The 141,415-nt window shown below is 39.0% G+C and overlaps 7 protein-coding genes across 13 annotated transcripts; 1 reads left to right on the top strand and 6 right to left on the bottom strand.

Moving 5' to 3' along the window:
- Positions 1 to 37,294: 37,294 nt before the first annotated feature.
- On the bottom strand, positions 37,295 to 37,923 carry LOC121973462 (TPD1 protein homolog 1A-like). Its single transcript, XM_042524885.1, has one exon. The coding sequence runs from the start codon at positions 37,825 to 37,827 to the stop codon at positions 37,390 to 37,392; it is 438 nt and encodes a 145-aa protein (XP_042380819.1). The 5' UTR covers positions 37,828 to 37,923; the 3' UTR covers positions 37,295 to 37,389.
- Positions 37,924 to 54,058: 16,135 nt separating this feature from the next.
- LOC121973460 lies at positions 54,059 to 54,783 on the bottom strand. The gene has a single exon (XM_042524884.1). It carries the CDS (start codon positions 54,580 to 54,582, stop codon positions 54,193 to 54,195), a length of 390 nt encoding a protein of 129 aa, XP_042380818.1. The 5' UTR covers positions 54,583 to 54,783; the 3' UTR covers positions 54,059 to 54,192.
- A 1,801-nt stretch (positions 54,784 to 56,584) lies between these two features.
- LOC121970258 (nuclear transcription factor Y subunit C-1-like) lies at positions 56,585 to 57,715 on the bottom strand. The gene is made up of 2 exons (XM_042520853.1): positions 57,570 to 57,715; positions 56,585 to 57,440 (listed from the first exon to the last, which is right to left on the bottom strand). The coding sequence occupies exon 2, from the start codon at positions 57,352 to 57,354 to the stop codon at positions 56,710 to 56,712; it is 645 nt and encodes a 214-aa protein (XP_042376787.1). The 5' UTR covers positions 57,355 to 57,440; positions 57,570 to 57,715; the 3' UTR covers positions 56,585 to 56,709.
- Positions 57,716 to 57,832: 117 nt separating this feature from the next.
- On the bottom strand, positions 57,833 to 63,131 carry LOC121970256. 3 transcript variants are annotated; one of them, XM_042520850.1, is made up of 2 exons: positions 62,931 to 63,131; positions 57,833 to 59,775 (listed from the first exon to the last, which is right to left on the bottom strand). In XM_042520850.1, exons 1-2 carry the CDS (start codon positions 63,090 to 63,092, stop codon positions 58,162 to 58,164), a joined length of 1,776 nt encoding a protein of 591 aa, XP_042376784.1. In that variant the 5' UTR covers positions 63,093 to 63,131; the 3' UTR covers positions 57,833 to 58,161. The 3 variants fall into 3 exon arrangements, with proteins under 3 accessions (XP_042376784.1, XP_042376786.1, XP_042376785.1); XM_042520852.1 differs by having other exon boundaries at positions 57,833 to 59,818; positions 62,931 to 63,067; XM_042520851.1 differs by having other exon boundaries at positions 57,833 to 62,853; positions 62,931 to 63,066.
- A 591-nt stretch (positions 63,132 to 63,722) lies between these two features.
- On the bottom strand, positions 63,723 to 67,055 carry LOC121970255 (uncharacterized protein At5g01610-like). The gene is made up of 3 exons (XM_042520849.1): positions 66,803 to 67,055; positions 66,372 to 66,426; positions 63,723 to 64,252 (listed from the first exon to the last, which is right to left on the bottom strand). The coding sequence occupies exons 1-3, from the start codon at positions 66,887 to 66,889 to the stop codon at positions 63,873 to 63,875; spliced, it is 522 nt and encodes a 173-aa protein (XP_042376783.1). The 5' UTR covers positions 66,890 to 67,055; the 3' UTR covers positions 63,723 to 63,872.
- Positions 67,056 to 80,440: 13,385 nt separating this feature from the next.
- Positions 80,441 to 126,224, bottom strand: LOC121970253 (methionine--tRNA ligase, chloroplastic/mitochondrial-like). 2 transcript variants are annotated; one of them, XM_042520845.1, is made up of 13 exons: positions 125,861 to 126,224; positions 124,970 to 125,113; positions 124,694 to 124,843; positions 124,234 to 124,401; positions 123,410 to 123,534; positions 123,063 to 123,156; positions 122,517 to 122,615; positions 121,372 to 121,552; positions 121,191 to 121,306; positions 120,920 to 121,075; positions 120,700 to 120,828; positions 120,447 to 120,606; positions 80,441 to 80,604 (listed from the first exon to the last, which is right to left on the bottom strand). In XM_042520845.1, exons 1-12 carry the CDS (start codon positions 126,176 to 126,178, stop codon positions 120,448 to 120,450), a joined length of 1,839 nt encoding a protein of 612 aa, XP_042376779.1. In that variant the 5' UTR covers positions 126,179 to 126,224; the 3' UTR covers positions 80,441 to 80,604; position 120,447. The 2 variants fall into 2 exon arrangements, with proteins under 2 accessions (XP_042376779.1, XP_042376778.1); XM_042520844.1 differs by lacking the exon at positions 80,441 to 80,604 and having other exon boundaries at positions 120,278 to 120,606.
- Positions 116,358 to 119,861, top strand: LOC121970254 (serine/threonine-protein kinase-like protein At3g51990). Of its 4 annotated transcripts, XR_006108879.1 has the most exons (3): positions 116,358 to 118,224; positions 118,677 to 118,799; positions 119,174 to 119,855. XR_006108879.1 is itself a non-coding variant. In XM_042520848.1 (2 exons), the coding sequence occupies exon 1, from the start codon at positions 116,605 to 116,607 to the stop codon at positions 118,213 to 118,215; it is 1,611 nt and encodes a 536-aa protein (XP_042376782.1). In that variant the 5' UTR covers positions 116,358 to 116,604; the 3' UTR covers positions 118,216 to 118,224; positions 118,680 to 119,861. The 4 variants fall into 4 exon arrangements, 3 of the variants coding, with proteins under 3 accessions (XP_042376782.1, XP_042376781.1, XP_042376780.1); XM_042520848.1 differs by having other exon boundaries at positions 118,680 to 119,861; XM_042520847.1 differs by having other exon boundaries at positions 118,665 to 119,861.
- Positions 126,225 to 141,415: the final 15,191 nt, after the last annotated feature.

The raw sequence follows: 141,415 nt of genomic DNA, 5'->3' as shown, positions 1-141,415 counted from the left end.
TACATGTTTCGGCCATAGTATGATGCTTTGATATACATGTTTCGGCCATGCTTTGATATACCATGATACTTGTTGTTATGCCATGTCTAGCTATGTTTTATGCAATGCACTATGTATATGTTTCGGCCATGGTGATGCTTGATATGCTATGACTAGTTGTGATTATATTATGATGCATGATATGCTTGAATAGAATGCTATGTTATGCCATGATTAGTTGAGATTATGACTTGTTGATGCATTCTTGATTATGTGCTGATTGTTGGTTTTAGTGAGTAGGAAAGGAACTTACTGAGCCATGAGTGCTCACAGCTTACTTTCCTTGTACCACAGATAAAGGAAAAAGCTGGATGAGTTAGAGGAGCAGCAGGAGGGGCAATGAAGATGTGTGTGGCAGTGGCTAGGCAACCAGATAAATAAGAACCTGCTTAAAGTTTCTTTAAAGAACTATGCATTGGTATTTTATGACTTGTGATACCTAAACATGTGTGGCTTGACATTATGGTTCCACCGGATTTGATGTTATGATTTTTGATGTCATGTGATAGTATAGTTCAAAAGAAATTTAAAAGAATAGTTTTATTAAAACTATAAAAATTATTTTAAGTCTTCCGCTGTTTTAAAAAGAAAATTTATACGTAGAGTATCGTAGCCCCGTCCCTTAGGGTTAGCAGGGAGGGCGGGCGTTACAAGGGTGCCAATTAGCAATGAAATGGCAGGAGCTTCATTTCCAGTAGAACACACCAAGGGAACTCTTCACAACAGCAATAAGGACAATACAGATATTACTCTTTCATAAATCAGTGCCCTTCAGCAGCCTTAAAATTTGCATGGCTGGATTCTGGAATCTTGGACTTAAGTTTAAGAATTCAATAGTTAAGGTAGCTCCAGCTTAAGTTGTAAAAGTTTAAAATTTAACAGAGATCCTCATTTGGCACACATTAACTAGATTTCTTAAGCTTCTTCTTCCTTAGCTAGATTTCTTTAGTTGTACTTCCAATGGATTTCCCCTTTCTGAAGACTTCCTTACTTTCTTTCTTACATAGCAAAGAACAATCATCCTTAGAGTGACTTAAAAGACTGCCTTTATGTCTACACAGATGAAAAACCAAATTCAAGGAGCAGATTTAAGCTTAGCACAAAACTAAAACATTTCTGCATTTCCAAGTTCAGTTTTCATCCTTGAATCTTCAACTAGCTTGTGAAGACTCCTTCAACTTGACATAAGAAAACCAAAAATAATTATTTCTGGAACCAGAATTTATTCCCAGCAAAAATAGAATTCAATTCTCTGTTTCAAGATAATTCCATCAACTTGATACAGAATTTTTCAACACTTCATTAAATTACAGGTTATGAAGAAAAACTGCAAGATCACCAAGTTTGGACTCAAATTCTGCATTTTGCAGAGTGTTCCTTATATCTTTCTATATTTCAATTCAGATTTTGATTTCCTTTCCAACAGAAACCTTTTTCTATGTCAATTCCCTAGCTTGAACTCAAAAGCCAACACCTAATTCATCCTCAAAATGAAAAGGTAGAGCATCAAATAACAATCAACTTGAATTCAGAAATTTTTATTTTAATTCATAAATTCAAACATCAAATTGAGGTTGCCAGAAATGTTCAGAAATTCAGTTTCAAGTTTAAGAGATTCCATTTTCTTGAAATGATGTGCGCTCATCTTGCGGGTGTCTTTGTTCAAAATTTGCCATAGACTTTGGCACGCTATAGTCTAAGATGATACTTCACTTAACAGCTTGATTGGATTAGCTCTTGATACAATCTAATTCTTCTCTTCAGGCTCTTTGATTTCCTCTTTTATTAAAAATCTGTAGACTTCTGATTTCAGTTAGTTTCTGAATTTGGAAATCCAAAGAACTTTTCCTTGATTCATGAAGAATTAAACTTGATAAAAGACTTCATTTAGCACTGTAATGACTGGAGCTTAAATTTACAACAATCTAATTAGAAACAAAATCAACACTTGGTAAAGAAGTTGAGTCCTGCTCCATCAAATCAGTGATTACTTCCAGTTTCCTCAAAGTTTGCATCTTCAGAAATCTGAAAATTCTATTCCTTAATCACTTCATCAGTTACAGAATAATTACTGTAGTTCACAGCTTGCTATCAGATCTTTAGCAACAGATTCTTGTACCTTTCAATACTTCAGTAGGTCAAGAAAAGTGTTATCACAATTATTTCTAAAAGTTCAAGATCTTCAATTGCTTCGTTAGTGAATTTAAAAACTAGCTATATAAAGTTGATACACAATTGATACTAGATTCATTTTCTGATTCTGCACACTGCTGTGAGCAGTAGTTGATACTTTAATTTCAGAACTGATCTTTGTCACAATTGAATTGTAGTCTCTGCAAGAAAGCATTGCTGATCAAAATCTACATACAAAATTTGCAATAAACAGATTTTAATAACAAGTATTCTACTGAAACTCAGGTTCCAAAACTTCAAGCACTCTGATTTTCTCTTAAATCAGAAATCTGCAGCTTAGTATGCAGTTTCGGACATGGAATTTTGATGTAACTTCAGCCCAATTCAGTAAAACTTCAGTTGGAAAAGAGAATCATTTAACACTCAATTGATAGGCACTTAGTTTCATAACGATGCTGATCAAAAATAGCATAAAGAATTGGCACAAAATTTGTATCATGTCATTATTCCAAATTTTAATTTTGCAGCTTGCATAGAATTTCAGCAATTCGAATCCAAGCTATTAATGGTCAGAGATCACAATTCAACTTAGCACACAGTATGTTGTAGTTGATACATTCATTTACAGCTTCTAATGGCTTAATTCAAATCCTTGAATCCCATTGATTTCTATATTTTTTTCTTCTGGAAAATTAGAGAAATCAGCTTCAATTTTAAGGCCACAACTACTGCAGATTCTGTAAATTGAATTTGGACATTGTTTGTGCCAATTTTAATTTTTAGAATGCCTACTTCTTTGTGCAGCTTTCTAAACAAAATTTGGCGCTATCATCACCTATACTAGGCTCTTCAACTAACATTCCCAAGCTTTATCAGTAATAACATTCCGAGTCCAGTAGACCTGCTGTGCCATTACTGATTTACTGAAGTGAAACTTCTGAAATCTATAGTTCAGTTTCAGAACCACAGATCTGTAGTTTCTTGCTTCTATTTCAGCTATCCACAGCTTCTGAATTTTCTTTTCACTTGTTCCTTATTTCGGCCATTCAAATTCTTTGTTATTAAATTATAAAGTTTGTAGACATCATGGAAGACTTCAGATACCATTTGTTTCTGCACCGAAAAGAGCTTCAATTGACCCTTTCTCTGATTAAACTGCTACTTTTGAATCTTGATACAAACTTGATATATCTCTAAGGCTGAATCTTGTTTTCCAGCTGCTGTCTTAATTTCAAAAGTCTCAATTCAAACTTCAAGTTTCTGCAATTGACAGATTTTGAATCAAACTCCATAATTGACATCAGCATTTCATTAACTATCAATATCACCTTTGACTGTTGAAAAACATGATTTACAGACACATACAGCAGAAACCATTATCTCAAAACCTTAGAACTCAAAACTCAACTTCTACAAATTTCTGCAAATACAGGTTTAAAACCAATTGAAGCCAGTTCTGAATTCTGTAACTCTAGTTTCAATTTCAGATTTCTGAATTCCTGCACAACAAACATTTCATTTCTGCACATCAACTTCCATATTATAGTAGCACTGTCCAGAATTAAGCAACAGCAGAATAGTTGCAAAACTTCAAATGTTCAGATCTAGTCTTGTTCAACATCCAAATTCCAGAAATTAAACTCCATTCTTACTCTTCTACTTTGAATTTCAGAACCCCATCAACTTCAACTGTAAAAACTCTAGGATAAAAACAATCTCATTTTCTAATTATTCTTGACCACAGTTTCTTGATTTTTTTCCTGAGCATACTGATCAAAATGAACAGTATACTAACAATTCAACAGAGTATCAACAGAGTTTTCTAATTCATCCCTTCTGAACTAGCTTACAAATTGGATCCTTGTTATAGAATTTCAACAGAGTTTCACATCAATCCCCCACTTTTCTCTTTTGTATCATTATTCTTCATCATGAATTGAAACAAACCAAGCTTCCTTTAGAATTTCAGAGCTACAAGAACCTATTACTGGAGATTATATTCCAATTGTCTTTGGTCAGTAGCAGCATACAGTTTCAGATCTGATATTCACAGAACAAAAAGTCAAATTACAGCAGCTACATTATTCAGATTCAAGTTGAGAACTTGATAAATCATAGACTTCAAATTCAAAACTCTGATTTCCCAAAGAATCCCTTCCTTCTTCAATATAGAATTTCAAGCTTAGTGTAACACCCCACCCTCCTCGCTACTAGTCTATGAGGGCGGAGTGCTACTGGACTACTAACTTTACTTAATTAGAGTTGTTCACATGTAAAGATCAATACATAAACTCTCTAAAAATGTAATTAACTAGCAGCGGAAAACTAAATGACTCATCTAATACATTCTTAATAAATGGCAATCTTAATAAATCCTTATGCTAGGTCCCAAGGCTTCTATAGTCCAGGCATCACACATCCATCCGCACCTCCTTGTCACCTTCCTTTGCTATAACTTTTCCTTTCCTTTATCTGCAGTAAGAGGAAAATACAACTATAAGCAAAATTACTTAGTAAGCGCTATCTAACTCACAAAACTCGAATATGCATGTAACTGGAAGAAGTCTAAAACTGAATGCTCAGAAAGAAATACTATTCATACTCATCTACTAATAAAAGAACAAGACATGCTGAAATGCTAAACATGTAAAGCTACTCATGCTCAGAAAATAGCAAAGAACAGTAAGCTAATCTAAATAACATGCTAGCATAAAAGAAAACTCAGCTTGCTGATTTTAAAACAAAGTGAAACTTAATTCATCTGTTCTAAACTTATTCTTTAATTCACTTGTTTAAAACTTATTCTTTAATACTTTATACTTATGTAAAAATTGCTTTACTTGTTCAAAAACTTATACTTATAATACTTCAAAATAATAATCAACTTCTCTTGGGCCCGACAACTGTGCTTTTACTTTTGTAACGACCTGACCCATTTGGCGGCCCATTTGGCGACCGTCGACCGTCGGCCGTGCCGTTACTACTAGGTTATCTAAACCTAGGGATGACTATGGGAGCCCAACCCAAGGACAACTGAGAGTCCAGCACAGTGCAACTGATAAAAGTAAAATACTTGTTATCTTTTAATACTTCTAATATATAATGCCTCGGCATTTTCTTTAGTACCTTGTGTGCCAAATTCCCTAAAGTCTTGACTTTGGGATCTACTTAAGGCCTTGGCCTTTTTATTTCTTTTCTTTATCTTTCTTATACTTTTCTTAAACTCAATATACTGATAGGGAACTCAAAATTTGTAATTGAAATGCTTAATGAAAAATCTACAGTGCAATGCTTAATTAAAATCTGCATTATAAGCTTACATAAAAATCTGCACTTATAAGCTTAATTAAAATCTGCACTATAGGCTTAATTAAAATCTGCACTATAAGCTTAAATAAAAATCTGCACTATTAGCTTAATTAAAATCTGCACTATAGGCTTAATTAAAATCTGCACTATAAGCCTAAATAAAAATCTGCACTATGGGCTTAATTAAAATCTGCACTATAGGCTTAATTAAAATATGCACTATAAGCTTAATTAAAATCTGCTCTATAAGCTTAATTAAAATCTGCACTATAAACTTACATAAAAATCTACATATGAGCTTAATTAAAAATCTGCACTATAAGCGCTCATCATGCTTCGAATTCAAGAAGAACAAAGGTCCGAAACTACTCCTACTGCAGGTGAGAAGCACTTACCTTGATTCTTGGACTCACAACCGAACAAAAAGGGCATCTAGGACCTTGGCCGGCCGCCGGAGATGATACCCTAACTTCCTTTCATTTTCTGCCTGAGCTCCGCCATCGTACGCAGAAGAGAAGGAGAGAATGGTTTAAGTCACGGGAAAACAGAGCATCAACTTATCCCCTTTTATAATCCAATATTCTGTTAATTATCTTAAATAAATTTGCTACTTTTTCTAAACAAACAAATCCAACATCAACTTATCCCTTTTATAATCCAATATTCTGTTAATTATCTTAAATAAATTTGCTACTTTTTCTAAACAAACAAATTCAACATGAACTTATCCCTTTTATAATCCAATATTCTGTTAATTATCTTAAATAAATTTGCTACTTTTTCTAAACAGAAAAATCTGTTTGCACACCTGGTTAGCCGGGTTTTGACCGAGTCAAAGGTCATGGGTTCAATTCTCGGCTTGGATATTTTTTTATCGAAACTTCCTTCGTTTAGTAAAAATACCAAACGACCTCCAAAAATTACATAAAAATACTCTAAAAATTTCTAAAAATCCCTAGAATATTTCTATAGCATTTTTAAATATTTTTAAATTACTTTTAGGACTCTAATTGAGGAAATTTGGGTCATTACACTTAGGATGCATACCAACTTCTGAATTCTGGAACTGCTACACAGAAAATGCAATAGCCACATAAATTGGCACCAGCAAGCTACACATATTCACTGTAATGTGCCTATCAATTTAGTAAACAATTAACCTTACTTAGTTCCAAATTCCAATAGACCAGTGCCTTGCCAATTGACAAAATTTTAGTGGAAACACAATACATCCTAAATTGATTTCACCATTTCAGAATTTCCAGCCAATTAGTAGTAAGAAACTTCCATAAACCTCAAGCTTAAGCAATCCTCCCCCACACTTAAATCTTAATCCATCTTGTTGATCAAGCTCATCAAAAATTCAACCAATAGTCCCAATAGAATGAAGGCAAAGCAAAGTTATCAAGGGTTAAAATGTTAGATAAGAATCTTTTAAGAAAATTGTGGAGAAAGGAATTGGAAATTGTGAGAGAACAAGAATGACAAATATCCTTTATGTCCATGCATACATATGCTATTGTGACCTTGAAAAGAAGCTAAGCAAGTTCTAGAGTTTCAATTATTGTAAGTGCATGCCTCACTAAGAAAATAATAGAATTTAGGCTTGTGGTGGTCCTTACTAGGTATTTTCATATGCAATCAAGCTCAATTGATCAAATTGAAATCCAACACCATGTGAACCAATTTCATATAAGTAAAATATCCAATCATGTCCAATGACCTAAAATTGATGATCAAATTTAAGAACTTTTACCATCTTAAAAATATTACTTAGAAAAATTTCCATGAAGAATCTTTTATTCAAATGAAATGCTATATACTAAACAAAATGCAAAATATGAAAGCAACGTGTGGAAGTAAAATGCAAATATAGGAAAATTAAACTAAAGGAATGTATAAAAAGAATTTATTAACAAAGCATGAATTAAAATTCAAAAGAAAATTAAGTTGGAACAACTCCCCTTCAATTCCGATGGTCGAAGAAGATTTAGCAACAAAATCCACACCGGTAGAGGTGTCATTGTGATTGCACTAAAATTCTTTTTATTCTTCATTTTTCCTTTCAAAAGTCTTTCTGGAGGACGGAGGCGGTTCAGTTCAAGCATCCACTCTGGAAGCTTGTGTTCTCCTACAACATCAATAAGGGAAAACAACTCCCACACACATGTGGGATAAAAAGAAAATAGGAGAACATTAGTCTTGGTAGGAAATGTATCAAACAATGGATCACATCTAACAAAATCAATGAATGGTACATCAATTAAATTTTCTGATGTATCACAAAAATTGCTCACCTTGTCTTGTTGAAAAATACTTGGAATAGTGATTGTTACCTCCTTTTCATCATGATATGGCTCAAACTGTGGTTCTGGTGATTGTACATCCTCATGTAGTGATTCTTGGGTGCTTGGCTCCATAGCACAAGTCCCTACACTTACATCTTCAATTCTTGGTGATTCTTGAGGTAATGCTTCCAGAAAGCATTCCTTTACACCTAAATCATCTACTACAATTAAATTTTCAATTCCTGCATCATTTCCAACATCTAGAGCAACATCATTAGTAGAATCAAAAATATGTTCAATTACATCATCACAACAATAAAAAGTACTTAAAAAATCTAATGAAGAAGTAGATGCAGTGTCAGGCCTGACAAGAGCTCCACAATCCACCTCCTCACTGGCGTTTTGTGTTTGTAACTGATGAATAGATGATGCAATCTGATCTAACTGATTTTGTATATTCTATATCCTTGAGAATTATTGCTCTTGATGTTCACTCATTTGTTGCGTAATCTCCCTGAGTTTCCATGTTGACTCATCCATTTGAGGGTCATTTTGTTGAAAAGGTTGTGGCATAAAATTTGTTGAAACTTCTTGAAACTCATATGAACTCTGGTAAGCTGGATATGGCTCAATAAATGGTCCTTGTGCACTTTCATACCTGAAACATGAATTGTCCACCCAATTAGCATTAAAACCATTTGAAAATAACTCATACCTATTTTGTTGATCCATGTATGGGTAAAATTGATACTCAGACTGAAAGTACTGATTCTCCATTCCACCTCAAAAATTCTGAAAATATAGATCCATGCTAAAGAAATCTCCTGTTCTCACACTACACACTAACAATCAAAATTAGAAGATTCAAGAGCATTAAGTTTCAATCACATGAAAATATGAATAGTAAAATCACTAAACAATTCAAGAACAAACCAACATGAAAATACAAAAAGAATAAGCAATCAAACCAATCAATATGCTAACAAATAAAATCAATCAATGATCAATCTAAAATAAACACACATTGCTAGTTGGTCCCCAGCAACGACGCCAAAATTTGGTGTCGGCCTTTTCACATGTCATGAGGCACTCCAAATTAATAAAGATTGAAACTCATTAAAATTAAGACAAGTGTTGTAGTAACGAGTCTCAAGTCATATTTTTCCAAGGATAACTAGTAAATGTATGCATATCCTAGAATTGATTCAAATTGAGTTCTTCGCATGAGATCAAGAACAGATTCAAGTAAGGTTGATCTCCTCTAAATATTATCACCTCCATTTCATCAAATTACCATCAATCTATTATCATTAACTCAAGAATTTCAACTCACAAATTATCCATTCTCACACATGATCATTAACATACAACCAAAGTAAACAATCCAAATTTCAAGTCAATCATTCAACATTGAAACTCCATCTCGGATACCACAAATCTAATGTAAAGAACAAGAATTAACTAACTAAATTACCAAAACTAAACAAGCTTGTGTTAATAGAAATTCTAATTCAAAATAGAATCTAAAATGCAATTTCTCATCAAGATTCGGATTGCAACACATAAACAAAATCAGAATTACAGGAAAGACATCAGATATGGGTTTTCAAAGAAAATTCAAACAAGAACTGAAATAAGAAAGGAAATTCAAAGATTAAAGTGTAAGCTACCTATCAGATCTTCAGATCTAAGCAATTCATGAATGATTTAAAAGAAAACATAAACCCTAAACATTCCACTACCCAAATCCAAGTTCAAACCTCTACAATCTGCCGAGCAACAGAAATGCTTAAAGAAACCTCCCCTCAAGCTTTCAACAACTAATCTCTAACCTCCAATTATTACCAGTAGGTGCTCATAGTCTTTGGAAACCTCCCCTCTAACTCCCATCCTTCTGATAATCTCACCAGCCAAAGAAAACAGAGCTTGACTCTGTGAATTTTGCAAACTGGATCAAATGGCCAATTCATCCAAGTTATGCTATGGAATGGAAGTCGGAATGAGATCTGAGACTCAAAGAAACCTCCCTCTGAGCTCAGTTGGATGTGAAAATCTCTGAACAAGAAACCTCCCTTGCACAGGATCGCGGCGATGAACAAAACCAAGACGCGCCGAGAAACCTCCCTCCAGCACTCTCTGATCATCAGAAGATGAACGCCGGCAGCTGGAGATCGTCGTCGTTGAAGAAGTTAGCTCTCAGATCTGGTTTTGAGGAACGGGAGCATCGGCGTCGCGGTGAAGAAGAACTACTGTAGCAAAATCACGACATGCCGAGCCCGAGTGTACACTGTAGCTTCTCAACATTTTAAACAACTTCAATTCTGATCGGATGACTGAGGATTCTCAGCGCTTGATCTACGATGGAAAACATCTCCGATCTGGATCAAAAGGTACTGATCTTCATCTATGGTCCAGATCTACTCCTCATTAGGTTGGATGAGTCGGATCTTCAACGGATGGCTCAGATCTACTTGATCTTCAATGGACGGTCCAAAACACTTCAAGGCTTGATCGCTGCAATTCCGGCAGGTCAGGATGACTGATTCTCGATGGGTGAAGACCGGATATGTGATTTCGGTAAGTCAGGTTATTCTATTTTCGAAGTCTAGATGTGTGATTCCGAAAGATAACTCTACACTTGGTAAGTAGAGGTAAGTCACTGGAGAAGAGAGACTAAGTGAAAATGTGTCTTCATTCGAAAGGACAGTAGGCGTCAGTTCAATTTAAGTCCATTTCAGAAATCGAAATTGAAATCTTGACTATATCCTATTCTCAGGGAGAAATGATATAATTACTACTCCTTATTATTACTGTGCTAACACTATCTTACAGGCTATTATTTGGTTTATTGGATTAACATATTTTGTATGGTAAAAACAGCACAAAAGGTCTTGGGTGAATAGTGCCCGAGACACCTTCCATGCTATGGAAGGTACCTTTAGTGACATGAAAGGCACCTTTCATAGGATAAAATTTAGACTTCATCGCAGATAAGGAGCAACGAGTTTGGGATCAAACTTTACAGGTTGGAGGTGCCTTTAAGGCTATGGAAAGTGTCTTCCACACCCTTTATAAGAGTGTCTCGACCAAGCTTCAAGTATCATCAGTTCTACAATCCTCTACGTATCTATTTGAAGTTTTGACTGCTCTGGCTTTCTGCTACTGCTTCATAGAAGTCTATCTACTACCAAACTCCCTTTCCAAGTCATTCGATCATCTTCAGCAGACTGATAGCAACACACAAGCACTCTCAAAATTGTTGGTAACATTTTATAAAGTGATGCAATTTTTATTACTGCTCTAAAAGTGAAGTGTAGGTTGTTACACTGTCCCTATCTCTTGTATTCGATCACCTCTTCTGGCAGTTCCAGAAGAGACATTTAGTGGATTACCCATTGATAGGTCCACAGGACTTAAGTCTTAGAGTAGGAGTTGCCAAAGGCTCCGAACCAAGTAAAACTAAATGTGTGTTCTTTTGCTTGTTTTTCTACTTCACTTTCCTGCATAGTTTTTTGCCGCGCACTTTGATTTCAAACCCAAAAAAACAAGTTCATTTTAAAACCACGTGATTCACTCCCTCCTCTCACGTGTGTCTCAATCCAACAAGTGGTATCAGAGCAGGTTCTATTCTAAATTGGTGCAACCACCAATCAAGCCAGGGAATGATTTTAATTTTTTTTTAAATTTCTATTTTTCATAATTTATTTGAATTGGTAAAATTTACCTATTCAAATAATTCTTTCTCAAATTGGTGCAACACCACTCGAGTCGTCGACATATTTCTTTTTCTCAAATACTACTAATCTAAGACCAAGTCTTGGTACCTTCTTCTAGGTTTCTTTTTCAACAAATCAAATGGCCCAACTTAAGGGATTCAACACCGCTCGTCCTCCTCTCTTCAACAGAAATGAATTTTCGTACTAGAAGAAAAGGATGGAAGTTTATTTGAAGACAGACATCGAGCAATGGTTCACCATCCGATAAGGGTACCGGGCGCATGTAGATAAAGCAACAAAAGTACCATTCAATCCAGTACGATGGAGTCCAGAAGATAAAAAAGAAAACCCAGATCCACTCTAAAATGTTAAACATGATCCAATGCGGACTCACAAAAGAAGAACTCAACTGAGTCGGCTCGTATGAGAACGCAAAGGAGCTATAGGACAAGCTCATCGAGCTACATGAAGGAACTCTCAATTCAAAAATAACGAAATATGACCTACTTCTTAATTCATTATTTAATATTAAAATGCAAGATGGTGAGACCGTGAATCAACTCCATGCTTGAATCAAGGATATCCTCAACGGTCTTCACCTAATCGGACACTAAATTAAAAATCGGGACGTAATAAGATACACTCTTAACTCGTTCCCTCGAAACGCACTATGGGTATCAATCATAGATGCTTATAAAGTTTCAAGGAAGCTCTCTAAATTAAAACTAGACAAATTATTTTGTAAATTAGAGCTGCATGAACAAACTAACAGCCCAAAGGTTGAGAAAGGAATTGCTTTGCTTGTTGGTACGTCAAAGGGAACTAAACTCGAAGTTGAAATTGAAACTAAATCAGAATCAGACAAAAAAGAGAAACTAGTAAACCTGGTAAGGAAGATGTTCACTAGACGTAAGAAAAGCTTCACAAAATACGACATGAAGAAGATGTCCAAGTCTGCATCCAACAACTCAATGGCAAATGTCATATGCTACGACTGCAATAAGAATGGGCACTTCAAACATGAATGCCTAAACGAAGACCAAGTCAAGAAGACAAAGTAAAAGAAAGCACTAAAAGTGACTTGGGATGAGTCCTCGGACGGATCGGGAGCAGACGAACTGAAACAAGCAAGTTACCTCGCACTATGTTGGTGTAGGTTGCACTAACAGTCTGGTTTTGATATATGTCAAATAGGTTAAAGTTAGATGGGTTGTTCATCTAACGCTTATACCATGTGTGTAGGAGTTGACTGGTCTAAAAGACCTAACACTAATCTAAAATCTAGTTAGGTCCGCGAGGCCCGATAGCTGGTGCGAAGTTCAGATAGATCTGCGGGGCCTGATATCTGGTGGGAAGTCTGGTTGGGTTCACGGGTCCTGACAACTAGCCGAAATCTAGTTGGGTCTGCAGACCTGATAACTGGCAGGAAGACCTGGTGGATCAGAGGCAAGTTGAGTGACTGCAAGTGGTAAGTAAAGGTAAGCAACTGGAGGAGATATCCAGCGGGGATGTGTTCCCTATTAAGGGAATTGTAGGCGTCGGTCCAACTTAAGTACATTTGGGAAACCTAAGTTGAGACCTTGACTATATCCTGGTCGCGAGGAGACAGGATCTAATTACTACTCATAATCTATTATGTTGTGCTAAGTCTATTTTACAGGGTAAAATATATTTTTTGATTGTCTAGACAAAGCTTTTCTTGCAGTGGAAAGGTTGAAAAAAAGGGGTGCGGGCGCCCTGGATCTGGGCGCTCGGAGTTGGTTCGGGGGCTCGGACCATTCTCGCCTGGGTAGGGTCGTGGGCGCCCAAGCGGTCCGGGCGCCCAGACTCAGTCCAGGCGCTCGGACCCAAAAATTGATCCACAAGCTTACGTGGAGTGTGTCGATTGGCCGGGTCATGTGGTCGAGGCGCCCGGAGGGGTTCCAGGCACCTGGAATAGACCTATTTAAAGGCCTTCGACCCAAAGCTTCAGAACAATAACTACAATGACTTTCTCTTATGTTCAGTGCTCTGAAAAAGCTCCTATGACGCTGTGAAGTTCCTCCGACAACCAACAATCAAGTTGCTTTTCTTTTTTTCATTGTCGGTAACACTATTTTATAGTTCTTATACTTGCAATTTGTAACCATTTCAAACTATTAGTGGATTGCCTAACAAAAGTACTTGACAAGTGCAGGCCTTGGAGTAGGAGTTGTTGATGGCTCTGAACCAAGTAAAAACTTGGTCGTGTTAGCATTGCTTCTTAATCTTCCGTTGCGTGTTTGTTTTAAATCGAATTTTCGGCGATCGCTATTCACCCCCACCTCCCTTTAGCATTCTTTTCGATCCTACATGATGGCAATCGGAGGCTAATCGGACGAAGAAGATGAGTTTGAATACAAGTCGAGCCATGAATCCTCATCCGAGTCAAACCGACCCAAGGTAAATTCCTTTATCAGTGTAAATTCATTAAAGTAATTGCTTGCCTAAATAAAAGATTAATTAAAACCGAGGAACACGCTAAACAACTCCTAAAGGAAAATAACATCCTTAAGGAATAACTAAATATAAACTCGGTGACTAGCCAAGTTCAAGACAAAGGTTTAACTCAAGTTGCAAAACTTGAGGAAGAAAACTCTATCTAGAAAAGTCAAGTCAAAGAGCTAAAAGGGCAGTTGGAAAAGTTTACCTTGGGAACCAAGTACCTAAACATGGTGCTTGGATCCCAAAGAGTTGTGTACAATAAAACTAAATTGGGATACAAGTCCAACTCTACATTTAAATCCATTTTAACCTTAACTCAAAATTCAAAATTAACTAAAGCTTGGATACCGAAAATGTGTCTAATCACGCAAGTAGGACTCAATCAATACTATGTATCAAAAGATAAAATTCAATATATAAATCCAAATAAATCACTCTCAAGCTCAAAAATTAAACCTCCAAAAATAAATTCAAACCTAAAATCAATTAAACCTAAACTAAACAAGAATAAAATCAATGTAAACTCAAACTATAACCAAGTCTACTATAACTATAAAGCAAATCGATACAAATCTAAAACCTAGACCCAAAGTCCAATAATTCAGGAGAGGCTCCAAACTAGTTGGCACCTCCAAAATCTATTTAATAACTTACCCGACTGGGTATTTAAGATTAGATTAAATAGTGAGAAAAGCTTAACTTGGTAAATGGTACTAATGAAGTTTTGGATGATAACAGGTTAGGGAAGCTCTATCTATGCATGTCTAGAAGATATGACTTCGACCTGATGCATTTGGCTTAGTGGAACTAACCAAAGCTATCCCTTACTAATCCTAACTAGTTAGATCAAAGTTTTATATTAAGTTCAGTGGATAGGACTATTTGAAAAATTTTGAATGCGTGGTTACTCTAATGATTTCCAAGTGGCTCACCACAGCTTAGAAGTTTATACAAAGAATGTCTATTTGTTGAACACAAAGCTAAACTTGAATCTAACACAAGTTAAACCAAATCTTGAAATTCAACCTAACTTATCTCACAAAATTATAGGATTCTCTAATTGAAAATACAAATCAGGTGAGATGAAAATTTTAAATTAATTAAATAAAATTAAACTAAAGTTAAATCAAAATTAGATTCAAGTTAACCTTAAATGAAATTCAAATTTAAATTTAAACTTAAAATTTTTAAAACTTAACAATCAAAATTAAACTTAACTTAAAATTAAAATTAACATTAGAACTTAAATTAAGAGATTAATTTAAAATTTAAACTTAGTTTTTTTAAAAAAAAAAAAAGGAGGGGCCGAAGGCACCTCCTACACGTTTGGAGGCACCCTTGGAAAGGCAGGAAAATTCTCGCCCCAACCTATTGAAGGCGCCTTCAGTCGGTTTAAGGCGCCCTCCAGAACCCATGAAAGCACCTTCCATCTGGCTGAATGCGCCTTCGACCAACTTTTCACAGCAAACAGAGGCTAGCTTTGTTCAGGTGTTTTTCTCATTCAAGGCACCTTCCAGTGACAATTCAAACCTTATTCTCTGATTTTCTCCTTCCAAACCTCAATAATGTCTCCTCAGTACACTCTAACTCAACTATCTAGTTAGTTTTGGCTATCTGTATATTGCTATGTGAATATTTGCATGTATAAATTATTTTAGGAAATAACGTAATGTTATTCCATCACAGCCTAATTCCAGTAGCATCCCCTCTGCCGATGCTAGATCTCCCACTGAGCAACTTAGAATAGGTTTCGTAAAGTATTCATATATTCTACTTAAATCTAGGTTTTTGAGTAGGGCATTCTTCACTAGATATTGTGCCCTTATCATAGAGGTCATTGACTATTACCAATTAGATAAGATAGTTTATTGTAGTTATTCAGTAAACCTAAACTTGTGTGCATAGTTTTATAATAATCTAGTTAAAGTTGATGACTTAACATACTCCACTAGAGTTGGTGGGAAGGACTTTAGCTTTTCCCCAACTCTATTGTATGATAGTCTAGGACTTAGGAGGTCTGCTTGTCTATTTTTATGTTACCCCTAGTAGGGATTTGCCATTTGACGAATCTTACTCCCACATTACATCGAATATTATCCACATGTATTTTTTGGGGAGGAGAGACTGTTAGAGTGTATACTAAAAGTCTAGCTTTTGGTATAAACATTTATCTAGAAATAAGAATCACATTGGTCAAATATCTACATTTATGATAAATGTAGTTGTTCAATTAATTTATATTGTAGATAACATGGTGTGTGGTGTCACACACAGAAAATCATGTTATCAGTTCTTTATAAATTGTAAACAGTTGCTCACGACTAAGATGGAAAGGAACAAACCATTGGAATAGTCGTAGTGTAATTAGGTATTAGTTTATCTTGACTAATAAATTACACTAGTGCACTCTAAGTGTATTGAGTAGGACCATTTTAGGTAAGTTCTTTTTATACTGACTTGATAAAAGAACTAGACCTTAGTTATTATGGAAGTGTATGCTCTTAATCCTAATATAATAACAAGCACATATATTTGATATTTATTTCTTTAATTTATCAATGAGTGTGATTTAGTTCGATAAATCAATAAGCCCGATAAGTTGGAAAATGATATCAATTATAGTGTGTGTTGTTGATTATAGAAGGAATCTGTGTCCTAGTAATCTAGGATGAGAATGACCCCAAGAGAAGCTCATAAGGATTGTCATGTTAAACCCTGCAGGTGGACTTAGTCTGACATGACGATAAGGTTGAGTGGTACTACTCTTGGACTAAGATATTAATTAAGTGAGTTGTCAGTAACTCATTTAATTAGTGGACATTCATTATCTTAAACACAGGGAGACTAACATACTCATAATAAGAAAGAGCCCAAAATGTAATTTGGGATTGGTGCGGTAGTTCAATAATAGTTCTTTAGTGGAATGAATTATTATTGATGAAATTAAGTTAAGTGTTCAGGGCGAACACGGGATGCTTAATTTCATCGGGAGACCAAAACCAATTCCTCCTCTCGGTCCCTTTCGTAGCCTCTTGTATATAGAGATTTATACCCACCACATACCCACCTTCTTACCCAACCAATAGGGGCCGACCAAGCCAAGCTTGAAGCTCAAGCTTAGGGTCGGCCAAGCCTAAAGGTTGAACCTTAAGGTGGTCGGCCAATAGCTTGGAGCCCAAGCTTAGGTGGTCGGCCACATCATATTAAAAAGGGATTTTTGTTAAAATTATTTCTTATGTGGATATCATGGTTTTAAAAGAGAGTTTAAAATTTAAATCTTTCCTTTTATAGCTTTCTACAAAAGATTAAGAAAAGATTTGAAATCTTTCCTTATTTGTAGATTGAAAGATAGATTTTAATTTTGAGAAAACGTTTCCTTTTTAACCATGTTCATGATTTAAAAGAGAATTTAAAAATTAAATATTCTCTTTTATAAGTTTCTACAAAAGATTAAGAAAAGATTTAATATCTTTCCTTATTTGTAGATTAAAAGAGATTTTAATTTTTAGAGATAACTTTTTTTTATCCACATGTTTAAAAGAAAGATTTTAATTTATAAAATTTCCTTTTTACAAACCACCATGAAGGGAAAAATTATTGAAGAAATTTTTTATAAATTTCTAGAGATAAATTAGGAAGTTTTAATTAATTAAAACTCTCCTTGTTTTGTTTTTAAAGTGGCCGACCATTGTAAATTGAGAAGAGAAAATTGTTTTTAATTAAATAAACTTTCCTTTTCATGGCAAAAGAATTAAGGAAGTTTTTATTTAAATTTCCTTATTTGCCAAGACCAAAGATTATAAAAGAAGGGGTAGAGGTGCCTTCATGGGTGAACGACTCTATTATTCTTCTCCTCTCTTTTCCTCCTTGGTGGTCGACCCTAGCTTCTCCCTCTTCTCTTCTTCTTGTGGCTGGCGGCAACCCCTCTTGGAGCTCTTGATGGTGTCCGGTTCTAGCTAGGAGAAGAAGGAGAGAAAGGAGGTTTTGTTTCTTGCATCCCTTGGAGCTTGGTGGTGGTGCTCGGACCTCTACTTCTCTTGGAGAATTGTGGTGGCTGAAACCTAGAAGGAAGAAGAAGGTGCTTGGTGGTTCTCGTCTCGGAAGATCGTTGCCCACACAACGTCCGAGGTTAGAATTGGAATACGGTAAAAGATCAAGAGGTTATCTTTGCTTACAAAGAAAGGTATAACTAGTAATTGTTTTCCGCATCATACTAGTTTTCTTTGTATAGTTATTTATGGAAATACCAAACACAAGAGGCATATGATTCTAGAGTTTTCGAAATAGTTTTTTTTTTCAAGTTTGTGTTTTCTTCTTTTTCGAATTTGTGATTCGATTGTTCTTTTTGGTTAACCTAGAGTTATTTAAGGAAATAAATATTAGCTTTTCTTAAAAGGCTTTGCCTAGGCGGTGGTGGTTGCTCCCATATCCAAGAAGGCCATGTGCCTCACCATGCAGTCCTGGAAGCTAATTTTGGAAATTAATATTTATGGAATTAATTGTAACGACCACCCTTCTTATCTATACTATTACACTCTAAGGATGACCGTTACTTGACTACTAACTCTACTTAACCGGTATGATCGAAACCATGAAGAGTCTCTACCAAAAAATTTCGGCAGAGTCTCCCCTGTATCGGTGACCATAAACCGAGATACAAACATAGTATACATCAGCCACAGGCGGCTGGAACATTTATCAAACACTCACGCAGTTAAATAAGTATCAAACACACAAATATCTACTTACTAAACTGAACTCATCCTACATGCAACCTAGAACAAGAATAAATTTGAATGACACGGAGTGTAAAGTACAGTCTCAAATGTTTACAATAACTAAAATGCGGAAACTGAAAAAAAGAATAAGGAAAGAAGACTAAAGGAACTCCTTTCTAGTCCCAAGACTTCCATAGTCCTGGCATCACACATCATCCGCACCTCCTCCTCGTCTTCCTTTATCTGCAGTAAGAGAAAATGTAATCTATAATCAAAATGCTTAGTAAGCGCTATCTAACTCACAAAATCTCGATATGCATGTGAATATACTGAAATGCTAAAATTGAATTCTCAAAGGAAAACTACTCATGCTCATCTATTAGTAAATAAACAAACATACTGAAGTGCTAAACATGTAAAGTTACTCATGCTCTTCTAATAGCAAAGAACAGTAAGCTAATCTAAATAACATGCTAACATAAAAGGAAACTAAACTTGCTGATTTTAAAACAAAGTGAAACTTAATTCATTTGTTCTAAACTTATTCTTTTATACTTTTATACTTATGTGAAACTTATTTTGTTTGTTCAAAAACTTATACTTATAATACTTCAAAATAATAATCAACTTTCTTCTTGGATCCGGCAACTGTACTTGCTATGCGCGCATCCCTAACTAGACCCGAGATAGTTGGTCCCGAATCTAGTAGGGTTTACTAGGTTATCTAAACCTAGGGACGACTATGGGAGCCCAACCCAAGGACAACTGAGAGTCCTGCATACTAGGTTATCTAAACCTAGGGACGACTATGGGAGCCCAACCCAAGGACAACTGAGAGTCTAGTACAGTGCCACTGATAAAAGTAAAATACATGTTATCTTTTAATACTTCTAATATATAATGCCTCGGCATCTTCTTTAGCACCTTGTGTGCCAAAATCCCTAAAGTCTTGACTTTGGGATCTACTTAAAGCCTTGGCCTTTTTCTTGCTTTTCTTTATATTTCTTATACTTGTTAATACTTCTAAAATAATGCTTCTTTAAAAAGAAACTGAAATATTTAAGCCAATTCTAACTTTGAAATGCTTAAATCAAAAATCTGCTTACTATACTTATAAAATCTGCATACTATACTTGTAAAGATCTGCATATATAACTAACAAACATCTGCACTACATTATGTCAAACAGATTCTGCAAGTATAACAAAATTTACTATCCGAACTGAACTGCTAAACCACATGCCAATCTAAAACTGCTTATATAAGAAAACTGATAATGGAAGGTCTAAGGCACGGAGGATAGAGCTCTTCAACCTACAGGAAAACAATGGCACAAAACAACTGAAACCTTAAAGCATACTACAGCAACAATGCAAAGAGGGAATGAACATTGGTCTCTTTCTATTTTAGCTACTTATCATCACCTAAAGGTTAGGAATATGCACCATTTATAAAGGCCAAAACATAATATCATTAACATGGAAACCAAGCCATACTTACAAGCTTTAGAAATCCTGATCTAAACCGCAAAAGAACTAGACGCTAAAAGGGGACTAAAATTCTGTTAGTCAAATTCTCGCATGAACAAGAAGAGAAATGCATAATCGTTACCAATAAAACATGCATTGAATTTGTAGCATGCAAAAGCATAGAACCAAAACTAACATAACATACTAATTTATCTCTTAAACATGGTTAGGTTTGCCATTCCTAAACATTATTATATGAACTGAATATTATATAAATTCGTTTAGAACATGCACAATTTATATAGAACCAAAACATGATATCATGACCAGGAAACAAGCCAACCTTCTAAGCTATAAAATTTCCAACCTTCACCAGATTATAGAAGCTAATTAAGATCATTAATATAATTCCAAACATGCACCATTCATATGAAACCGAACCATGATATCATAGTAAGGAAACAAACCTAACCCTACAAGCTACCTAATCCGAAACGTCAGAGAATTATATAAACTAATTAAGAGCATTAACATTATAGAAACATGACCCATTCATTGAAATCGAAACATGATATCATAAAAAGGAAACACCCAAATCTGTCACCAGCGTCCGATTCGAATCACAAGAAGACGCTATCTAGCAAAAGAATCCCGATTCATCAAGAGGAAACAAAGCAACATCGAGTTCATACACTATCCCTACCCACACTTGAACCATAAAGATGCATCCAAGCAAAGGAATTTCAAAGATTCCTCCTTACAAATAGGCTCCGAAAATCAAGAAGAACTAACAGGAACAGAAACTACTCTACTGCAGGTGAGGAAACACTTACCTCTTCTTAAACCTACAACCGAACGAAAAGGGGCTTCTAAGGTTCCCGGAAGAGTGAAGATCTCGGCCTCTTCCTCGCGCCTACAGCTCCTCCTTGACGAGAGGATCTCGACAGTGTGAAGATCTCGCGAAAACACCCCTTGGCCGACGCCGGAGACGAAGCCCTAGCTTCGGCTGTGGTTTCGCCTGAGAGGAAGTCAACGCCGCGTACGCGAGGGTGGAGGAGAGGGATCGAGAGAAATTAATTCCTCTCTTAACTTAACCTCTTTTTATAACCTAGGGTTATTTTTAGGTTGGGTTATTGCTTAAGAATATTTCGCACCTTACCTTTTCACGAAATACTTGCGGAACCGTTGGTTGGCTGCGTTTCCGCCGAACCCCTGGTCGTGGGTTCAAATCCTCAGCCGAGCCTTTTTCTTCCTCTTTTATTTTTAATGTTCCTAACTACCGCATAAATATAATTCATCCCTTATATGGTTAGTAATGACTGCTTGCCCACTTGGTTAGCTGGGTTTTGACCCGGTCAAGGTTCGCTAGTTCGAACCTCGGCTTGGACATTTTTTTGTCAAAACTTCCTTCGTTTAGTAAAAATATCAATCGACCTCCAAAAATTACATAAAAATACTCTAAAAATTTCTAAAAATCTCTAGAATTTTCTAAAGCATTTCTAAATATTTTTAATTACTATTAGGACTCCAAATATTAAAATTTGGGGTGTTACAATTCTCCCTACCTTAGAAAAAGTTCGTCCTCGAACTTAGAATAATTCTGAATATCTCTGTCTCATACTGTCCTCACACTCCTAAGTAACTTCCTCGTGCTTCTGGTTCTAAATGACTTTCACTAATAGTACTCTTTCGTTCCTTAATCTCTTAACTTTCCTATCCACTATCACCCATAACTTCTCTGTCCTTTTTGTTCTCCTGTACTCGGTCCTCAGTACAAGCGGTACGGGGGCGTCCTTTTCTTGACATCTAGTTATGCAGGGAAAAACTTAAAATCATCCCTACACTTTCTAGACATATATACATATGTAAACAAAAGAAAACAAGAACTTTCATCTTACTTAAGCATATCTAAGCAAATACACTATACTGCAAATAATAAGCATAAAAGAAAATTTAAATACTTTCTTACTTGAAGACGCCAAAGATGGTGCTGATGTGTGATGTTGGAGAATGGGAACTGCTCTGATACCAACTGTAACGACCACCCTTCTTATCTATACTATTACACTCTAAGGATGATCGTTACTTGACTACTAACTCTACTTAACCGGTATGATCGAAACCACGAAGAGTCTCTACTGAAAAATTTCGGCAGAATCTCCCCTGTACCGGTGACCATAAACCGAGATACAAACATAGTATACATCAGCCACAGGCGGCTGGAACATTTATCAAACCCCCACGCAGTTAAATAAGTATCAAACACATAAATATCTACTTACTAAACTGAACTCATCCTACATGCAACCTAGAACAAGAATAAATTTGAATGACACGGAGTGTAAAGTACAGTCTCAAATGTTTACAATAACTAAAATGCGGAAATTGAAAAAAAAAGAATAAGGAAAGAAGACTAAAGGAACTCCTTTCTAGTCCCAAGACTTCCATAGTCCTGGCATCACACATCATCCGCACCTCCTCGTCGTCTTCCTTTATCTGCAGTAAGAGGAAATGTAATCTATAAGCAAAATGCTTAGTAAGTGCTATCTAACTCACAAAATCTCGATATGCATGTGAATATACTGAAATGCTAAAACTGAATTCTCAAAGGAAAACTACTCATGCTCATCTATTAGTAAATAAACAAACATACTGAAGTGCTAAACATGTAAAGCTACTCATGCTCTTCTAATAGCAAAGAACAGTAAGCTAATCTAAATAACATGCTAACATAAAAGGAAACTAAACTTGCTGATTTTAAAACAAAGTGAAACTTAATTCATTTGTTCTAAACTTATTCTTTTATACTTTTATACTTATGTGAAACTTATTTTGTTTGTTCAAAAACTTATACTTATAATACTTCAAAATAATAATCAACTTTCTTCTTGGATCCGGCAACTGTACTTGCTATGCGCGCATCCCTAACTAGACCCGAGATAGTTGGTCCCGAATCTAGTAGGGTTTACTAGGTTATCTAAACCTAGGGACGACTATGGGAGCCCAACCCAAGGACAACTGAGAGTCCTGCATACTAGGTTATCTAAACCTAGGGATGACTATGGGAGCCCAACCCAAGGACAACTAAGAGTCCAGTACAGTGCCACTAATAAAAGTAAAATACTTGTTATCTTTTAATACTTCTAATATATAATGCCTCGGCATCTTCTTTAGCACCTTGTGTGCCAAAATCCCTAAAGTCTTGACTTTGGGATCTACTTAAGGTCTTGGCCTTTTTCTTGCTTTTCTTTATATTTCTTATACTTGTTAATACTTCTAAAATAATGCTTCTTTAAAAAGAAACTGAAATGTTTAAGCCAATTCTAACTTTGAAATGCTTAAATCAAAAATCTGCTTACTATACTTATAAAATTTGCATACTATACTTGTAAAGATCTGCATATATAACTAATAATCATCTGCACTACATTATGCCAATCAGATTCTGCAAGTATAACAAAATTTACTATCCGAATTGAACTGCTAAACCACATGCCAATCTAAAACTGCTTATATAAGAAAACTGATAATGGAAGGTCTAAGGCACGGAGGATAGAGCTCTTCAACCTACAGGAAAACAATGGCACAAAACAACTGAAACCTTAAAGCATACTACAGCAACAATGCAAAGAGGGAATGAACATTGGTCTCTTTCTATTTTAGCTACTTATCATCACCTAAAGGTTAGGAATATGCACCATTTATAAAGGCCAAAACATAATATCATTAACATGGAAACCAAGCCATACTTACAAGCTTTAGAAATCCTGATCTAAACCGCAAAAGAACTAGATGCTAAAAGGGGACTAAAATTCTGTTAGTCAAATTCTCGCATGAACAAGAAGAGAAATGCATAATCGTTACCAATAAAACATGCATTGAATTTGTAGCATGCAAAAGCATAGAACCAAAACTAACATAACATACTAATTTATCTCTTAAACATGGTTAGGTTTGCCATTCCTAAACATTATTATATGAACTGAATATTATATAAATTCGTTTAGAACATGCACAATTTATATAGAACCAAAACATGATATCATGACCAGGAAACAAGCCAACCTTCTAAGCTATAAAATTTCCAACCTTCACCAGATTATAGAAGCTAATTAAGATCATTAATATAATTCCAAACATGCACCATTCATATGAAACCGAACCATGATATCATAGTAAGGAAACAAACCTAACCCTACAAGCTACCTAATCCGAAACGTCAGAGAATTATATAAACTAATTAAGAGCATTAACATTATAGAAACATGACCCATTCATTGAAATTGAAACATGATATCATAAAAAGGAAACACCCAAATCTGTCACCAGCGTCCGATTCGAATCACAAGAAGACGCTATCTAGCAAAAGAATCCCGATTCATCAAGAGGAAACAAAGCAACATCGAGTTCATACACTATCCCTACCCACACTTGAACCATAAAGATGCATCCAAGCAAAGGAATTTCAAAGATTCCTCCTTACAAATAGGCTCCGAAAATCAAGAAGAACTAACAGGAACAGAAACTACTCTACTGCAGGTGAGGAAACGCTTACCTCTTCTTAAACCTACAACCGAACGAAAAGGGGCTTCTAAGGTTCCCGGAAGAGTGAAGATCTCGGCCTCTTCCTCGCGCCTACAGCTCCTCCTTGACGAGAGGATCTCGACAGTGTGAAGATCTCGTGAAAACACCCCTTGGCCGACGCCGGAGACGAAGCCCTAACTTTGGCTGTGGTTTCGCCTGAGAGGAAGTCGACGCCGCATACGCGAGGGTGGAGGAGAGGGATCGAGAGAAATTAATTCCTCTCTTAACTTAACCTCTTTTTATAACCTAGGGTTATTTTTAGGTTCGGTTATTGCTTAAGAATATTTCGCACCTTACCTTTTCATGAAATACTCGCGGAACCGTTGGTTGGCTGCGTTTCCGCCGAACCCTATTCGCGGGTTCAAATCCTCAGCCGAGCCTTTTTCTTCCTCTTTTATTTTAAATGTTCCTAACTACCGCATAAATATAATTTGTCCCTTATATGGTTAGTAATGACCGCTTGCCCACTTGGTTAGCTGGGTTTTGACCGGGTCAAGGGTCGCTGGTTCGAACCTCGGCTTGCACATTTTTTTGTCAAAACTTCCTTCGTTTAGTAAAAATACCAAACGACCTCCAAAAATTACATAAAAATACTCTAAAAATTTTTAAAAATCTCTAGAATTTTTCTAAAGAATTTCTAAATATTTTTAATTACTATTAGGACTCAAAATATTAAAATTTGGGGTGTTACATTAATAACTTAGGTAGATTTGAATCAATAGTGTTAAGTTCCACTTGAGATTCAAATCTAAACCATTAAGAACAGATAAGTTAAATTTTGAATCAATGATGTTAAGTTTCGTCTGCGATTCCTAATTTAACTTCTAAAGAACACAATAGGTTATTTAAGGAAAGGTTCGACACTTGTATAAAAAGTTTTTGTACAGTGGAACCGGTATGATTTTTTTAGGACTAACCAACAGAGACTACCTACTGTGATTGACTTTAGATCACTCTCTCTTAGGGTTCAGGACTATATCCTGTATCGAGTCCTGACCACCTATATTTTGCCAATCACATCTCGCGATGTTGCGACCTTCCCACTCCTTCTTCCTGTATGCACTATGCCAATGTCTAGACATCAACATTGCATTACACGTATTTTAAAATGTCATCCATATAGCCAGTCTCATCACTAAGCGACAGGTTCATATGCCCTACTGTCATATTTTGACTTACATATTCTCGACTATAGGGGTAGATATGGCCCAAGGTACATCTATTCCCCTTAGCGCATATGATGAAATTGGCCAACGTTAGATTGCATTAGTACATAGACATCACCGCTTAGGGTGGACTTGCGTGGAGAATGGGACCGCAACCAAATGTACCAAGCGAGGTTGAGGACGATTTTTCACCTATCATTCTAGCCAAGGGAGAGGAGATGCCAACATTTATGGCTGAGGAGCTCTTTGGATACCCTCTGACTCCGACCTAGCTCTAGACCTCAACTCAGCCCTTGACTTCACTATTCATTGAGAATCAGCTTGCTCAACTTAAGGAGTCTTCCGTACAGATCTGACAGTCAGTCTCGGACGGATTCAGCATTGTCCGGGGAGAGATAACCACAGGATTCTCCTCTCTCCAGGAGGAGATGACCATCGGATTTCAATAGATTCTTCAAGCTTAATGAGCACCTAAGCATCCCCCACCTCCACCTGCTAACGATGATCAGACCTGATTTTTTTTACACTGCTATACATTATATATCTAGTTGACTTGATCTACATAGTTATCTACTTTTTGCCACTTTATTTGGATAATCTAGGAAATTTTTTAAGACTAAGGCTGCCATTTTCAAAATAATTTTCAAATGATTTGAAAATTCTAGGAACAAATTTTTACATATATTTTTTCTAAAAATTTCCATTTTCTTAGAATTTCAAAATTAATTTTGGCCTTAGATTAGATCAAATCCTTAGAAAGTATGTTCCTATAGTTCTAGGTATTGAGCATCTCACAAATACACTAGGTCTACCTTGATTGTATATTTAAAAATTTAGAACGGCGTGAAATGTGCAGGCAAATTGCCTGGACTTAAATGCTTATTATATCAGTGCATCACTACAAGTCTAGACGAGAAATACCAAAATTACAGTGATCAAATTAAGTAATCCATTTTAGTCAAACACTAATTGGATATATTTACTTAACTTGACTAACCAAGTAAATACTGCTATCTTCTGATAGTTAATTAGTAACTAATGGTTAGACATTTAAGGACAACTTCTATATGAATATTTTTCTTAAATAATATCAGGTTCAGGGAGAGGATATTTGAAGAATAATTTCAAAAATATATTTTGAAACTTCTATAAAATTCTATTTTTAAATTTGAAAATTGTGTTTGAAAATTGTTTTGAAATGTCTTTTTACTTACAAATTTCTTTTACTCAAAATAACTTAGAATACTCTTGTTTAAAGTATTTTAAAAATATTTATAAATTACAAACTCTTGTTTAAAGTATTTTGAAAATAATTCTAAATTCTTGTTTAAAATATTTTGAAAATCTTTCTAATTTTTGGTTAAAAGATTTTTTTTAAATCTTTTGAATTCTTAGAATTTGTTTTTTAAAAAGCTCTTTTGAAATCGTTGAAAAAGCTTATGTTGAAAATTATTTTGAAAGTACTTTGCAAACCAATCTTAAAATATTTTAAAAAGTTAGTATATTTAAAAACTACTTTGAAAATATCTTGGAAACTACTTTAAACCTTTAAACTACTATAAATTTTGCAAAATGGTTAGCTTTTAAAACCTGTTATAAATTTTGAAAACTTTTTCAAAATTTAGTAGAAAATTTTTAAACTCTAAACTCCTCCTTACAATAAACCTGCAAGTTTTTATGTTTATTTTGAAAAGTTTACACTCAATTGTGTGTTTCAATACTTTAGTATACTTGTATTTTTTTATGAATGCAAAAGGGAGAGGGTAATGGTTAAGTAAGAAAAACTAAAAATAAAACTAAAAATTTGAAAACCTTAATCCTAAAATGCTCAAGAGAATATAACAGAACTTGCTTAATTTTATTACTATTCCTTCTGCATTATTTTCTAACTTTAACGCAGGTTGTCATTGCATCAAAAAGGGAGAGATTGTTCGTGTAGTCAGCACCAATGGTCAAAGCTGAGTTTTGAGAAATAACAAATAGGTTAAAGTTAGATATGTTGCTATCCAACCTTGCTACCGAGTGTGCAGGATTGACTAACCCCAATTAGGATATTCGATTCCTGACAGAATGAAGTCCAGATGTGGGATTCTAACAAGAGTTGGGATGTGCGAAATCTAATGGGTGAAGACCGGATGTGTGATTTTGACAAGTCGGGATGTACGATTCCTGAGTGGAGAAGACTGGATTCATAATTCCGGCAAGTTAGGATGTCTGATTCCAGATGGATGAAGACCGGAGGTACGATTCCGGTAAGTCAGGATGTTAGATTCCTGAAGTCCGGATATGTGATTATAGAAGGTAACTCTACACCTGGTAAGTAGAGGTAAGTCACTAGAGAAGAGTGACTAAGTGAGGGTGTGTCCCTATTCGAAGGGACAATAGGTATCAGTCCAATTTAGGTTCATTTCGAAAACCTAAATTGAGACCTTGACTAGATCCTGATTTGAGGAGACAGGATCTAATTGCTACTCCTTATTATTACTATGCTAACACTGTCTTGCAAGCTATTATTTGGTTTATTGAACTATCATATTTTATAGGACAAAAGGAGCACAAAAGGCCTCGGGTGAGCAGTGCCCAAGGCGCCTTCCATGCTATGAAAGGCGCCTTCTGCATTGTTCATGGAAGGCGCCTTCAGTGACATGGAAGACACCTTTCGTACGATAAAATTTAGATTTCATCGTAGATAAGGAGTAATGAGTTCGGGATCAAACTTTATAAGTTGGAGGCGCCTTCAAAGCTATGGAAAACATCTTCCACACCCTTTATAAGGGTGTCTCGACCAAGCTTCAAGTATCATCACTCCTACAATCCTCTACGCATCCGTTTGAAGTTCTGACTGCTCCGGCTCCTGCTGTTGCTTCATGGAAGTCTATCTACCATCAAGCTATCTTTCCGAGTCATCTGATCATCTATAGTAGACTAACAGCAACACACAAGCGCTCTCAAAATTGTTGGTAATTTTATTAAGTGTTGCAATTTTTACTGCTGCTCTAAAAGGGAAGTGTAGGCTGTTATACTATCTCTATCTCTTGTATTCGATCATCTCTTCTAGAAGTTTCGGAAGAGGTATTTAGTGGATTACTCATCAATAGGTCTGCAGGACTTGGGCCTTAGAGTAGGAGTCGCCAAAGACTTCGATCCAAGTAAAACTGAACACGTGTTCTTTTGCTTGTTTTTCTACTTCTCTTTCTTACTTAGTTTTCCGCAGCACACTTTGATTTCAAAACCAAAAAACAAGTTCATTTTAAAACCACATGATTCACCCCTCTCTCTCTCTCTCTCACATGCATCTCGATCCAACATAGTCCAAGCACCCGGGAGGGGATCCAGGCACCCAGACGGGGCTATAAAAGGAGGTTTCGACCACCAGCTTCAATATATAATTTGAAAGAAGTTTCTCTTCTTCGCGCTGCTTAGAAAATGCTTCTACAATGACCAAACGCTACCCTGACAATCGAAGGGACGATTCTTCAAATCTATAGTTGTCAGTACAATTACATTATTACAGTTCTTTAAACATTATAAATCTATATCTGTACTTATTCAAATTGATAGTGATTGCTTAACAAAAGTGACTTACGATCATGGACCTTGGAGTAGGAGTCACCACATGCTCCGAACTAAGTAAAACTTGGTCTTGTTAGCATTGATTTAGTTTCCTTTATTCTGTTGTGTTTGTCTCTAGAAAGTTTTTAAATGAATGTGAAAGCTATGAGCGATATTCACCCTCTCTCTAGCGTAACGATCATACATTGCTGATTTGCAAAGGGGAAGGTGTTGTTGGTCTATACGAAAAGGCCTACGTCAGCTATCGCTTTGAAGAATGTGTTAGTGAGATGCATGATACTTGCCCATAAATGGATATTTATGATTGATGAGATAGATAAATGATTACATTAAAAAGTGCCTTTCTATGTATTAGTAGTACACTACTACGTATATCGATACTCTAATATACATTTTTTTTCAAAAAATATGACTAAGTGTGATAATAAGGGTGAGTGGGAGTCTAGTTTAGAGATCAGGTCAGAGATATATTCGCCGAATCGGACTAATAAAGGAGGCGATCGGGCAAATACAAGACTTGGGTCCAGTCAGTGGGCTACCAAGCCTCCTTCGACTAGACTTGAAGGGGGAGATTAGTGATACGGGCAATTACCAATGGACACAGGTATAACATGACAGTCAAAGTCAAGAGGATGTGACAGTCAAAGTCAAGGTGAGGGTACAGTCAAGGAATCACTCTCAACAAGGCCTAGTTCCTCGCCCAACGCTAAGACCCTTAGTACAAGGACGTCCGGCCAACAAGTCGGTCGGACCAAAGGAGCCTAGTGCTCCTCATCTGTAGTAAGACACCTAGTATATACCCGACCAGTCATCATCTGTTCGGGTTCAAGAGAGTCCTAACTGACCACAAGGTTGGCTGAAAATAATATTTGGATAGGACCTAGGGACCTAGCGTTCCGCTGTGGGTGCCTAGTATACAATGGGTTGATTTGGCAACCGGTTAAACATATAGGCCTTCACTGTTTATTCTCCTTTCCTCCTATATATGGGCGGCTGGATATATAACTGATTAGAGGTATAAAGCTCAGTATCTTTATCTTCACCAAGCAAACATACAAGGATGCCTCCTAGTGCAAAGACGATCAACAAAAAGTACCGGTCGGGGCTCAATTCCCCATTCTTCAGAAATAAGTATCCCTACATATGATCAATCGGTCTTAAGAATTATTCGTACCTAGGGGACTTGGCTTCCTATTATTTTATAATCAGATCTCCAACATTACACAACATATATCTGAACGGTCTTAAGGGTCGAACGACCTACCATACGTTGTACTCTACTTTATATATACACCCGACCAGCTAAATATCAAGCCGAGATATCTTTGAGGGACCACATTGTCAAAGAATCATAACAATCTGTTAAATAATAACAATCGCTTGTTAGAAAATATTCTTTTTTTATTATATAGACATTTAATGAATCTTCCTCGAAGGTGACTCTACATTTTTCCATTAGCCAACACATTATGATAACATATTCCTTTAACCGCCTCATTATGTTGGTCCCTTGACGACCGGCTGGAGGGGGTGAATAGCCTGCACAATAAAAACAAATAAAATCCCCTTTCTCAATCTTATAGCTTGATTAAAATAGACATTTACATAAAAGAAATAAGATATTGATTAAAAATAAGAGGCACAAAAGGATTACTTGGTTTGAATCAAGGGATTGCTAATCTAATGAAGTTGAAGCTTACTAAACAATCTCCTTCATGTGGAGAAGCCTCATACAGTAGTTGAAGCACTTAATTATAGAACAAAACTAAAGAGGAATTGTTTAGAAGTGTTGTTCTGACTTACTAGGGTCAGGGTCGTATTTATAGCCCTAGTTGAGGCACCTGGAAGGGTTCCAGGCACCTAGAGGGGGATAAAACCTTATCCCTTTCGCAATAGAATGTGCCACATTACGTTTGGTTGAGATTTCAGGTCCAGGCGCTCGGAGGGGTTCCGAGTGCCTGGAGTCCAAGCGCCTGGACTACGTCCAGGCTCCTTAGACTAGGTTTAGGCGCCCCGGACTAGGTCCGAGTGCCTGGACTGAAAAGTCAACATTTTGTTGGCTTTCGATCCCAATCTTCCTCTCCGGTTCCACTCGCATTAGTCCGGGTTTTCCGCTCCAGTTCCACTTACTTGGGTGATTTTGGCCATCCGAAATAGGACTCACCTGAACTAATTTTTCAGCCTTTGAGCAATCTTCCGCTCTGGCTTCTCATCCCTCGAAAATATTGCACGACTCCTTCTCATCCGCCAGCATATTCTTTTGTAGCACCTTGTCCCTCGGATGCACCAAGCCCGTCGACTCTCTCACGTGTCGTCATTCTCGCTAGCTGTGTCTTTCGCTCGACTACTGTGCTCCTAAATTCCTACACACTTAAATACAAGGCATCAAAATAATAATAGGATCTAACTTGTCTTGGTTGATCACATCAAAACTATCACGAGTACTTATAATCTTTCCCTTTTTTATGTGGATCAACCCAAGTTAAGTTAGGGTAAACCAAGAAACAAATAGTAATAGAAATAGCAAGTACATATTTTGCATATAAGAAAAACATGTGCAAAAATAAAAAAAAATATACCCTCCCCCTAGACTTAGGCTCTGTTTACTTGGGAGAGTGGAAAGTAAAATTAAGGAAAAGTTTCCACAGTGGAAAAGTTTCCGTCGTTTACTTCATTAAAATTTTCCGAAGGAAAAGTAACGCAATCCATCAGCGGATAATTTTGGAGCCAAAATCGATCACCTCAAAATCGGACGGAAAGCAGCGGATGGAAAAAAAATGACGCATGTACCCCTTTTGCATTCACAAAATTACACTATATATAAAAAAAATGACGCATGTAGCCTTTTTAACTCATAAAATTACACTATGTACCAAAAAAATGAAGCATGCATCCTTTTTTATTTACAAAATTACATTACAAGTATTCACCTTCCTCTATCAAGGTAAACAAGTATGCAAAGGAAAAGATTTCTTCACCCTTTCTTTTCTCTTCTTCCAAAGATAACTTTCTATCGTTGATTCTTTTCTTTTCCTCATCCACGCTCTAGAGTAAACATAACCTTAATCTCTAGTTCTTCCCCTTTGATCATATTAAAATGGGGTAATCTATGCAAAGTCTAAGGAATAAAATCAAGAAGTTTTTGAAAATCTAGATTTTTCAATTTCTAAACCATGTTTAGAAACTTAAAAAAACTTTCAGTTTTGAAAAAAAAATAAGTTTTGAGAAAAATTCCCTTAGATAGAGAAAATGATAAAGTTTCGCAGAAAAAATAAATTTTGCATAAAATAGCATTGCAAGACCAATTTAAGTGAAAACATTAGATAATTTTACAACAGTTAAATACTTTAACGGTTAGTCAATTAAATATTCATTTCAGTAATTAGCTTCCAAGGTATGGTAAGGCACTAGGTCTTTTTAGTTGTTAGACCAATAACCACTTCTAGAAAAAACCTATTAAAGAAATTAAATATTTAATTTTCTTTCTGAAATCCCTTGATCTAACTTTCAAAATTTTAAAAAAAATGCACAAAGCGATAATTTTAACTTAAACATGATTTTGGAACTCAAAATAGATTCCTTCCAACTAGGTTAATTAAAAATTTCTTAGAGATATATCTCTATGATATTCTTCTAATTTGGCCCATTTAGTCCATTATACTTTCTAACTTGTGAGTATGCATTGTTTTTAATTTCTTCTTTCAATTTTTTATTTTTCATTTTTTACTTTGTCGAAATCCTCCAGTCGACAAGATGTTACTAAGGTTAATTTTATTTCTTCATTTTCTTTTAATAATTTTTTATTTTCTATCTCTAATTTGCAAGAACTCTTCGATAGTATTTTTATAAATTTAAATAATTGGTCAGGAGGTAGGGACTGTACCTAACTTACCTTGTCGATTTCTAATGCTCCCCTTGTAGTGTTGCTTTCCTCTGACGATGCTCCCCCTTCATTGATGCTCTCAATGCTCATTGAGAATGAGCTTGCTTCATCTTCATCTTCTTGGTGACTTGCCACTAGTGCAAGTCCGGTGATGGCTTTGATCTCCTATTCGGACGACGTTTTGTCATCATTGAGAGAAGTTTTAAAATATGGTTCGTCTATTTTTTCCTTTAAGGCAATATTGTATTTGGGCTCCTTTTCAGATCTGTACATTTCGTTTCATGAACTTAGTTGAGAATAACTCTTCTGAAGTACTTACTTCTAGATCCTTAGAGATATAATAAACATCTACTAATGATGCTCATTCAGTAGTCCTAGGGAATGCGTTAAGCGCGCACCTTAGCAAATCTCGATTGGTTACCTTTTCTCCGAGATTCGTGAGTCCGGTGATGAGTTCCTTTATTCTAGAGTGAGGGTGTGCAACGGTTTCGCCTTCTTCTAATTGGACGTTGCTGATCTGGTTCCGGAACAGATCTCGTCACGCGAGTTTTGCCTCCGAGGTCCCTTCGTGTAGTTCCAGGAATTTCTCCTAGAGCTCTTTGGCTGACTCATAGGCTCTGATCTAGTTAACTTCTTAAGGTGGTAAAACGCTAAGTAGATGAAACTCTGCTTTGTCATTTGCCACAAAGTCGGCTTGCTCCATTTTCGTCCATTGATATTCTTCTTTGCCCTCTAGTACTACAAAATCAAATATCATGATTAATAGTAAATCGAAATTTGTCTTAAAGAATACGTCCATCTTTTTCTTCCAGCTCACGAATTCCCCTTCGAACTTCGGTGAGTAGACACTCGGTCCGGCCATCTCTTGTACTTTATTTGACGGTTAGTCCTCCTAAAGTTGTTGGGTTCTGATACCACTTGTTGGTCCCTTGGTGATCGACTAGAGAGGGTGAATAGCCTGCATAATAAAAATAAACAAAATCTCCTTTCTCAATCTTATAGCTCGATTAAAATAGACACTTGCATAAAAGAAATAAGAGATTGATTGAAAATAAGAGGCGCAAAAGGGTTACTTGATTTGCAATCATGGGATTGCTAATCCAAAGAAGTTGAAGCTTACTAAATAATCTCCTTTAGGCGAAAAAGCCTCTTACAGCAGTTATAGCACTTAATTATAGAACAAAACTAAAGAGAAATTATTTACAAGTGTTGTTCTGACTTACTGGGGTCAAGGTTGTATTATAGCCCTAGTCGGGGCGCCTGGAAGGGTTCCAGGCACCTAGAGGGGGATAAAACTTTATCCCTGTCGCAACAGAATGCGCCATGTTACGTTTGGCTGAGATTTCAGGTCCGAGCGCTAGGAGAGGTTCCGAGCTCCTGGAGTCCGGCCGCCTAGACCAGGTCGAACGCCCAGACCAAAAAGTCAACATTTTGTTGACTTTTGTTCCCGATCTTTTGCTCCAATTTTGCTCACATTGATCCAGGTCTTCCGCTCCAGTTCCACTTGTTCGTGTGATTTTGGTCATCCAGAATAGGACTCATCTGAACTCATTTTTGACCTTCGAGTAGTCTTCCGTTCTGACTTCTTATCTCTTGGAAACGACGCGCGCCTCCTTCTCGTCCACCAGCATACTCTTCCACAACGCCTCGTCCCTCAGATGCACCAAGCATGTCAACTCTCTCTTATGTTGTCCTTCTCTCTAGCTGCGTCTTTCGCCCGACTTCTTGTGCTCCTAAGTTCCTGCACACTTAAACACAAGGCATCAAAATAACAGCAAGACCTAACTTGACTTGGTTGATCACATCAAAATCATCACGGGATACTTACACATTAATGACGTCAGTTACAAAAAGGGTACACACGGGTAACAGAAGATTCCTCGGACGGTGACTATACGCCTCCTAGAATACATATTCCATTAGTCGACAACTTCTACCACTGCACCCAACATTCTCTGTCACCTTATAATTGTAGAGGTGATTAGAGGTGGTATATAAAGGGAGTCCTCTCTGATGGCAATATATGCTTTGGAACATATTTTTACTTCGCACACCTCTTCTACACATCTACTGTTCAATTTACCACTCGAGCATTACACTGACTTGAGCGTCGGAGGACCTTCGCTAAGGACCCCTTCCCTGATTTTGGCATTGATATTTGCCTTCTCTCTCGAGTGTGTGTAGGAAGGATTTTCACTCCCGTTCACAACCCCTTCTCCAATCAAAAGTCTTCATTCAGTCAACCTCGTAGTCACCTGCCCAGTGCATCATATCTCCAGTTTTCAGACAAGATCAACTCCCTTTTATTCTCCTGGTAATCCCTCTCGTGAATTGATTCCTCAAGATCCAACTCTACTAAAAGTTGACTTGTTGGGATCCCTCCACTCAAAGTCGACTCGACAAAAACCAATTTGATAGAAGACAACCGAAATCAACCTAGAAAAAGACACTTAAAACTCAACCCATCCCTTGATCTCGATCGGATCATATAAGATTAAGTAAATAAATAAGTGTATTCAATCTTGAAATTTTAATTACTTTTAATAACTTTTGTAGATTTTAAAAGTCTAAGTGTATCCAATCAGACTTTATAAACTCCATAAAAATTTAGTAGTATCCAAATTATATTCTTATAAAGTTTTAAAAAGTCATATGGTATTGAAACTTAGACTTTTTAAAATTTTATGAAAATCTTTTAGTATCCAACTTTCAATAGATTTTTATGAATTCTTTTAAAATTAGTTGGGTACAAACTTTAAACCCTTCGTAAACTTTAAAAAATAAAAGAAAAAGTCATCTATTCATGCTTGAGATCTCTATAGACTTTTAACCCAACACGTCTTTCTCTTTTTGACCGTCGTCGCCTCTCTTTTCCCTTCCTCCATGATTCTGCCTCTTCTTTGCATCTAGATCGACCTCCTCCATCGTTGAATTTGAGCTCCATCTGCTAATCAAGTGCTCTATTTTCATTTCCTTGACTCTTCTTCGATGTCTCTCTTGTTGGTAGGTGAACATCTCTTAAGATTACATTGTTTAACTTTATTGTTTTGGTTCGTCCGAAAAAAATCATGGTGCTTTGTATTTTTTTGAATCTGCTGCTGAAAGCATCCACTCTCGTTTAAGAATTAGCTACCTTGATTATTGTGTCATCGTCAATTTATATGTGCATATTTTGTTTATGGGTGTATTTTATTTGTATGTGTGATGGTAAAAATTGATCTTTTCTCATGTTTTCCTTTTTCGTCAATTGGATGAATTTTTGGTGTGAGATATGGGATACCCGTACATGATTATGTCAATTGAATGAATGGTACATGATTTATTGTGTATCATATTGGAGAGATACGATAGCGAATCAAATTGTGAAGCATTTATATTGACAATAATGAACCTTAAATTTTTCTTTTTACTATTGAAAACATATCACAAATTCTCAATATTTTTTTATTATCTAGACATTTAATATTTATATTGTTTATCATTAAAAAAATATTGATTAATTAATTATTTATATTTAATTGAAAATTTGATTTCTATAAATTGAATATGAGCCATTTGTATTTATTTATGCCGTAAAAAAAATATTAAAATTTGTAAAATCAAAAAGAAAAGGAGAAAAAATGATGAAGGAGAAATTCTACTTTTATTTTTATTTTATTTCTAAATATTTTTTTTATAATTTTCAAATTAAAAAAATATAAAAGAATAATCTTTTTCTTATTAGTAGTGGAAAGTTAGTTTCTATGAAAAAATTTACAAATATCTTTCTAAAAGTCTTTAAAAAAAGTTTATAAAAATTTTTAGAATTTCTTTCATAATTCTGTATAATTCTATAAAAATCAATAAAATTCTATCAATTTTATAAAAATCTATCATTAAAAAAATAATTAAATCTCTAAATTAAATACACCCCAAGATTCAATAAGCTATTGAATTAAATGAAAAGCTTGCGTACTGTTCAGTTTATTAGTATTCTCGAATAAAAATTATAAAATGTTGTGAACTATATTCAACTAAATAATTATCAGGCGAGGATAAACAACAACCATCAATGATTTTCCTTATTGATCCATCGGCAATTCGCTTGGAAGCTCGCAGCGGACATCTTGAAGGCCCTGTCCCAAGCATAGCGGAACTTGACGGAGAGCGCGCTCTGCATGCTCTTCCCGTCGTTGACGAGGTAGTCGTTCCCCGCGCGTCTAAACAGCTCGGGGTCGACCGCCGTTGAGCTCGCGAAGCCCTCCGACCTCAGGAACACGCCCGCAACGCTGCAGCGGCACAAATTCTTCACCTCCACCTCGAACACCGGATCGTGCCCAACCTTGTCCCCTGTGTTGCTCTGTTGCACCTGAATGCTCGCCAGGTCGCAGCTCTGATCATCATGTTCTGAAGTAGAAGAAGTGTCTAAGAGTGAACTGACAGCCATGCCTGTCGCGAGGAGACGTAGCAGAAACACAGCAAGGAGAAGCTTGAGGACGAAAGCCATTTCTGCAGCTGGTTTAGTTTTTTTTCTAGCAATTGAGTAGCATTTATATAGAGAGCCATATCTTCATGTTGACTCGAAGAGAACAAGTCTAGCTCGTTGGTGATTGGGGGGCCACTGGAAGGCAAACTTTGACCAGAGCAAGTCACCAATTTTACTGCATTTATGGATCTTTAATTCGACACCTAACTCTTCGCTGAAACTTAACAGACAAGGAATTGCGATGCTTCAAAGTGAGTTTGAAAACTCAATGAGTGGCACAGGAATAGAGGATCTAATGCATTGAGACAGACAGCTAGAAAAGCATAGGTGAAGAGCTATGCCTCCATGCTCTTAGAAAAGAAGAAAAGAAACCAGACAGAAAAGCATTCAACGTGCCACTACGGACCTCATATACGACTGACGGTTAAATGTCCAATTTTCAAAAAAAAAAAAAAAGAATACAAAACCTGACGTTAATTGGTCAACCAACATAAGAGAAGCAGTTGGGGCTCGTCCTCAACCAAATGCAGTAAAAGCCCGTTTATCTCAGAAGCACGATACAATGGGTCGAATTTGGCTTAAATTTTATATTCTCTCTATCTATATCTATCTATTATAATTATCCTTATACCCATTGCTAAAAGCTGAAGATATGACGCGTTGGACAGGTAATTGTGCAGTTGACTGAGAAAAGATTGTAAACTGGAGGAAAAAAGGGGCTTCTTCTTTTTCTTTTATACGCATGCCAAAGATAGGGTTGTACCTAAGTTTTCGTAAGCCTAAGTCGAAGTTCCAAAATTGGACTCCCTCCCATTGTGCGATTAATTTTTCTTAATCAAAAGTCTTCTTCATTAATACCTATAAAATACAAAGCAAAATACTAATTGATTGCAACTTATTATGACCTTTGGCGTTCTGTCCTTCGTTGTCCGAGTCCGACAATTATCCACAATTTACAAAACATAATCACATTCACTGATTGTAAATTTGTAATGTTCGGAGATCGAGAGACGAGAGACGAGATGGTTGAAAGTTGAAACGCTTAACCTAAGATTAGCTGAAAAGAATTTTATATTTAAATTTGTTAATTACATTGATAGAATATTACATATGTGGCCTGACTAAGAAAATATATAGAAGGGTTGAATACTTTTTTCCTAGGCTACTTAACACAAAAGCTCAAGATAAAATATATATATATATATATATATAATAGACTATATTTTTTGGGGCCCCCTAAGATAATGGGCCCTGAGACAGATGTCTCTCGAGACTATGCTCATGTCCGACTCTGGCCAAAGAAAGCAGACAAAACACCAGCGCCAAAACCAAGGAATAGGCTCCTGGCATGGGCTCTCCGATGCTCAAATTAGTACGGTGTCCGAGTTTGAGATGGAGAGATAAATACTAATGCGTGTGAGTAAATAAGACTGTCGTAAAGTGTGTCCCTAGCCAACAAAGAAGACCCATTTATATACCACCTCTCATAACCTCCACAATCATGAGGTGACAAAGAATGTCGAGTGTCAGAGGTTGCCAAGTAAGGAAAAACGTACAACCTGGGAGATATACTATCACTATCCGAGAAATCTTCTATTGCACATATATATGCACTTCTTTTGTAACTTATGCTATTAATGAGGTGATTGAAGGAATATGTTGTCATAATATATCGACTGATGGGAAGTGTAATCACATTCGAAGAAGGTTCTAGTGAATGCTCATATTATAATAGAGAAATATTTTTTATCAAAACGGTTGTTACTCTGACAGGTTATTGTGATTTTTTGACCATGTCGCCTGCTGAGTGTATCTCGATCGGTTCTTTAAACAGGTTGACTGTATAGCTATCATTCTCTTAAGTCACTCGGTTATGCACTAGGTGATACTGGAGATATGCTCTGGAAGAGTTATGAAGCTAAGTTTCCTAGGTCCGATCGGTTCTATGACCGACCGGCCATATACCAAGATACTTGCTTCTGAGAAATGGGGAATTGAGCCCAAGAGATCGGCTCGATACTTTAGACTGATTGTCCATATGATCGAAGACTTGGCTTTGAAGTGAGAACTTAAGATCTGGAAGTCCAACTGAATTTAAGAGAATTGCTTTACATTTTTATCTTATATACATATAAGAGAAGGGTCTGCTGAGCTGTGTAAACTTGAATGACATATAAGAAAACTCATAGGGTCATCCAGTCATATGCTAAAAGACTTGCATTGAGAGTGGGAAACTGGATCCCCTTACTCTGATCGGACTTATGATTGACTAGATTTGTAGTAGATCAGATATCTCTTAAACTCGGTCAGCTATCGAATGATCGGATATATAATAAATGTCTTAATAAGAATGGAGTAGTAGGTCTCCTAGGTCTGACCGACTCTTGGTCGGTCGTCCTCGTACTAAAGGCCTTAATACTGGGCAAAGAGCAAAGTCCTATAGAAAGTGACACGCTAGCAGCCACGTCCCCTTGTGTTTGACTATCATATCACCTTAACTTTGACTGTCACGTCATATCCGGGTACACCCGTAACATCCCATATCACCCATTTTCATACGCATTGAGTATTTAACTTTCTTCCCCATCCTCATACGGAGGATGGGTATCCATATCTTATCTATCGTTCTATTACTATCTACAATTTTCTTTTTATTAAAAAAATAAATAAATTATTTCAAAGATCTTATAAATTTTTATTAAATTCTTAAATTCATGTACTTTATAGATTTCAATAAAGTAATAGAGTCTTTTTACTTTGAAATCGGTTCGACTTTGAATCGGTTATAGATCGGCAATAGACGTCGGTAATTGTATTACAAAGTAATAAATTAACTATTTTATTTCACGTGCGTTTACTTCAATAATTTTATATATATATATATATATATGTATATACACGAAGTTGATATCCTGCGCGCCCGCACAGTGCGCGACTGTGCGCGCACAGGATATCACTTGAATTTAGTTTTTTTTTATTTTTTTTTATTTTTGAATTAAAAAAATAATTAAACTATTGTTTAAAAATTTTATTTCTAGGGTTCATACTTTGGGTTATAGTATCAAAGTTATTTTTTTTATATATTTTACCTCTAGGGTTCAGACTTTGGGTTATAGTATCAAAGCTATTTAGGGTTCAGGCTTTGGATTTTTTTTAGATTTTACCTCTAGCGTTCAGGCTTTTCAATTAGGTTATAGTGTTTGGTTTAAAAAATAAAATTAATTTAAGTATTTATTGAGTATTGAAATAGAGGAGATATATTAATGTATTAAAATTTTATATAAGGAAATGTTAATTTTTTTAATTAAAAATATTTCAAAAATTTTTAAAAAAAACTATTGAATTGATCTCTGCGCGACGCGCACAGTCGTGCACTATGCGCCTCGTGTCTCTATATATATATAATTACTGAAGTAAACACTAAAAAATTCATACCTGAATACTCGATTATTTAAACGGGTCTAAAAATTTCCTCAATTCAGATTGGATATCAAACTCCTAATCAGATTCAGAGAAAATTATCATCCCTTCCCGCACTTAGCTTGGAGTGGTCGGTTACTGATACGGTGAATAACGTGGGGCCCCCGGAGTTGAGGTTAAAGTCAAGAAAGCTGACTGAGGTGACGATCAAGATCAAAGAGATCAACACTCGGGGCTAGCAGGGCCACATGTCTCAGCGGTCTAACCAGTCAGACCTTTAGTCCAATCGAATCCTGAGTCCCTCAGGATCGATAAAATCTCAAGTTGTATTAGTGTCATTCAGAGTTAAGTCAGGTGTCGCAACCGAGTGGTTTGACCGATCGGACCTTCGATTCGATCGGACATACTATGCACATGGCCCAACCATACCAGACTCTTTGGTCAAGGACTCAAGCGGAAACGCCAAGCGAAAGTTGAGTCCTCGAGAGGCTTATTTTTTTGTAGCCGATCCAACCCCAGCCACAAGCGAAGGTCGATTTGACGATAAAGGGGGTTCGGTCGGCCTACCAACAAAGCATATTAAGGATCCTTCAGCCTAACGACATAATATTCCTTTTTAGCATTTTTTGTAATGATTGTTAGAGAATCAATGGAATATTCACCGTGCAATCTTTATAATGGAAATTTCTATCCTACAAAGCATAGATGCAATGGGTCCATTTTCGAAAAAGTGTCGGAATGTTAGAATTTCAGAATGGTCGATATTTTTTTGGAAACACATCGATATTCGTGCATAGAGGTAAATTGACACTATATCAGGAATCTCCCTCCTAAAAGTGTGGGTATGCAAGATTACACACTCAGAGCCCACTATTCCTTTCTACTGTTCATTGTATTATTTTTACTCTTGGTCATTTTTACACTATATCAGGAGTATCTGTGTTGGGACCCCTCCTTGGCCCGGTTGTTAATATTTTCTTCTCTCTATTTCCCTTTTTTTTGATACACAACATCTCTCGACGCCCTTTGCTTCCAGCTTAAAGTCTTTTCAAAGTTAATATCGCAACCACCTATCTAACACGTCATCTCCCCCTATTTCAGACATTACTTTGAACAACACAAAGTTTAACCCTAGATATATAGAGAGAGGTCAAAATATAACCACTACAATCAAAGCAAGAAGTCAAGCAAATAAGCCAATTATATTTTTTAAGTTGAATTTTCTAACCTTAAGTTGCATCGATGAAAGAGATGCTTGTTTCTGAATCAGCATTAGCCATAATTAAACTATACATTCTGTGCAGAAACTTGTGTATCTCCGTTCTCCAAACAAGAGTCCAGTACTCTGGAGAGGCTCCAAGATGATCATTTAAGATACAAGCCAGTGGTCTTGGAACTTTGTGAATATTTTTCAGGGCAGCATGGAGCAGTTGCTGGTGCCGTTACGTTGTCCTTGTTCGGGTTATATTAAACTAAACTAGAAGGGTCTGCATGATAGCTGTGCTCTTGTTCCTTAGCCCCATGCACGCACATGAAGCGTGGGCAAGTTTATTGTCTTTCATTTAGCGATTCTCAGATTGCATGTGATCTCGATCGAGATGGTTTGTCTTTTCTAGTGATGTCTTTTTTCCACCTTAAGTCTTTGTTATATGGGACACCATGTCAGTCGGGAACTGATATTGCCGGCCGGTGTAACCCCCTCTGGCGATCAAATTAGCAACAGACTAAAGCGAGAGTTACGTTGCATAGACTTACACGTGAGGGAGAAAAATTCAGAGAAGATGAAGAAAGTTGACTTTACGTGAGAGAAGAATTATGCTTTCACCTGCCTTCACGAAATCTGGTATAACCGTGGAGACGGATGATCCATGTAGATCGCCACGCAAGCCCTGAGCAGGTTATACATGGATGACTGCACGAGCAGGCAATTGCACTAGAGGCGACAATAGTTGATTTGTACTATTAAGATACGTTTGGTTTGAGTTATCATATATAATTTTGATTATGTGATTATCAAGTAATCACATAACCAAAATTATGAGAGAATATAACATAATTTTAATCTTGTTTGGTTTAACTAGGTAATGGTATAATCTAACTTGACATTTCCTATATTACCCCTTGTTTAATTATATGATTAATTTTGTAGAATAAATTAAATTAAATTAATAATAATAATTATTATTATAATAATATTAATGAATAAGTTGATAATATATATAATAAATAAATAAAATTGATTTATAAATTTTAAAGTAAATTTATATATTTGTAAAATATAATTAGATATGTAATTAATTTATTATATATATTTTAAATTTATATACATTTGGATATGTGATTAAAATTTTTAATTATTTTAATATATTTTATTTTCCTTTTAATCCTCCTCAATTTTTTTACGCATCTTCTCCCCGCTTCTCCCCGCAGCAACGCTGCCTCCTCCGCAAGTCGCCGGCGCTGCCTCCTCCTCCGCAAGCCGCCGGCGCCGCCTCCTCCGCAAGCCGCTGGCGCCGCCTCCTCCGCAAGCAACCGCGCCGCCTCCTCCGCAAGCTGTCGACGCTGCCTCCTTCGCAAGCAACCGGAACCGCGCGCCGCCTCCTCTGCAAGCCGCCAGCGCCGCCTCCTCCGCAAACAACTGGCGTCGCCTCCTCCGTAAGCAGCCGGTGCGCCATCTCCACGAAGAACGAGCAGGTACAGAGCCTCTTCTTGTAGATGATCACTGCTATGAGGAGCCATCTCCCACATTCATTTGACGAAATCCCTAGGGAACCTCTTCTTGTAGGTGAGGAGTCATCCGCTGCCGTTATCGGAGCTTGCGATCGGAGCTTCAGCGCCCACGAGAAACTTCGGGAGGGTGAGGCGGAAGATCTCATGGACATCCCTGCTCATCTCCTGCTCTTTGAAGGGTAATTTTGGAAAAATATATTGATAACCCCGGAATCATAGAAAACCTAGCTAAGATTTCCAGGGTTTTCTGATTCCTGGATCTATTCCCTAATTGCTGACGTGGCGGGAATATTGCATTACCAGGAATCACCAATTACTTAAACCAAACAAGATTATCGTTGATAACCAACTAAGGTTATCAGCAATAACCCCGAACCAAACACACCCTTAGTGTTGTTTGGTCATTAATCCAACGTCACTTTCTAGGTGAGCGGTTTTACGTTAGGAACGGATTCCCCGTCATCCCAGAGCCATTGTAGCACACGAGAAGAGGATGCTTAGGATGGACAGGACCCTCTTATTGGAGAGTGATCATGTCTGAAAATTGATGAGATGAAAAGTTGGGGAAGTGGATATTCCACTGATCGCTTATAGACTTCGCTCCACCTTACAAAACAGATGACGTTAGTGCCGAGACAAGGAAGGGGTTCCCAGCATTAGCCCTCCGATGCTCAAGTCAGTTACCGTCGATGAAGTAGAAGGTGGAGCAACAAGAACGAAGACTGTAGCACAAATAGTGTATCGCGTACCTCCATCGATGCTTGGAACCCCCTTTATATAGAGCTCCTGTAGTGCGCGTGCACGCTTCCCCAGACGGACACGCGTCTCGAAGTTTCTCCTGAAAAGACTTGTCAGTAAAATGTCCTTGCACAATATCTTAACGAGCCAAGCATATCTCTGATGTGATAGTGAAAGCTTCCGTCGTATGATTTCTCTTGTCGACCATGCCCGGTATCAGCGGCACTAACTCTCAAAAGGATGTCGATGGATAACACAGGGGGCCTGCTGCTAGGCCGAGCGGAACAGCCGCTCGGCCAAAGTTTCGCTGCGTCCGTACTACATACGCACGGCCGTAACTCCGTTGCGACTGTCGAATCTTGTTGTCAGACAGAGCGGGGTAGCTGCTCGGCCAGAATATCGTATCCTCCTGGCGTCCAACACCTCCATAAGCGTCGGTTGTTCGGCACATCCCCCTGAATCAAAGGTATGGTCGGATCGGGCACCTTCTCTTTCCGGTCGGGGACCTGATCGCCCGATCGACCAATACACTTATCGTTCGTCCGATCATATGATACCCGAACATTGACCACCTTGACTTTGACCTCCATCATGGCAACTATCCCCCGCAGGGTGGGTCTCTCCTTATCACAACATCACATGGCTTCTCAAGTGGGTACTACTTGGGAGTTTAGGTTGGGTCATGGAATGTGCCAAGTGGTTTGGAGACGGACTTGAGTCTCAAACCTAGGGATTTGGCACACATGGTTTGTATTTCATGCAAGAAGTATGACATTTGGGGTCATATTGCATGATATTTGGTTTTAGATGTATAGATGTCATATAAACTAATGCTAGGGATGCATTGTGGGTTAGTATGGGCAAATACATCAAGAGGAAGTCAAAACTAGGACTTTAGGTCAAGGTTCAATTGAACCATTTAGCTAGTTTTGGATTTTGTGTCAATCTTGGGATTGGTGATAGATACATTTTGTAATGTATTTTTCCCAAGTAGACAAGGGTACAATAGACCTCTCCACAAAATTTGAAGATTTTTGGAGGTTTAGAGAATTTCTGGTGCATTTCTGAAGTTGGCCTGAAAAGGTTAATTTTTTCAGAAATAGAGTATCAGTCGACTGGTACAAATACCAGTCGACTGGTAACAGTATTTTTGAGCACATAATGTCTCTGTAAGCTCATTTTTATGAGGGTAGTCGACTGGTGCCGAGACTAGTCGACTGGTAACAGTAGATTTCGACCACAGAATGCTTCTGTAAGGTTCTGTCGAAGGGGGCAGTCGACTAGCACTCAGGGACAGTCGACTAATACCAGCCTGATATTGCTTTTTAGTGATGTTCTTGACCATGTCAACTCGTTTAAATGTATGGGATCCATAGGGGATAAATACATGAGTTTGGGTCAGTTTGGATGATAAGTTTTCAACAATTGGGATATTGTTGGAGAACTTTTTGGATGTTAGGCAAAGGGGGAGAAATAAGGTTTAATTGGGAAAACCTTAAATGCCTTTGCATAGGGGGAGCCTTGTGATAGGTTCTTAAAAATCCCTGTGGTAAAATCCTAGCTCATTGGGGAACTTAGGTGTAGGGGAGCCTTGGGATAGGTTCTAATGCATGTTGTATTTCCATTCGGCGGTTGCCAAGTGTGTAGCCTTGGCAACATAAGTCTATTCGGCGGTTGCCAAGTGTATAGCCTTGGCAATGTAAGTCCATTCGGCGGTGTAAGTCCAAGTGTGTAGCCTTGGCAACGTAAGTCCATTCGGCGGTGTAAGTCCAAGTGTGTAACCTTGGCAACGTAAGTCCATTCGGCGGTGTAAGTCCAAGTGTGTAACCTTGGCAACGTAAGTCCATTTGTTATTAGCATTGTTATTTACTATTTGTTTTCCCTAACTTAAACGTATTACCAAACACCAAAAACGGGGAGATTGTTGGAGCAATCCCAATGGTCTGTGGGACCATGTGTTTTGGTATTTGGGCAAAGGGTTTAAGTTAGGATTGTCCTTGTTATTTGATATGTGTACTTGAGTTGTGCAGGACTGCAAGTGACACATGTGACTCAGGTTGACGGCTTCGGGTCCGGTGAAGGATGGAGCATCCGAGGGACCGTGGACAAGGCAGCAAGGACAAGGGCCGATGGAAGCGACTTCGAGGCATACGCGAAGGATGGCATTGAGAAAGAGCTGCGGGCTTGGATACATCCGAGGGATGAGAGCCAAAGGAAGTAGGCTTGAAGGCAAGTGGTCAAAGCTGCAATGAAGAGTCAAGTGAGTCGTGAGGGTCCGAGTGCTGAGAGAAATGTACTCGGGATGGGAACCCTAGGTTTAGGGTTGTACCAGTCGACTGGTATTAGGACCAGTCGACTGATAGTGAGCACAGAGAGCTTCTGTGCCCCAAACGGCTGGGACCAGTCGACTGGTCCAGGGACCAATCGACTGATAGATAGCCGTTGGAGTGTCGTTGGACTGACACCAGTCGACTGGTGCAAGGACCAATCGACTGGTAACGGGCAAATCAGCAAGGCTAATTTCCTCAAGCTCTATAAGAAGGAGCTTGGGATGGCCAGAACAGGTTGACGAAATTAGACTTGGTTAAAGCCTAATTAGTAGTCACCAAAGTACGCAAGGTCTCTTGTGTCCAAGTGTTCTTGGTTGGTGTTGTGGTGTGAGGTTTCTCCACCCACAAGGAGTTGCTTGAGTAGCCGGAGTTTGCCGGGGGCTAATCCACCGAAGGATCAGGATCGTCCACCTTACGGACAACCGTGGAGTATGAGCATCATCTCCGAACCACGTTACATTGACGTGCATTGGTTTGCTTGTTCTTTTCTTTGTCATTAGCTTTTGTATTCATAATTAGTCTTTGTATTTCCACTTGCGCACTAACGAATACGTAGGAAGCGATCGATTTGGGTGAGACGCTATTCACCCCCTATAGCTACATTTCGGTTCCAACAGTTCTTCCTTCTCCTTTCGATCGGTCAAATTCTGCACCGCCCGGTTGTCTTTGTTTCTTTAGGGATCAGTTTACCGTCGGTCTGTGGTTTTCCACCCACCCCTTCTTTCCTGCCGTATGTAAATACTTTCACATCTCCCTTCATCAATTAGTGCCAAACTCCTTTCGGCTACTGTGTGGGGTAGTAGTTCTATTCCGCCTGCACGACATTCCCCTCACTCCCTGGATTATTATCCTAAATTGTCCGAGCCGGGGACTTTTCTTTTCCAAGCTAGAGTGAGCTTAGTTTTTTTCGATAAAATGTCGACCTCCAACAAGCATTGGAGGAAATACTTCTTTTTTGTGCATCTTCCCGAGCGGTCAGACTTCCCAACCAACTAGTAGCTCGAAGTGGTGAGTCAGCCTCCCTTAAAATAGTACAAGAGTCGATGGGACTACCTCAATGCTACTTCAATGTTGGCCGGTTAAAAATATGGCATCCACAAGTTGTTGCTGGAGTGTGTCCTCTATATTTTCGGTTTGAGTCCAATCCGCACCTGGCTTCCGTCCAGCCTAGATATGCAACTTCTTCACTCCATCCTTTGATTCTAATTGATTTTTCTTCTTCTTTTGCAGCTGAAGTCATCCTATGTGCGTGTCTGGCCGGAAAGGCTAAGCTTGCGGATGCCACGATCAATGCGGTGGTCATAGATGAGTTGGAGAGCCGTGGTCTGCAGCCGATAGGCTCTCAAGAAGATCCGCAAGGCGAGAGCGAAGCGACTCTAGCTTTGGTGAGCGGAGGGGCAGCCAGCCAGACACCTAGTGGTGGAGCCGTTGAAAGGGCGTCGGGTTCAGCCTCCTCAGGAGAGCCACTGATAAGGCGTAAGAGGCGTCGGGCGGAGACTTCATCGCGCTCCACTTCCTCAGTGGTGCGGACCCCCACCAAAACTAGCCCGTGCCCTTCCGTCGAGCGGGTTGAAACTTCGACCCCAACTCCAGTTCAAGAGACTGCGACCCCCATGTCATCTGATCGGACTCCATCGTTATTTGGTCTATCGCAGGGAACTCTCTGCGGGCCGCCAATGGCCTTCATGCCATCGCCATTGAAGGTCAAAAAGTCTGGTATCCGTCCGACGTCCTCGTCTAGGCCATTCGGTCGAGCGACCTCGGCCCAATCAGCCCCAAGTGGCCATCGCCATATAACGGCAGTTCTCTGCCTCTCGATTGAGGAATAGCGCAAGTTGACCAGCGTTGAATCCCAAACTCCCGAGCACCAAATAATTATTCAAGGGTCGCTCGCACAAATATGGGTTGACGCCCGAGCCCGTTCAGCGATGATGTCTTCGGGGGTGCTCACGAACAGTCACACCCAAATGTTCACTAGGGAAAGTGTTGTATTCTTCTTAATTTATCTCTGATCGGCTCTTATATTTTCCTAGTTTTTCGCAATATTGGATAGAAAGTCTGGCCATGTGCCAAAGGCTCATATTTTTGGAGTAGGAGGTCAAGCAGCTTAAGGCGTCAAGTGACCAATCATCCGCCTCTCAAGAGCATCTGGAGAAGATGAATGTTGAGGTGGCTCAGCTCAGGGTCGATCTGGCGAAGAGCACCGAGCTGCTAGAGGTTGAGCGGGGAAAGAGCGCAGAGCAGGCCTCTTTGCTTGCTCAGCTTAACAAGCAAGTCAGCACTTTTAATGCCAAGATCGAATCGGCTAATGCGAGGAAACTCCGAGCTATCGAAGACCTGGACATGAAGAATAAAGAGGCTCGGGCTCTTGCTAAGAAACTCAAAGAAGATGAAGATTTTCTGATTGCCGAACGAAAAAGCCGGTCGACCGAAGAAGATGTCCTTCGAGGCCAACTCTCCATAAAAAATGATGAGCAGGCCACCATGAAGGACGAGCTGGGGGCCTCCCAAGCGACTTTGAAAACTTATCAAGATGTTGAGCTGAGTCGATTTGAGGCTATGAAGAAAAACTACATCCGCTCAGACGTTTTCAATGACAAGGTCGCCAACCGGGCACTTCGCTTCTTCTACCTGGCGATCGAAGGGGCGTTCGCCCAACTCCAGTCAAGCGGCTACCTCCCTACTGCTCTATCGAGCAAGATCATCAGTCGGGACAAGCAGACAGCCTCGCTGCCTGATGATGCTTTGGACTATCTGGAGTGATATATGCTCGAGTGATTTTCTGTTCACCCCTCTATTTTTAATCCTTATGTAAGATGTTTGTAATCCTTCGTAGTGGTAATGAATGATCGCCCGTTCGGTGGTTTTTCTTATTTGTTCATCCCTTCGCCGCCATTCGGCTTTTCGATTTAACTCACACTTTAGTTCGTGCACCGTGGAAAATTTCGAGCAAGATCGCGAGTTGCTTATTGCGACTTGGTGGCCTTCCGATCGCTGATGAGAAGTAATAGCGGAATAATCCCGAGCGATCACCGTATCTTGAAGACTTGGAGCTTTTTAAGTAGTGTGTATCCATAGTCGGCCATTCGTCATTCTTACTTGACCGCTTATTGGGACCAGGGTTTAATGTCGCTACTCGACCGCTGATGATGACAAGGGTTTAAGGTCGCCACTCGACCATTGGTGTATACGATGGTTTAAGGTCGTCACTCGACCGTTGATGAAGACAAGGGTTTAAGATCGTCGCTCGACCGTTGACGAAGACTGGGCAAAGATTAGGATTTAAGATCGCCGATCGACCATTGATGAAGACGAGATTTTAAGGTCGTCGCTCGACCATTGGGGAAGACTAGGGTTTAAGGTCGCCACTCGATCGTTGGTGTAAACGAGGGTTTAAGGTCACTGCTCAACCGTTAATGAAGACGAGGATTTAAGGTCGCCGCTCGACCATTGGGGAAGACGAGGATTTAAGGTCGTCGTTCAACCGTTGGTGTATACGAGGGTTTAAGGTCGTCGCTCGACCATTAATGAAGACAAGGGTTTAAGGTCGTCACTCGACCTTTGATGAAAACGTGATTTTAAAGTCATCGCTCGCTGTTGGGGAAAATGAGGGTTTAAAGTCGCTGCTCAACCGTTGGAGAAGACGAGGGTTTAAGGTCGCCGCTCGACTGTTGATGAAAACTGGACGAAGATTAGGGTTTAAGGTCACCGCTCGACCATTGATGAAGACGAGGTTTTAAGGTCGCCGCTCAACCGTTGGGGAAGACGAATCTCAAGAGTGGCATTCTTCATTTTTATTCATATTTGCCCTGCGTTCAGGAAACATACAAAAATACATGTATTCACTTGCGTACCTCTCATCCGACCCTGTAGGGTTGGAGATGATTCGCGCTCCACGGCTGCTCGAGCTGCCTTCTTCTTAGGTTCCAGATCGGCCGCGATGAAGGTGGTGGCCTCCGTCCGGCTTGGGTGAATTTGAACCTCCTTTTCTTCATAGACCAACCCAGGAGGCTTCTCGGTGACGGCATTCACCTCTAAGTGTGGATTCTTCCGAGCGCTTCTCGCTTCAGACTTGACCATCTTGACATAGCATCACCGAGTGGTCAGTTAGTCGCCTTTGACTTCACCCACCCAGTCATCCACGGGGAACTTTGTCTTTTGGCAATAGGTAGACACCACCGCCCGGAATTTGTTGAAGGTCAGTCGACCCAATATGACATTGTAGGCCGATAGTGCATCCACTACTATGAAGTTTGTGGTCCTGGTTCTCCTCAACTACTCTTCCCTGAGCGAGATGGCCAATTGAGCATGTCCGAGCAACAGTACTTTGTTGCCTGTGAAACCGTAGAGAGGGGTGGTCATAGGCAACATCTCATTTCGATCGACTTGTAATTGATCGAACGCCTTCTTAAAGATGATGTTCATCGAACTCCCTGTATCAACAAAAGTTTGGTGAATAGTATAATTAGTAATTACCGCTCGGATGATCAACATGTCGTCATGAGGGATCTCCACTCTCTCCAAATCTCTGGGGCCGAAACTTATCTCAAACCCCTTCGGCCTTCTCCCTGCTGCATCCCACGGCGTGGATTTCCAGTCGCCTAGCGTATGACTTCCTTGCCCTTTTAGAGTCACCGCCAGTCAGCCCCTCGGCGATCATACTTATTTCTCCTCGGGCCGCATTGCTTCTATTTTCTTCCTCCTGAGCGGAAGATCTATTTTGCTCAGCCAGGACTCGGGAGGTATCCACGTTATCCCTCCTCTGGTGATGATGGTATCGCTCGGGCTCCCTTCAATCGCTCTCTTGCTGCTCGGTAGATTGATGTCTATGTCCCTGATCAGGAGATGGAGATCAGCGGAGGTATCCTCTTGGTGCCGGTCGGCTGACGATCAGTGTCAGATCGTAGCAGTTGCGTGTGGTGTGTGTCACCGACTGATGAAAAGAGCAGAACATTGGCGTCTATACCTTGCCTCTTGTCGTCGTCTGTCGACTGGAGGCCACATGTTGCATGGCATGTGTTCTGACCTCCGGGTGTGACCTTGCTCCCTCTGCCCTTGGCCCTTTGGGCGGTTGGTGGCTGTTTGACGGTCGCCGGCGCAGGCTCAGCCGGCGTTTCCTTCTTTCTCGCTACTTGGGCTTCTTCCACATTTATATATTCATTGGCCTTCCTGAGTAGGCGGTCGAAGTCCCTGGGCGGCTTCCTGATGAGGGACCGGAAGAACTCTCTTTCGACGAGCCCTTGGATGAAAGCGTTCATTAGCATCTTAGAAGAGACCGATGGAATGTTCATGACTACTTGGTTAAAGCGCCTAATGTACGCTCTGAGCGCTTCCTTGGGCCCCTGCTTTAGGGCAAAGAGGTTGACACTCGTCTTCTAATAGCGTCAGCTGCTGGCAAAATAGTGCTGGAATGCAGCTCGGAAATCTTTGAAGCTATATATTGATCCGTCCTACAGTCTTTAGAACCAACACTGCACCGAGCCGGAGAGAGTAGTGAGAAAGACTCGGCACTTCACCCCATTTGTGTACTGGTGCAACATGCTCGCGTTATCAAAGTTATCCAGATGATCATCTAGATTGGTCGTTCCATTGTATTCCCCAATCGCCAATGGGATATAGTGTCTGGGTAGAGGATCACACAAGATCTCCTGAGATAATTGCAGGTTGATCCGTTCGGGTGAAGCATGGCTTTTGGGCGTCTTTCCTTTTCACACATCCCGAACAGGAGCGTCGTCCGAGGATAATCCTCGTTCCTGGTTTGCTTGGGCTATTTCTGAGGAGATTTGGAACAAGGCACGACGAAAGGGGATGGATGGGGGTGGCGCTTCCCCCTGCAGGCCGGTCGACCCTCTGTTCTACCCCCATATGGAAACTTGTTCCGGTTGGTCTTTTAATCCCGCTCGCCCTCCTGCTGCTGACGTTGCTGGCTACTACACTTGCCGATCGGCTACTGCCTACTGTTGCTGTTGCTCGAACATCTTCACCGCTCGGGCTTGAACGAGCATGTCGAGCTCCTCTTTGGTGAGCGTCACGATGGTGAGTTTTCCAGCGTCCTCCATCTTCTCAACTCGGATGCTGGTTAAGTTGCCACAGACGGTGCCAATATGATTCTATCTAAAAGTCGATGAGATGGAAAGTTGGGGATGTGGGCGTTTCGCTGACCGCTTGTAGACTTGCTCCGCCCTGCAAAATAGATGGCGTCAGTGCCGAGCCAGGGAAGGGGTCCCCAGCGTTGGCCCTCTGACGCTTAAGTCAGTCACCGCCGATGAAGCAGAAGGCGGAGCAACAAGAACGAAGACTGTAGCGTAAATAGTGTATAGCGTATCTCCGCCGATGCTTGGACCCCCTTTATATAGAGCTCCTGTAGCGCGCATATACTCTTCCCCAGGTGGGCGCGCGTCTCGAAGTTTTTCTTGAAAAGACTTGTTAATAAAGTGTCCCTGACACAATACCTTAACGAGCCGAGCATATCTCTGATGTGACAGTGGAAACTTTCGTTGTACGATCCTCTTGTCGACCATGCCCGGTGTTAGCGGCACTAATTCTCAAAAGGATGTCGATGGATAACACAGGGGGTCTGCTGTTAGGCCGAGCAGAATAGCCGCTCGGCCAGAATTTTGTTGTGTCCGTACTACGTCCGCTCAGCCGTAACTCCGCTACAACTGTTAAATCCTGTTGTCGGGCCGAGCGGTGTAGCTGCTCGGCCAGGATTCCGTATCCTCTTGGCGTCCAACACCTCCTTAAGCGTCGGCTGTTCGGCACATCCCCTCGAGTCAAAGGTAGGGTCGGATCGGGTACCTTCTCTTCCTTGTCGGGGATATGATCGCCCGACCGACCAATACACTTATCGTTTATCTGGTCATATGATACCCGAATATTAATCATCTTGATTTTGACCTCCATTATAGTAACTATCCCTAATATGATGAGACTCTCCTTATCACAGCATCAGAGAGGGCGTTGGCCAAGTGCATAAGATTCTGGTGCGGCGACGACTTGATCAGGTTCACTCGGGCTGCATCATATTTTTTTTAAATGAAAAAAAGTGTGCATCTTAGCATGTATGAGCTGGAACAATGCAGAAACCCCCAATCTTGTGACTCATCCATGCATACAGACCAAAACACACACGCACACACAATTCATCTGTTTCAGATCCCTTCAACTCTCAGTTACATTGTTGAATCTTCGTGCTGACGACGGGGAAATCCTGCGGCGTCATCCACGCGTACTTGAACCTCACCGGCGTCCCTCTCGAGATGGCCCGGCCGTCCCCCACGATGCACCGCTCCTCGTCGACCGGCCGGATGGCCCGACGGTTCACCGGCTCTACGCTGCTGAGCCCGTAGCATCTCAGCACCACCTTCGACTGCAAGCACCGACAGCCATTGCTGACCCACACCTCGTACTCCGGCTTCACTTCCACTACTCCCCCTGTCCTGCTCTGCCTTATGCTGATGTCCGCCGAGCTACACGGAGCTCCATGCCCTTCGTCGACGCTGCAAAGAAGAAGAAGAAGAAAAAGATCCAAAAAGCAGAGCATGTGCTGACTTGCCATTTCGATCTTCTGCCCACTCTCTTTAACTCTTGTGCCCCTATTTGTAGACCGATCGATTGGAATAACTAAGAAGTAATAAGCAAAGCCAATTGTGCTGTCTCATACTTCTGTTGCTAGTGGCTCTTTAATGGCATGAATAAACAAGTGGTGGCATGTCCAAACAACCACCATTGGCTTCAATGAGCACTTTTCTTTTCTCGTGTGCTGTAATATTTAAGAAGGAACACGACGACGTCTCCATCATCTCAGAGCTTTTAATTCTCTATCGATCACAAGTAAACCTAGAGACATGATATTGTTTACGGTTGAGCATTGGGATACGAAATTATGTGGCGAGATATGGTAGTTAAAGTGGAAGTATAGGTCAGTGGTGTTCATGATAGCAGGGGACAAGCAAAGCAAAGCTTAATGAATGAGTGAGTTGCTGTTGACTTGCCTTAGTGGACAAGCTGCGATCCTTAGTTTCGACTTTAGACGCGTTAGAGCCATGTGGAAGCCACAATCAGCTGCATGGTGTAAACGAATCTAATAAGTCCGATCGCAATTTTTCAATTCTACTCCGAAAATATTTGAATTCGAGCTGAATTCGAACCTATTCAATATTTTTTTTCTAATCAAATTTAAATCTAGAATATTTTATTTAATTAGTCAGGAGTCATTTGTATGTCGAAGTAGAACTTTGAATATTTTTACATAATTATGTTGATATATTTTTATATGTTAATATTGTTTTATCAACATATTTTATCACATATTATTTTTTAAACTGGAATTTAAATGTTAATATTTTTATATTATTCGATTTATCAAAACGTATTAAAAGAGAATAATAGCGCCTGACAGGGCACGCCCACGTGGTGTGGCCCCCACATGTGTCCACGTAGATAGGGTCCTTCGGTGCCACCTGAGATATAAGTATGAACCGCCCGTTAAACAAATTCCCAAATTAATTCTCATTCACAATTTCACATCACACAAACTTCATTTTCCCAAAATATATAATTTAGAATAAAAATATTATTTTATTAAATTTGAATATTTATTTTTTACTATATGATCCTGTCCGAGTTCTTAGTCGACGGACACTGGGGACGTGACACGCTTCGCTGTCTCCGACTGGTGGTGTAGATCTCCGACGAACCTGCAAAGAAGCCGAGCCGGGAGGGATTTCCCGACGACGGCCCTCCGACGCTCAAGTCAGGCAACGAGAGAGGCAACGTAACTGTGGCTACAGTAGAGATTTTCGCCTACCTTCGTCGGCGTTTGGGGGTCTTTATATAGGACCCCGGGGAGGCGCGGGCACGCTTCTCTATGTGTGCACGCTTCCCCCAAACATACCTGAACGAGCCCCTATCAGAAAAGTACCTCTGGCGCTATTCCGCAATCGTCCGAGCATATCCCGGATGTGATAGTGGAAGCTTCCACCGTATGATCCTATGTACGGCTCGGCCGCCAACCTTGCTACCTGTCAGCGGCAGACGTCTCGAGGATGATGTTATCCCCTGTATCTTTTGTCCTCTTGCGCTTCCTGTCTGTTCCAGGGCCGAGTGGTTAGGCCGCTCGGCGGGCATACTTCTGCCTCGGTCATATGCTCGGATGAGATTGCTCCTGCATGTCTTTGTTGCATTATGCACCGGCCGAACGGACAGCCCGCTCGGCCCTGAAACCTTTTTACTGTGAGCATCGGAAATCCGACCCCTAGTCGAGTTGTCTTTCATTCGTCTCGGGGGATTCACGGCCGGTCGGCCCGCTTCGTCCAGTCGGTTGGCCTGCTTCGCCCGGTCGGCCGGGTTTTAGAGTTAAATCTCTTGACCTTTGACCTCCACGTGTCGTTGACCTTTCGCCAACGATGATCCCCTGCCTTTACCACCGGATCACTATATAATATATCTTTTTTTTCCTCTCTCCAGTGTAATATTTAGACAATGAATTTCACGCGATGTTCGGGTTAATATGTGGGTCACACCATTTCTCGGGTTATTTTTAAGCTTAAACAAAACAATAAAAACAAAACATATTTTTATATTATTCGATCCATCGATCGTATTAAAAGGGAATAATATTGAACAATATTCAATTTCTCTTAGCATACATCGATTCATCGATCTGTTATTCTGTTTTAATTAGTTACTTGGGACCAGGTGGAGCCGGCGGCGAGTCGAATCCCTGCGCATCGATGCCCTGCTCGCCGCCGTCCTCCTGCGGCTGCCACATGTGCGGCCACGCCTGGCGATGCATGTACATGTCCGCGGGCTGTCCCATCATGAGCGCCGGCGGCGGCGGAGCGTAATAGTAGGGTACGCCGGGGGCGGCAGCGCCACCGCCAGGGCCGAGGGCGCCATCATCCTTGGCGCCGGCCGCAGCAGCAAGGTCGTCGCGGGGGACGATGTCCACCAGGAAGTCGAAGATGTCGGTGCGGGCGATGGCGGCGGCGATGTCGTTCTTCTGCAGCGTGCGCCGCTTGTTCTCCTCCGCGTGCAGCCAGGACCGGATGGTCAGCTCGAGGATGAACAGCTCGCAGGCCTTGGCGAACAGGATGGGCGCCTCCGCCGAGATCATCCGCACGTCCTCGTCCGCCTTCATGATCTTCTTGATGCGCGCCAGCGGCAGCTGCTGGTTCTTGAACTCCGCCGCCGTTTCCATCTCCTGCCGCTGGTAGTTCCAGAACACCTGAAGCTGCTGGTTCTGCTGCTGCAGCAGGTGCTGGAACGGCCCCGCAGCCGCCACCTGGTAAGGCCCCGCCCCTGGCGGCGGCGGCTGGTTCTGCTCCATTCCCCCCCTACTCACTCCCTTTTACAAATAATACCACGGTGCATCCGCTTGCTGCTTCAAGCTCAAGAACAATGGATTCACAGGTACTGTGGAAATGGAAGTGAAGTATATATGAGCAAAAAAAAATGGGTGGAGCTTAGGATTTAAATGAGGTGGAGAAAGGATATAGCGATAGGGGAAAAAGATAAGATGGGGACTCTCAACAAGTAAAGAACCTTATCCACCCTTTGTAACTTATTTGTTTGTGAGTTCGACTAGAGATATTCTTGCAATATTTTCATCACTGGGCAGCCAATTGAGTAGAGATTAGAGATGTTCTCGACTGTTGTTTTTTTCTTCTCATTCTTCACCTCTGCAAGCAACTGAATACATCAACATCATACTGATTTCCGATCAAGAGATGTCTGAATTCACAGCCAGAGGTTTTAGTAGTAGTTCAGAATAAATAGATAGAGGATTGAACTAATATATAAAGCAATTCAAAACACAACAAATCTACTTTTTTCATTCCCCTTCTTCACATTGCCAAGAGTACACAACAAACAGGAGGGACAGTAAAGCTCATGAAAAATAAGGAGCTTCTTCAACTAATACACGCACCAAATGTAGTTTCCTCACCTTCGCAGACTTTACAGACACTAGAAGAAAAGGTGCCATATAGGCGAGGAGAGGAAGCACAAGTGCATAACCGGAGTGTTTGTGAAAAAAGAAAAAGAGAAGATGACCAGCTGATGTAGAGCCGAACACAGCCTACAGATTGATGATATGATAACAATTATAGAGATGACTAACCACAAACCTTTGATTTCATCCGATTGTAAAGTTCAGTACAAGAAACAACTTCTTGCTAGCTTGATCCACAACCAATGCCACAACATCTTTTATTTTTCCCATTAGTTCTTCCAGACTATCTACTCCAAAGCTTCTCAAGTCGACGTCCTTCTTGTATCGCTGCTTGTATAGAGCTTGAAATGCACTAAGGGGAACTGGACATGAGTAGCAAATGAGAAGCTCTTGTACTTCTTGTCTAATACATTGAAGTTGATCCACAAACTCATCAGCACCTAAAAGATTATCATCATTCTTCTCTTCGTCTGAGAACTCATCAGATGAATAACCTGAATGAGGAGGGGTGATTAACTCCATGTTTTCCTCTATTACTTGTTTTCCCTTCTTATCCTTCATCGTCGTAGATGGTCTTACAGGAAACCTCCTTGCATCACTGTTGCGTAGGCACAACAGCTTGTTATGTCCCTTGCCCACCACAAATAATGAATCAGCCATTTTCTCAATGAGGTGCACCAGCTTACATACTCCATACTCTGCCTTATAGAGTGGTCGGCCAAAGAACTTTAGATACTCTGAAGGAACACGTGCAAGAGGCATACTCCCACCGGACATCTCAAGCAGCTTCACTATTTGACCCTTCAGACCCTGAAGGTCCCCTGGCTGAACCCACCACGCTTGTTCGCTGGCATTGTGATCTACTCCCGCACCTTCATTTAAGCCTGAGGGTAGGCTTTGGGATCTTGATGAAATAAAAGAACCGCCAACTAAGTTGCCACTGTTGTATTCATTAAATGAATATGAATTTTTACCAAGTCCTCCAGATGTATAGGTAGAGTTGTGGCAAAAGTCTCGGCCAATTTTTGATTCCCTACCATATTCACGTTGAGAGATTCCTCTGTAAACAATTGCCTCCTCGTCATTCTGAATATTTTGGATCTCTCCTATGCCATAACTACTAAGACATGGAGTGAAATCAGTAACACCAGGCATATAAGAGTTCACAGGAACAAAACCTTCACCTCGTGCTACACTAGGCCAGTCCCAAACAAATTGCCCAGCATTAACAAGCGCTGAGGAAACACCAACTCCAGAAGGAATTACAAGGATTACAGTGTAACCACGCTGACCAAGTATGTGCAAAGCTGGAGAAAAATCAACATCCCCAGAGATTAGCATGATTGATGACGGTGGTCGGTTATCAAGTGCAAAAAGAAACATTTCAACTAAGATAGCTTTGTCAGCAGCATCTTTACGCCCATTTGGAACATCTACTAGTTTAACCCCAGTCCTTTGGCAGCCTTCCCTTAGCCTTCGAGGGAAGGCATTGAAATCCCCATAAGCAGAAAACATTGTCACAGCTCCTCTAATGACAGGGTGCAGCCGCAATGCCATTCTAATGTTCCCAGCAACATCTTCAGGGCGAACATCATTTGGAACAGGACAGTTCTCAATATCCCAAAAGATTGCCACAGGTCCATGCAAGGACCCTGCTTGCAGGTTAAGTGGATTAACTGGGTCTAGTTCTGAATCTGGGCAAACTACCTTGTTGGCATTTGAGATATCTGGTGCCATGATTTTTGGAGAAGAGCAATGACTAGCCATTATTTTATCTTCATATGCCATTTGAGCCTCCTATATATGGATGTATGTTCATAGAAAATGAGACGGACAACATCTAAAAGCAGGGAAAGATTGAGAAAGAATATATAAGTTGCACTGGTGTACAATACAAAGACATCCAGATAGCAGTCCATCAGTCGCAAAATACTTACAACAATTTGTATGATATAACACAAAGTAGCAATAAGCGAAGGCAAATATAAGCTCCTTAGATAATTAGAATATTGGAATAAATTAGTCGATAAACAGAGTTCTATCAAAATGGGGATGTTCTCTAAAGGCTGAAGTAACAAACTCACAACATCCTTAAGTCATCTCTTGGAGTTGAAAAGTTCATTTTTGACGCATGCCCAATCTAAAATAGAACTTTTTTACTTTGAACATAGTGTCGACCAAATGTGAAAAGTCATTCAAGCTGATCCCTAATACTTCTATAATCTTCTTAACTAAAAATAAATTATGATAGTTTCCCCTATAATACTGTGGAAAGGGAGTTGCCAAATAGACAAATCAAACATATCAGCTAAATCACAATAATTGTAATAGAAAATCATATTATCACCGAATTAACCCAGTATAAATTCTGGAATCAACAACTAAATAATGATAAGAGAACAATAAGTATATAAACAAATTTAGAATTTTGTTTTCAAGAAAATACCATTTACAATAAGAGTCAAAATGTAAACAGCAGAAGGTTTGTGAGCAGAGCAACTAAGTAATGTAACTTCCTATAGGAATCAGATCCTGAACTAAACAGGAAATATGTTGGTCAATAAAATTTACCCTCTCTTAAAAAGAAGAAATAAAAAAAGCAGGAATGCCTTCTTTTATCTTTCAGTTCATTTCAGTTGTAGAAATTTTGCAATCAATGTGAAGTGTGTCAAATACAAAAAGGATCAATGGTTATACATGGTCTCATGCAATGTTAACTGTGTTGGTGAACCAAAATCGAACCTGAGTTTTAATGTTGTCAAAGTTCAAGTTAAGTCTTGTTGTGATCTAACAAGTTAACTAAGTGTGCAGGATGTTTACTCGATCGGGAAAGTCTTAACAGATCATGAAGGCCAAGCAAATGCCCAAGTGGGTCGAGAGGACCCGACACTTAGCAGATAAGCTCGATAGGTCTGGAGGACCGAAGATCGAGAGCAAGTGCCGGTGAGCCTATCCGATGCTAAGTAGCAAAAGTCCAAACAAGTCTGGAGGACCAATGTTTGGCAGGTAAGTTGAGGTAAGCAACTGGAGAAGAGCGACAGTGAGGATGGTATTCCGCAAAGAAATAAACCTTAGGTCGTTGATCCAACTGAAGAAACCAAGAAAGTTTCTAAGTTGAGATCAAGACAGTTCTACTGTCATTTACTACTCATGCATCTTATATTACTGTCTTACCTTTGTTTTGCAGGAGCATTTATCTTAATTTTGTTTTGCAGATTCGGCATGATCGGTCGATTGAACCTATGGATCGGTCGACCAAACCAGCTTGATATAAAGCAGAGATCAAGTCAACAGCAAAGTTGGTATATTGACTGATCGACTGACTGAACCAACAGATCAGTTGACCGAAACAAGTCAACGTAGCAAGGATCATATCAATCAGAAACAAAGTTGGAAGCCAGCCTGATCAGTTGATCGAACCCAGGGATTGGTTGACCAAACATTAAATGCAATTAAAGGCTCATTAATAAAGAATCTCGGTGAACAGGAAACTGTACTGATCAGTCAACCGATCAAGGAGATCAATCGACCAAACATTAATTGCTCATAATTGCACGAAGATCAGATCTCGACGAAGAAGGAAATAAAGCAGTTCAGTCGACCGCTAGGAGGTTCAGTTAACCGAACCGATCAATCGACCGACCAGTTTATCAGTCGACTGATAAAAGCTTATATAAGCAAAGCTTAAGGTCTGAGATAAGGCATCGTTTTTCAAGTGTGCAAAGCTCCTGTTCGTTCTGCTATTTTGTGCTTCATCTTCACAAGCAAGCTGCTCCATTCATAAGTGTAGACCGAGCTTCATCTTCTACCTGGTGTCGATATAACTTTAGTTAAAGCTTGCATTGTTTTAATTTCCAAAAGATAGTAGTGTGCTACTATCTTACATTCTTTATATTGTACGCATTGCTTCTTTACGAAAGATTTCGGAAAGAAAAATTATAGTGGATTGTCAAACGGTGCGATCAAGGATCGCGGGTCTTGGAGTAGGAGTCAACATAGGCTCTGAACCAAGTAACCATCTGAGTCATCTGTATTGTTTTTACTTTTATATTCCGCTGCCGCTTTGATTCTTGTTTTACAAATCGGTACAAAAAGAAAAAGTTTTAACAAGCGATATTTACCCCCTCCCCTATCGCTTCTTCCTGATCCTTCAAACTGTGGTATTATCAATAGAGAATTTCAGTGGCAAAAATTCTTAAATTAGTGGAATTATATATTTGAAGAGAACTGAGCTCTGACTGCCACTGGTGACAAATAATAATGTTTGTGTTCATAAAAAAAAAATAATAATAATAACAACTCTAGTCTGTGAATACGCTGAGAGTCTTGAGATGTATAACATTCTCATATCTGATAGCAACTTACATAACTAATATAATCATTCTTCCCAACTACTCCACCGTAGTCTTTTTTTTTTCTTCAGGATTGTCTGCTACTCGCACCATGGCATCCCCACAATAGAATTGAGCTTAAGTTCATTTAGCAAAATGTAACCTAGAGACTCAAATATTCCCAAAACATAGTAGTTCTTGAGGCTGCTACTAAAAGCAAAAGCTATACAATCCTGAACCTCCAAAGAAAACCTAGTTCGATTGACGAAATAACACAAAAATCCAGATCGCATTCCCAAAACAGCGTGGGAAAGCGATCCAGTAACCAAGATAGTATATTTAGCGCATGACAAAAGTTCATTTCCTCAAAAAAGAAGAAACCCTAATCAAACAACCAACCGACCAACGACGCGCGGAGTACTCGCCAAATCAAATCCCCAACAGCAACAATCACACATGATCCATCGCACAAGAAAACCGAATTCCATCAAAGATCACAACTTTTGGCACAAGAATCACTTTTTCCCATCGGAGAAAATGGGTTCTGAAACATCCGATCAAGTCAAACGAGATTAAAAAAGGAAACCTTTTTTCCCCTTCAATTACACATACGAAGCTTACCGGGATCAATCCAACTACAAATCGACAGTCTGGGCTCTCGCTGCCAAAACAGAGTTGCCTGGGCGGGCCGACTTCGAAACTTGACCTCCAGAGAGAAGCAAGCGACAGGAATGCAACGACTCCAGCTCTATCCTCTCTCTCTCCCCCCTCTCTCTCTCTCATAAATAGCGGATACCATGTGAGTCCACTACAAAATGGCGACACTGTGAATAAGTGATCGAGGCCATCCATTTTCTCCAACCACAGATTGGACGGACGGAATTCCGCCACCGTCCAAATCACATTGTATCCAATATTGCCTCAATTTTAAGTACTTAAATGCATATTATTTTTAGTATCGTTTTCCATGTGATAAATATAGAATGAATTCTGTCCCCGGCCAGGATATTTTCTCAGTTTTTAAACTAGGTAAGAACAGAGTCTTATCTTTTTGCGAATAAAAAAATAAATAATTTTTTTAATAGATGATTGATTTAAAAATATTTTACTAATGGTAAGTGATTTTCGATTTACTTTAGTGACTTATACATCGACATAAACTCAATACTTGGTGTTAAGAGAAAATATAGAATGAATTTGATCCTCTATCATTTCTTTTACTAGCTTATTCTCGAGTTTAGATGGAAAATTTTATCAATCCTATTTATTCTTCAAATACTCGAAACGTAAATTTTATTTAAGTTTATCTTTACTAACTAATTCATTGTATAGATTCATCTTCATTAACAATAGATTTAGATAATATAAAAGATTAACAAATTGCATATCCGATAGGTGTAGATCAGTGAACCATTTGCTGATGCAGTATTTGAGAACATAATTCATGTAAAACGTTCAACCATTGTCGAGTTTAAACAACTATGTAGATCTCGCAAACTTTGCAATTCCAAACATGAGTTCCAACTGAAAGAATCAGGAAGACAACATGATCCGGTACCGACCTCAAAACTCGTCGACCTTGATAGAATCACGAGGCATATCGTAAGCATCCTTGGATCTTAGTTTCTTCACACCAGCCATGAAGCAGATCTTGTCTGACTTGTAGCTTTCCACACCCACTTGGGTAACTTTGACCCAAACCAGGACCTTCGTCTTCAAGCCTTCTATTCCCGACAACTTCCCTCTTGATAGAGTACACTTGACGCGCTTAGCATATCGCAGCACTGAAGAATCTTTGAAGCTGATCTCACAAGCGGAAGGAAGGTGAACAATCAACTTTGATGTTGATTCATCGAACTCGTAGCATATGATGTTCCTGGGAAAAAGGCCTTGGGGTAGGCCATATTCGCGGAGGAGATCGGGTAGAGATTTCGGTGGTTTGCCTGTAGAAAATAAGACCACAATGAACCAATAAATACATCCTTTTGCTGTGGTTTAGTTAAATACAAATACGATATTGGAGGTTGACTAGTAATGAAAGCCAAATTAGTCATCGTAAACTTTGCTGGAGATTTGCAAATTCGAATACGAAAGTCATCATACACTCACAAGCAACTTGTTAAGTTATTAACATGTGGCACAATGTAAAAAAAACTACCGAGCAACTAGTCTAATGACTCAATAGACACTCTTCATCAAATTGTGGTAATGGGGGACTTCAACCAAGTTCCGTTCCAACCATGTTTATAGTAAATTACGGCAAAAAAGATAATCACAAAGATTGAGAAGAAAATAAAGTTGGAAATTAACATGTAGCCATGCATGTTAGTCGCAACAATTTGGGGTTGTCTCAAGTTGCATATCGACAGTGTAAACTATAAGAACTAAAGTGAAACTTCAATTATTGGTATCGCAATTCAAGATAGTTGAGATTGATGGAAAATTGACAGCCCGCGCACATAGGGCATTTCAACATACATGACCATTGACAGAGAAAATTTGAGTGTGAAATAGATTGTAGAGATCACTGAAAAGAGGACATGTAAAATTTTAGGCTTCCTTTGATTCAATCAGTAAAAGGGAATCCTAAAACTATGGAATTTGCTAATCAACCAGAATGCCAAAGCAAAATTGGTCTTTAAAGACAGCGGGCCAATCCATATGATAATTAATCCCATAAATCTAAAATGATCAAGGTTTAAATGTCAGTACACTTCTAAACAAAGATATCCAATGAATTCATTATATCTGCACATAAGCACGAGATATTCAATTTACCATGGTCCATGGAGCATACATGTGTAACATACGATAAACGCCAATTATAGATAATAGTTCATCAAAAGTTTATTTTAAAGAAAAGGAATACAAGAAAAGAACTACATTCCAGTATTGATGCCCGTGAATGCTATGAGCATAGGTAACGTAGTATTTGCGTAAGCTGACAATGGATGGCATCCGATCGGATTGCCATATAGTGCATATACAGGAGTATTGACATTCTGTAAGAAAAATAATTCACCAGCCACTTACTAGATTACAAGTACAAACGCCGTAAATTCTAAGTTGGGGAAAAAAAATCAGAGCACAATTATGTATAATTGGTGTTCCTTTTCAAGAGACTTAATCATCATTGTGATTTTTGTAGTTATCGACATAAACTCACACCAAAGTCAATAAGGTTTAGCTTCTCTTTAACATATTAAATAACATTCCTCTCCATCTAACATAATAATTTTTTGCCAACAGATCAATTTTTGGTTAATCATCTCTATTTGGATTATAACAAACATCTCGATTTCTGGTTTATTCCCAAAGATCATGTTGAGTTAAACAAAAAAAGCTAATATAGTTTGGGTGACCCTAATCAAAGATTAAAGCAATGCATTTCATGTTACATGCACATACGTAGGTATTATATGTGATAGGGTAAAGCCATGTATGAGTATATTGCGACGTAGAGACTGCTATTTCATTCAGTTTTGTAGTAATTTTAGAAGTTAGTAATTATTGAAGCCTATAAAGCCTATACTGGTTTAAACATCGAAAATATGATTATCCACCAACCCTAATCCAACATCAACAAGTAGTTCAAACAAGATCATACTAATAAAGCACTCTGCTGTAAATTTACAATGTCGTATGGTAAAATTTGTTTAATCAGTAATATCTCTATGAGAAACATCTCAAAACTCCAAGTGAAGAAACTATCAAATATGAAAACACAGATACTACAGAATCCAGTGAGAGAAAAATGATAGATTAACAAAAACAAAACTAACTTTAGCAGAAAGGGCAAGCTATCGTGGAAATCAAGCAATCAGTAGTTGGGGTTCTTAAAGCAAAAGGACATTTCAACCAACGAAAGCTACACTCTACCTTGTATTAGATAATCACTAAAAAAGTTGACAAGGAAAGTTACGTGATAGGTGAAGGATTGAGCATCTGTAGCATATCTCGAAATGAATCGGAATTACAAAAAAAAATAAGAAAGATCTTGGTGCCTTACAGCAACAAGGAAGTTGAAAATTGATGGGAAAGCAATGGTATAGAATCCCTCACCTTTCAGCTTCTCAAAGAGCCACTTAGCCTTCTCCTCCACTGTGCTTGAAAAGCGCTGATGAAGTCAAGACCAGATCATCATAAGACATCAATCGAGAAAAGATCGGATTAAAGAAGGTAAACGCAGGCGTGCATGCGATTTCTCCCTTGTATGAACCAGAAAAGGGCAAAAACCAGAATGTAAAAGACACAAGCATCACGGCAGTGTGGCGAACGTCGGAAATCTGATCCGCGAGATGACCTAAAAAATCCCTTGGATTGGGCTAGGGAACATCCTGGATCTCAACACGCACACTACTCTTCCTCAGCGCAAGATCGACATTTGGGCGAAAATGCCTTCTTTTACATCGCTTCTTCCATGAGATCGAAGAAACCGGTAGGGCTCACAGAGAAAATCGGAGAAAAAACGAAAAAGGAAAGGTTCCGCTTACAGAGAAGTCATCGCTCATGGAGGAAATCTCCGCTTTGGCTTTCTTCGTAATGGAAAAGCTCGCGACTTTCATCAGCGCTTTCTCCATTTCGCCTGCTTCTTTCCTCTGAGTATAGTTCGCTCGCCTCAGAGAGTGAGCAGCAATATCGCAGAGCGAGAGCACGACGAGCGTGAGTTAGAAAGAGAATAAAGCGAGCCTGATAGTGGCAGCTCAAGGAGACGAGAGAGACACATGACGAGTGCGGCCATTGAAGGGACCAGTGACAGTGAGGCAATCGAAGCAACAGAACCTCTGGGACAGCAAATGATTGCCTGCCACATGCCATGTTTTTGTTTTCAATTTATAGGCCACTGAAAAATCAACTTCGATGGATTTTCAATTTATAAGTGACATCATGTTTTCCACTTATGCATATTTAGGGGTGATCCTTTTGGATTGTAAAAAATGATCCAAAAAATTTATCCTCTAAATTAGATAAAAATTATTCATCTCCATCAATATATATTTAGAGATCATCTCTTGGACCATAAAAAATAATCTAGAGGATCTGTCCTCTAAATTATATCGGATCCTCTGGATCGTTTTTTACAGTCCAGGGGATGATCCCTAAACATGCATTGATGAGGATGAATGATTTCCATCTATTTTATAAATGGGAATCATGTATTCCGATAATATATATTTATGGACCATCTCCTGAATCGTAAAAAGCGGTCCAGAGGATCTACCCTCTAAATTATACCGGATCCTCTGAACTACTTTTTACAATCCAAGAAATGATCCTTAAATATATATTGGTGGCGATGAATAATTTTCATTTATTTTATAAGTGAAAATTATATATTCCACCAATATATATTTAGAAATCATTCCTTACATCACACAAAGCAGTCCAAAGATCAGATCTCATAAATTTATCCGCAGACATTTCAAGGATCGATACTAGTCGAAGTTCACAAGTTCATATCTCTCTTGGGATGTCGAGCATTTCTTTTTAATACTTTCGTTTTAGATGATTAATATTTTAATTAAGAACTGAGAAATCAAAGTCGAAGACTTTGTTTTCCTTGAAAGCCCCCACTTAACAGCTCCTTGTTTTCGCCTCTAAACTCTTTGCTAAGCCGCCTGAGTTTGCCATTAGAAGCTCGGTACGGTCTGTTAGTAATTAATCCTAATAATCAATTATAAAATGATTAAACTTTTTAGATTACTCATTGAGTTAGATTCAAATGAGCTCATTCATTGGATTAAGTCCAATTTAAATTAGACACATTGGATTAATGAATTAAATGAGGGAGTGTTTGGTTGATGGGTTTGGGAATGAAAGAATGGAATGATAGTAAAAAATAGTGTTTGGATTGTGGGTTTGGGAATGACATTTTGGGAATGATTACTAAATTTATGGGAATCAACCAAACCCATATAACTTGATGGGTTTCATTTCCATTCCTATTCTCATTCCACCCTACTATCAAACTCATACCCATAGTCATTCCCATCATTTAACCAAACGCCCCCAATGAATTATACTTATTGGGTTATTGAATTAATAGTTAATTCAATATAATAATCCAACCCATTAAAAGAAATACAAAGAGACAAAAACTCTTGATATTCATTGGATGAATATAAATAGGTTTTTGGATTTAATTTTTCATTAGATGAAACGAGAGACTCTTGATCTTCCCTTCTTCTTCCTCCTCTTCCTCCTTGGCTGAATCTTCATGTTTAGCTGAACCTTCCAAGTGACTAGTACCACAAAGTTGGTTCTTCTCTGAAGGCTTAGTTCGTGTGACGAACGAAGGATATGTTCGTGTGGATACCGTAGAGGCACGAACACTTAATCGCACTGAGATCTACATCTAAAGAAAGGTTGTTGTCCGGATTGCGAAGGGCACACATTAAAGGTATAATCCTCTCATGTAAAACTTAGTATATGGTTTCCTTTCGCATGGATCTTCTGGAGAAACTAGATATTTTCCATTGCACTTTTGCTTATTTAGCGCCCTAGTTCCTTATAGTGGTATCAGAGCCACTTGCGAAGGCATATGCTAAGTAGTAGTTAGAATTTTTTTATATGATATAGAAATTGCATGATATGTTTACTATGATTTGCAAATTCATGAGTATCGGGCAGATTATGAGTCTAGGTCAAAATTATTTTGTTGGGAACGAAACATAGTTGGTGTTGTGACTAGCAAGGTCTCGACCAATGGTGTTTTGTTGGGAACAAAACAAAGTCGATTTTAGGTCTTAGGGTCTCGGGTATGGCAGCAACTCATACAATGAGTATGCAAAATAATTTTGCTTCCAAGGCGCTGGCCCCCCCCCCCAACTAACTGGCTAGCGGGACCACCATGGCATTGCAGCTCATAAGTCTTTGTAGAAATCATAGTAAATTTTATGTCATAAAATATTGTGAATGCTATATAATATGGTGCATGGTTATGGCCTAACCCCCAATGTGATTGGATGTGTGTGTATATTATAATTCATAATATGGCCTGCGTATCGTGTCTTCATCTTTTATCACTCTTGTTGTAAATTTAGACTACCCTCGAATGTAACTCAAGGTTTCTTTAGGTTTTATAATGTACAAATTAGAGAATAATTAGTTTACTGAACGATGGTGAAAAGAGAGAAGGACAACAACACATGACGACTAAGGAAGCACTTGGAGAACATGCTTAGACCTAAGTTGACCTTTAGATCTTCTCATTGGCTTGAGAAGATCGTAGTTTATGGGGTCATAACTATGTCACATTTTATTTAGTGTATATGGTGTTATATGCCATGAATGTATGTGATGCATGTGTAGCTATCGTAATTAGGTCTTTTTCATATGCCTATCAAAGTTTGGTACTCACTACTACCTCGATCATTTATAGTCAGGTTTTTCCAAAGCAAAGTGACTCATTTTATCTTGGTAGAGTGTGATAGGACAATTGTGATGTCCGACTATTGGACTTTGAGTGTGACTTAACTAAGGGGGTGTTTGGTTAAATGATGGAAATGACTATGGGTATGAGTTTGATAGTAGGGTGGAATGGGAATAAGAATGAAAATGAAATCCATCAAGTTATATGGGTTTGGTTGATTCCCATAAATCTAGTAATCATTCCCAAAATGTCATTCCCAAACCCACAATCCAAACACTATTTTTTACTTCCATTCCATTCCCTCATTCCCAAACCCATCAACCAAACACCCCCTAAGTTACCTCAATTGGATTGAGAACTTAGAGACATATTCCATATGATGTAAACTCAAGATTAGTTATAATATGGATTTTATGAGATTGGTGTTGGTGTGGGAAGCATCCGACGATCGAACCTGTGTTTTGATTATGTCAAAGGGTTCAAAGTTAAGTTGTTTTGTTATCTGATATGTTGAATGAGCTTTGCAGGAAAGTCCTAAGGTTTCTTAGGCAAAAGTCATAGCTACGGTTAGGCAAGTGGAAAACCCTAGGGGACGGTAACCCTAGACAGAAAGTCTTGACGGGTCGAAGCTTCAGGCAAAACTCCTAAGGGACGGAAACCCTAGGTTGAAATCCTGGTGTCGCGAACCAGGTGGAAGTCTGGACGGGTCGTGGACCGGACGTCCAACATGAAGACCAGAAGCATCGGACGCTGAGCAAAACTCCAGTCGGTCTGGAGGACCGAACTAGCAAAAGGTAACTTCTCCTTAGAGGAGTGGGTGAGGATGCGTTCCCCGGAAGAAAGAACAGTAGGCGTCGGTTCGACCTAGAGTTTCTGGTCAGAAATTCGAAGTCAGAACCAGACAGTCCGTGATTATCAAACTTTCACATTGTTATGTTTATTTTGTGTGCTAACTTTGTTTTGCAGAATATGTAGTTGGTTTATGGACTAACATGTTTTGCAGGGACAAAGGAGCAAGATTAGCCTCAGATGAACAATACCCGAGACACCCTCATGGAGCTTGAGGCGCCTCGGGTGCAAGGCAGATGCAGCGCACGCAGCAGAGCTGGAGGCGCCTCGGACGGAGCTGGAGGCGCCTCAGACAGGCTTGGAGGCGCCTTCAAGGGTGATGGAGGCACCTTCAACCAGATAAGCTGCGACCATTTCAGTGTCTATCTGCGCGGCTGACTCGGCTCGTTAGAGGCGCCCTCAAGGGACTTTGAGGTGACTCCAACTACCTTTATATGGGGTATTCGACCAACACCTCGAGATAACAATTAAGAAGCGACCATTCAACTATTTGCTGCTCAAAAGACGACCTAAAAGTGTTGTAACAACGCCCCGACGACCAAGAGCTTCAAGTTTTCAATTTATGTTGTCGGTATAAGATTAATTCCTACTTTATTTGTACTACATTTCTGTAAACTTTTCACAATTATAGTTGTTGCCCAAAGTAAACGCTCAACAAGCGTGTGCCTTGGAGTAGGAGTCGCCCTAGGCTCCAAACCAAGTAAATCTTGGAGTCTTTAGTGTGCGTGTGCTTTTTGTTTTAATTTCTGATGCTTAACTCGATACGTTTTCTGAATACGAAAAGCGTGAAAGCCACGAGCGCTATTCACCCCCCCTCTAACGCGTCTCGATCCAACAATTGGTATCAGAGTGGGTTTGCTTCGATTTGGTGCAACCACCAGTCAAGCACATTTTTTTCGTGGTATTTTTTCAGTTTTTCGGAGTCGATCGGAATCGATATTCTTACCGTCTTCCTATCTAATTTTTCATAATCGGATTTGTCTAGAAGTTAGTGCAACACCACTCAAGATCGTAATTTATTTTTATTTTTATACCACACTGCTAATCCATGATCAAGTCCTGGGATTTATTTTTCTTTTTATTGTGTGCAAGATTCTTTAATGGCTCTCTAAGAAGGTTTTAGCACAGTCTGCCCACCACTTTTTTCCGACGAGGACTTTGGCTATTGGAAGAACTGGATGGAATACCATCTCAAGATGCAAGTCGAGATGTGGATCATTATCCAGACCGGTCTCGAACTTCCACGTGACGGCTCTGGAGAACTAGTTTCATGCATCAACTGGGATACTAGCATAATGAAGAAGGTTAAAGTCAATGCCAAAGCAACCTGCATGCTACAATGCGGGCTGACAAAAGAAGAATTGAACAGAGTCGGACCCTTCTCAAATGCCAAAGAACTATGGGAAAAGCTAATCGAGCTACACGAGGGCACTTCCGACGCTAAGGTAAGCAAGCACGACTTAATTTTAAATAAATTGTATAACTTAAGAATGCAGGAAGGAGAGACTGCATGTCACGCCCCCAGAGGAGTCCCTGTCCGAGAAAATTTCGGCAACACCTCCCCTGTACGGCGGACAATCAAAAAAATTCTACAAGCACTAAATACTCAGCCACAGGCGGCTGGAATCATAACTGTAAATAAAAACATACACACGCAGTTTATATGTAAAATCAGCCTCTGGCTGTCACAACCACGCAGTTGATAATAGCAACATAAAATAAATATACTCTGACTCGAAATCCACCCTACTCCACTACACTCGTAAAGCTCAAAACCGACGTACTCACCTCTTCTGCCGTCCAGGCAGGTACGTAGTAGAATAGAATCCAAAAATCACATCAAGAGTTCATCAAACAAAAATAATCCATACACATTCCATAAATAAAGATCCAAAACCAGAATAAGACAACGTTCTATATGGAAAAAGCCAAAATATCAATAAGACTCAAACCAGCAGAGAACTGGCTCTACATGCTGATGGGGGGCCAGCGACTGGAACTGCTCCGGACAGCCTCAACCTAAAAATAATCAACAATGGAGGCGGGGTGAGTCCAAAACTCAGCAGGTACAACTGATATGCATAATAAAACAAATAACATACAACACTAATCATGCGTACAGTCTCCTGAATATAAGGAGGATAAATGCAACTGAAATGAAATCAGAAGATAACTGTACTAACCTGGATCAAGTATAAAAATAACTGGTCGTCAGACCGAGTGAGTCATAGTCCTGTATGCATGTCAGTCAAATGCATCCATACAAATGCAGCAAGTAAATGCAGCAATCACAAACAATAAATGCAATAAGTGCATATGATCACCATGCACCCTGACATCACTGCTCCTGCAGCATGATCGAGTGAATGGGATGCTGTCGGAGTACTCCTGTCCTCTGACCCCAAATCATAAATGGGGGAGCTCAATGCTCTCATCTCCCGGTGCACAATGACGGGGAGGAAATCTCTGCCGGCTACCACGTTGTCTCCTGACTAACGGAGCCAAACAGAGTCCACCATCTGTCGGCTACCACGCTGCTATCCTAAATGCCAACGGAGCCAAACAGAGCGGAACTGACTGCCGGCTACCACGCTGAGTCACTTGACCAACGGAGCCAAACAGCATATACAACTAATCCATGGGTGGTGTGTGCAGTACAATGTAACTGACGATGGGCTCAACCATAGTAGAGCCGACAATCGTACAGCATGCAATCATGATGCATGACACTAAAACATGGCATGGTCCATATAAATAAATACAAGTGTGTACCACTGAAAGATGTGTCAAATAAATGGTACACAACCAAATAGGGCATCAAACAAACCCTAAGTCTAGAACATAGCATATCATGTGGTTGGGTCACTACTCAAACATATATGATCATATAGATAATATGCAGAGCAGAATAAATAAACAAACAACATGTTATAATCATGTAGTGACCAACCGAAACAAAGAGTAACATAATTATTGTTATTTGTTAAACAATTTATCATGCATATCAAAGACATAAGTCAAAGTACCCGCCTCCGATAAAATGATCAAAATCTGACTCCGAGATACTCGTCTCGCATCAAAGTCCTGCAGATAACGTGATATACAATTTAGCTAATTTTATGAACAACAACTAGCTAAATCCAACCCAACTTAATTAGGAAAAACCCTAATCGATCCATCATTAATTAATCCTAATTAATGATTAACTTGAATTAATCTCCTTAATCAAAAATCCTCAATCAGCACAATCATTTCCTTTCGCTAATCAACTTACGATTAGCAATATGATCATATCTAATGAATCCAAGGATTAAATCTAATCCAACATAAATCAGCAGTACTTAATTCATCCAACTACAATAGATTAAACCTTCCATAATCACCTTAGGTTAAGTTAAACATGAATCCATCATAACTTACCTAAATCCACAACTAACCAAGCAACTGCAGATTACAACATCTCCAACATAATCCAATACAAATGCATATCCTCCAAATACTCATAGAAATACAACCGAAACTCCAAACATAGCTTACCTTAATCAACGGCTGTGATTGTTGATCCATAGCAGGGAGTGTTGATACTGACAACAAAATGCCTACAAATGGAATAGCTGCCGAAACCAAGACCCTCCACCGAACCCAACCTCCTTGCTGGATACTTCACTGTTCGGACCAGATGAAATAGATTGACACCCAATCAAGCAATAATCCTAATCAACAAACGAAGCTTACCTCAATCCACAACTGCTGTGGCTACTGGAACAACAAAACAGAACCACAGTAAAGAGCAAAACTAGGGCACAGTGGCTGGAGGCTAGAAGAGGGGCCGGCAGTGATGAACTAGGGCACAAATGTTTGGCCGGCTAGGAAAAATTCCAATGGCTGGCAACCGAAGATCGGCAGGCTCATTTAGGGCTTGCTTCTGCCGTGAATAGGGCGTCTCCGAGAAAAAGGAGGCAAGGCCGGCGGTGAGCTCAACCTATGGCACGGGCAGAGGAGGAGGTTCGGTGGTGGCGAGAGGTGGCTGTCGGAGAGGGCGTTGGTGCTTAGGCTCGGCGACGCGGCTAGAGCCCGATGGACCTGGTGGCCGGTGCTCGAAGAAAAGGAGAAGGAAAGGCCGGCGAGGTCACGATTGGGGACCGAGAGCCGGCGGCCAGTGATCGAAATCTCACGGCAGAAAGAGCATCGGCTGTCGGCGCTGCTCCGTGCGTCGCCGGCGGCTAGGGCACAGGGGAAGGAGGTCGACGTCAGTAGAGGAGAAGAAATGAAGAGAGGGAGAAGGAACTGCTCGGCACCGGTTAGGGCTCGGGAGAATTCGGCGAAGGAGAAGAGAAGAAAACAAATAAAGGAATAAAGCAAAAAGAAATATAAAAGGAAAAGGAAATATGAACATTTCCTCACTTAAATAGAGTAGCCTAAACAGGCTTTTTCCCGGGCCCCGTTTTCATCCCCGTTAACTCGTTCGTACGAGCTCCGAAAAATTCCTGAAAAATTTCCAAAAATTCCGGAAAAATTCCTTTATTAATATTCGCCTTTTTTCCGGTATTTTACATTCTCCCCCACTAATAAAAAAATTTGGTCCCCAAATTTCGTTATCTACCATCAGCAAGTACTAACAACAGATATATAGTATAAATGCTGAACGGTAAATAATTCACATACCTCAAGTGAAAAGATGGGGATATCGAGCTCGGATAGTATCCTCGAGCTCCCAGGTAACCTCCTTATCCGAATGATGCTGTCATACGACTTTAACCAGTCGGATTGTCTTGTTCCACAACTGACGCTCCTTCCGGTCCAAACTTCGTACCGGAACCTCCTCATAAGTGACGTCAGACTGAACTGGAACTGAGACATCTATCAACACATATATCAGATTGGGTACGTATCTCCTCAGCGTAGATGCGTAGAATACGGCGTGAACGCCTGCCAAGGACGGCAATAGTGCCAACCGATAAGCTACTACTTCAATCCTTTCCGAGATCTGGAAAGGTCCAATGTATCGCGGAGCTAGCTTACCTCTGAGGCCAATCTCTTCACCCCTTTCATGGGTGAAACTCGCAGAAATACCTAGTCGCAAATGGAGAACTCTAAAGGTCTCTGACTCCGGTCAGCATAACACTTCTGGCAGTCTTATGCCTCTGACATCCTCTGTCTGATAATATGGACCAACTCTGCCTCATGCTGAGCTCTATGAGGTCCCAACAACTGAGCCTCAGGGATTCTCGTCCTGATCGACAACTGAGCAACTATGGTAACAAGAATACCCTGCTCTGTCTGTCCCTGCTCCTCAAGGTCTAACTCAGAGAAACCCTGAATCAAATCTGTGACCACAACTCGGTGGCAAGCTAAAGTCCCTCTGGACTTCTGGCTAAATGCATCGACAACCACATTAGCTTTTCCCAGGTGATAGCTAATGGTACAATCATAATCCTTCAGAAATTCCATCTATCTCCTCGGTCAAAGATTAAATTCCTTATGAGTGAACAGATATTTGAGACTCTGATGGTCAGTGAGAACCTCAATGTAATATCATACAGGTAATGCCGCTAAATCTTCAGAGCAAAAATAATAGCGGCCAACACCAGATCATGAACTGGGTATTTCTTCTCATGCTCCTTCAACTATCGAGAAACATATGAGAATACTCTACCGTGCTGCATCAGAACAACACCCATATCCTGTAAAAACGTGTCGGTGTAGAGGACAAATCTGTCCTCTTCGAAGGGTAAAACCAAAACCAGAGCCGACACTAATCCCCGCTTCAGCTCCTAGAAACTGGTCTTGCAATCCTCAATCCAAGTAAACTTCACGCCCTTCATGGTCAAGCGTGTAAGTAACATAGCAATCCGTGAGAAACCCTCAACGTATCTCCGAAAATATCGAACCAAACAGAGGAAGTTGCGAGCTTCCTATACAGATTCTGTCTAATCCCAACGGTAACAACCTCTATCTCCTGTGGAACCACGGTATACTCCTACTGGTGACCGTGTGTCTCAAACATCTCATAGGAGACAACTAAATCAGCACTACTGATAATCACATATAGATGTTCTCATCGAAACATCTCTAGATCTATGCAAAGGTGATGTGCGTGACTCACCGCGGATCCGAATTAGATCACATCATCGTCCACAAAGATAATGGAAACCGATCCAATCATCCTCGATATACCAGGATCATCGAGTCCCTGAAAATATCTAAGGCACTGAAAGCCTATAGGGCAAAATCAAGACGCATAATGTTCGTATCACAGACATTCCTATACATAAGATCTACGATAATAAGTCGAAAAATCTGATCATCAATAACATAAATCACTAAAGAATAAATCTTCCAGTGTGAGAGCAACGCTCCATCACAGAAACATCACATATGTGGGAGCAACGCTCTACCACAAATAGTCTGAAATATGTATCGCAATAAATATAGGAGCTATGCTCCGCTACCAGTAATCCGTAATATGTGGGAGCAATGCTCCACCACAAAACAATACATAAGTGCCCCAAGGCACCTAACTATCCAGCTAGAGACTGTACAAGATTTCTCTACCACAAATCACTGTGGTTAACCTAGGCTATAACAACCTAGTAAACTAATCAAATCCATCATCATCTCTATCAGCATCCTAGTGGGTCATCCACTGATAGTAGAACTAGTTGATGAGTTAATCCAACAGATGACATAATGCAGTCACTCCACATTCTGTATTAAGCATAAGTAGAATCATCATGCTGCTACCAATATAAACCTAGCACACGTGCTCACACAACATATGTATGATCGACATAATCCTTCAGTTAATACACACCAAACATACTCTCATCATAGGTATAAATCATCGTGATATTTCCAACAATGCATACCGAACCCGTGTGCAAAATCATCATAGATCAAGTCAACAATACACCTCAAACAATACTCACATAACATGTAGTATAACCATCATATACTTCCAATAAAGCATACTAAATCCAGGTGTGCTCACAAATCGAACATAATCAAAAAGATACTTCAGATACCACGCCAAACACATATGTACGTATCATAACTCAAATTAAATCAACAAAATGCCTCCATCAAAACACCACCGAGGTACTTATACTACAACTCGGATTTAATCGACAAGATATCTTCAATAATACATTCAGATACATACACCAAACTACATATCTATGATCCACAAGAAACCTTCAATCATATCAGAACATGGATACATATACTACTTGCAAATGGACAGTCTACCACAGGACTCCTACAACACATAACAACCAAAATATGCATGCAACATAGACATGCAAAATCAGCATACCAGCTCAATCAAAGACCAACCTTATACTACCAACACTCATGGGTTACGGGTATATCTAAACCAAATTCATGCATATGTATCAAGCATGAATACATCAATCAAAAGCAACCCAAAATAGAGCAGCCTAATCCTCCAGTAACAACCCTGCTATAGGTTCAAAGGAACTAGTATCGGACAAGAAAGATATACACACCATGGTATAACATTGCAAGTCAATGTCATACACTACCAAGACTATATCCAATGGGGAAAATTTTATCATCATAAATCCAAATGTACTCTTCCAGTATACACTAGTAACAATTGTATCCCATAAGTGTTAAGCAATTAGCTCTACACTTCCTTACATCAGCGGGGTCACATATCCCAAACACCCTCTAAGTTAACCCACCAGGTATATACAATCCACGGTCAAAATCTTCATGGAATAGGATACATCGATCCTTTATAACCTATCCAAGCCGATAATGATATATGGCTAAATCATTCATTTTCACGTCAGTACAAAACATGTACTCAAATGTGCTCTAGATACATAACTAAGCACAAATAACCTAAAGGTTCGAACCTCTAAAAATAGAGTATGGCCATCCTCTACTGATCAACCAACAAAACTAAATCATTCATCTACTAACTAATCAAGAATACCTTAATCCTCCACAAGCAACTAAGGTATATCAAACCACAACTACCCAACTCGACAAACATAAATCAGTCTTCTACTGACCGATTTAACAAGAGTAAATCAATATTTACTGACGAAAATTAACTAAGATAAAATGGTATACAACGTTGTCAAATAACTAAATCAGTTCATGGGTCAATTCAACACTAATTACATCAACTCAAACTAGAAAATGTCAACCCACATAATATCATATGTATAAATGTGTATGACCCAAAAGACAAAAGTCAGAATTTAATAACATCAAGACACTCTCATTTTTTTTTTATCCTCAAAAATATCAACTCACATACTATCAGATGAATAAATCTCTACTCCCCATGAGAGCTAATTAGCATTCAAAACATCAAATCATTATTTATCCACATAGTCCAATATCAGAGGAAGCAAATATCAATTTTATCATCCTGTTAACTAACCACAACTAACCAGATTTATTAAAATCTCATAGGTACACTCAACCGTAAACTCTCTAGCACCCGATCTATATCTGATCACCAACTATAATCATCAAACCTGTGAATATCATAAATGACACTCACTATGTCACCATCAATGACAACCCAAATATAAATCATCAAATTAGTTATCCACTAATAGATCATCAAAACAAATATCTAATATTTGATCATCAGACAACCACATAACATTTACTCTCATAAACCATAAGAAATCAACATATCACAATATCTGATCTCACAAAATCCCTCAAACTCAAACCATTCTCAATAATGATCAAACATGGTAACTCCCAATGACCAATTCCCATCGTATCGGGTACCCAAATATCCAAAAGGTATGAGTATAAAAACTCTACTGGCTAAGTCAACAGGAGTCTATAGGTATCATCCACTACCCAGCTAACAATAGCAGAGGCTGGTATGTGCCTCCATCCCCTATGAGTAGTAACAGAAGCTAAAACTACTGATGGTATGATAAGAAAAATCACCAGAGACTATAATCCTTGATCTCTATTAAGGTCAACCATGCTCAATGGCTAACTCATCACATGTAATATGTGCTACTACAACTAAACAGGTACTACATAAAGAATGCTAATACCTATCATAAACTATTGAATTAAACATCATACCTATATGCCGTCTGGAGATGTTCCATCGCTGTCCAGTCCCCAACTTCAGACCTCAAAATTTCGAACACGAAAATCATCGATAATCCATATAATCCGAAACAGAACTCCAACACATATACATAATGGAAAAATCTGTGTAATCCAAAATAACAACCCAGTTTGACTCGCAAACTTGGGTTAACCCAAAAATCCAGAATACCAAAAGCAGGTATCATAACCCGCTCTGATACCAATAAATTGGTATCAGCCAAATCTCAAAAATCTGCATCACACAAATAAAAACAAGTATCGCCCAAACCTTGGCGCTTTGATACCAATAATAAATTGGTATCAGATTTTCCCAAAAAATCCAAAAGACGTAAACAAAGAATCGCAAAACATGCGCTCTGATACCAAATAAATTGGTATCAGATAAATCTCAAAAATCCAAAACGTATAGCAAATATCGTATACCTGCTCTGATACCACTAAATTGTCACGCCCCCAGAGGAGTCCCTGTCCGAGAAAATTTCGGCAGCACCTCCCCTGTACGGCGGACAATCAAAAAAATTCTACAAGCACTAAATACTCAGCCACAGGCGGCTGGAATCATAACTGTAAATAAAAACATACACACGCAGTTTATATGTAAAATCAGCCTCTGGCTGTCACAACCACGCAGTTGATAATAGCAACATAAAATAAATATACTCTGACTCGAAATCCACCCTACTCCACTACACTCGTAAAGCTCAAAACCGACGTACTCACCTCTTCTGCCGTCCAGGCAGGTACGTAGTAGAATAGAATCCAAAAATCACATCAAGAGTTCATCAAACAAAAAGAATCCATACACATTCCATAAATAAAGATCCAAAACCAGAATAAGACAACGTTCTATATGGAAAAAGCCAAAATATCAATAAGACTCAAACCAGCAGAGAACTGGCTCTACATGCTGATGGGGGGCCAGCGACTGGAACTGCTCCGGACAGCCTCAACCTGCATAATAAAACAAATAACATACAACACTAATCATGCGTACAGTCTCCTGAATATAAGGAGGATAAATGCAACTGAAATGAAATCAGAAGATAACTGTACTAACCTGGATCAAGTATAAAAATAACTGGTCGTCAGACCGAGTGAGTCATAGTCCTGTATGCATGTCAGTCAAATGCATCCATACAAATGCAGCAAGTAAATGCAGCAATCACAAACAATAAATGCAATAAGTGCATATGATCACCATGCACCCTGACATCACTGCTCCTGCAGCATGATCGAGTGAATGAAATGCTGTCGGAGTACTCCTGTCCTCTGACCCCAAATCATAAATGGGGGAGCTCAATGCTCTCATCTCCCGGTGCACAATGACGGGGAGGAAATCTCTGCCGGCTACTACGTTGTCTCCTGACTAACGGAGCCAAACAGAGTCCACCATCTGTCGGCTACCACGCTGCTATCCTAAATGCCAACGGAGCCAAACAGAGCGGAACTGACTGCCGGCTACCACGCTGAGTCACTTGACCAACGGAGCCAAACAGCAGAACCGCCACACTCCAGCCAGATATACAACTAATCCATGGGTGGTGTGTGCAGTACAATGTAACTGACGATGGGCTCAACCATAGTAGAGCCGACAATCGTACAGCATGCAATCATGATGCATGACACTAAAACATGGCATGGTCCATATAAATAAATACAAGTGTGTACCACTGAAAGATGTGTCAAATAAATGGTACACAACCAAATAGGGCATCAAACAAACCCTAAGTCTAGAACATAGCATATCATGTGGTTGGGTCACTACTCAAACATATATGATCATATAGATAATATGCAGAGCAGAATAAATAAACAAACAACATGCTATAATCATGTAGTGACCAACCGAAACAAAGAGTAACACAATTATTGTTATTTGTTAAACAATTTATCATGCATATCAAAGACATAAGTCAAAGTACCCGCCTCCGAAAATAGAAAGATCAGATCTGACTCCGAGATACTCGTGATATACAATTTAGCTAATTTTATGAACAACAACTAGCTAAATCCAACCCAACTTAATTAGGAAAACCTAATCGATCCATCATTAATTAATCCTAATTAATGATTAACTTGAATTAATCTCCTTAATCAAAAATCCTCAATCAACACAATCATTTCCTTTCGCTAATCAACTTACGATTAGCAATATGATCATATCTAATGAATCCAAGGATTAAATCTAATCCAACATAAATCAGCAGTACTTAATTCATCCAACTACAATAGATTAAACCTTCCATAATCACCTTAGGTTAAGTTAAACATGAATCCATCATAACTTACCTAAATCCACAACTAACCAAGCAACTGCAGATTACAACATCTCCAACATAATCCAATACAAATGCATATCCTCCAAATACTCATAGAAATACAACCAAAACTCCAAACATAGCTTACCTTAATCAACGGCTGTGATTGTTGATCTATAGCAGGGAGTGTTGATACTGACAACAAAATGCCTACAAATGGAATAGCTGCCGAAACCAAGACCCTCCACCGAACCCAACCTCCTTGCTGGATACTTCACTGTTCGGATCAGATGAAATAGATTGACACCCAATCAAGCAATAATCCTAATCAGCAAACGAAGCTTACCTCAATCCACAACTGCTGTGGCTACTGGAACAACAAAACAGAACCACAGTAAAGAGCAAAACTAGGGCACAGTGGCTGGAGGCTCCAGAGGTGATGAACTAGGGCACAAATGTTTGGCCGGCTAGGAAAAATTCCAATGGTTGGCAACCGAAGATCGGCAGGGCTCATTTAGGGCTTGCTTCTGCCGTGAATAGGGCGTCTCCGAGAAAAAGGAGGCAAGGCCGGCGGTGAGCTCAAACCTATGGCACGGCAGAGGAGGAGGTTCGGTGGTGGCGAGAGGTGGCTGTCGGAGAGGGCGTCGGTGCTTAGGCTCGGCGACGCGGCTAGAGCCCGGTGGACCTGGTGGCCGGCGCTCGAAGAAAAGGAGAAGGAAAGGCCGGCGAGGTCACGATTGGGGACCGAGAGCCGGCGGCCAGTGATCGAAATCTCACGGCAGAAAGAGCATCGGCTGTCGGCGCTGCTCCGTGCATCGCCGGCGGCTAGGGCACAGGGGAAGGAGGTCGACGTCGGTAGAGGAGAAGAAATGAAGAGAGGGAGAAGGAACTGCTCGGCACCGGTTAGGGCTCGGGAGAATTCGGCGAAGGAGAAGAGAAGAAAACAAATAAAGGAATAAAGCAAAAAGAAATATAAAAGGAAAAGGAAATATAAACATTTCCTCACTTAAATAGGGTAGCCTAAACAGGCTTTTTCCCGGGCCCCGTTTTCATCCCCGTTAACTCGTTCGTACGAGCTCCGAAAAATTCCTGAAAAATTTCCAAAAATTCCTTTATTAATATTCGCCTTTTTTCCGGTATTTTACACTGCAAGCCAACTTCACGCGCGCATCCAAGACCTACTGAACGGTATTCACGCAATCGACCAGAGAATAGAAAACCGTGACATGATAAGGTACGTGCTTAACTCTTTTCCGAGGAACACTTTGTGGGCATCCATGGTTGATGCTTACAAAATTTTCAAGGATTTATCTTTAATTAAACTAGATGAACTTTTTTTCGAATTTGAATTGCATGAATAGACTAATGCATATCTAGCCGAGAAGGGTATTTCCTTGACTGCAGGTACAAGCAAAACTCGGGAAGCTAAAACAAAGAGCAAAACCAAACTCGAGTCCAAAGACGGATTGAACTCAGAAGACGATGACGAGATTATTCCCAAACTAGTAAGGCTCGTACGAAAGATATGCAAAAACAAAAAGGCGACTCAAACGAACACAAAGGACAAGACTGAAGTCACATGTTACGGCTGCAACCAGAAGGGGCACTACAAGCCGGATTATCCAAATCAAAAGCAACGAAGAAAGAAAGTATCGAAGGCAACTTGGTCTGAGTCATCAGATGAATCTGAGATCGACGAAGAAGAACTGAAAAGCTTCCTCGCATTACCAGTGCAACCATATGTTGCTAAAACCGAGTCTGATTCAGAATCCGAGAGTGAGTCAGAAACCGAGTCCGAGTGAAGCCACGGATCTGTATCCATTTTCGAAGGACCTAACCCGACTATAAGATCTCTACTCGTCGAGACTCAATTAGAAGATTTACAGAAATTAATTCCTTATTTGTTAAAGAAGTTGGCTAAATCCAACGTCCGGGTCAAGTCACTCTAAAAGGAGGTAACAACCCTTAAGGGAACGACTGACTCGAGTTCTTTGACGGAGCCAGTTCAAATTGGAAGTTCAACTCAAGTCCAACAACTTGAGGAAGAAAATTCTAATTTGAAAACTCAAATTAAATAACTTAAGGACATGTTGGAACGGTTCACCCTGGGTTCCAAGAATCTTGATCTGATTCTTGGAAAACAGCGAGTCGTTTACAACAAATCCGGACTTGGATTTAAAACTAAAAGAAAATACAAATCATATTTATCCCTAGTTAATAAAAAAAATAGAAACATAGTCCAAGCATGGGTCCCCAAGTCGAATTTGGTTAATCAAGTTAGACTTGGACTATATTGGATCCCCAAGGATCAAATTCATTACCTTGATAGACCATATCAAGGCTATGATCTAGGGAGAGCCAATAGAAAAACTATCTTAATAAATAGATAACTTGCTATTTTTTCTTAGTAATATACATGTTTAGATTAGGCTAGTTTAAGGACCAAGGCGTAATTTACACTTGTTCAGTTAAAGTTAAAGGTTTCAAAAAGAAAATTAAATATATAATTTCTTTGAAAGACTCTGTCTAGAAAGTGGTGGATGATCTCATACCCAAGAAGACCTAGTGCTTCGCCACTACTTGGAAGCCAATCTTTGAAATGTGTATTTAATTAACTAATTGGAAAACCTAAACTTAAAGGTTTCAAAAAGAAAATTAAATATATAATTTCTTTGAAAGACTCTGTCTAGAAAGTGGTGGATGATCTCATACCCAAGAAGACCTAGTGCCTCGCCACTACTTGGAAGCCAATCTTTGAAATGTGTATTTAATTAACTAATTGGAAAACCTAAGTTTAACTCAAATGTAAATTAATCCTTAAGAATAATCTAAACTAAAGATAACCATCTCACAAAACTACTTAAGATTCTCTGATTGATAACTTAGAATCGGGTGAGATGGATCTAGACTAAACTTAGTCAATTTTAACAAATTCAACTTAATTAACTAAATAAATCAACCTAATAATTGACTTAATAATTAAATTAACTAATTAAATCATTTGAGAAATCATTTGAAAAATTATTTCAAAAATCATTTGAAAAATCATTTGAAAAATTATTTCAAAAATCATTTGAAAAATCATTGAAAAATCATTTGAAAAATTATTTTTAAAATCATTGAAAAATCATTTGAAAAATTATTTTAAAATCATTTTAAAAATCATTTGAAAAATTATTTTAAAATCATTTTAAAAATCATTTGAAAAATTATTTAAAACTCATTTGAAAAATTATTTAAAAAATCATTTTAAAAATCATTTGAAAAAATATTTAAAAAATCATTTTAAAAATCATTTGAAGAATCATTTGAAGAATCATTTGAAAAATTATTTAAAAAATCATTTGAAAAATTATTTAAAAATCATTTGAAAAAATTATTTGAAAATTTATTTAAAAAATCATTTTAAAAAAAACATTTGAAAAATCATTTGAAAAAGTATTTAAAAAATAATTTTAAAAATCATTTGAAAAATCATTTAAAAAATTATTTTAAAAATTATTTTAAAAATCAATTGAAAAATCATTTAAAAAATTATTTGAAAAATCATTTGAAAAATCTTTTTGAAAAATCATTTGAAAAATCATTTAAAAAATCATTTTAAAAATTATTTGAAAAATTATTTGAAAAATCATTTTGAAAATTTATTTAAAAATCATTTGAAAAATTATTTTAAAAATCATTTGAAAATTTATTTTTAAAAATCATTTGAAAAATTATTTAAAAAATCATTTTGAAAAATTATTTAAAAAATCATTTTGAAAATTATTTAAAAATCATTTGTTAAATTATTTAAAAAAATATTTAAAAATCAAAGAGTTGTAGACATAATCAGTGGCTTTCGTATCTACACACCAGGTGCTGGTAGATAACACCGCTAAACATGTTTCAACTACTAGAGAATGAGATATACCTTTATTGTTCTCTTTCCTACGAGGACAGTCTGTATTCCAATTAGAGGTGAGTATTCGGTTAATTCGGTCCATAAATTAACCGAATTAACCGAAAACCGATTTAGTGTTGGCTAACCAAATCAAATCAAAGTTTTACTAAAACTGAATTAACCGAATTAGCTATTTCAGTTAACACCGAATTAATTAAATTTGTTTAAAATAACAATAAAAAGAATTTATACAAAATTAATATCAAATTAACCGAATTAACCGAATGCTCACCCCTAATTCCAATGTCCTGACTGCTTGCAGATGAAGCACTTGCCCTTCGACTTCTTCATTCCAGCCTTTTGTCCTGTACCTTGAGGTTTATTTACCTTCTTTGCTGAAACAACATATTTCTTCTTCTTCTTGCTTTTCGACTTAGAAGTAGAACTATTTTCAGCATAGTGAATCTAAGAATTATGACGAAATAGCCCTTTTGTTGCCTGAAGTTCTGTCAGCAGTTCCGCCAATGAATACATCCTTTTATTCATATTATAGTTCAGGCGGAAATGCTCAAAACTTCTGGGTAGTGTTTGGAGAATGATATCGATCTGGGTTTCCCCATCGATTTCTCCTCCAAGGATTTGTATTTCGTTCAAATAAGCCATCATCTTTAGGATATGATCCCTTACGGGAGTCCCCTATGTCATGGTGGTTGTCATTAATTTTCTCATAGCTTCTTGCCTAGCGGCCCGATCCTGGTGACCAAAGAGATCCTTGAGATTGTTCATAATATCATAAACTGTTGGTAAATCCTGATGCTGATGTTGCAACACATTTGACATTGAAACCAAAATGTAACATCGCGCCATCTCATCTGTCTTTACTCATTTCCTATGATTCTCAATCTCCTCTTGGGTAGATTCACCATTAGGCACATTAGGACACTCCTCTGGCAGTACAAACTTATAACCCTCAGCAGTTAGGATAATGTCCAAGTTTCTTTTCCAATCTATATAATTGGGACCAGTAAGTTTGTTCTCTTTCAGTATGATGGCCAGTGGGTTGAAAGTCATCCTAAGAATCACAAAATAAACTTTGGTCAAGACTCTAAATTTAAAATAATATTGATTCCTTAAACAATACTATTTAAATTAACCAACACCTCAAATCACCATGAATTTTGTATGCCGCGATAGTGTGGACGTATACAAAATCAAACATTTGTAAGAGGAGATTTTACCCATTAATTTTATTTTTGTCAACCTAACTTTATAACAAATATAATTAATAGTTGGTTTTCCTTCGATCACACAAATAATAGCAGTGACTCCGATGGAGAGGATACTATTAGATGTACGTAAGTGTATACCATTACTTGACACTTAGTCCATTAAATAAGATTGTGCCCCTTCCGATGGGGAAGATCACACGCTCCTAATTAATTTTCTATAGTCATCCAAAATGGAAGTTTGATCTAGTGATCCATAAACAAACTCATCCAATATGGAGGAAGGCACTCAGAGCCAACGCGCAAGTTTGTTTGCATCACTTACAAACTAGTAATGGAGACCGTGAAATTTATTTAAAAATCCCTCTCCCACTTAGTTATTTAAGGTGAGGAATTTTAACCTAGCAAGCACACATCACACACATCACAGTAAATAAAAGTAATAAATATGGAAATTAATTTTCCAACTATTATGGTCTTTTCCATCACTGTCCTTCACGTGTTGCCAGCTCTAGTGTCCATACCATCGGGTCCATCGAGCTTCCTTTTCCGCTGCGCTTCTAGTCCTCTAATAGTACTACGCCTTGCAAGGATGCGATCCATGACAAAAATAGAATTTTACACATATCGATCCTATATTCCACAAAGGAATGTACATGTAATCTAGATCAAAAAATATATATATAATCCTAATAACTAATACAACTCCTGCTGTATTTAATATTACAATCATGCACACATAATAAAATGCCCTTGACATGTCCAAGGGTCCAATCACATACAATATCTGTAAGTCATAATAGTTGGAGTCTGCAACTACAGAGTTAGCACATCCTACTATTATCCTGCCTAAATTATGTATGTCATGTGCATAATTAAACTGAAAACCAAACACACAGAGGCAAACCCTAGCTCTGATACCAATTGTTGATTGGTCCTAGGAAGATCATACCGGTTCCACTGTACAAAAATTTTGTACAAGTGTCGAACCTTTCCTAAACAACCTATTGTGTTCTTTAGAAATTAAATTAGGAATCACAAACGGAACTTAACATTATTGATTCCAAATTTAACTTATCTGTTCTTAGTGGTTTAAATTTAGATCGCAAACGATGCTTAACATTATTGATCCAAATCCACCAATGTTATAAATTCAATTAAATATTAATTTCCAAAATTGGCTTCCAGGACTGCATGGCGAGGCACTAGTCCTTCTTGGGTATGGGATCATCCACCACCGCCTAGACAAAGCCTTTTAAAGAAATCTAATATTTAATTTCCTTATATAACTCTAGGTTTAACCAAAAAGAACAATCGAATCACAAATTCGAAAAAAAAACACAAACTCGAATCACAAATTCGAAACTTTAGAATCATATGCCTCTTGTGTTTGGAATTCATACAAAGAAAAACTAGCATGATGCGGAAAATAATTACTAGTTATACCTTTCTTTGTATGCAACAACCTCTTGATCTTCTGTCGTATTCCTTGCCTCCTCTTGGATGTCATGTGGGCGACAAACCTCCAAGATGAACACTGTTAGGACCAAAATGTAGCTAGAAGGGGGGGGGGGGGTGAATAGCGTCTCACCCAAATCGATCGCTTCCTACGTATTCGTTAATGCACATTGGAAAACAAAGAATACAACCACGAATACAAATATGAAAGCTAAATACAAAGGAAGAGATGCAAACCTCTAACACGTTCGTTTACGTGGTTCGGAGATAACTTGCTCCTACTCCACGGCGTGTCTGTAAGGTGGACGATCCCTCAATCCATCGGTGGATTAGTCTCCGGAAAACCTCCGGCTAGCCCAAGCTCCTTGTCGGTGGAGAAACCTCGCCACAAACACTTGAATACAAGCACACTAATCACACGAAGGCTTGGGAGACTCTAATAGGCTTTAACCAAGTCTATTTCATCAACCATGCCCAAGCACCCCCGAGCTCTATTAAATAGAGCTCGAGAGGAAAACACTAAGTTGTTTTCCCGCTACCAGTCGACTGGTGTATTCACCAGTCGACTAGTCCTTTAAGTGAAGTTGACCGTTACCCAACGGTCGACTACCAATCGACTGCTACAGTGTACCAGTCGACTGCTACAGTAACCAGTCGACTGCTACAGTGTCACATCAATGTTTCTGCAGTGTCGCTACAGTACTGCTACAGTGATACCTAAACCCATAAGATCTTTCCCTGAGTACAATCACTCAGCACTCGTCCTCGCCCGACCAACCTAGACCTAGCCTTCTAGCCTCCTCCATCAGCCTCACGTCCCTCGGATGTCTCCCCATCTTTCACGTCTTGCCTTCTGGAGCTTCCTTCGACCTTGTCTTTATTGTCGGGTCTTCCTTTGCCAAGAGGCTCCTCACCTCGGGGACTTCATCCATTACCAAGTCACACTTAGACTTACGTTGCCAAGACTACATACTTGGACTTACAGCGCCAAGACTCATCCTTGGACTTTCCTCCTTTGCCAAGATCATACTTGGACTTTCCTTGTTGTACCTGTATCCTATATACTCACAATGCTTATCAAATACAACAATAAACCTAACTTAAATCTTTGTCCAAACATCAAAACCTAGGGCACCTAGATTGCTCCAACAATCTCCCCCTTTTTTATGTTTGGCAACCTATTTAAGTTAGGGAAACATAAATGCGATAATAATGTGAATAAACATAAAATCTACACATGCATATGTCATGGAACCTAACCCTAGGCTCCCCCTTCACCTAAGCTCCACCTTGAGGTAGGATTTCTCATAAAGGTAAACTTCTCCCCCTTTGCCTGAACAATCGCTCCCCCTTCACCTAAGCTCCCCTTAGCTAGGATTTCTTGCAAAGGTGTGTAGGCTTCCCACTTAAACCTAAATTTCTCCCCCTTTGTCATATATCAAAAAGAGCTCCAACAATATCCCAATTGTTGAAAACTTGTCATCCAAATTGACCCTAAACTCATGTATTTATCTCCCATAGATCTCATACATTTAAACGAGTTGACACGGTCAAGAACAATGTTGAAAAACACTTTTAGGCTGGTATCAGTCGACTGAACTAGGTACCAGTCGACTGCCCCCTTCGATTTCCACTTACAGAACCTTCTGTGTTCGAAATAGACTGTTACCAGTCGACAAGTATCGGAACCAGTCGACTGCCCTCATCAAAATGAGCTTACAGAGATATTCTGTGCTAAAAAACACTGTTTCCAGTCAATTGGTAACTGTACCGGTCGGCTGGTACTCTTTTTGGACAAAAATCAACCTTTTTTACTTACTTTTAGAACTGCGCCAAAAATTCCACAGACCTCTAAAATATCCCAAATTTTATGGAGAGATCTATTTTATCCATGTCTACTTGAGAAAAATATATATAAAAATAATTTTTATCACAAATCCCAATATTGACATAAAATTCAAAACTAGCTAAATAGTTCAATTGAGCATTGACCTAAAGTCCTAGTTTTGGCTTCCTCTTGATGTATCTACCCATACTAAACCATAATGCATCCCTAGCATTAGTTTATATGGCATATATACATCAAAAACTAATTTTCATGCAATATGAATCTAATTCATATTTCCATGCACAAAACACATCCCAATTGTGTCAACCCACTAGGTTAGAGACTTAAGTCCGTCTCCTAACCACTTGGCACATTTGATAACCCATCTATCATGGGTCCCAAAGGCTCTTCCTAACCTTAGGAATCTTAACCTTAGTCACCTCCCTTGGTGACTCATCCACTATGACTAGGCCACTTCGGTGCACCTCGGGTGACATTTGGCCTACAAAACTCACCTTTTTAACCTTAGACACATTGTCTTTGGTTAATTTCTTCTTGTCCTTAACCTTGGACACCTCATCATTGCCATAATTATATGTCACCCTAACATATTCCTTCTTATTGGCCTTGGATGATTTTCCCTTATCCTTGTTCACTCCTCCCTTACCAATGTTATGTGTCACCTTAGAACTTGACCTCCTTTTGGTCTTGGAGGGACCCAATTTAATATTTTTGGATCTTTGACCACCCAAATACATGTCAAGTCCTTTAGGTTCAATAATTAACCTCTCTAGGATTTTCTCCATTTCCTCAAGCTTTGCCTTCAAGGCTTGATTTTCCAATTCTAGGATTCTAACCCTAGAATCAACATGTTCATCATGGACATTCTTAGACCTACCCTTCCTAGGCATGTGTCTCTCCCTAAAAACATGGTCAAACTTCTATCATTGCACCAACAATGACTTGGGGTTCCTAAATAATTAGGAAAACCAAAACTCAAAGTTTTGAGGTTCAAAATTCAATAATGAAACTAAACCTCAACCGAAACTTCACTTTGGTTTTTCTTAACCAATCCATACTTATTTTCATCATGAAAACTCATGTAGACATTATTTAGGGTATACTTTATCAGGAAAAAATAATTTTCTATGAAAATACTTCTTATTTTCAAAAATTGACACAAATTTGAAAACTCTTGAAAACTTCAAGTTTGTGTCTAACTTTCCAATGATGATTACTATCAAAGGATAGTCTTCACCAAGGTTTTTCAAAAGCATTTTGAAATCATTTTCAAAACTAATATCCAACCACGTTCTTTAGACTCAATGCACATGACTTGTATATTAGCTTTCCCAATGATTGGAAGACACATAACTATGTGTTTTAATGAACCTAAAACTTAACAAGATGCACTAGATCAACATCTTGAGTTTTGTTCACCATCTTAACATCTCACTTGTATCTAACGTGTATTAAAATACATACAAGTCACCTTATAGTTCTTTGTGAGATGTATATTTGGTCTTGCCCTAAACTAAGGGATCATGCATCTCTATCTAGGCATTGTAAAAATCATCATCATCCATTTAGGATGTTACTTGATATGATCCCTCTTGTTGGGACACTTCCATACATAATAAATGTTTTTTTGTCCTTAATTACAAGGAAATTGACATATTGCATGATGATTAATGACATACATCAAAATAAGCAATTTTCAAAAGCAAAACATGTTATAGCTATATGATGTATGTATGACATGACATGACATGATATAATGTGAATGCTAAATATGATGTCATGATATATGATGGACAAACAATCGTGGCAAGTTAACATAAATAAAATTTACCTAGATTACCTATCTAAGTATTCTTAACCCTAGCTAACTCAAAATTTAAGCCTAAATTGCCCAATTTCATCAAGAAAATGTCAAACCCCAACTTGACATTTCTTTAATCTCTTGATTTATTTATGTCAATTAAAATTAAGCACATTCCTCAAATTTTGGCATATTTATCCTTCCAAAGAGGTAATCACCTTATATTTTGAGCCCCAGATTTGCCCTTGGCTCCCTAGGAACATACCAAAATCCCAACTTGGTAGTTCATATGATTCTCCAAATTGTGCCAATTTAATTCACACATAATTCCTTAAGATTTGACACATGTTACTTTTTGCAAGAGTGACAATTTGGATTAAAGTTTACATCTCCCTTAATTCTATAAGAAAATGCCGAATTTTAAATTTGGCATTACTTTTGCTTCTCTCAAGTGTGTCAATTTAAATTAAATTCAACTCCTCAAATTTTGACACGTATTACCCCTCTTAATGATTAAACGTTTAGATTGAGACTTAAGTTTGCTCTTAATTCCTCAAGATCATATTAATATCTCAACTCGACATTTCTTATCTTTTTTCTAAGTATACCAACTTACATTAAATATGATTCCTCAAAACTTGGCACCTTTTTGCTCTTCAAGGCTTAATCACATTTAATTAAAGTATGAGTTTTCTCTTAATTCCTTAAGAAAGTATCAAAGTTCTAACTTGATTTTTCTTATACTTTTCTTAAGTGTGCCAATTTAGATTAAGTTCAACTCTTCAAATTTTGGCACATATATTACTCTTTCAAAGGGTAACCCCATAATCCTTTTCTTTTTCAAAGGTTAACAATAACTTTGAAAATGCTCTCAAGTGTCAACTTTAACAAGGTTGGGTTAACTACCCTTCCAATTTGAATTGACACTCTCTAAACCTATCTAGGGTGTAGAGAATATGCTCCTAGAAACCCAACACCTATTGGTGCTTCTTGGATGCTCTAGGTACTCACTAGGGATGACTTCCCTAGATCCCTCAAACACCACCCAAAAGCTCCTCCTCCTTCTCTAAGTTTCGGCCACAACCACCACCAAGGAATAAAAGAGAGCAAGGGGAAAAAGAAAGGGGAGAGGGCCGGGCACAAGAGAGAGCACAAGCAAGAGAATAAGAATTGATACATCATAAGGTCTCTCCTCCCCTTTTTTATAATACTTGCCCAAGGCAAATAAGGAAAGATTTTTACAAAAAATTAAAATATTCCTCTTGTTTTCCTTTCCTCCTTTGTAATTCCTTTTTCTCCTCTTCATTGATTGAATGGTCGGCCTCTTGCTTGGGCACAAAGAAAGGGTGGTCGACCCTTAAAAGAAGAAAAATATATCTTGTAAAAATTTTATAAGCAAGGAAGTAAATCTCTTATAAAATTTTACAAGTTCTCTTTTAATTTCCTAATGTGGATGTTTTTAAAAAAGGAAAATTTTAAAACAAGTTTTAAGATTTAAAACTTCTCATTTAAAATTTCCTTTTTTAACATGGCTACAAAAAGGAAAGTTTTAAATTTAAAACTCTCTTTTTTAAAAACCATGTGGATGGTTAAAAAAGGAAAGTTTTAAAACTTTCTTTTAAACCATGTGGCCTAATTCAAATAAGAAAAGTTTTATAATTTTAAAATCTCTCTTTTTAAAACTTGTAGATATCTACAAAGAGAAGATTTTAAAAATTTAAAACACCCCTCATACTTTGAATTATGTGGCCGACCCCCTTCTTGCTTGGGCACCAAGCAAGAGGCCGGCCCCTTTGAGAAGAAAGTGGTCGGCCCCATGGCTTGGTCACCAAGATGGGTTTTTCATGAGTGGATATGAGGCATTAATGAGGCTACGACAGAGACCTAGAGGAGAAATTGGTTTTAGCCTCCCGACGAGCTCGAGTATCCCGTGTTCGCCCCGAACACACAACTCAAGTTCATCAATAATAGATCATTCCACTAGAGAGTTATTATTGCATTACCGCACCAATCCTAAATTATATTATGGGCTCCTTCTTATCATGAGTGTGTTAATCTCTCTGTGTTTAAGATATCGGATGTCCACTAATTAATTGAGTTATTGACAACTTATTTTAATTAATGTCTTAGTCCAAGAGTAGTACCACTCAACCTTATCGTCATGTCGGACTAAGTCCACCTGCAGGGTTTAACATGACAATCCTTATGAGCTCCTCTTAGAGATATTATCAACCTAGATTACTAGGACACAATTTCCTTCTATAATCAACAACACACACTACAAGTAATATCATTTTCCAACTTATCACGTTTTTTGATTTATCGAACTAAATCTCACCCATTGATAAATTAAAGAAATAAATATTAAATATATGTGCTTGTCATTATATTAGGATTAAGAGCACACACTTCCATAATAACTGAGGTCTTGTTCTTTTATTTAGTTAGCATAAAAAGAAATTGCCTCAATGGTCCTACTCAATACACTCTAAGTGTACTAGTGTAATTATATAGTCAAGATAAACTAATACCTAATTACACTATGACTGTTCTGATGGTTTGTTCCTTTCCATCTCGGTTGTGAGCTACTGTTTATAATTTATAAGGAACTGATAACATGATCTTCTGTGTATGACACCACACACCATGTTATCTACAATATAAATTAATTGAACAACTATACTTAGCATATAAATGTAGACATTCTTGACCAATGTGATTCTTTATTTTAAAATAAATGTTTACAAAAGCTAGACTTTTAGTATACACTCTAATAGATATTGGATATCGAACTCGCTGAGCTCCGTTGTACATTTGATCAACCGACCGGAGGCTTCTAGGTTAAGCAAGACTCTTCCTAGAGGGTTGTTGGTCATCACAATGATGGTGTGAGCGAGGAAGTAAGGGCGGAGCCTCCGAGCGGCGAGTATCAATGCGAATGCAAGCTTTTTAAGACGGGTGTAGCGAGATTCAGCATCTTTTAATATATGACTTAAGAAGTACACCGGTTGTTCTTCGTCGTTCAGTCGAACCAGTGCCGAGCTGACAACATGCTCGGTCGAGGACAAGTAGATTCGGAGTGGTTCACCGGTAGTAGGCTTAGCTAGTATGGGTAGCGAGTTTAGATATGCCTTGAGTTCCTCGAAGGCCTGGTCACACTCTTTTTCCCACTGAAACTTGGTAGCTCGGCATAGAATTTTGAAGAAAGGAAGGCTCCAGTCGGATGACTTGGAGATGAACCGTGATAAGGCTGTTATCCGACCGGTGAGGCGCTAAACTTCCTTCAAGCTTCTTGGAGGTGGCATATCTTAGAGTGTTTTTACCTTGCTGGGATTTGCCTCAATGCCCCGCTCGGTGACGATATATCCCAGGAAGTGCCCACTTTTTACACCGAACAGACATTTCTGGGGGTTTAACTTGATTCCGTACGCTCGGAGGATCTGGCAGGTCTCCTGGATATCTGTACAGAGATCGGCAGCTCGGAGAGATTTAATTAATATGTCGTTGACATACACTTCCATGTTGCGACCCATTTGCCACCGGAATACTTTGTTCATCAGCCTCTGGTAGGTGGCTCCTGCATTCTTCAGGCTGAACGGTATTACATTGTAGCAATACGTACCGTCGGCAGTGATGAAACTAACTTTCTCTTGGTCTTCTCCGACGAGCGGTACTTGATGATACCCTTGATATGCGTCCAATATGCATATCAGCTCGCACCCGGCAGTGGAGTCTACCATCTGATCTATCTTGGGCAAGGGATAGAAGTCCTTTAGGCATGCTTTGTTAAGATCTCGGAAGTCGATGCAAACCCTTCATTTATTGCCCGGCTTGGAGAACAACACCACATTGGCGAGCCAGCTCGGAAATTGAACCTCGCATATGTGGCCGACCTCCAGTAACTTCTTAATCTCTGCCCGGATAATCAGATTTTGCTCAGCGCTGAAGTCTCTCTTCCTCTGTTTCATCGGCCAAGCGTTTGGTCGGACGTGAAGCTCATGCTACGCGACGCTCGGGGAAATGTCGGGCAACTCATGCGTAGACTATACAAAGACATCATGATTCTGCTGAAGACATCTGATTAGCTCAACCTTCTGCTCGCCCTCCAAGTCAGACGCTATGAAGGTCGTCGCCTCTGCTCGGCTTGGATGTATCTGTACTTTTTCTTTCTCTTCATAAACCAAAGTAGGGGGCTTCTCGGTTATGGTGCTTACCTCCATCCGAGGTGTTTTCTGAGTGAACTTTGCCTCAGTCTTGACCATCTCGACGTAGCATCTCTGAGCGGCCAGCTGATCCTCCTTTACTTCTCCCACTCGATCTTCTACTGGAGACTTAATCTTCTGGCAGAAGGTTGAGACGACCGCTCGGAACTCATTGAGGGCCGGTCAACCCAAAATAACATTGTAGGCTGAGGGGGGGGCATCTACTATGATGAAGTTAGTGGCCCTTGTCCTCTGAAGTGGTTCCTCCCCTAGCGAGATAGCCATCTTAATCTGGTCGATTGACAAGACTTCATTGTCGGTGAACCCGTATACAGGAGTAGTCATTGGCAACAGCTCACCTCCGTCAATTTGGAGCTGGTCGAATGCCTTCTTGAAAATGATGTTGACCGAGCTACCTGTGTCAACGAATATACGGTGAATAGTATAATTGGCGATTACCGCTCGAATAATGAGTGCGTCGTCGTGCGACACTTCAACTCCTTCGAGGTCACGAGGACCGAAGCTGATCTCGGGTCCACTGGTCTGCTCCCGACTGCAGCCCACCGCATGAATTTCTAACCGCCAAGCGTGTGACTTCCTAGCTCAATTGGAATCTCCGTCGGTCGGCCAGCCAGCTATAATGTTGATCTCCCCTCGAGCAGCATTGCTCATGTTCTCCTCCTCCCAAGCGGACGACCTGTTTCGCTCTCACCCGGCTCTTGCTGGCTCTGCGCTCTTCCGATGAGGCTGTCTTAGGGATCACCTTGCTTCCTCTCGCCGATCGGAACAATGATACTCGTGTCGCCAGTCAGGAGAGGGGGATCGACGACAGTAACTCCAAGGCGTCGGTTGGGCGACCGGGTTGAATCCGCGACAGTCACGGGTATTGTGAGTTGCAGACTAATGGAACAAGCAGAACCAAGGGGTCCATACCTTCCCTTTGGGTCTCAGTCGCTCGGCGACCACATGCTGGACGGCGTGTGGCCTTGTTTCCTAATGTGGACGCGCTCCTTCGGCTCGTGGTCCCCTTAGCGGCTGATGGCTGGACGGCGGCCGTCGTTCGGTCAGCGCCGATGGTTCGGATGGAGCCTCCTTCCTTCTGGCCGCCTGGGCTTCCTCCATGTTTATGTACCCATTGGCCTTCTTCAGCATGTGATCGTAGTCACGAGGCGGCTTCCTGACAAGTGATCGGAAGAAGTCCCCATCCACGAGCCCTTGCGTGAACACGTTCATCATGGTCTCTGACGAGACCGAGGGGATATCCATTGCCACCTGGTTGAAGCGTTGGATGTAGGCTCGGAGAGTCTCCCTCTGGCCCTGCTTTATGGAGAACAGGCTGACGCTTGTTTTCTGATAACGTATGTTGCTCGCGAAGTGGTGAAGGAAAGCCGTTCAGAAATCTTTAAAGCTTCTGATTGATCCGTCCAGCAGCCTCTAAAACCACCACTGTGCCGAGACAGAGAGCGTAGTAAGGAAGACTCGGCACTTGACTCTATCTGTGTACTGATGCAGAGTGGCGGCGTTATCAAACTTATTGAGATGGTCGTCGGGGTCGGTCGACCCGTTATACTCGTTGATCGCTAAGGGAGCGTAGTGCCTCGGCAACGGATCCTGTAGAATGGCCTCGGAGAATTGTCGGTTGACCTGCTCGGGCGACGAATCAGCTCGGGCGCTTTGTCTTTTCTTACGTCCCGCACGGGAGCCTCATCCGAGGAAGAACCCTGGTCCTGGTTGGCCTGAGCGATTTCTGAGGGTGTCTGAAATAACACCCGGTGAAATGAAATGGGTGTTGGTGGAACTTCTCCTGGAGTGTCGGTCGGCATCTTATTTTGTCCCCAGATGGAAAGTTGCTCCGGCTGATCCTCGTGCGCCGCCTGGCCCCCTGAGGCCGACGTCGCTTGCTGCGCCAGACGATCGGCTAATGCCTTTTGCTATTGCTGTTCGGCTATCTTTCCCGCCCGCGCTTGAATGAGCTCATCGAGCTCCTCTGGAATGAACGTCACGGTGTGGAGACGTCCAACTTCTTCCATCTCCTCAGCTCAGATTCAGGTGCATTCCCACAGACAGCGCCAAATTTGATCATATCCGAGAGTGAGTCGACAGACGCTGGGACGGTGGCTGACTGGATGTTGAATGAAGACGACGTGGACCTACAATGAGCTGAGCCTGCAACCACAAGTCGTTAGTGTCGAGCCAGGGAGGGGTTCCCCAGCGATGGGCCTTTGACGCTCAAGTCAATCACTGGCGACAAGCGAATGAAGAATGAAGTAAAGAGAAAGGAGCAACGTAATTATAGCTACAGTAGTGAACCACATACCTCCGTCGAAGCTTGGGGGTCCTTATATAGAGCTACTGGGGGGTGCATACACGCTTCTCGAGGTATGTGCGCTTCTCAAAGCATATTTGGAAAAGACGTGCCAGAAAAGCATGTCTGACACCATACCCGAACATCCCCAGCATATCCCTGACATGACAGTGGAAGCTTCCACCGTACAATTCTCTGCCCGACCATGCCGCCGACCATACAGTCCGTCGATGACATTGGTCCCTAGGATAGACCCGACCCCGGGCCGGGTCTGGCCCGGGCTCGTAACCAAGTCAACGGACCGGTTGCCCGTTGACCCGGTTCGCCGAGTCGAACCGAAAACGGCCCGGCAAGTTGTCGGGCCGATTCTGGTTCATTGGATGTAAAAATCGGCGGGTTGAACCGGCGGTTCAGCCGCATATATATATATTTTTTTTTAAACGGCTTGAACCGCCGGTTAACCGGCGGTTCATAGCCGTTGGAACCGCCGGTTCATAGCCGTTAGAAGGGTTTTTTGGGTATTTTTTTTTCAACGGTTAGGATCATTTGACCGTTTTTTGATTAATGACTATGATTTAGTGTCCGTTACTATCAAAACTCTATAAATAGAGAGCTCATTTTATCATTTTTCACACACATCTTCTCTACTCTTAATCTCATTTTCATATTCTCTAATCTCTACACGCTTTCGTTTCCAATTTTCAATTACAATGGAAGGAGGCCGCGGAGGTGCATCATCTCAAGCTCGGAAGGGAAAGCAAATAATGAATCTACGGGAGGAGGACCCCAACATTCAATCCACCGATGATGAGATCGAGCATCTTCCGAATCCGACACCCGAAACATAAGGAAGTACCGATGCAATTTCTTCTAAGGTTCGGGAACTTCCTCCTCTAAAATCTTCTATTTTTACTAAACATTTTGAGAAGGTCACTCTTCCGTCGGGAGAAATGCATGCAAAATGTAAGCACTGCAATGCTTCCTACAAATTCTAAGCCGGCGGCGGCTATGGGTCGTTGAAACGACATGTAGAAACGAAGCACCCGACGGAATATGGACTCGACCGTTCTCAAACATAATTATCAAGATTTTTTTCAACTAGCGGTAGTACCGATTCCGGTTTATTTTTATATTCGGATAATAAATTAAGAGAATCATTAGCTAAATTTGTTTCCGTAGAACATCTTTCTTTTAGTTTTGGATCTAAATGCACATTTAAAGATTTTTGTAAAGAATCTCTTAATCAATGTGCTAAACGTGTTCCTAGGACTACACTTACTCGTACAATTAAAAAATTAGTAAAACAAGGAAAAAAGAATTTAATTGATGAATTTAGTAAATTAGATAATAAAGTTTCTTTATGTTCCGATATTTGGAGTGATCATTAGCAAACGCATTTGTATATGGGTGTGACTTGCCATTGGATCGATAACTGTAACGCCCGAAAATTCTCAAAATAATTATTAGAAATATCCTAGTATTTTTCTGGAATTTTAGGATATTTTTACAGAATTTTTAGAATAGCGGAAGTAGCAAAAATAAATAGAAAACGAAAACAGCCTACGCGGGAATTGAACCCGAGACCTAGCGAACTCTATGACTTATAGATAGCTTTAGTAAACCAAGTGAACCCAGCAGGGCCGTGCTGAAAGGAAAGGGAAACAATTGTATTTATATTTGAGTTGGGTGAATTAACCACTTAATATAAATAGGGAATTAATAAGTGAAGAGTTATTTTTTTTACGTAACTCTCCTCTCCCTCAAACCCTCACCGCCGCCCACTTCCCCTCCTCCTTCTCTCGGCGCACCAAGCAAAGGCTAGGGTTCCGCCCCTAGGCTACCCGGAGCACCTTCCGGCGACGACTCCGACACGAGGACGCTCCCCTCTGCGAGAGGAACGCATAGACGCAAGAAGATCGTCGAAGAGATCTCTCCTCCGGAAAACCTAGCGATTATATTTGTAAGAAAATCTGAACAGGAGGTAAGAAACCCCTCACCTGCAGTATAAGTAGTTTTTGTATGAATTACATGCTTCAGTTTAGTAGTATGTAGGTTTTCGGCACAAAGGATGCGAATTAGCGCATACCAAGTGTTCGATTGAATTATTAGCACAGTTAAAATGCAACTTAGGCATTTTACTGGTTTAGATAAATGCAATAGAAGCATTTTACAGTTTATTAGTCTTGCTACAGCTATTATGGGACTAGACGTCCAATGGGTGGGCTCCCACAGTCACCTCTAGGTTCAGACAACCTAGTTCTAGGTTTAGATAACCTAGTAAAAGCAAGACAAGAAATATTAGCTATGTTCAATATTTTATTTTTAGCAGTGGCACTGTACTGGATTAGATATCCTCTGGGTTGGGCTCCCACAGTCGTCCCTAGGTTCAGATAACCTAGTAACCCTACTAAATTCGGGACTTGCAAACCCGGGTCTAGTTAGGGATGCGCGCATAGCAAGTACAGTTGCCGGGCCCAAACAGCAGCATGATTATTATTTTCATCTATTATATATATATATAGTTTTCAAGCTTTCACAAAAATAGTTATGTGAATTCAGGACAGCTTTAGCATCAGAATAGTAATAGCCTAACTAAGCTTTTGTATCAGTTTAGTTTTTTGTTGATACAACATGATAGTTTATGATTAGCTCTTATTGCCATGATCAGTTTCTTAATCCTATGTGTTGTATGTCATGTCATGCTTAGCATTTTCAGTATGTATTTCAAATAGCATGTTTTAAAAACATAAATTGCATCGTATGCATGTTTTAGTGAGGTAGATGGTTTCTTACTAAGCTCTCAAGCTTACAGATACTATTTTCCTTATACTGCAGATAAAGGTAAAGGAAAAATTGACTAGCGGAGGCTGGAGGTCAATGCAACCAAGATGTGTGTGGATGGAACCTGGAATAAAGACCTTGGAGAAACTAGAAATAAATCTGAAACCTTAGCATTTTATTAAGTTGTTACTTTCCTCATTTCAATTATTTTAATGCTACGAATCATGAAAGACCTGTTTAGATTGTTAGTGCTCCTGCTTAGAATGTCAGTTAGTGTTATTGGGATGTTTATAGTCATGTTAGAACTTGTGTGTGTGAATTTGGCACAAAACAATGCTGAAATCAGACTTATGATACGAAATCAGAAACCCCAATCGATCGGCCGATCGATTGGAGGCTTCTCAGTCGATCAGCCGATCGATTGAGAAGTTCGTACCGCGAACAGTAAGCTCCTGGATCGATCAGCCGATCGATCCGGATGCCTTCTGTCGCGAACAGAAAGCCCTGGGATCGATCACTGGATCGATTGGCCAGTCTGGATCGATCAGCCGATCGATCCAGAATATTGCCCCGAGCACAGTAGCGTGCTGGATCGATCACTGGATCAATCCAACCTAAGTTCCGCATACAGTAGCATGCTGGATCGATCACTGGATCGATTAGACCATTCCAATCGATCCATGGATCGATTGAGAGGCCTGACAACAGCCGGAAGACCCTTAGTTCAGTTCCTTGACCATGGGGGATGTAAAATATGTCATGAATAGTTTAGATTACACCCCTTAGCACATATAGAATAAAGAAATGATAAGAGCTTAGCAAAGTTTTAATTAGTACAGCTTCCGCATCTAGATTTAGTGATGGTCATGGATATAGTTTAGCACAGCATAATGTGACGGTCCGGCCTTACAGCTTAGTTAGTAGAAGGCGGGTCGTTACAATAACTCTTGGAACCTCCAAAAAAGATTATTAGCTTATAGAGCTTTTGATGAATCACATAATGCTCATCATATCGCACAATTATTATGTTTAATTTTAGAAGAATATAGTTTAAATCATAAAATATTTTCAATATCATTAGATAATGCTAGTTCCAATACCGCTTGTATAGATGATCTAAAATTTGTTTGTCAACCTATTATTGGAGGTTTATTTTTTCATATTCGTTGTGTATGCCATGTTTTAAATTTATATGTTCAAGATGGTTTTAAAATTTTAGAAAGTTATATTAAACCAATTAGAATTGTAATTTCTTATTTATGGTCTCATCCATTATAATGAAACAATGGGGTAGGTTTTGTAAAATTAATGAATGAGACCTAAAAAATTTCCACGTGATGTACCAACACGTTGGAATTTAACATACCAATTATTACAAGATTCATTTCAATATAAAGAATTATTATGTTCATTTTTTGCACAAAATACTAATACTAATATATATTTATTTTCACAACAATGGAATATTTGTAGTAGTATTTGTGAAATTTTAAAAGTATTTAATGATGCAACCGAACAACTTTCCGGTGTTTATTATCCCACTGCTCAATTAGTTTTAGAAAATTTTTCTAATATAGTATTAGTTTTAAATGAACATATTAATAATGAATCTTTATCTCCTTGCATCTTAGATATGAAAACTAAATGGGAAAAATATTTTTATTTAATTCCTGAAATTTATTTAATTGCATTTGCTTTAGATCCTAGATTTAAATTAGAAGTTTTACAAGAAATGTTAACTTTATATTATGACGCTTTAATTCCAATTAAAGATTTTTCTTCCCCTGATCCAGTTAATATTATATATAATGTTAGAATTTATTTATATGATATTTATAATCAATATTATGCAAAATATGGAACACAAATTAATATTTCTGAAATACAACAAACTACTAGTAGAAATTTAAAACTTACAAAAGCACAACTCTTATTAAAAGAACGGACAAAACGTCCACGAGGATCCTCAAGTTCCACACAGGAACTTGAGAATTATTTTACGACTTCTTTTGATTTTAATGAAGTAGATAGCGAAAACTTCGATATCTTAAAGTGGTGGTCACAGAAGGTTCAAAGCTTTCCCGTTCTCTCCGTGATCGCAAAAGAAATTTTAGCTTGTCCAGTGTCAACTGTTGCTGTGGAGCAGACGTTCAGTGTCGACGACAACATATTAGATGAACGACGATCAACTTTGTCTCCCGACTCATTGGAAGCCCAAGCATTACTGGACGATTGTGTTAGGATCTTCGGATGGCTAGAGAGGGGGGTGTGAATAGCCTCCTCTAAATGCTTAAAGAATTTCTTCCTACAAATCGTTAGCGCAGCGGAAATATGCAAACAAAAAGATAATACAAGAAAAGAAGACAAACACCACTAACACCAGTATGTACGAGGTTCGGGGATAACTTGCCCCTACTCCTCGGCGTGTCCGTAAGGTGGACGATCCCTTGATCTTTCGGTATATCACACCCCGGATAGATTCCGGCTAAAGATTTCCTCCTTCTCGGTGGAGTAACCTCTCCACAAAGTCTCAGAAGATACGTAAATAAAGCACAAGACTTACAATGATCAGTGGCTAAAGAGAATGAAGAATATGCTCACAGCCACGCGAAGACGACAGTGAAAGCAGAGCGCAAGAAGGAAGCAGCTTCTCAGCCAAGAGCTCAAAGCTTAGCACACTCGCTTGATCGACAGAGAGTTTTTCTTTCTTCATTCCTCCACCGAAAAATCTCTTCATCCTTCTTCTTATGCCTCTGCTTTTCCACTGCGTTCAGCCTGTATCGAATCGCTATCAACCTGCACCGAATCGCTGCTGCAAGCTAAGGCATCGCCAATCACTCTTCCTCCTCATCTAGTTCTCTGAACTCACACCAATAGAACCCATGGTCTTCACAGGTGTCTCTAAGCTCGAACCAATAAACAGGAGTTAAGCTAATTGTCAGCTGATCGCAGCCAGATCGCAGCCAGATCGCAGCCAGTAAACGTTGATGCTCCAATTGCACCATTTGCAGCGAAACACAGTAGAAAGAACACTTTGTCTTATTCTTCTGATGGAGCTTGATTTGAATTTAAGCATTGGCATGATACCTGCAACCTGCAGATTTAAAAAGCTCACAGCAGATAGTTAAATCAGACGAATCAGAAGTTGAAGAGAAACAGCAGAAACTACAGACCATTATTGTGGATCGGTCAGCAGATCGATCCACAGCCTCTTTGACCGATCAGGCTACAGCCTGATCGGTCCAGGAGGGCTCTGATCGGTCTGTGGACCGATCAGGCTATAGGTGGATCGGTCCACAAACCGATCCCCCTATCCTTTCTCCCGAATTCTGTTGCCTCCTAATCGATTTACAGACCGATCAGTAATTCTCGGCGAGTTCACAGAGAGTTATTGATTGGTTACTGATCGGTCTGGTGACCGATCAGATAACCATAGTATCACTGGATCGGTCAACAGACCGATCCAATGCCTATGTAGGTTTAGAGCTTCCCAGCCCTAAACCCTAAAGCCTTCCTGGTCTAGAGAACGAGCTACCGAGCCCTCTCTGACCTAGTCCGGAGAACGAGCTACCGAGCCCTCTCTGACCTAGTCTGGAGAACGAGCTACCGAGCCCTCTCTGACCTAGTCCGGAGAACGAGCCACCGAGCCCTCTCCGACTTCGTCCGGTCTAGAGAACGAGCTACCGAGCCCTCTCTGACCTAGTCCGGAGAACGAGCTACCGAGCCCTCTCCGACTTCGTCTGGTCCGGAGAACGAGCTACCGAGCCCTCTCTGACCTAGTCTGGAGAACGAGCTACCGAGCCCTCTCTGACCTAGTCCGGAGAACGAGCTACCGAGCCCTCTCCGACTTCATCCGGTCTAGAGAACGAGCTACCGAGCCCTCTCTGACCTAGTCCGGAGAACGAGCTACCGAGCCCTCTCCGACTTCGTCTGGTCCAAAGAACGAGCTACCGAGCCCTCTTCGACTTCGCGTGCCAAGTTTCCATACTTGGACTTTTCCCTTCCACCTGATCAACCTTGATCAGTAATCAATCTGAGTTTAATTAATATATGATACAAACTTAAATCAGTGTCAACATCAAAACAACAGCCAGGTCAGACTATATCAACAATCTCCCCCTTTTTGTTGTTTGACAACACGATTTAAGTTTAGATCAGAAATGCTCATATTTCCATAATTTTAGGAGAATCAAGATCCTCCCCCTAAGACGGATACAACACTATGTAAGGAAGTCAATAATCCTCAAGGTTATCCTCTCCTCTAAAATCAAAACTTCATTCATCTCTAAACTTAGTCATCTTCTCCCCCTTTGTCAAACACCGAAAAGGTGTGAATTAGGTAATAAGACTTAAAGGACTCCCCCTTAACCCATACTGTCTCTTTCTTAATCCACATAGAATTCCCTCTAAGTGTATTATCGGACAGTAAATAAGAGACAATCAAGATATGGCATATGAAAAACATATAAATAGTCAATAAGAACTGAAACATAAAGAGAAGCAAGTAATAGAAAAACGAGTAGCATAAATATATGAAAACAGCTAATATCTAGGTCAGACACATGTATCTATCAAACAGTATCCGAAACATAGGCAATCAAAATGACCAACATAAAACAAGGTGTATCAATCAACATCCTCAATATGAGGAGCATCATCATCATCAGCTGGAGGAATGAGTCCCTGAGGCGGCATGCTGCTGCTCGAGGGTGGATAGCACGAGTAATACTACGGAGGTGGGTAGCTGGCCATCCATCCCAGAAGCACCTACTGCGTCGCCAAATGCTGACTGCGTAGATCATCGTAACGCTGGTCAATCCGAACGCGCAGCTCATGGAGCTCAGCAGCCAGCAACTCATCATGCTCATCGATGCGGCTCTCCAGCTCAGCGATCTGCCTCTCCATACTCATCAGCAGCAGGAGGAGGAGCAGCATCAACCTGTCGTGGAGGTGCCCGTGGTAATTCACCCAGTGCTCTCCCATCCTTCAAACGAACCACCCCATACTCTCCTATGATGCCAGACTTGGAAAATGCACGTTTTCCAAGTTTGTAGTCCTGCCTCACCATTTTGACTATCCTTCCCTTGGAGACATCAATCTGTAGGGTCTCGAGCCAATCCGTAATTATATGCCCATAAGGCATATAAACGGTGAAGCTGTTAGGCTCAATATAGGAGATGATAGACGAATAAATGCTCGACATAATGTCAAAATCAAGACGCCGACGCAATCCATAAAGCATCAGGCAGTGATATGGTCGGATCTCTGACAAGGGTTTAGATGTGATTGGTAGAAGACAATTTGTGACAATCTTAAAGAGAATGTAATCTGGGGCAGATAGTCTCAGAGCTACAAAGGTAGGAAAATCAACATCTAACTCATCTTGTCCACCTGGTCTAGGATGTCCGAAGAAATACTCATAAATGGAGTCAGATGAGACATCAAAGGGAGAAGGTAAGGGGTCTGGTAAATCAGGATATATGGAAAAGACATTTCCTGAACACCTCCGGCAATCTAGATAATCAAAGAAGGCTGAGAAAGAGAAATCAATAGTTTGCTTAGCAACTCTAGTTCTATAATTAACATCATTAGTTTGATGAAGATTATTATAAAACTCAGATACTAAGTCGTAATTGATGTCCCGTTCTAAATAGACTAGAGAATCAAGTTTGTAATAGGCAAGTATTTCCGACACAGATGGACAAAATACATCCATGAATTTTTGATCCACAGACCTACAAGGAAGCAGTTTAAAGGTTCTTTGTTGAAAAGCTTGTTCAAAGTGATGGTTTGGAAATCTTCCAGAAACGGATGGTTGAGATCGGGAGGGAGCCTTAGATTTAGATTTCTCAGTTGACAACTTAGAGGTTCCCTCACTAACTTGTTTCTTCCTAAAGGTTAAAAATGTGACACGAACGGGGCAAATAGGTGAGCACGGAAGCCACCAACAACCGAGAACCAAGCCAAATTACAAAGATACGGTGAGAAATGAAAATGAAGTGCCAAAATGAGTAGAGCTCGGGGAGAATGGAGTTACCTTGGTGCCATTTATGTGTCTTTCGGATAAAAGAGAGAAGAGTTGAGGCGTAGGAGGGTGTCGGCTTGGTCTTCGGCGTGCAATGGGAAGAGAAAGGACCGAGAAAGTTAAGGCATAGGAGGGTGTCGGCTAGGGCTTCGGCGTGCAATGGGAAGAGAAAGGACCGAGAAGAGTTAAGGCATAGGAGGGTGTCGGCTAGGGCTTCGGCGTGCAATGGGAAGAGAAAGGACCGAGAAGAGTTAAGAGGGATGGGTGATCGATCCAGGTGTTGATATGATCGGACGGTTGCCCGATCAAGAGAGATCCTGACCGATCAAGGAACCTCCTGATCGGTCAGGGAATACCCTGATCGGTCGGTGGACCGATCAGGGAACCTCCTGATCGGTCCCTGGACCGATCAGTAAACAAACAGAGAGTTCTGGATCGGTCGACAGACCAATCCATCCTCTCCTGATCGGGCTATAGACCGATCAGTGTCTGACAAATTGAAGATTCTCCATTCAATAACTGAAATTCGTAGAAGTTTTCTATCGAAAATTCTGAAGATTCAGAACTCAAGAAGTTCATAAACTTCCAAATTCAGAACCTAGAACCTGAAGAATCTACAAACATAAATAATTCTGAAAGATGAGCTCTTACGGTCTGAAATTGTTCAGAACCGGAAGGTTCCAAACAAAAAAAACTCAGACCAACTCCAAACGCATAGAGTTCAGACGTTTTGAACTTTAAGGTTTCAAAACCAGAAAAACTTCTGAAACTATGATCTATAGTGAACCAAGGTATTAATCAAGACTCAGGCTATTTATTACCTGGTTCAAAACACATCCTTGCTATGATCTGTTTCGAGTTTGTTAAAATATATCCAAATTGCTATCATTTCTTCAACAACTTGTCCTATTTTCAATCAAAATCATGAAATGTATCAATCAACACATCAACCAAAGTTAGATAATTTCTAGGTAAAGGTCCAACCAAGTTTCCTTGGTTGGAATATATGAGTAAAATCTAGGAACCAAATACACATGAATTATGTAATGGTCTTCCCCATACTCGATTTATGTCTCTTCAACCTAATTATTCAAATGATGCATGATACATTTTGAATAATTTGGCTGATCCTAGCATCTCACCCCATTTCTAGCAAACAAAAATAATTTGTTAAACCTTATAGTTTGTGTGAGATGCCCCTAAGTTGCCCAAATTACTTTCCCAATTTCTCCTGTCGTTTTAATTGTCCTTATTGATCATGATGAAGTCCTAATGACCTATTGAGCCAAACACATTCTCAATTCTCTCCTTAAATGACTAAATTCATTTTCCGGAAGGGATTTGGTGAAAATATCGGCTAGGTTTGATTTTGATCAACATATGTGAGCGCAATGTCTCCCCTAGCTACGTGATCTCTAATGAAGTGATGACACACTTCAATGTGTTTGGTCCTTGAATGATGGACTGGATTTTTCGTTAGGTTTATTGTACTAATGTTGTCACACAACACTTGCACTCCATTATACGAAAGCCCATAATCTTCTAGGGTGTGGATCATCCACAACAATTGTGATACACTCTCTCCCATGACAATGTATTCAGCCTTGGTCGTGGAGAGAGCAACGCAATGTTGCTTCCGACTTGACCAACTAACCAATGATGAACCTAAAAATTGGCAACCCCCACTAGTGCTTTTTCGATCTAATTTGCACCCAGCATAATCGGAGTCGGTATAACCTATCAAATCAAAAGACTCAGTACGAGGATACCAGAGACCTACTCTAATTGTGCCCTTAAGGTATCTCAGGATTCTCTTAACTACAATTAAATGAGATTCCTTGGCACATACTTGATATCTAGCGCACATGCCCACAGTGAAAAGTATGTCCGGTCGACTAGCCGTGAGTTATAGAAGACTACCGATCATGCTTCTATATTGAGTTAGATCAACTGGTTTTCCATTCTCATCATTGTCAAGGCGAGTGTTTGTTGTCATTGGAGTGGATACTTCCTTAGAGTCACTCATTTTGAATTTCTTGAGCATCTCTTGAGTGTATTTTGTCTGATGGACATAAATGTCATCTCGAGTTTGTTTGATTTCAAGTCCAAGGAAGAATGTCAATTCTCCCACCAGACTCATCTCAAACTCACTTTCTATGTAGTGATAAATTCATTCAAATAGCTTTTGTTATTTGAGCCACAAATTATGTCATCGACATACACCTGGGCTACAAATATGTTTTCACCATCTCTATGCAGAAATAATGTTGGATCTATTTGACCTCTTACAAAACCCTTTTCTAGTAAGTAAGTTGACAACCTTTCGTACCAAGCTCGAGGTGCTTGTTTAAGCCCATAAAGAGCTTTCTTGAGCTTGTACACATGGTTTGGAGCTTCGGTATTCACAAACCCCGGTGGTTGTTCAACAAATGCCTCTTCTTTAATGAAACCATTTAAGAAGGCCGATTTAACGTCCATTTGATAGAGCATGAAGCCTCTATGTGTAGCAAAAGCTAGCATTAAACGAATGGACTCTAATTGGGCCACGGGAGCATAAGTCTCATCATAATCGAGGCCTTCGACTTGACTATAGCCCTTGGCTACAAGTCTTGCCTTGTTTCTTACGACTTATCCCTTTTGATTTAACTTATTTTTGAAGACCCATTTGGTTCCAATAATGGTAGTCTTCTTAGGTCTAGGAACTAAGTCCCACACTTGGCTCCTTTCAAATTGACCTAACTCATCTTGCATAGCTATGATCCAGTCAAGATCGTGCAATGCCTCACTAACTAATTTTGGTTCGATTTCTGAGATCAAGACGACCTCATTAGACTCATTTCTAAAGAATGATCTAGTCCTAACCCCTTGTTGGATGTCTCCAACAATCTGGTCTTGGGGATGACTAAAGGCTATCCTAGATTACCTTGGTGTTGGCGGTGTCTCATAAGTGGTCTCACTAGGCACAGGCAAGGACTCAGTATCAGGCAAAGGATCAGCCTGAGCCCTTTGTTGCCTTTGCTCATCATCATCGGAGTCAACTTCGACTCTTTCTATGTTTTGATCATTCAAACTTAGACTTCTAAGTTCAAATTGAATTTCTCCTACATCCCTCGATTGATCATTTGATTTAGGGATTTCTATAAATACTACATCCGAGGACTCTTCAATCAATTTAGTCCTATTGTTGTAGACTCGATAGGCTTTGCTGATGAGAGAGTACCCGACCAGTATCCCTTTATCAGCCTTAGCCGTGAACTTTCCAAGATGATCCTTGGTGTTCAAGATAAACACCTTACAACCAAACACCCTAAGATGTTTAATTGTAGGGGGTTTCCCAAACCAAAGTTCATGGGGAGTCTTTCCGAAAAACATATGTATCAAGACTCGGTTTTGCACATAGCAGGCTGTATTTACAGCTTCAGCCCATAGGTAGCTCGGTAGTGAGTACTCATTGAGCATGCTTCGTGCAGCCTCTTGCAAGACTCGGTTCTTTCTCTCCACAACCTCATTTTGCTGTGGGGTCCTTGGAGTAGAGAACTCATGCCTATATTCTTTTTCTTGACAAAATTCTAAAAATCTATGGTTTTGAAACTCTCCACCATGATCACTTCTAATTGTTTTAATTGTTGTTGATTTTTCATTTTCAGTTCTTCTACAAAAAGAAACAAAAATATCTATGGTTTGATCCTTATTTTTCAAAAAGAAAGTCCATGTATATATAGTAAAATCATCAATGATCACTAAGCAGTATCTACTTCCATTCAATGAAATGACATTACTGCAATCAAATAAATCCATATGCAATAAATTTAAAGCATTAGATGTACTTACAGCGCTTTTACCTTTATGAGTCGCTTTTGTTTGCTTACCCTTTTGACATGCATCACATAATTTTGTCTTTTGGTACTTGATGCTTGGTAGGCCTCGCACTAATCCTTTGTTGGCCAGCTTTCGAATATTCTTCATGTTCACATGGGCCAACCTCCTATGTCAAAGCCATGATTCTTCTTCTTTTGACATGAAACACTTAGCAGAGGCATTAGTAGCACTTTTAAAAGATACTTGATAAATGTTATCTACCCTTGTGCCTACTAGTACCGTGTCAAGTGTGTCAATGTGTTTGACCAGATATTGACTTGAATGAAACTCAATTGTGTAACCCGTATCACACAATTGGCTGACACTTAGGAGATTAAAGGTCATCCCCTTGACTAGAAGGGCATTCTTGATTTGGAGACATTCGGATATATGAATGTCTCCAACTCCTATAACCTTAAGGCTACCATTATTACCAAACGACACATTACCTCTATTTTTGTTTTGAAGGGTAGTAAAGAGTGACTTGTCCCTGGTCATGTGCTTGGAGCATCCACTATCAACAAACCAAGTTGATAGATGCTCCCCCTTGACCAATGCCTACAAGACACGAAAGATAGACGTTTTAGGTACCCAAATCTTGGGACCTAATGCATCTACAATGAACGACCTAGGAACCCATGCCTTAGTCACAACCTTCCTAGTCTCATGAACCCTAGAAGTATGTGATCTATGAAATTGGGTTCTAGACATTAGCGAAATGAAACTAGACTCCTTAGGTTGATATCCTAACCCAGCCTTGTTGTAGACCGCCCTTTGGCCATTTAGAATCATATCTAAGGTCTTAGAGCTAGTTGAGAATTTTTCAAGCATTTTCTTGAGTTTCTCAACTTCACCCTTTAAGGCTTTGTTTTCATCCTCAAGGGCCTCTTGATGTAGGTCATCAACCTCATCTTCCCTAAGGGCCCTCAAGTGCTCTACTTCATCTTTTAATGATTTAATTTGAGTTTTTGATTTCTTAAGTAAAGTAGATAAATGTGCAATGGTTTTATAACATTTTTCTAAATGAGGAGAAGTTACCTCTTCATCATCCGAAGATGATGAAGTCGCGGCTGAGGTATCACTCGTGTCACCATCACTCCCGGAATATGATTCCTCCCTTTCCATGAACGCTAATTGACGTGTGCTTTTCTCCTTCTTCTCTTCCTCCGATGAGTTTGAGGAGGATTCATCCCAAGTAGCTTTGAGAACTTTCTTCTTCTTGACCCTTTCCTCCTTCTTCTTGAGTTTTGGACACTCGCTCCGATAGTGTCCTTTCTTGCTACACTCAAAACAAGTGACATTAGTTTTATCAACATTTTGATCGATAGATTTACCTTTCCCTTTGTATCTCCGGCTCCTTCTCATGATTCTCCTTACAAAGTTGGCCATCTCGCTTGATGATGATCCACCTTCATCATCGGACTCGGAGGAGAATGAGGATGAAGGAATCTCTTTTTCCTTCTTCTTTTCTTTCTTCCTTCTTCCATCTTTGCTCTTTTCTCCTGCAACTAAGGCAATACCTTTCTCTTTTTGACCCTTGTTAGCAAATTCATGGAGTTCCATTTCACAAAAAAAATCATCTAATTTAACAATTGAAAGGTCCTTGGAGACCTTGTAGGCATCTACCATAGATGACCATAAGGCATTCCTCGGAAAGGTTTTGAGAGCATACCTTATAAGATCGCGATTCTCTATGCGTTCATCTACGGAATGAAGACCATTGATAATTTCTTTGAACCTTCCGTGTAGTTCACTTACCGTCTCGTTCTCCTTCATGGTGAGGTTTTGTAATTGATTTAAGAATAAATCTCTCTTAGCGATCCGAGAGTCTCGAGTTCCTTCTTGGAGCTCGATGAGCTTGTTCCACAAATCTTTTGCGCTCATGAATGGACCTACCTTGACGAGTTGATCCTTGGCTATCCCACATTGTAGAGTGACCACTGTCTTGGCATCGGCTTGTCCTTTGCGAGTTTGCTCGGCGGACCACCTTGATGAATCTAGTTCCTTACTTTCTTCGTCCTTCGGAGGTGTAAACCCTTCCTTGACGGAGAACCATATTGAGATGTCGGTCTTGAGATAATATTCCATGCGGCTCTTCCAATATTGAAAGTCCGCTCCGTCGAAGTAGGGTGGACGATTGGTGCTAAACCCTTCCTTCATAACCATCTTCTTGCTCTTTAGGGTGTTAATCCGGATGAAGAGAACCTCGCTCTGATACCACTTGTTAGGATCTTCGGATGGCTAGAGAGGGGGGTGTGAATAGCCTCCTCTAAAAGCTTAAAGAATTTCTTCCTACAAATCGTTAGCGCAGCGAAAATATGCAAACAAAAAGATAATACAAGAAAAGGAGACAAACACCACTAACACCACTATGTACGAGGTTCGGGGATAACTTGCCCCTACTCCTCGGCGTGTCCGTAAGGTGGACGATCCCTTGATCTTTCGATAGATCACACCCCGGATAGATTCCGGCTAAAGATTTCCTCCTTCTCGGTGGAGTAACCTCTCCACAAAGTCTCAGAAGATATGTAAATAAAGCACAAGACTTACAATGATCAGTGGCTAAAGAGAATGAAGAATATGCTCACAGCCACGCAAAGACGACAGTGAAAGCAGAGCGCAAGAAGGAAGCAGCTTCTCAGCCAAGAGCTCAAAGCTTAGCACACTCGCTTGATCGACAGAGAGTTTTTCTTTCTTCGTTCCTCCACCGAAAAATCTCTTCATCCTTCTTCTTATGCCTCTGCTTTTCCACTGCGTTCAGCCTGTATCGAATCGCTGTCAACCTGCACCGAATCGCTGCTGCAAGCTAAGGCATCGCCAATCACTCTTCCTCCTCATCTAGTTCTCTGAACTCACACCAATAGAACCCATGGTCTTCACAGGTGTCTCTGAGCTCGAACCAATAAACAGGAGTCAAGCTGATTGCCAGCTGATCGCAGCCAGTAAACGTTGATGCTCCAATTGCACCATTTGCAGCGAAACACAGTAGAAAGAACACTTTGTCTTATTCTTCTGATGGAGCTTGATTTGAATTTAAGCATTGGCATGATACCTGCAACCTGCAGATTTAAAAAGCTCACAGCAGATGGTTAAATCAGACGAATCAGAAGTTGCAGAGAAACAGCAGAAACTACAGACCATTATTGTGGATCGGTCAGCAGACCGATCCACAGCCTCTTTGACCGATCAGGCTACAACCTGATCGGTCCAGGAGGGCTCTGATCGGTCTGTGGACCGATCAGGCTATAGGTGGATCGGTCCACAGACCGATCCCCCTATCCTTTCTCCCGAACTCTGTTGCCTCCTGATCGATCTACAGACCGATCAGTAATTCTCGGTGAGTTACTGATTGGTTACTGATCGGTCTGGTGACCGATCAGATAACCATAGTATCACTGGATCGGTCAACAGACCGATCCAATGCCTATGTAGGTTTAGAGCTTCCCAGCCCTAAACCCTAAAGCCTTCCTAGTCTAGAGAACGAGCTACCGAGCCCTCTCTGACCTAGTCCGGAGAACGAGCTACCGAGCCCTCTCCGACTTCGTCCGGTCCAGAGAACGAGCTACCGAGCCCTCTCTGACCTAGTCCGGAGAACGAGCTACCGAGCCCTCTCCGACTTCGTCCGGTCCAGAGAACGAGCTACCGAGCCCTCTCCGACTTCGCGTGCCAAGTTTCCATACTTGGACTTTTCCCTTCCACCTGATCAACCTTGATCAGTAATCAATCTGAGTTTAATTAATATCTGATACAAACTTAAATCAGTGTCAACATTAAAACAACAGCCAGGTCAGACTATATCAACAGATTGGACCAGAGCGGAGAAAAAAATCCAAGGAATACAACTTTCAGATGACGAAGTTGAAGATTTTGATACTGAAGGAACAAATACGGCAGGAATAGGAAATGGAAGTGAATGAAAATGTAAAAGAACTACGTAGGCAACTTAAATAAGTGCAAGCCCTTTTTTCAATAAATTTTAATTTCTAACTTTTAATGTTTAATGTTTAATTTTTAATTTTTTTTAACATATTAATCTTGAACCGTGGCGAACCGTGATGAACCGTGAATCGAACCGTGAACCGGCGGTTCTGAACCGTGAACCGTAACCGTCTTGGGCAGTTAAGGTTAAGGGTCGACCTGCCTGGAACCGTCGAACCGGCGGTTCCGAACCGTTGAACCGTCACCGAACCGTGGTCAGGTCTACCCTAGGAAGATATCGCCGCCTGCTCCTCTTGTCTATTACTGGATCGAGCGACAGAGCCGCTCGGCCAGCTTGTCGTCTGGGTGATACGATGGTCGGGCCGAGTATCCTCTCGGCCGATGACCTGCTACTCGGTTCCGCCCTGCCTGCCGGGTCGGGGTTGCGTCTACTGCTTAGCCGAGCGGATTGGCCGCTCGGCCTTCGCCCCTCCTTCGAGCTTTATAAGCGTCGGAAGCCCGGTGTTCGACCGAGCTGTCGAAGTGTCGAACCAGCTACTACTCCTGCCGATCGGGAAGGTAGTTCGCTCGCTCGGATGCTTGCCAAGGATGTTGACCACTTTGACCTCTTATCGGACGGGCCCCACCTTACCACCGGACCAATATTCATACTATCATATATAAATTTGACCCATATATTTAAAACAATGATTTTTTAAATATAAATTAAATTTTTTAAATATATTCATATTCAAAAAATTATTATTTTCAATACAATATGTCAAATTGCAATATGTCAAATTTATATTTAAGATAATTGATATAGTTAATATGTCAAAGTGTAATATGTCAAATTGATGTTTAAGATAATTAATATAGTCAAGAGAATTAGAAAAATATATAAATATTTTTTTTTTTTTTTTGGACTCTATGAATTTATAAGTCAATTTTCAATTTGACACGTTATATCATAAATAATGATTTTTTTAATATACATAAAATTTTAGAATTTAGGATTATTATAATAAACAATGATTGTGGTCCACTCAAAGGTCCGGTCCTTTGTTGTCCGTCTCAAAATTATATATATATATATATATATATATGTAAGGGGATGATTTAAGGTCTATGATCCTAAAATCAAATTTCCTCGATTCTTAGATTTTTCAATCGATTATTATAGAGGAAATAATAAGAGAGATTGAAATTCAAGGGGTATGCGTATATGATTTAGTAATTCTAAATCTGAGATACGGTGATTTAGCCGTTTAGGTATTTCGAAACGTTAGGTGATTCGGTAATTTGTGGAATAAAAAATGGAAATGGATCGCTGGCGTCGTGCTGCTGCTGCTTCAACTTTCCCAAGAGAGACAGAGAGAAACACCCGATGGGGTACCTCTCTTGCCGCGCCGACTCCTCGATCGGCACCTGCCGGTCTTTCTCCGCCATCTCCACCGTCATTCCTTCTCAGAAGTCCCAAATTAGGAAAGCTCCGCCGGCACAGCAGATCCCCGATCTCGATTCCGGCGGCAGCTTGACACACGCCCGGGAATTCAACTACCAAGAACTTGAATCTGCCACTGGAAACTTCTCCGACGAAGCTCTCCTAGGGCGTGGAAGCCACGGCGCGGTTTATAAGGCAGTACTCCGAGGTGGTCGTCTCGTCGCGGTCAAGCGCCCCTCCCGCCGCCATTTCCACCTCTCCTCTCCGTCGCCCCCTTCCACCGCCGCTGCTCCCACTCGCGACGAGGTCGAGAACGAGATTGAGATAATGTCCGGAATCCGAAGCCCCCGTATTGTCAACTTAATCGGCTTCACCCCTTCCACCCCGGACCGCAAGGAACGGCTCCTGGTGGTGGAATTCATGCCTAATGGTACGCTCTACGACCTTCTTCACTCTAATCTCCAACCGCCTGGATGGACTCGTCGCCTCCGACTCGCGCTTCAGACGGCCAAAGCCCTTCGTACTCTCCATTCTGTGCAACCTCCGGTCATCCACCGCGACGTCAAGTCGGCGAATGTAATGATCGATCAGAACTTCAATGCTCGGCTCGGGGATTTCGGTCTCGCCCTCCGCGACGAAGATAACGCCGAATTTCCCTTCGCCCGCTCGACCCCTCCCGCAGGCACGCTCGGCTATCTCGACCCTTCATACGTCACTCCGGAGAACGTAAGCACCAAAACAGACGTCTTTAGCTTCGGGATTTTACTTCTGGAGATACTGAGCGGCCGGAAGGCTATTGATGTCGCCTACTCCCCGCCTTCCGTGATGGAGTGGGCCGTCCCTTTGTTGAGAAAAGGGAAGGTGGTGACGCTTTTTGATCCGAGGATCGCACCGCCCAAAGATCCGGTGGCGGGGAAGCAGCTGGCTTCACTTGCCGCCAGCTGCGTAAAGTCCTACAAGGAGATGCGGCCTTCTATGCAGGAGGTGGTGGAGCAGCTCAAGGTGTTGAGCAAGACAGTTTCTTCTAGAGCATGGAATTCTCTCTCGGTTGCCAACTCGTGCTCGGTCGTCGATGTGGAGAAGACCCTTACCAAACGGAATGCTAGTAGTGTGGATAGGGCTGAAACTTTGGGTTCAGGTTCAAGTATTCTTGCAGATAAGGAGTCAATTGCTAAGGCTGAAGATCTTCCTGTTGTTGTAAAGAAACCTCCTGTGATTGTGAATCAATCTCGCTCTTTGCCAACGAGGAACATGCTCTCACAGAAAACGAAGGGAAGTACAAATCTTTTAGAACTCATGGCTCAACCTGATGCAGCACTGGTTAAGCCATTGACACCTTCTGTTAGCCGTAACAATAGTTCGACTATCAGCAGGGCTAGCACCTTGCAAGCAGTTCATGCTTTCCATTTCCATGAGAGTGCTGCAAGTTTTCAGTTGAGGAACCGAACTGTGACAAGTAACAAATTGAAATCATTCTTCTCATGCAATCTATCTATCAATGATATGGATAGGTTGGATGAGAAAGCTCATGATCAAATTACAGATCGCCTTTAACCTCATTAGGTTTGTTACAAACATCATTGTTTGTTGTAGTCTATTTGTATTACTGTTGGATTATCATTTTTTTCTCTAGAGGAAAAAATATTCTTATTTTCCTATGTAACTTGCAATTAGAAATGTCACAGTTGTAGGGATTATTCTTTTGTATCTACATTCTACTTGTCAAACTTTCATTCTTACATATATCTATTTTATTATTTGTTCTACAATTTGTTGATAAATAGCCCTAATTGACCCTCTTCTTAGTTACCTTGATTCAATAGCTATCATTCTGGTGATCTCCCTCTAGTTATTCTATGGCTAGTTTTTGCTATTGTATGCATGGTTTAAAAATCTTCAGTCCTGCTTAGTTACTTCTAATATCACTTCAAGTTTATTACCTTCTGATTCTTTACATATTATCTTCTCATTTATCCTTGAGAAAATAAATAACCATTTTATAGTTTCCATGATAGAAGTATGCTCCTCTATTATGGATTTCCCTAATTCTAGGGGGAGAAAGACCTTTCCAACAAAAGCAATGAAAGTGATTGGTTTAGTGCGCAGATTGAAAGAGTAAGAATCAGATATGTTACCAGGTAATTCTCATGCCATGCTTAAATCAGTGTGCTATAATTATTTTGTCAATTCAGGAGTTGTAACTTCACTGCTTCATTGAAAGGCCCCTACTCAAACCTGAACTTATAGCCTACTTCATTCTGTTTATAAATTAGAACTGAATTGCCTAATAGTCTTTTATATATATATATATATTTTTTAATTTATTGTTATTAGTATCATTTATGTTATATCATTTTATATTTGGAGCACCCCCAAGCATGCAACCTTACCCATTGGTATATCTAGGCATGATTTGTAACTTCTTTTTTGTATGTTTTTATAAATCTGAGAATAGTTTCCTAATGTCCTTATTCAACTTATAATTTTCTATGACTTGATGGCCAACTACTAGAAATCTGGCCAATTGTTCTCTGTTGATTCTCAAGCATAGAGATCCCCAACCCGAGAAAGTTTCCTCAATCTCCTACTCAAGCTGCTTCTGGCAATTAGACAACTTCAAGAACCAAGCAAGAGCTAATATAAATTGGTCAGTCAAAGCTTTTCAAATTTACTTTGATCTCTTATGTGTACTTCTAGAGCCTGGGTCTGTCCTAACCTTTCACGTATGGTGAATCTGGCACATCATATTGGTGATATGTTTGTTCATGAATCCTAGTTTTTGACACTGGTTTAATATTTTTCCTACACTAATCGTCAATTTCAGTTTGCTAGCTCCATTGGAAGATCTCAGACGAGTGTTACTTCTTGAACCGTGTTTAGGATTTTCCTTGTTTATCTTGTGATAAAGTTATGTCACCTTGAGTTTAAGTTGCGGAAACAATCTCGGGGTAAAATTGCATATAATACATCCAATGTGATCCGATATTTTCTCTAGATTCCGTATTGATAGGAGCTGTGAATCATACTGTCCTTTATCTTGATTTCATTCACATCTTTTTCTAAACTACAATGCTTAGGAATTTTGCTCAAGGCATTTTTTTTTGAAGTTTAGAAAGAGGAAAAATAAGTTTGGTGATCAAAATGATTATCTAGTAAGGTGTAATAGTTAAGCGGCAATTTCTTAGACACTCAAGGATCGAGTTATAGATTCGATAAATTAATAAATAAATTTTTTTTAACGAACAATTAACATAAAGATATTGAGCTGATGAACTGTCCACTAGGAATGCTTTCCAATTTATATGGTTAGTAAAAAATTTCTATGGAGCCGACTAGGTTGGATATATAATGCCAGCTTAAAAAATAACTAATGATATAATTTTTTTTGTTTTACCTTCTTAAGGTTAATTATTAAGTCCTTATGATTTTCTTAAAGTGAAAAATCTATTCACTGTTTTATTTCTATCAACTGTTGTTAAATACTGATATTGTTGAAAATTTTTAAAATTCAGAATAAAAATTATTTACTGTTTTTAATTGCCGGCTCATTTTATTTTATTCTATTACTTAATTAAAATATTAAATAAAATACAAAACATTTACTCAAAGGAATTTCATCTTGAAAGCAAATGCAAAATATTGTGAATAACATTACAATATATTATTGCATAAATAGCTTACAATCTAAAAAACATTAAATAGAGTAGAATTTGATCATCAAAAATGCAAAAAAAAAAAAAAATGCCAAAAATAAAACCAGCAAAAGCTGATGAATTGAATCTCACCTCAAGCCTCAACAAGCCCTTGTCGCAAAATCTTCTTATTTTTACCTTCTTTTGAACTACCCTTTTTATCTCCGTCCTGGTTATTTTCCATCTTTGCAAATACTGGCTTTGCTTCTGCCATTACTCGGCCTGCCCTGAGCTCGCCCCATCGAGTATCATCCTGCATCGAATATAATAAAAATAAATAAATCAATCAAAATAAGCATAAACTGAAGAGTGAAAAAAGAAAAGATACCAAGAGCTCAATCCTTACCCAAGTTACAGCTTCAAATTGTTCTTTCGAAAATCCAAGCTGACTGTATATTCTAAAACACAGGCTTGGAGTGACCGGAGATAAAGCAGCCGCGATTATTCTCATTGCCTCCAGTATAATGACAAGGTCCTGTGTCGACGCCCCCACAGAAGAAACACTAATGACTTTATGATCACAACAGTAGATGAGTAATGAATAAGTCTGTCTTAGAAATAGATACCTTTGCGGCCATTTCAGAACTAGCACCTCCTTGCTTAAAACGAGACCACGGAGCATTTTTATCCATGTAAAGATTACCAACATTACCGATTTCTAAGATAGATTCACAAGCTGATGACAATGAAAGGTTTTCATAATGGTACTTTGCCTTCTCCACCTGCACAAGCAAAACTCTTTGTAATTCGACTAAACAATGAATCTCAAATCTTCCATCACTGACAGTTCAGTTGTGTTAAAAATTGTTTCTACACTTTTGGGCGAATGATATTTACCAATTGGCTCACAGAATCCTTAAATGAATTCCCTTCTACAGCAAAAATAGAATCATAAGGCAAAGTTGACTGGCAATTTTTCTTCAATAGTCCAAGAGTACGGTTGAGAAGGTTTCCTGTAAGCATCAATGGAAGTAAACAAACCAAAATCAGAGAAAATAAGATGCCAAAATGGGCATACCGATTGTATTTGCAAGATGTGCATTTACAATGTTGACGAACCGCTCCTCTGAATAATCTCCATCATTACCAAATTCCACTTCCCGCAGGAAGAAGTATCGAACAGCATCTGCTCCAAATTTTTGCACTAGATCCATCGGTTCCAATGTATTTCCTAATGATTTCCCCATCTTCATACCATCCTAAAATTTCAAAATAAAAAGCATTGCCACATGAAATGTAAATGTGTACATGAGATGAATACTCTATTTTTAAGAATTTGGTTCTAAGAGTAAAAGTTGAACAAAATCAGTCTGAGGTAGAGCTGACAAACTATTCAAGTAGATATGCTCATGGCTATGAAATGCGATAAAGACAAATACATAAGCAACATAAAAAATTAATCCATATTCAATGTGCAAGGCCAATGATTTACAAAAGAAGATCAAAAAATAAATGATAGTTACAGTAAATGCAGTGTGCCAAAACAAAATAAAGATACATATAAAGCATATTAGTGGCTAGCTCATCGTTTTATAATGGCAAATGCATCTGCTTGTTGCCCAAACATGTTAAAATAAACATCACAGCAAATATCCAAAAGGTACACAAATTAAACCTTACTACAGAAGATATATATATATATAGTGAGAACTTTATTTGATTTTGTCTTGAATTCAAAGAGAAGGTAGATTATTTTCATATACTGTCATAGATGAAGCTTATCATGCTACAGAAATTAAATGCATCCTTAAGTGTAAGAGAGTGTATTATACAGCTGTAGAGAATAAATAATATCATGAAAATAATTTTTTGACGAATAAAAGCACAAACACAAGTTGAGAACAAAGTATATTATCTAAAATTGACACATCCTTTAGAATCAATGCTCAAAGTCAAATCTTACTTCTCTTATATCCAAAGAACTTTTGATTCATTCATATAACTCTTAAACTTGTGATGATTTTAATTTCAAAAACTATCAAGAGTTTTCGTTGACTGGAGTTTTATATTTAAAACTGTCCTGAGAGTAGGTGGATGGACTACACGAGCACAAGTCCAACACATGTACTTCATGATAAAATATAAACAAGAATCTCATCTGGAAAAAATAGAATAACTAATGTACATATGTAAATGGTTCCCAGTAAAGTTCCCTACAAATACCTTTGTTAAGAATCCATGACCAAATACCATGTTTGGAATACTTAATCCTGCTGATAGTAGCATAGCTGGCCAGTAGACCGCATGGAACCGCAATATATCCTTCAGATGTGCAGCACAAATTAGTTAGATTTTCTTTTGATATACTAAAATCCATCAAATTTAAGAAAATGATAATTCAGCTAAGTCCTAGAAAATGAACTGAAGTTTATAAAAAATGCTTGTTAAATCCCGAATCAATGAAAGAGCAACCCGGTGCACGAAGCTCCCGTCATGTGGGATCACGGGAAGGATCCATTGTACGCAACCTTACCTACTTTTTGCAAAAGGTTGTTTCCAGGATTTGAACCCGTGACCTTTTGGCCACAAAGCAACAACTTTACCGTTGCGCAAGGCTTCCCTTCCAAATCCCGAATCAATGAATATAATAAATTGTTTGTGTTTAAATGAAAAAGTATAGTGGATCGTTGACAAAAATACTAAAACACAAGTTGAATCTTTGATGCAACAGAATTATCCTACAAGAGAATCTGAATCAAACAATTGTACCTTTCCTATCAAGTGCAGCGAAGCAGGCCAACCAGAATTAACAGCTTGTTGTAAGTTTGACTGCTCACTGTCCTCTGATAATGCAGAAATATACCTACATAGCAAATTCAGTGTTGAAGAACTATTTCACTTGACAATGTATGTGATATTGGCCTTTCTACAGAGACGAAATCACACAAGCCATTATAATTATATAAAAATCCAAACAAATCTAAATTACAGCAAGAGGATAAAATCACAAGAACCCCATTGAAATTGTTGCCAATTATCAAGAAGCAAGTACTAGCCATTAGCTGGCATTGATTCATAACCATGACAGCACAATATAAACTGAGGGATAACCTTACCCCAACAGAGCATCAAACCAGACATAAATAGTTTGTGTCTTGTCATTTGGCACAGGTATACCCCACTCTACAGATGAACGGGATATAGAGAAATCTTTTAGTCCATTTGTAATCCAACCTTGCACCTACAAGAGTGCTTTCTTGTGTAAATACCATTACAATCTGTAAGAAATTTGTTGAAGTGAACAATCTACTGAGTGTTAAAGGAGAAAGGGAATACTCTATTGCATTAGTGAATTATTATTACATGTATATATATATATATATAGAACTATAGACATAACCCTAAAACTAAAATGTTAATGTGGAGTAAAGCCACTATATAATTCCCTATTAACCTAATATTTTAACAATAAGATCACAATATAAAGAATGGTTAAGAAGGAATTTCATTAATGAGATCAATATACAATGCTTAGGGTAACCATTCCATGAAACCATCAACACCATCACAGACAACTTTTCTTAAAAATTTGCCAAGTATTCATTGATGGTGGCAATCTTGGTTGTTAAACTCCAACACAATGACTGTACTGCTAAAAGACATGTCTATGAAGCATACTTTCTTGATAACTTATATAAGGCATATTTACCCAATATAAATTGGGTAGAGAGCTTTTCGACAAGGGAATCAACAAGCATAACAAGCCAAAAATAAGTTCTTGCCTTGTGGATTTTAAAACATGATAAAACGGCACCATATCTTTAGATGTCATGGCTGTGAGATGATGGTATTTAGAGCACTAGTGAGTGTGCATCGCATGAATACACTCATTCTTTTCCTGTATAAATAATGAGAACATTGAACAAGCTTGAAGCCTAACCTCATTCAAACGGAAAGAAGGCTTCAGAAAATCAGGGTTAGATGATATATAGTCTTCCAGTGCCTTCTGATATTTTGATAATGCAAAGAAGTAGTTATCTTCCTTCCTCGGAACACAAGGCTTTAGGTGCATTGGGCAACAATTATTCTCAAGCAATTCTTTCTCATCCTGCAAATAACGCCAAACATTAGCAGAAAGAATGGAACAATACGATATAAAAGAATGAAATTAAGGGAAACTAATGGACAGAATGCTAAGGTAGACAATTTTTGTAAAAAATAGCATTGAACAGTGTTTAAACTTATAATGATAGTAAAATCAGTTTTGTTCTCCTTACTGCAAGAAGCCTTAAGGTATACACTTTACTATAAGCATAAAAACACTATAACATGTCAATACGTATGTCATTCACCAACTAAGAGAGTAATAACACTTTTGCAGCTAAGCAGTGAAATTGAACCTTGTACTCTTCGCAGTTCACACAGTAAAGCCCTTCATAATCAGCTCTATATATGTCACCATTGTTAAGCACTCTGGAATAAAACTCTTTGACTATTGCTTCATGCTTCTGATCAGTAGTACGTATGAATTTGTCATATGAAATATCAAGCTGCAAAAGATCAAGCAAGATGGAGGATAGAATCTTATTTATTGCCAATATTGAAAAACTATTAAACTCATCATTGAGGGATGCAAATTGACTTAAATAAGCATTACATATCGGGTTGATAATTACCTCTTTCCATAGAATCTTGTAAGACTGTGAAATAGTATCACAGTGTTCACTAGGGCTACTTCCACTAGCTTCTGCAGCAGCAGCAATTTTCTCTCCATGCTCATCTGTCCCTGTGATGAATACAACTCTCTTACCTAGCAGCCTCTGAGAATAAGAAAGAAGTAATAGAACCTTCATAAATCTGAAATGAATAATAGTTCACAAGAAATAACTTCCAAGAGGTGTGATCAACTGATCATGTTGATTGTTTGATACATAGGGCAACAACAATAATCATCAAGGACTCCAATGCTTCCCCCATCTTTTTAAGAAACGCCACAAGATGTTTGAACCCGCACATGTTATCACCTCATGTATTAACTATGTTCATATGTTTTGTCTTTGTTCTCTGTTTTTTCTTAGAAGGGAGGAATTAGAAGAGAAAAGAAAATAAAATTCATGAGAGACCAAAATGAAAAGAAATTAGATTATATATATTCTGCCTATTCCCACCCATTTTGTTCACTTGGACAAGCTTAAATAATGCCACTTAGAGTCATAATTTTTTCCTCAATTCCAATCAGATTCGTGCTTAATTATAAAAATGAGAGAATTTGGATGTAATTAAATTCCTCCCTCCTCTTGTTTTCCTTTCCCTTCCAAGCAATTAAAAGAATTTGACATCTTTATTTTTTCATACATTTCCTTTCCCTCCTACTTCTGGCACAGTAATCACATCATTAAGTGGATACCAACTGCAGATTACTAGTATTGTATTAAATTAAATAATAATAACCCATTTTTCAATTGAGCATCTTGATGCCATTAAGTAATGGGGTATTCTATGGGGCACACAATATCAGACTAAGAAAACGATTGAGAGCGAAAATGTGAAAGACATATTTAAGAAACCTGAAATCTAGCAATGGCATCAGCAGCTATGGTAGTATAGGCGCTTCCCATATGAGGCGGCGCGTTGACGTAGTAAAGAGGAGTGGTGAGAACAAAAGTTTCCTCCTTTCCGCTAGTCTTGACTTCTCCAGACACAACCTCGCTCTGCGGACGACTGTAGCAGCGAACGGAAGTCGATACGAGGGACGAGGGGCACCGGCAGACGAGGAAAGGGAATGAAGAAGCGAGTCTCTTGGCCCGGAATCTCATAGAGGATGAAATCGGCGCAACGGCAGCGATTCCAGTTTGGGACCAGAGGAGAGCACGGCCGGCGGCCATGGCGAGAGAGGGGACGAGTTCAGTGTCGACCTCGCCGAAGGCCCGCAGCTCTAATTAATAAATTGCAGAAAAAAAAAAGATAAGGTAAGCCCTCGGGTTACGGGTTCGGATTTAGGTTGCCTTAGATTTACGTGATAGGATCCGATCCGTCTTATCCCTCCGTCATTGCCACTGGATGGAAAAGACTGTTCCCTGTTTGACGCAACACAGAGATCACTCTCCGACCGCTTGTTCTGCATCGAACGCAATGCAAAGGATTAATCGAAACCCCATATGATCGGCCTAGACTTTTGTACACAGAATTTCTGTGCATTTGACCATTGTTGGATGTAGGTGTTGGAATTGGTCTTATTGATTTGAAAAATTAGAGCAAATCGTAACTTCTATATCCGTCAAATCCACTATATCCGTGCCTATTATTGATCTTTGTCGTTGTCCTCCATAGGCAATGCCTACAGTGAAACCTTCGCTTGCACATTGACAATCGAACAATCAACTCCTCGCCTTCTCTGCCTCTCTGGAGTTCTCTGACTGTGGGTTACCATTGGCTTAGAAGGCACAGGACTCCTCTACATGCCATCAAGCCATCGACCAACATCTAGATTCAGCCTCGGCATCTATTTTTATGCCTAAAGGTCTGATGACTTGGATTTGACAGTTGTGTCTTCATCCACATCACATCAAACATTGAGAGACCAAACAATTGGAAGTATTTACTCCACACACAAATCTATTTCTGTAATTTATCAAAAATATATATATATTTAGATTTTTAAATTTAACAAAAGCGTACGCTATTTTATTATTTTATCAAAGAGTACAATTTTTTTTTTTATAGTACTTTTTTCCATTCTACCTTTATGATAAATTTGATTATTTTTTTTTATTTTTTCTATCATTTCTTTCTTCTTTTTTTTCTCTTTCTTCCTATGCATGTAATATTTATTTTCTTTTTTCTTGTCTTTTTTCTTTCTTCTCTTTTGCATGCTGATTCTTTTAAAAATATTTTAACACCCTCGAGGAGGTCAAAATCCAGTCCTAGAGAACTTCTATTGCATCAATTTCAATTTCTGTGGATTTTTGAAGTTGCAAAGAGTTCAAATATATTATCCATTGTTTATTTCGACTTTGTAGAGGAGTTGAAATATAATAAGAAAGAATCATCAAAATTTTCCACAATGGGCCTGATATGGAATCATATCAGGCCCAACGTGGAGAATTATGACGATTCTTTCTTATTATATTTTAACACACTCGAGAAGTCGAAATAAACAATGGATAGCATATTTGAATTTCTTGTAATCTCAGAAATCCACAAGAACTGAAATAGATGCAATCGGAGATCTCTAAGTCCATCAGTGGGTTCCGATCAAAACACCTAGAAATCTCAGACTGCATCCATTTTAGTTCCTGTGGATTTCTGAGTTGTAAGGAGTTCAAATATGTTATCCATTGTTTATTTTGACTTCTCGGCACTGTTAAAATATAGTATGGAAGAATCATCAAAAATCTCGACGTTGGGCCTGATTTGTATCATATCAGAACCAACGTGAGCTTGATATGATTTTATATCAGGCCCAACGTAAATAATTTTGACGATTCTTCACATTTTAACTCCTCTGATAAGCCAAAATAAATAATGGATAATATTTTTAAACTTTTTACAACCCAAAAAATCCACAGGAATTGAAATGAATGTACTTGGAGCTCTCAATCTACTAATAGACCTAGAGAGTTCCGATTGCACTCATTTCAATTCCTGTGGACTGGGTTGTTAAAGGCGCGCCTGAGGCGCCAAGCGCAAAAGGCACTAGGGAAACCGCCTTCTCCCACGTGAGGCGGGCGTCGTTCATCAAGCGCCGCCTGGGCGCGCCTAAGGCGCCTTCTCACCTCAACTGAGGCGCGATCGTGAACGTGAACTATTTCTGGATTTTTAACCCCAAAAAATCATTTCAAATCAATTTGGTTGGGAATTAGGGCATGAAGAAGAAAAGGATAAAAGGGAAGAAGAAAAGAATGCAGCAAGAAGAAGAAGAAACCTGAATTTGAAGAAGAGTCACACCATCATCGTCTCCCAGGTATTTCGTTTCGTCGCCGTCGCCTAGGTATTTCGTTTCGTCGCCACCGCCGTCGTTGAGTCGCGCATCACCCAAGTATGAGTTTTTTCTTTTGTTTTTTTTTGTTTTTCTATTCTTCACAAGAAATCTTCTTCTCTTCTTCTGTTATTGCTTTTCTTTTTCTTTTTTTCTCTTCTTTGTTTTCACTGTTCAATTTTTCTTTGTTTCTTCATTTTCTTTTCTTCTCTGTATTCTGGTATATTCTTTTCTTCATCTTTTTCTTTGTTTTTTCTTCTTTATTGAGTTGTTGGTTTGTGTTCGTGCTACTGTCCGGTTTTGTTTGTTTGTTTTTTTTCATTTTTGCAGATTGTGTTGCTGCTGGTTTGCTGGTTGTTGTTCGGTTTTACTGACTATTGTCCGGTTTTTCTTTTTCTTTGTCGTGTTTTTTCATATTTTTTCTATTTTTCTTTGTCCGATTTTTGCATATTGTGTTGTTGCCAGTTTCTTTTCTACTGCTGAATGCTGGTACCAATATTCGATTCTGCCAAATTTTGTCCGATGTTTAGTGTTTTGACACCTATATCTCATTAGCCTTATATTCCTACTTCATCATATGATTTGATGTATTTGATAGATAGATCCATAGTTGTACCTTTAACCTTATTCCTCACTTTGTAATATGATATTGATAACTAGATCTATATCCCCTTTGTCATCAAGTCTCACTTCGGAATACAATGCACTTGATAGCGAGATTAATATCTGATAGTTGAACTTGAACATGGGTGACATAGATAATAGATTGCATTATTCCATTATGCACACAAAATTCAAGGTCAATCATGTTAGTTGCCCTTTTGATTAGCCTTAATCAATATGTTTAATATTTGACAGTGCATTTAGGCTAAAAGGTTTCGGACTAATGGTTTGCTTTTATATTTGTAAGCGCCTGGTACAGTGCTTTTCTTTTGCTGGTACAATACTTTTCCATTAAAGTGCTTTTTTATTTTGTTTTTTATTTTTCAGACTATTTTCTTGTTCAATTATCATGGAAGGTAGTAGTGATACTCCAACATATATATCAAAAGATCTGGGATGGAATTGTTTTCAAAGAGTTAATCCGGATAACAAAAATGATTTGATTTGTAATTTTTGTCAAAAAGTTACAAAAGGGGGTATCTATCGTGCAAAACAACATCTTGTTGGGGGGTTTCGAAATACTACGACTTGCAAAAAATGTCTGCTTCATGTACGTGAAGAAATTAAAATTTTCATAGAGAAAAAGACGGAGAAAAGTAATCTTTCTATACTTGCGACATTGAACTTTGAGGATGTAGACCCTCTTGGTGATGATATTGATATGGATGATATTGGAGCTAAAGTTGTGCCCTCTTGGTGATGATATTGATATGAATGATAATTGGAGCTAAAGTCGTGCCGCTTATAAGTACAAGTATAAGTTCTAGATCAGTGAATATACAAAAAAAAAGGCCAAGAAAAATAGGTCCAATGGATACGTATTTTGCTCCTAATGTGCAAAAAAATGTTGAAAATAGAAAGGGTAAAAAAAGACAAACTACGATAAATGAGGTATATAAGAAAGAATTGAGCGAGAAGGCTTGTATGGTCATAACTGAGTGGATGTATATGTGGCAATTCCTTTAATGACGTTAACTATTCAAGCTTCAAAAGAATGTTGGACTTGGTTGGCCAATATGGTATAAGTCTAAAAGGACCTAGTTATCATGAGGTGCGGGTTCCTTTTCTAAAAAAGGTTGTTGATAGTGTGATAAATGATTACATTAAGTCGTGTGAAACAGAATGGGCCAAGCATGGTTGTAGTTTGATGGTAGATGGGTGGACAGACAAAAAGCAGAGGACATTGATTAATTTTTTAATGAATTCTCCTAAAGGTTCAGTTTTCATCGAATCGGTTGATGCTTCTAATTATGCAAAAACTGAAGAGAAAATATTTCGGTTGCTTGATCGATTTGTGGAGCGTGTAGGAGAAGTAAATGTTGTTCAAGTTGTTACGGATAGTGCATGTAACAATGTGCTTGCTAGTAAGAATCTATTTAATTCTTTCTTATCAATATGTTTTTTCTTATATATGTTAAACTTATCTACTTTTCTAACTTTTTTTTGTAGGAAAATTATTATAAGCAAAAAGGTCACACTTATATTGGATTCCTTGTGTTGGTCACTGCGTCAACTTGATCTTAGAAGATATTGGGGAATTGCCTAATTTTAAAGCAACATTGAAGAAGACAATGAGTGTGAATGCTTACATTTATGTTCACCCCGACATGATAAATATGTTGAGGCAATTCATAAGATAAAAAGAGCTTTGTCGGGCGGGTGTCACAAGATTTGCTACCGCTTTTCTCACTCTTAAAAGGATGTACCTACAAAAGTAAAATTTAATAAAAATGTTCATTTCAAAGGATTGGGCAGAGAGTAAATGGGAAAAAGAAGCGGCGGGGAAGAAGGTAGCTAAAATCATCGTGACACTTATATTTTGGAGTAGTATTGTGCATATTTTAAAGATATATGATGACCCTTTAGTCCATGTTCTGAGACAAGTTGATGGCGAAAGAAAATCTGCAATGAGCTATATTTATGAGGCTATGGATAGGGCAAAATAAACAATTATGAAGGCCTTTAAGGAGAAAGAAGAGAAATACAGAGAAGTGTTTGAGATCATTGATACGAGATGGGAATGTCAACTTCATTGGCCTCTACATACTGCAGGACATTATTTGAATCCAGAATATTTTTATTCATACATAGATTCAAATATCTGTGGAGAAGTGATGAATGATTTGTATGAAACTATGAAGAGATTGGTTTCAAGTACCACCGAGTAAGATAAAATCACTACCCAACTCTCTATATATCGAAAGGCAGAAGGGCTATTTAGGAGGAATGTGTCACTTAGACATAGAAGAGCATTGTCTCCAACAGAATGGTAGGAATGTTACGGAGCAAATACCCCAGAATTGCAAAAGTTTGTTATTAAAGTTCTTAGCCTCACTTATAGTACTTCTGGCTGTGGGCGCAATTGGAGTGTATTTGAACAGGTATGTAATAAATATAAATGTATAATACTATTAGTATGTTACTTTTATAAGTAAAAAAATATTCTTTGCTATTTTATTATACTTATTGTGATTTTTGACATTTTATAGATTCACAATAAAAAAAAGGAATAGGCTAGCTTAGTAGCGTTTAAATGATTTGGTATTTGTGAAATACAATCGTACCTTAAAATTTCAGTATGATGCACGTGATAAGATTGCCCTCATCTCTTTGACAGATATTGATGATAGTAATGAATGGTTGATGGGTAGAATGAATGGAGAAAGTGATAATGAAGGAGATGAGATGATTTTTGAAGGTGATAACTTGATATGGGATGTCGTTGCTAGGGCCAGTGGAGTTGAAGAGCCTAAATATTGTACTAGAGGAAAAACATTGCATCTATGACCTCTAGTTCACATGCTAGGCCTAAACAAGTCTAGAAGACAAATATATCTTCCTCTATGAGACACTCATCTCTAAGACTTAGAGACGAAGAAGAAGAAAAAATTGAATTTGAAGAAGATGAAGATAAAGAAGAAGAAGAAGAATACAATAAGGATGATCTTGAGCTTGATTAATTTGACTTATTATACTTGTTTTGATGAATTTTGTTAGTTTAAATTAGAAAGTTGAAACTTGAAAGTTTGAAACTTTTATTAATTTTATCATAGTGTTGTTTTGCATGTCATATTTGATATTTGTGTGCGTGGAATATTAATAATTATCATATTTAACATATTATGTCAGTGTGTTAGTAGTAATCAACCTCATGTTCAAGAGGCGCAACGCGCCTCGGGCTCTAGGAGCCCTTTGCATCTCGGTGCGCCTCACGCCTCTAACAACACAACCTGTGAATTTCTGGGGTTGCAAGGTATTCGAATATAATATTCATTGTTTATTTCGACTTTGCAGAGGTGTTAAAATGAAATGAGAAAGAATCGTCAAGATTCTTCACATTGAGCCTGATAGCATTCCATATTAGGCCCAACGTGGAGAATTTTGACGATTTTTTTTTTATTATATTTTAACATCCTCAAAAAGTTGAAATAAACAATGAATGGTCAAAATACACTAATGGATTTAAAGGGTTTCCGATTACATTTATTTCAATTCCTTTGGATTTCTGGAGTTGCAAGGAGTTTAAATATATTATCCATTATTTATTTTGACTTCTTGGGATGCTAAAATGTTTTTAAAAGAATCGGCGTGTAAAAGAAAGAAACGACAAAAGAGGAGAGGAAAGAGAATAGATGTTGCATGCATAGGAAGAAAGAAAAGAGAGAGAGAAATGATAGAGAATAAAAAGAAAATAGTCAAATTTATTAAAGGGTAGAATGGAAAAAGTAATATAAAAAGATACATCTTTTAGTAAATAACAAAATAAGCAGAAAAATGATTTCATGTGATTTATTGATGTGAACAGTGAAAATGTACTATTCGTCTCTGATTAAGTATGTTGCAACTGGCAATTATCTAATTATTTATGCTTTTATCTAATTAGATATGATTGCTGCACCAGATTCTAGAAATTTCAACTTCGGAGACCGAAAAGCATGGTCATGCTAAATGTCACTCTATGGCTACTGGAGCATCCACGATGGGATATTTGGAGGGTATTTTTTTTCAAATATCTCCAAATCTCGACTACTAGATAGACCCGACCCCGGGCCGGGTCTAGCCCGGACCCGGGCCGGGTCTAGCCCGGACCCGGCACGGGCCCGTAACCAAGTCAACGGGCCGGTTGCCCGTTGACCCGGTTCACCGGGTCGAACCGGAACCGGCCTGGCAAGTTGCCGGGCCGGTTCCGGTTCATTGGGTGTAAAAACCGGTGGGTTGAACCGGCGGTTCAGCCGTAATTTTTTTTTTTTTTTTTAAACGGCTTGAACCGCCGGTTAACCGGCGGTTCATAGCCGTTGGAACCGCCGGTTAACCGGCGGTTTGTAGCCGTTGGGAGGGTTTTTTAAGTATTTTTTTCAACGGTTAGGATCATTTGACCATTTTTTGATCAATGGCTATGATTTAGTGTTCGTTACTATCAAAACTCTATAAATAGAGAGCTCATTTCATCATTTTTCACACACATCTTCTCTACTCTTAATCTCATTTTTGTATTCTCTAATCTCTACACGCTTTCGTTTTCAATTTTCAATTACAATGGAAGGAGGCCGCGGAGGTGCATCATCTCGAGCTCGGAAGGGAAAGTAAATAATGAATCCGCGGGAGGAGGACCCCAACCCCAACATTCAATCCACCGATGATGAGATCGAGCATCTTCCTAATCCGACACCCGAAACATAAGGAAGTACCGATGCAATTACTTCTAAGGTTCGGGAACTTCCTCCTCTAAAGTCTTCTATTTTTACTAAACATTTTGAGAAGGTCACTCTTCCATCGGGAGAAATGCGTGCAAAATGTAAGCACTGCAATGCTTCCTACAAATTCCAAGCCGGCGACGGCTATGGGTCGTTGAAACGACATGTAGAAACGAAGCACTCGACGGAATAAGCACTCGACGGAATATGGACTCGACCGTTCTCAAACACAATTATCAAGATTTTCTTCAACTAGCGGTAATACCGATTCCGGTTTATTTTCATATTCGGATAATGAATTAAGAGAATCATTAGCTAAATTTGTTTCCGTAGAACATCTTTCTTTTAGTTTTGGATCTAAATGCACATTTGAAGATTTTTGTAAAGAATCTCTTAATCCATGTGCTAAACGTGTTCCTAGGACTACACTTACTCCTACAATTAAAAAATTAGTAAAACAAGGAAAAAAGAATTTAGTAAATTAGATAATAAAGTTTCTTTATGTTCCGATATTTGGAGTGATCATTGGCAAACACATTCATATATGGGTGTGATTTGCCATTGGATCGATAACTCTTGGAACCTCCAAAAAAGATTATTAGCTTATAGAGTTTTTGATGAATCACATAATGCTCATAATATCGCACAATTATTATGTTTAATTTTAGAAGAATATGGTTTAACTCATAAAATATTTTCAATATCATTAGATAATGCTAGTTCTAATACCGCTTGTATAGATGATTTAAAATTTGTTTGTCAACCTATTATTGGAGGTTTATTTTTTCATATTCGTTGTGTATACCATGTTTTAAATTTATGTGTTCAAGATGGTTTAAAAATTTTAGAAAGTTATATTAAACCAATTAGAATTGCAATTTCTTATTTATGGTCTCATCCATCTATAATGAAACAATTGGGTAGGTTTTGTAAAATTAATGAAATGAGACCTAAAAAATTTCCACGTGATGTACCAACACGTTGGAATTCAACATACCAATTATTACAAGATTCATTTCAATATAAAGAATTATTATGTTCATTTTTTTGCACAAAACACTAATACTAATATATATTTATTTTCACAATAATGGAATATTTGTAGTAGTATTTGTGAAATTTTAAAAGTATTTAATGATGCAACCGAACAATTTTCCGGTGTTTATTATCCCACTGCTCAATTAGTTTCAGAAAATTTTTCTAATATAGTATTAGTTTTAAATAAACATATTAATAATGAATCTTTATCTCCTTGCATCTTAGCTATGAAAACTAAATGGGAAAAATATTTTTATTTAATTCCTGAAATTTATTTAATTGCATTTGTTTTAGATCCTAGATTTAAATTAGAAGTTTTACAAGAAATGTTAACTTTATATTATGATGCTTTAATTCCAATTAAAAATTCTTCTTCCCCTGATCCCGCTAATATTATATATAATGTTAGAATTTATTTATATGATATTTATAATCAATATTATGCAAAATATGGAACACAAATTAATATTTCTGAAATTCAACAAACTACTAGTAGTAATTTAAAACTTACAAAAACACAACTCTTATTAAAAGAACGGACAAAACGTCCACGGGGATCCTCAAGTTCCACACAGGAACTTGAAAATTATTTTGATTTTAATGAAGCAGATAGCAAAACTTCGATATCTTAAAGTGGTGGTCACAGAAGGCTCAAAGCTTTCCTTCCTCTCCGTGATCGCAAAGAAATTTTAGCTTGACGTTCAGTGCCGGCGGTAACATATTAGATGAACGACGATCAACTTTGTCTCCCGACTCATTGGAAGCCCAAGCATTACTGGACGATTGGACCAGAGCGGAGAAAAGAATCCAAGGAATGCAACTTTCAGATGACGAAGTTGAAGATTTTGATACTGAAGGAACAAATACGACAGGAACAGAAAATGGAAGTGAATGAAAATGTAAAAGGATAAAAATGTAAAAGAACTACGTGGGCTTTGATTCCCGTAAAGGGATACGTAGGCAACTTAAATAAGTGCAAGCCCTTTTTTTAATAAATTTTAATTTCTAATTTTTAATGTTTAATGTTTAATTTTAATTTTTAATTTTTCTTAACATATTAATCTTGAACCGTGACGAACCGTGAACCGGCGGTTCTGAACCGTGAACCGTAGCTGTCTTGGGCGGTTAAGGTTAATGGCCGACCTGCCTGGAATCGTCGAACCGGCGGTTCCGAACCGTCGAACCGGCGGTTCCGAACCGTCGAACCGACGATTCCGAACCGTCGAACCGTCGGTTCCGAACCGTGATCAGGTCTACTACTAGAAGGGGTGGAGATTGGGATAAATCACGTAAAAAGTTTGCTTGGTAATTTCTATTTTTTAAAATAAAATAAAATAAAATGGGTTGTGTAGCTCACGGCTATGGTATATAGTATGTGTGCATGGGTGGGCCGACAGCAACCAACCCTGTAGCTTTCTCTTGAATTTTCATTTTGTTTTTTTTTTAAATTCAATGTATTTATGTTGATTTTCAAGTAAACAACAATTAAACAATTGCCAAATGGAAAAGTTTGTGAACACTATCAACGTTTAATTTTTGAAACATTCGGCGGCGTTCATTTTTTTTCTACATATACAACATTTTTTTCATAATCAAAATTTCATCAATTTCAACTTATTTCAAAGGCGGCGAGTGCCCAACGACGGTGGTGAGAAGAGAAAAAAAAAATCAAAGTTACTGTCGAAAAAAAAGAAAAATGAAATAAAAAGAGGAGCTAGTCCGGGTATTTGCATCGACATCGATGTCAGCGTTGGTGCTCGTGGCCCACAGCCCGGATAGATTACTCGGGCTGGCTCTGCCATTGACTTATTTTATCCAATTTTTAAAAGAAAACATTACATACAAAAATTTGGAGAGATGGATAAAAATTTCAATCATTATTTTAGGAATTTATTGAATTCTCTAAATATTAACGCAAATTCAAGTGGAGAAAATTCTCTAGTTTATCCTAATCTCCAATATCCTCAATTTTCATTTCTCACACAACACTTACATAATTTTTAACTTTTTTCATATCCACCACAATATCAATTTGGGATTGTGAAGAACAAGATACTATCATGGGAATCAGGGCTCAACTATTGAATTTGTTTAATACATTCGAAGAAATTTTTGAGTTACGTGGTATTCATGTGCATCATCCATTTCGTTATGATTTGGTTGTACACATCGTCGTGATGAATGAATAGCTAATTTATCATCTATAAAATATTTAATTATTTTAATTTCAAATTTATGAAACATTTGTATTTGTATATTGTACTATTTCTTTTAAAATGTATACATCCTGTATTGTTTCTAATAAAATATCAAAATTAAATTAATTATATTAAATAATTATCAAAATATGTAGATAAATATTAAGTAAAAATATTTATGGATAAATTATAGACGAATTATATTAAATTAAAGAATTGAAATATATAGTTAATTTTATTTAAATGTAAAATTAGATGTAAATTAATAAAATAACAATGAGACTCATAAATATTTAGTTGTTGAAATATTTGATTATGATATTTGAAATATTTGGATGTGAGATATTTAATGAATGATAAATATTTAGTTTGTGGAATTTAGGATATTTGAGAAGTGGATGTTTGATTGATGTGATTTGCTTTTATAACACTAAATATTTATAGGTCGTATTGGCATTTTATTAATTTACATTTAATTTTACATTTAAATAAAATTAATTATATTTTTAACTCTTCAATGCTTTCGTCCCATAAATATTTCTTACATAATATTTATCTATATATTTTGATAATTATTCAATATAATTAATTTATTATTGATATTTTATTAGCAATAGTACAATATAGGATGTACAAATTTTAAAAGAAATAGTACTAACATAGGAATACAAATGTTTCACAAATTCAAAATTGAAAATAACTAAATATTTCATAGATAATAAATTAGTTAGTCACACGGTGACATGTCCTAGATGTGTTCAACCAAATCGTGACAAAGCTGATGATGCACATGAATATCGTGTAACTTGGAATTTTTCAAATGTATTAAGCAAATTCGGTGGTTGAGCCATGATTCGCTGTGATAGTATCTTATTCTTTACAATCCCAAATTGATATGGTGGTAAGTATGGACTAGTTCGCAATTCCAAATTGAAATCTCTGACCTTGTTATTGCCTAGTTGCTTAGCCCTGTTTGAACTTGACTTTTCCTCTTGCTTAACCTCAGATAGGGCTAGTTACCTGGTAGACTTCCACCCTATCTAACCTCTAGTTAAGACTTTCCCCAGTCAAGTCTCTGGTCCTCCCGTGATCTACTTAACTTCTCTCACATATTATCAAACATTGAAATTCAAGCTTGAATCAAATTGAGCTTAGACCCGAGGATGATTACACCAATAATTATGTAAGTGTTGGGTTGGAAATGGAAATTAATGGTATTGTAAATTAGAATGAACTCGAGAATTTTCTCCGTTTGAATGCTCATCGATATTTGGACATTTCAATCCTTAAAATAATGACTGAATTTTTATCCATTTCTCTTTAAGTTTTTGGTATGTAATGTTTTTTTTTTAAATGGATAAAATAAGTTGAAATTAATGAAATTTTGGCAATAAAAAAATGATTTATATATATATAAAATGAACATTATCTAATGTTTCAAAAATTGAATGGTAATATTCACAAACTTTTCCATTTCATAACATTGGTGAATTGAAAATCAATACAAATATTAATAAATATATTAAATTAAAAAAAAAGTAATGAGAATGCTACGCACGATGGGCCCAGGCAACATTTAGCAACATTAGCTAATTGAAAATCAATACAAATATTGATAAATATATTAAATTTAAATAAAAATAAAGAGAGAGTTGCAGCACGGGCGAGCCCCTGCCGTCGACCCACCCACGCGCACGTCTAGGAACGCATGTTCTACTGCAGTCGTGAGTTGCACAATCCATTTTAATTTTTAAAAAACACAAAAAAAAATATAAATCACGGAACAAAACTTTTTGCCGGATGATTTCTAATATCCTAATCTCCATCCCCACTTTTTATCCGGTGATCTCTAATATCCCAATCTCCACCCCCTTCCAGTAATAAGGATTTGGGTATATTTAAAGAAATACTCTCTTCAAATATCATAGATGTTCGTAATGCACGGCTCAGGAATTGAATTTGCACGCAATGCACCAGCAAGGGAGAAAATCTGCAAGGCACAGATCATGTTTTAACAGGAGATGAAATGGATAGAAGAATCAAGGCATCAAAATTGGTAAGAAATGAATGTAAGGGCTTATCCATTTTTCTCAATAAATAAATAAATAAATAAAGGGGAAAATGGTTCTTTCATCTTCTCATCCATCCTCCCAGTGTGTTACACAAAGCCTAATCATAAAGTAAATGATTCAATCGTCCTACTGTCCTTCCCTTTTTACTAGGCACCAAAGTTTCAATGAACGCCAGCAAAGTCAATGTCTCTCTTCTCAAAGTCTCAATTGCTCGCACATAATTTCTCAATTACATGCTCAGTCAACAGATTGATCTCCTTTCCTCGCTCATCCGATGGCCGCAGATGTCGCCGGACGAGGAGGGGTGGCCCCAACCGAAGTGACGGCTAAGCCACTGCACCGCTCCATCATTATGGCAAAAAGGTGAAACGCTCGCCCCAGCGTTCCCGTTGTACCCAACCCAAGATCATCATAAGGAAAGTAAATCACAACATCCGAACGAGCATGTGACATATAGGATAAATACAAGGATAAAAAATGTATTCCCTAACTGTCCCAAGGATCAACATTATGACAACACCCGCTACATACTCGGATGACCCGTGGGGTCCATTGCGCCGCTCCATCATGCTCCCCTCTTCAGAGGCCAGCCCCAGCCCCAGCCCCTTGGCTCTCGTCTGCAGTTTCTTCTCTGACGACCCTGAGTCAGAGAGCCGCTACTTCACTCAACTCCTAGTAGGAGCTATGAATTCCCCCACGGCCATGGTGAGGAGGCCGATGCTGGAGCGGGAGAAGACCATAGATAGGGGGGATTTAGATGGAGGTGGCGTGGATAGGGGAAGCATCGGCTGTGGGAGCGGACTTGTGCGGCTAGGGCAGGAACGGCTGGTGAGCCTGGCTGTGAGCCAGCAGCAGGCTGTCAGAATTCCCCCCGGACTAGGTCCCGCAAGCTTGCTTGATTCTTCTGGGTTCCTCCTGTCGAGAATATAGATTATTTAGGAAAGCTCTGAGGTGTAAATTATGCTAGCTAGCTGTCTTGATTATTTTTAGCAAGCTTTAATTAGCTTTAATTAGCATTAATTAGCATTAATTATTCTTAATTGCTGTAAATCATTGAACTGTAATTATGTTGTAAATTATTATAAATACAATCTCAATAGGAGAGATCATTATGCCCTCAAGTCATCTCTTTCAAGTTGGTATCAGAGTCATCCTTCCCTGTCCAGAAATTTCTTAAGCCAAAGCCATGTCTGAACACTCCAGCGAATCCACCACCATTCCTCAGTCCTCCTAACATCCCGCCCAGATAACCACCATCAAGCTGAACGGCGATAACTTCTTACGGTGGTCGCAATCAGTGAAGATGTATATTCGGGGCCGAGGAATGATGGACTATTTAACGGGTGAAAAGAAAACTCCATCGGAAAAAGACCCAATGTATGCTACATGGGATGCCGAAAATTCCATGGTAATGACATGGCTCGTAAATTCCATGGAAGAGGAGATTGGCGCAAATTATATGTTTTTCCCTACGGTATATGAATTATGGGAAAACATAAATCAGATGTACTCTGATTTGGAGAATCAGTCCCAAATCTTTGAGTTGACTCTCAAACTTGGTGAATTGCGGCAAGGAGAAGAACCGGTCACCAAGTATTTCAACTCCTTGAAGAGAATATGGCAGGACCTTGATCTTTTTGATGCATATGAGTGGAAGAATGTTGAAGATGGACAGTACCACAAGAAAACAGTGGAAGGCAGTCGTATCTTCAAATTTTTGGCTAGCCTCAATGTTGAGTTCGATGAGGTAAGAGGAAGAATCATTGGTAGGAGACCACTACCATCCCTCGGTGAAGTCTTCTCCGAAGTTAGAAGGGAGGAGAGCCGGAGGAATGTTATGCTTGGCAAAAAAGGACCTACGACTATCATTGAAGGTTCAACCCTTACCTCTACAGGCTCAAACATACGCAGAGGCACTGCCAATCTACGTAAACCAGAAGAAAAGTCAGTTCTGTGATGTGACTTTTGCAACAAGCCACGTCACACCCGAGAAACCTGCTGGAAAATTCATGGCAAACCTGCCAACTTTAAAAGCAAATCAGGTGAGAAAAATGGACGTATCTTTCCCACTGCGAATGAGGCAATGACTACTGCCAACACCATCACAAAAGAGCATCTGGAGCAACTTCTAGCACTGTTAACTTCAAACCCATCATCCAGTACTCCTAATGTTTCTGTGGCACATACAGGTAACGAAATAATTGCCTTTCCATGTGGTTTCGGAATTTCTGCCCCATGGATATTGATTCTGGAGCATCTGATCATATGGCCAATTCCTTGAAATTGTTAAAACTATACTCACCCTATCTTGAAAATAAAAAGGTTAAAATTGCAGATGGAAGTTTTTCACCTATTGCCGGAAAAGGTTTAGTCCAAATTTCTGAGAATATAGATCTTAAGTCTGTTCTCTATGTACCTAAACTTACATGCAATCTTCTTTCAGTCAGTAAATTATCCAAAGACTCTAACTGTCGTGTAG

The sequence above is a fragment of the Zingiber officinale genome, chromosome 4A, assembly GCF_018446385.1.
Source record: "Zingiber officinale cultivar Zhangliang chromosome 4A, Zo_v1.1, whole genome shotgun sequence".
Classification (NCBI taxonomy): Eukaryota; Viridiplantae; Streptophyta; class Magnoliopsida; order Zingiberales; family Zingiberaceae; genus Zingiber; species Zingiber officinale.
The sequence above is the reverse complement of the archived record's forward strand: the minus strand, read 5'-3'. Positions and strand labels throughout refer to the sequence as shown.

Coding starts and splice junctions, on each gene's coding strand:
- LOC121973462 (XM_042524885.1), bottom strand. CDS start 37,827: ATGGCTTTCGTCCTCAAGCTTCTCCTTGCTGTGTTTCTGCTACGTCTC.
- LOC121973460 (XM_042524884.1), bottom strand. CDS start 54,582: ATGGCAAGTCAGCACATGCTCTGCTTTTTGGATCTTTTTCTTCTTCTT.
- LOC121970258 (XM_042520853.1), bottom strand. CDS start 57,354: ATGGAGCAGAACCAGCCGCCGCCGCCAGGGGCGGGGCCTTACCAGGTG.
- LOC121970256 (XM_042520850.1), bottom strand. CDS start 63,092: ATGAGAGAGAGAGAGGGGGGAGAGAGAGAGGATAGAGCTGGAGTCGTT. Junction 59,776..62,930: donor TTGTAGTTGGATTGATCCCG/GTAAGCTTCGTA, acceptor ATCCATATATAG/GAGGCTCAAATGGCATATGA.
- LOC121970255 (XM_042520849.1), bottom strand. CDS start 66,889: ATGGAGAAAGCGCTGATGAAAGTCGCGAGCTTTTCCATTACGAAGAAA. Junction 66,427..66,802: donor CCATGAGCGATGACTTCTCT/GTAAGCGGAACC, acceptor TGACTTCATCAG/CGCTTTTCAAGCACAGTGGA. Junction 64,253..66,371: donor GCTCTTTGAGAAGCTGAAAG/GTGAGGGATTCT, acceptor TATTTTCTACAG/GCAAACCACCGAAATCTCTA.
- LOC121970254 (XM_042520848.1), top strand. CDS start 116,605: ATGGGGTACCTCTCTTGCCGCGCCGACTCCTCGATCGGCACCTGCCGG.
- LOC121970253 (XM_042520845.1), bottom strand. CDS start 126,178: ATGGCCGCCGGCCGTGCTCTCCTCTGGTCCCAAACTGGAATCGCTGCC. Junction 123,157..123,409: donor TGGTTTGATGCTCTGTTGGG/GTAAGGTTATCC, acceptor TTTGCTATGTAG/GTATATTTCTGCATTATCAG. Junction 122,616..123,062: donor CGCTGCACTTGATAGGAAAG/GTACAATTGTTT, acceptor GCACATCTGAAG/GATATATTGCGGTTCCATGC.